The sequence below is a fragment of the Pyrus communis genome, chromosome 17 (assembly GCF_041283825.1).
Source record: "Pyrus communis isolate YQ-2024b chromosome 17, ASM4128382v1, whole genome shotgun sequence".
NCBI classification, from domain to species: Eukaryota; Viridiplantae; Streptophyta; class Magnoliopsida; order Rosales; family Rosaceae; genus Pyrus; species Pyrus communis.
Window position 1 is genome coordinate 14,387,166 of NC_142581.1, and position 144,179 is coordinate 14,531,344.

Consider the following 144,179-nt stretch of genomic DNA (forward strand, 5'->3'; position numbering starts at 1 on the left):
TAATTCTTTTTTTTATTTTTGTTTTGTTTATCTAAAACAAGGTCTATAAGTTTTATAATTAGCCTTCTGTTTTACCATATAAAACTTAATTTCTTTTTTGTCCTTTTGTTTTACTATATAAAAATTAATTCTTTTTTTGTTAGTTTATATAAAACAAGGTCTATAAACCTTATAATTAGCCACCTATTTTACCATATAAAACCTTCTCTCATATAAAACAAGGTCTATATAATTTAGAGGAAGATTCAATTATGTTGAAAAAAAAAAGAACTCACGAAAATAGTTGAGTTATGAACTTAAAGCTCGTAAACAAGTTATGTTCTTGTGATATAATCATATCAATACTAAAATTTTCATAAATTTTTTTAAAGCCCCATCACTTTTGTTTGATAAAATTTTCATGCCAATAGAAAGAAAAGAAACCTTAAATATTTCTTCAATTGATTATATTGCTATATTTAACTTTTTTTTTTTTTATGTCTTAAAGGCCCCTCCTGAGAGCGAGTTCTGGCTCCATCACTGCTCTCTAAGGTAATGTACTCTGCCTCAATTTTACAGGCCTCTGCCATTAATTTTTTCTTGCTCCTTTTTAACTCTTGACGTGGTTTTTAGAATGTTGGAAGAGTCACCTTCCAGGCGCATGTGGAGGGTCAACCAAAGGTAATAGATTTCTAGATTTAATATTTGTGTGTTTTTTTTTTTTTTTTTTTTTTTTTTTTACATCTAAGTTAATATTTCCCGCTGCTGTCTGAGCAGCGATTTTGCCCTTTTGATAGTATGAAATCAAAGCTTAGCTTAGAACTTTCCAATATATTAGGCCTTCATTATGCTATATTATGATGTGCAATTGTGATCTTTTAAAAAATAATAGGCTGCTTAAAGAATCAATAACATGCCTAATATCTAAACATATTGAACTCCTTTTTATACATGAAACACATATGTTTTATATTTTAGGTGTGAATGACAAATTTCTCAGTTGGGGTAATAAATCTAAAGCAGTTTCTTTGACAATAATGATATGATGGATTAAATCGTTGTGCATCTAACACTAAATCCGTCGTTTGGAAGTTAGCTGTTTCCTTAATTTTATCGTCGCCTATTCTCATAACTCAATCTAATATGTTGTGCGTGTGCAGGATGTGTGTTGCTGGAGCTGATCTCATACAGATTCCAAGGTGTGTTGAAGAGATGAGATTCAGATTGGTGCATTTGGTTTAGAAACTAAGAAGCCCTGGTATTTCCTTTTGGTTTTAGGAGTTGAAATAGTCGTGCATGTACTTTTCTTTGTGAGATATAGGAGATCGAAAATATTATTCTTTATCGTTCTGGGGTGGGACGGGTGCTGTCAGATAGAAGAGATTAAGTCGTTTAAACAGTTCGGCAGATTATGAATGGAGAGTTACCAATCTGTGCCAAAAAATTGTTGGCCAGTTAATGGGTTTTTAATTCCATGTTATCATTGAGTTTGATGCTTTTGTTTGGCTTTTCTGCATCGTGTGATTGACATCTTCTGTTTATGTCGCCTTGCCTTTTCTGAATTATTTATTTGTTCCTCTGTGTGGTTGAAAAAAAATTATGAACTAAGGATCCCTGATCTTTTGGTTGTCAAGACATTTTATGTTAATTTTTTTTTTTTTACAGGAATTAGGTTGATTTAAGTATGGGTGGTTTTGGTTTAAAATTTTGATAGGACAAGTGCAAACTGTGAAAAGAACACAGCCACCGTAACGTAGCTCTGCGAATATAACATAGCTCTGTCATTATGCAAGGCATATGCACCGAGTTACCTACAAAAATATGAGAAAAAATATACCATTGTCGTGGACCCTGTAAGAACACAACCACTTGAAATAATCATTGAATAGGTGCCTAATGCGACAATGGTACCTTCAGCTTATAAACGCTGTTTACTCGCTGGTTAAGAATAAAACAAGAAGCAAAAATAGATGACTGGTTAGCAGCTATAAGACCGTTGTTTGTTGCTCATATTTTTCTTGGTTTGGTGGCTGATTTGCTCTTTTATTTATATCTGTGGATCAATATTAGCACGATTTATTGTATTTGTTTCTGGATTTTGTTTGTTTAGTTACCGTATTGGTTTTGGTCTATTTTCATTAAATGTTTAGATTAATATCCGCACGAGAAAGGTGTGTGTTTTTTGTCATCGAGCCGGTTGAGAGGAGTCTTAATCAAATATTGTAGTGTAATGTTATTTTGTTCGCATCTATAAAACCATAAATTTATGTCTTTGTTGTTGATGGCTTCGACCTGGTTTGGTACTGAGGTGATTCTGAAAAAAACTGCTATAAAAAAAAAGCTGTGAGCTGTTTTTGTGTTTGGTAAAAACTCAGTTTCAGCTTTTTTTTCATAGTTTTGGATGAAAAAAAGCCAAAAATAAGAAGCTGCAAAACCTAGCTTTGAAAAACCGGTTTTTTTTCACATCTGTTTTACATAAAAGTTTACCAAACACTCTAATACTGTTTTTTTTTTTTTTCAAAAGCACTTTTACAAAAAAGTTTACCAAACACTCTGCTGCTTTATTTCACAGCTGCTTATTCTCACAGCACAGCAGAAGCAGCTTTTTTTCAAAGCACAGCAATACCAAACCAGCCATTCGTATGTTCTTTCCGGATAACGCTACCTTATTGGATTTCATATTTATATCCTGCCTTGGCGCTAGACTCTTGTGGGAGGGATGATCACTGTCATCCGGATCGCGGGTGTCTACTTTAAAATCCCTGCAACCATTGCGTTCGTTCCATTCTAACCACATTTTTGCAATTTTTTTCTTGGAAGCAACTGTTATTGTAGAATTATAGGTAATGAGTTGATTACTAACTAAGAAGCCTTGAATGATTAATTGTGTATGCACATAGTCTTTTAGAATGACAAGTGTGAGGCTAAAATAGCCATGTGTAGTGATCCTAGAAATTAGCTAGATGTGTGGCTAAGATCAAATGTGATGTATCTAGCTAAGGCTAACAGTCATGAAATGCACGTGTGTGCGCTCAATTTTTCCATTAAGATATATTCCCCTCTGCAATTTCGGCAAGAGAGAAGAAGAACATTCATTCCTTTTGCATCCTTCAATCCTCTCTCTCTATCTCCATATCACATAACTCAAATAAATCAAAAACACTAACATGGCCTCAGAGCGAATTTCGATCATCTGAGCTTGGGAGTAAACCTGTGAAGCCACTTAGTGATAGGAGCATATTCATGCGACTTAAATGGCTTGTTCTCGTACATTTACGTTATGTTTCTTTAGTTATTTTAGTACTTTAAGCTATTTTCGTGTGTTTGTAGGTCCAAAGGGCTAAAGGAGCAAAAAGATGCATTTTGGAGACTTTTGGAGCACTTTTGGGCTAAGGACGGATAGCTTATGCTTGAAGCCAAAGTGTTGGACGAAATTGAAGACCTAATTGGAGCCAAAGTGTTGGAACCTTGTTCTCTTTAGTTTTAGGACATTTAAACCTTTCCTAATCCCAATCATGCCATGCATAACACACATCCATTCTAACACATTGTCATTGCACATGCATTTCCTTCATTAGTTAACCCACATGCACTTATCACTTATCATCACCACATATCATATCACTTAATCACTTATCACTTATCATCACCACTTAACCACTTATCATATCATAACCACATATCATATCACTTATCACTTATCACTTAACATATCATCCACCTACTTCACCTACAACATCCACCTACTTCACCTACAACATCCACTTCACCTACAACATCCACCTACTTCACCTACAACATCCACCTACTTCACCTACAAATGACATAGCCATATGTTCCCTCCACTACTCCTATAAATACCCTTGCATTCATTCATTCAATTCACATCTCATTTTCATACAATTCCACACACAACACATCCATTCCATTGTACATACCACAAACACATCCAAACCCCCCCTTGTTGCCGTGAGTTCCCTTGTAATCCAAACACCATCTTTCCATTTCCATCACTCCTCACTCCATTCCACACTTCCATTCCCCCAAACCAACTATCCTTAGACCTTATGCTACAATAAAGAGGAAGAGAAGAGGGCCTAAACGTTCATACAATTCAAGTTTGAGTTGTTGGAATGTTTAGGTGTTTCTTTGATTTCAATGTTTAAATTCAATTCTCTTTGTTTGTACGTATGAGGAATGGAAGAGAAGAGTGCCTAAACGTTCATACAATTCAAGTTTGAGTTGTTGGAATGTTTAGGTGTTTCTTTGATTTCAAAGTTATAATAAACTAAACCCCCCTTAGCTAGGGGGGTGATTCGAAATATATGTTTATGCTTGCATTTTGATTTGATTACTTCTAATTGCGTTTCATAAGTTGTGGTTCAATTTGTTTAACCGTTTGATTGATAACTTATTTATGAATGTTTATTAAGAATGCGCGCTTAATTTTCATGCATGAATATGACGCTAGAATATAAGTGAATTTCACCTAATCGTTATGAACTTATATTCACAAGTAGTGGAGGTTGCTTATAAACAATCGCGTTAAATGAATTCTTGGCACGAGTTTCATGCGTATTCCATAGTAACGAATGTCTCGTCAACACTTATAGTTTTCATGATGCTTAATGATCTTTGATTGTATCTTTATTGTGCTTTTCACGTAAAGGACTTTTGGAGAATGTTGTGAATTGCGTTGCGCTAACCCATCCAATTCATTAACTTAAGGAAAACTTGACGGTTAATTTAAGCAGACCTAATTGACCCGGGGCGTTGAGAATTAATGATTTGTTGAAATGCAATTGGAAATCATTTTATTATGCAAGTATAACATATGTGGAGATGAACCCCGTAGCTAACTTTCCATCCAATTCCATCCATTTGTTCTTTCTTTTCTTGTTTCTGTTTTCATGTTTAATTTAACTTGTTATTCAATTATGTTAAACATGTGAAACTAATTTCTTTTTAGTTAGAAGCGAATTTGAAGCCATGGACATATGTTGGTTATGATTTGATTTACTCCAGTTATGAATTCATGAACTTTAGATGTGGGTTACTTTCCTGTTTTGATTAAGAACTTGTTTATGTATGTGGGTTGAGGGTCGACACTTAATTTGCATGCCTAAAACTTGATGCTAGGATATAAGGGAATTTCACCTAATCGTTATGAACTTATATTCATGAGTAGTAAAAATCGCTAGTCACGATTGTGTTTAGTAAACCCTAGGCTGGATTAACATGCATAGTCCATAGTTATGAATGCCTAGTCGATGTTTATGATTTCCGTTGAACTTAATGATCTTTGTTGAATGTCTCTATCATGCGTATTCCATGTGAGAGACTTTGATTAGGAATAATTTGGTTGTAATGCGTATCCCATTCAATCCAATGAATCTAGGGAAATTTGAAGGTTAATTTAAGCGGACCTAATTAACTTGGAGCATTGTCATTCATCGTTTGTTGAAGTCATAACTGGGAGTCAAATTATATGCTTATGTTCATGTGTGGATAAGGAACCCTCTAACTAGTTTTTCATCATTCTATTTTATCAATTTCGTTTTTATAATCTGTTTCCAAGTTTCTGTTTTAGTTTAAATTCATCCAAAACCAATCCCCCATTTATTTTAAAGTGTTAGATTAGTTAGAAATACATTTATTTTGTGTTTTTACGTTTTTGAGTCAGTTTCCAAGTGATTTGCAATCCCTCCTAATCCCCGGTCCAGAACGATCCCTACTTATACATATACTACAATTTGACGAAAAGAGGGTTTAATTTGTGTGCGTATAAATCTCGCACCACTTAGCCAAATCGAAGCTCATTCGAAGCTCGGTGAAGGTCGCCGGAGTCCCGTTATCATCTGAGAAAAGAAATCAACATTCGGACCAAGATGTCTGGATCTGGAAGCTTGGAGGTGAGAACTCCAAATTTCTCCAGTGGAAACTAAGAGTTCTGGAGGATTACGATGGTAATGATATTCAAATCTCTTGGGTTATGGAATCTAGTAGAAAAGGGGATTACAACCCCTGATTCGAAGAAGAAGAAGAAAGCTGAAGGGTCATCGGAAGATGAAGTTGATGAAGAAATGACCATTGTGTTCATGAAGGATGCGAAAGCTCTAGGAATCATATAAAATGCAGTCTCTGACCAGATCTTCCCTCGGATTGCCAACGCTGATTCAGCTAAGATGACATGGGATCTGTTGTATGGAGAATACCACAGTGGTGATCAAGTTAGATCGGTAAAACTTCAAAATCTTAGATGAGAATTTGAATATGCTAGGATGCGAGATCATGAATCTTTATCTAGTTACCTTTACAAGGCTGAATGAATTTATTGATGAGATGAAACATTTGGTGAATCTCTGTCTAATGAGAGACTTGTGCAAAAGGTTCTGATTAGTCTAAGTAAACCGTATGATCCTGTCTGTTTAGTTATAGAAAATACAAAATGTTTGGAGACAGTAGAATTGCAGGAGGTAATTGCAAACTTAAAGAGTCAAGAACAACGGTTTGATCTACACACTATTGATACTACTGGGAAAACATTTACATCCCTCTCAGTGAGTCCAAAAGGGCAAAATAGAAATGGAGTTCAATCCGGTCCATCTCAGTTCCAAAAGAATTGGAATTCTAAAGGTAAGAAATGGGATTCAAAACCCAAGTTTCAACAAAAATTTCTTGCTAGTCCTGCACAAAATGCATATTCATCACAGTCAATGGGTTAGGCAATTACAAAACCACAATGTAGAGTATGCTCTAAATTTCACTTTGGTGAGTGTAGATATAAAGGGAAGCCTAAACCAGTGCAAAAGGCAAATAGTGCTAATCAAGTAGAGGTGACAGGGAACTTATTCTATGCCAATAGCGCAATCTCTGGATCAGTTGTCAATGGTGAACGGTATATTAACAGTGGTTGCAACAACCACATGATTGGAAATGAGAAACTACTAGTTGATATAAGGACAAATATGATAAGCAAAGTACAAATACCAACTGGTGAGCTTATGAATGTAGTTGGAATGGGTACTTTAGTAATTGATACTACCAAAGGCAGAAAGTACATCAAAGAAGTAATGTATCTACCTGGGTTGAAGGAGAACTTACTAAGTGTGGGATAGATGAATGATCATGGGTATTACTTGTTGCTTGGAGGTAAAATGTGTAGCATTTTTTATGTCATTCACTAGAATGCCTAGTACTTAAAGTAGAAATGAAGAGGAATAGATGCTATCCTTTAGCATTATTACCTAATGATCATATAGCTCTAAAAGCAAGTATGTCTCACTCTACTTGGACCTAGCACAAAAGGCTAGGCCATTTGCATCCAAGGGGTTAAAACAACTCAAGGAGAAGGAAATGGTGCATGGAATTCCTAACCCCAAAATTCGATTTAACACTAAAACCCCCAATTTCTAATTTAATTTTCCAGATTGAATCTAATTACAATACCAAAATCTTCAAGTTAAGGCATTAAAGCCTGATTCTGACCTTAGAAAAAAAGAAAAATAAAGAATTAAGAGAAGATAGATACCTAGGTCAATCTTCAGCGTGCTGCTGCCTGCTGGCTAGGTGCAATCGGGAGGGATGGAAAAAAGATGGGGAGAGAGTTGACTGAGAGAGAGGGAGAGAAATCGAGTGAGAGAGAGGGAAGAGAGACGCAGGTATACATTTCAACAAATGGCCTATTTTTTAACAATTGGGAAAGCTTAAAAGAACCGTCTATTTTTAACAATTGTCCCGCCAAAATTTTAACAATCGCCCGACGCAGGTGCATATTTTGACGTTGCACAAAACGTTTTTGCACAACGACCACATTGTGGGGTCGCGCAAGATATTTTTTTTTTTTTTAAATTACTATAAAATTTACTGAAAATGTAACTTTACTCTTTTCAAATTCAATTTTTTTTACATAAAACCCACAATAATATATTTTTTCTAACAAAACCCCGACCCGAACTACAATAATAAATTTAAAACTACTTAATAAATATGCATACCATTCAATTTCTTAAGTGTTACACTTACAAAATAAATAAATTTAAAGCTAATTAATAAATATATATATATACACACACACACCATTGAACTTGATTAGATACACATTATATGAAACTAGTTTCAACAATCCAACTGCCAAACTTGTTTATATATATTTCGAGATTGCATACACCAAAAGTCGCAAAACCAAACATTCAGAGATCAAGTAACGGGACAAAACTTCTCGACTGTTATAAACGAAAAATCACCATTTAACAATAGTTTTAACTCCGATTTTGATGATTTTTTTATAGCTACATTCCTTAATCCTATATGAATACAATGAACTAATTTGATCATCAATTTAAAATATTAACACTAGTGGATATCACAAAATCTTATGTTATACTTAATGAAAGTATAAATAAACTCTAAGTATTACTGAATGTATTGTTTTGATGGGATACGCATTGTACAAAACTAGTTTCAATGATCCAACCATCAAACTTGTTTGTATATGCTTCGAGATCGCATACGCCAAAAATCTCAAAAAACAAACATTTAGATATCAAGTAATGGGACAAACTTTTTCGACGGCGATAAACGCAATTTAACGGCTATTTTAACTCCGATTTTGATGATTTTTACAATTACACTCCTTAACCCTATATGAATACAATGAACTAATTCGATTGTCAATTTAAAACATTTATACATGTGGATACCACAAAAGAAAAAGGCAATGCAAGAACCCAAAAAAAAAAAAAAAAAAAAAACACTTTGCGCGACGTAGGTACACTTGCATCACGCAAAACAGTTTTGCGCAACACAGGTGTACCTACGTCGTGCAAAGTGTTTTTTTTTTTTTTTTTTTTCTTTCCTTTTGCTTATAAACTAATTCGATCATCAATTTAAAACATTTACACAAGCGAATACCACAAAATCTTATGTTATACCACAAAATCCTACGTAGGTGCACCTTGCTGCGCCGCGCAAGTTGCCGTCAAGCAAACATGAGTGACAAGATTGATGGGTTTTATTTGAAGTGAGAAGATTCTATTGAATAACACAACAAATAATCACATAAAAACTTGAAAGATGAGATGTATTAACATAAAAACTCAAATAATCACATCTGCAATCACGAACAGTAATTTCCAGATTATTGTGTTAAAGTTGTCTTTTATTTTCCCCTTCCTTATTTGATTATTGGGATGCCAGACTTAGGGAATTTGTGTTTTATTTGATTCTTTGGTATACTCAGTTAATTGGCTAAGAATTAGATTACATTTGGATAATATTGGTGTAGTTGGGGACAATTACCTCTGTGAATGGATGTTGGGTTAGAAGGTCTACTAAAAAAGAACATATCAAGGATAGAGTGAAAATGAAAAGCAACCAAGCTCAAAATGTGATTCGACATGGAGTATGATTCTTTGAAAATCTAATGCTTATCGTGTATCAGGTTAATAATTTCTCCATCAATTTCTCATCTTATTTTGGTTTTCCAGTACAAAATTGTTTGATCCTTGGTATAATATTTTAAACGGCAACATGGATTTTTTTTTTTGGAAGAAGAAGAAGGAGAAGAAGAACTGGAAATAGTCATTCACCAGGGCCTAAGCCAACGGCAACATGTTAAGTTGTTTTAAACCAACATGATATTTTGCCTCATTCACCCCTACCTGTTTAGTTTAACACAAGTTTCCTCTGCTTGGTTGCCGAGAAAATGTTGGGAAACAAAAGATCAATTTGAGTGTTATTGTTATGACGGAGGCTTATTTTGATAAGCTTATGAAGTTTTGGATAATTTATTAAGATTTTCAATTTTAGTATTTAAAGAGTAATTTGTGTTCTTTTGTGTCCAGTGGTTAAAGAAGAGTAAGAGGAAAGCTCTGTTTGCTTCGTTAGAAAAGATTTAAGCAAGGTGAGTTTTTGGGATACAAATTAAAAAATTTGGGGTTCTTTAAATTTGGTTTTTGGGATGTTTAATTTGGGAAAGAGATCCTCTCCGGACCTATTCTACCAAGGCTACCAGATCCAGTGATCCGGGCCCTAGAAATTTTATCCAACGGCCCACCTGTTTTGATCCCTTAAAAGCTATAATAATTTTGGGCTGTTAGATAAAATTTCAAAGGCCCGGATCACTTGGTCCAGTGACCTTGGTGGAAGAGATCCGGAGAGGATCTCTTTCCTTTAATTTAGTGCAAGATTAACCGATTTGATGTTCTAGGTTTTTGGGATTTTTATCATCGATGTATACTCTGCGCTTATTGAGCAAGTAACTAATTGTTCCATTTAATTTTATGTTGATCCCCTTAGTATATATACGTAAATATGTTGTATATATATGTGTAAATACAGTTGTAAACATATGTAAATCTATGTGAATAGAGTTGCAAACTGGAAAATAGGATTGTAAATATGGTTGTACATATATGTGTAAACAAGTTTCTAAAAGACGTAAGAGCTAGTCGGGTGGCAGGCTAAGGCCTAGGGCCTAGGCGGACTAGGTGGATTTAAGTAGATCTATTATATTTTATGTAAATAAGTGTCTGTATATACTTAAAATATATATAATTTCATCATAAACTACAAAATAGAATGACATATGTATTATGAAGTATTGGAATATAAGGAAAAACATGGGGAACAAGCATATAATGTGTGTTCATTTAAGTATGCAATAAGTCTCTTACAATTTATTGAAAAAAAATAAAATACAAAATGAAAGTTATCTATTTTCTATCTAAGTGAGTTGCATCCTAGGTGGGTCGGGGCGGGCTAGGTGGGTGCCTAGGCGGTCTAAGAGGGCACCTCAGCAGGTCTAGGCACCATTTCTTAATTTTCAGACGCCTAGGCATTAATCTGGATGGTGGCCAAATAATGAGTATTCAAAGCGAATTTCACAAGACCCAACCTTTAGTATTTAGAGGTGATCCAAATCCAATGCAAGCGGAGAAATGGTTAAGTCAAATTAGAAGAAATATAAATGACCAAAGAGTTCTAGAAAATCTGAAAGTAACTATTGCTTGCACTTACTTGGAAGGACAAGCTTATCACTGGTGGGAATCCGTTTTGATTAATGTTGATCTTGAGATTACAACTTGGACAACCTTTGAGGCTATATTCTTGGAAAAGTATTTTCCCGAGACCATGAAAGCCATGAAGACTCGAGAGTTTGCAAATCTTGGCCATAATGAAATGATTGTGGCATAATATGTAGCTAAGTTTGAGGAGTTGATGCGCTATGCACCCTACCTGGTACCTGATGAGATTACTAAAGCAACGAAACTGGAAGAAGGATTAAGAGTTGCGATTAAGGAAAACATAGAGCATTTTAAGTTGATAAGTTATGATGAGATTGTTGATCGTGATCTTATGGCTGAACAGAGGATCTTGATTTTAAGAGAGCTTGGGCATTTAAGAACCCTACTGGAGGACAAAGTAGTAAACATCCAAGGTTTATTCCACCTTGTTTTTAACAACAGAATCGGAGACCCTTTGCACCAACTCAAGACCGAAAGTGTTATCATTGTGGACAAAAAGGACACTACTAGAGAGATTATCCACATATGGAAATATATCAGGCACTTAGGATTCCACAACCTCAGTATCATGTAGGCCTGACAATTTTTGATATGACACGATTTGAAATTAATAGGTGTTCGGGTCGACACGATAATGGATCGGGTCATTATCGGGTAACCCTATAAGCATCTGTTAAGATAACGGGTTGGTTCGGTATATATGTAGGTAACACAATACACGATAAGTAAAATATTAATTTAATAACCCTAAAAAAATATTATAATAATTATATATATTAATTTAACAATTTTATACCTCTAAAAACTATAATAATTATATATATTAATTTAACGGATGTTAATCGTTGCGCCATGACATTGTCCAAGTTCTATGCAAGTTTGAGATGATATTTCCTCCAACTTTCTTCACAAGTATGATTCATGTGATGGTTCACTTACCGGATGAGGCATTGCTTGTTGAACCAGTTAGCTTTCGATGGATTTATCCAATAGAAAGGTATATAATCCTCATCATTTTTTATTCATCATTAACTGACGGTTTGTAAAATTTGTATCGTATCATTTTATTTTGGTAGGCTTCTCGAGGAGTTGAAGAAAAGTGTACGAATCAAAGCGAAGCCTGAAGGCGCTTACATTTTGTGGAATGTATTTAAAGGATGTGAAGACAACTTTCAATTGTCCTCATCGCAATAATGACGATGGAGTGAGAAAAGAGAAACTTTCAGTTTTTGCCCAAATCGCTCAACCCTTTGGAGATCCGATACGAGGCGAGTCGTTTTCCCAAAAGGACATGGAGGTAACACATTGGTTTGTACTCAACAATTGGGATGAGACAATGTCATACCTAGACAAGCATGAAGATATGATGAAGCGGGCACATCCTTCACATTTGTAAGCCAAGAAACACCATGAATTATTTCTGCAATGGTTTCTTGAATATGTAAGTTTGAAGTGTTTTGTATTGGACATATAGATTTTACCAATTAATTTGCTCGAACTAACAGATTTAAGTGTTTGTGTAATATTAGGTGAATCAATTGAAAGCATTGAATTCCCAGCGTATAGTGAAGAGTTATATAACTTGGCGTTCAGGTTGCTATGTTAACGGCGTCAAGTTCTTAGGGGCTGCACAAGATGACAAGTTGTGTATGCAAAATAATGGTGTCTATGTCCCAGGTGGAGGCAAAAGTACAGACATTGAATTCTATGGCAAACTAGCAAGTGTCGTGCAATTGCTTTACAAAGACTGATGCCAAGTGATCCTGTTTAAGTGTCGATGGTTTGATACAAACTCAAATAGGCACGGAAGTGTTAAAAAAGATCATGGATTACTATCAGTGAACACTACCAACACTTGGTATAATGACAATCTTTACATCTTAGCAACCATGGCAGAACAAATTTTGTATTTAGATGACCCTAATGTCAGGAGGGGTTGGAAAGTTGTTCAGAAGATGGATCATAGGAACATGTATGATATACCGGAACAAGACCCTACTGATGAAGACATCGACAATGCCACTGACCAACGTTTAGAATCTTCGATGGAAATTTATGTGGAAACACTCCGAGATACTAATCTTATCCAAGCACCATATCTTCAATTGAAATACCGATTAAGTCAATCACAATTGACCTCAGTAATCTTCCGCAATATGATGCTCCAGTGCACACAAATGACAATGGGGACGTACCTATCGATGATGAGGAATGGGACATTGAAAATGATGATAGCGACGAAAGTGAAAGTTATTATAGTTCGGATGAAGATTAATGCAATTTATTTGTAAATTTCTTTGTAAAATACATTAAATGGTTAATGAATTTCATATGTGAATTACTTTGTCAATTGCTTTGTAAATCAAAATTTATTATTAGTATTTTATAATAAATTTTAATCAAATTTCTATAAAATAAAAAAATAAAAAAAAAAACCATTTTTAAACATAATTGAGTGACGAACAACCCTTTTTTATTTTTTGTCGTGCAAGCGTTTTAATTTTACGTAGGTAATTTTAATTAGGACGCCGTTTTTTTTTTCGCGAAAATTTAAAAAAAAAGAAGCGCGACACATTTTTAAACCTTGCACAACAAACCCTTCATCACGCAAGAGTCTATGTATTTATTCCTCATGCATCTTCCTCCCCTCACTTTTCTCTTCTTCCTCTTTTTCCTGATAGCCTCTCTCACTTCTTTCTTCTTCCTGTTTTTCCCGACGCCATTGCCACCCTCTCTCACCCTTAGTTCCTCTTCCCTGACACCCTCTCTCACCCTTTCACTACCTTTTTCCGTTGCTCACCTCGCCTTTCCGGCCGTCGCTCCTCTTCATCTCCAAAAGGTAATTTCCTCTTAATATTTTTTTTCAATTTACTTAATTTGCCATGTTAAATTAGTGTTTATAGATTAAGGGTTTTTTTTATTTTGAATTGCGGGTTAGATTTAGGGTAGTTAGATTTAATGTCACATCCCGGCCCGGGACGGATCACTTCCCGGGCCCGCTCCACCCCGTAGCACGATATTGTCCGCTTTGGGCTTACCATTCCCTCACGGTTTTGTTTTTGGGAACTCACGAGCAACTTCCCAGTGGGTCACCCATCATGGGATTGCTCTAGCCTCCTTCTCGCTTAACTTCGGAGTTCCTACGGAACCCGAAGCCAGTGAGCTCCCAAAAGGCCTCGTGCTAGGTAGGGATGAGAATATATATATATTTAAGGATCACTCCCCTGGGCGATGTGGGATGTCACAATCCACCCCCCTTAGGGGCCCGACGTCCTCGTCGACACACCACGGCCAGGGTTAGGCTCTGATACCAAACTGACACACCCCGACCGAGATCGGAGCGTGCTGGCCGTCACTCAAAGGTGACGGAGCCATGTGCACGTGCGGAAGCTAGTAAGTAGTAATATAAAAGTACGAATAACTAAAAACTAGCATACAAGTACTAAAATGAGTGCTAGTTAGTGCGATACAAATTCAGAGCAGGTCTATAGCAGTCCAAATAAAACGACAACAATAGTACGCCCGAAGGCGACCCTACGATGTGGAGTGTCTGTCAGAACGCCGAAAAGCTCACAAGGGAAACCACCGCAACGGCTAAGCAACTAGAACCTGGAGGGGCGCAAAACAAAAGCGTGAGTGGGCAAAAACAATTCTTTCTAAAACCATTTACAAAATACTTTCTAACCCCTCGCCGTAAAACCTGTATACTTCCCAGAAAATAAACATATATACGTATGTGTAAACATGCAAAACATGCTCAAGGGTATACCAATCATGCTCAAAATATGCCATGCCACAATCTCAAAGTGATATGCAAGTGCCCAGGTATAACCATATCAATATCATGTAATCTGGCAGCCGGAGTCACCTAACGTGACCTGTACGGCTGCATCTAGAGCTCAAATCTCAATCTCAATATTTAAACCTGCCCACGAGTCGGAACCACCTAAAGTGGTCTGTACGACAAGCCTGGGTGTAACATATATATACGCTCTAGTGCTACGATCACGTGAAGGCTGTGCGAATAATCGCGGGTCACCTACGAGTCGGAACCACCTATTGTGGTCTGTACGACAGGCCTATGCACCTAGCTTGGATCCAAGCTGAGCGTATGGTGCGGGAGGTGAACAACACGTGAAGGACTGTGCCCTACTCTGGGCGGGAGCACTAACACCGGGGGTGCAGGTTATGAGCTCTCTAAGCATCTCTAACCACTAATTAATGCAATCGTTAATTAACGCTTACCTGGCACTTACCTATGCCTCCACAGCACCCACATATAAATATGTATATGCATGCCACTACTAATAAATGTGATGATGCATAAACGATAATAATAATATGCATGGCATATGGCAAATAACCCTTTTTAAATCAATTTCTGGGAATATAAATGTATATAGGTATATACGGAAAACAAAAGCCCACTCACTGGTATGTAGAAGGGTCGTAGCCCCCCTGCCTCGCATGTGCACGCTCGTCCTCTGGGTACGTGTCACCTAAATGCGAAACAACTATAAAAACGTTAACTTTAAAGCACATAACCCGTTTCTCGTAATAACTTCTCATACATTGCTCAAAATGGACAAATGAATATACCCACGTGCTCTACACAACCTCAGGGTCACAACCATATTTTTAGAAAAAATTTTGGACCCCGTACGCGCCCCCACGCGCCAGCACAGGCACGGACCTACGCGCCCCCCACGCGCGGCCACGTGCCAGGCACACTGACGGTGTCAACAGACGCCGTCAGGAATATTCCGTTAAACTGACGGAATATTCCGTCAAATCTAACCGGATACCGTCACTGCCGTTAGGAATATTCCGTCAAACTTGACGGAATATTCCCCTTTCTTCTCCGGCCTACCCTCGCCGGACTCCGGTCGCCGGAAACTGGGAAAAACTTTAAACTAACTATTCTCCTTCGTTTCTCAACCGTTTTCTATGATTCTTGGACCAAAAGAAAGCCCTAAACTAGTAGAATCACGTTGGACCACTTTTAAAGGCTAAAAGTTACGCGATCATACCTGTCTCAAAACTCAAAAACCGGCCAACTTCGAACTAGGCCTTCCCGACGTCCAAATTCGTCCAACGAGCTACTCCGACGCTCCTTAGGACCTCACCAACACACCTACAAGCTTCAAATGTCCAAAAACTAAGTAAATTAATGTTGCATGAACAGTGCTCAAAACGGACCTCGCGATATCGACGTGAAAACATCGAAGTTCTTACCTGAAAATGCTATGGTCGTGCTCCCCTTGTCCTCACGAGTTGAATGGTGTCCTTGGTTTCCTCGATCCGTGATGGTTTGGGTGGTTTTGGTGTTTGTCCGTACGTATGGTGATAACGGGAAGGAAGAGAGAGGCACGGGGGAGAGAGACAGAGGGAGGGGAAGAGTGTCTGTGTGTGTGAGTGTGTGTGTGTGTGGTCCAACACATGCCACACCACACAAAACAACCCACAACGTGACAAAACAACCTAAGGGCAAAAAGGTAATTTCACACGTGCGTTTAATAATCCCGGGACGGGATGTCACAACAGAGGTTGCGTCGCTTGAGCAAATGTATGAGAAATTACGGAATGTGTAGCTCCACAATCAATTAAGACTCTAGCAAAACAACCAAGAATGTTCAACGTACCCATAATCAAGTCTGGGTTGTTCTGAGCGTCCTGCAGAGAAATATTGTGAAGACGCCCCTGTCCCTGCTGACGCCCACCGCGGCCTCGGCTCGCCTGAACACCGCGTCCCTGAGCACCACGCCCCTAGGGTATGATTTAGAGTTGGTTATGCCTAGGGGAGAGAGTTGCGTTGTAGATTGTGTGTACCCGGGGTGTCCAGTGATCGTAGAGGGTGTTGCTTTGTCAGCCGATCTTATCCCGTTAGATATTGTGGACTTTGATGTGATTCTGGGCACGGATTGGTTGCACTTCTATCGTGCCAACATTGACTGTTATGGAAAAGTGGTTGCGTTTCACCGACCTGGACTACCTGTGGTTACCTTCGCGGGTGAGCAGAGTGGGGTGAAATATGGCGTTATTTCGGCGCTACGAGCGAAAAAGTTGTTAACTAAGGGTTGTCAGGGGTATCTGGCTCATGTGGTGCTGGATGAGGTTGTTACTAACAGAATAGAGGATGTGAGAGTGGTCAGACACTTCCCTGATGTATTTCCTGAGGATTTACCTGGGTTACCCCCAGATCGAGACGTAGAGTTCACCATTGAGTTGATTCCAGGTACCAATCCTATTTCTTTAACTCCTTATCGTATGGCTCCTGCGGAGTTAAGGGAATTGAAAGTTCAGCTGCAAGAGTTAGTAGATAAAGGATTTATCCAGCCTAGTACTTCGCCTTGGGGTGCTCCAGTGTTGTTTGTGAGAAAGAAGGATGGAACTTTGAGACTGTGCATCGACTACAGGCAACTCAATCGGGTGACGATTAAAAACCGTTATCCATTGCCTCGTATCGATGATTTGTTCGATCAGCTGAGAGGTGCTTGCGTGTTCTCTAAGATAGACTTGAGATCTGGTTACTATCAGCTGAAGATCAGTAGGGATGATGTCCCTAAGACGGCGTTCAGGACTCGTTACGGTCATTACGAGTTTCTGGTTATGCCATTTGGGTTGACGAATGCACCAGCCGCCTTTATGGATTTGATGAACCGAGTATTCCAGCCTTACTTGGATAGATTCGTCATTGTCTTCATTGACGATATTCTGGTGTATTCTAAGTCGAAATCGGAGCATGTTCGACATCTTACTTTGGTGTTGAAAAGGTTGAGGGAACACCAGTTATATGCTAAGTTTAGCAAGTGCCAGTTCTGGTTAGACCAAGTTGCGTTCTTGGGGCACGTCATTTCTGCTCAGGGTATTTTGGTTGACCCTCAGAAGGTTGCAGCGGTAGAGAGTTGGGAGCAACCGAGAACCGTCACCGAGGTGAGAAGTTTCCTTGGTTTGGCAGGGTATTATCGGAGATTCGTTAAGGATTTTTCGGTGATTGCCTTACCACTGACGAGGTTAACGAGGAAGGATGTCAAATTTGAGTGGGATGATAAGTGTGAGCAGAGTTTCCAACGGTTGAAGCATTGTCTCACTCATGCACCTGTTTTGGCACTCCCAGACGATAGTGGTGATTTCGAGGTTTACAGCGATGCTTCCTTGAATGGTTTGGGATGCGTATTGATGCAGCATGGTAGGGTGATTGCTTATGCTTCGCGGCAGTTGAAACCTCATGAGAGGAATTACCCTACACATGATTTGGAGTTGGCTGCTATCATTTTTGCGTTAAAGTTGTGGAGGCACTATCTTTACGGAGAAAAGTGCAGGATCTTTACGGATCACAAGAGTCTCCAGTATCTCTTTACTCAGAAGGAACTCAATCTTCGTCAGCGGAGGTGGTTGGAGTTGCTCAGCGATTACGATTGCACGATTGATTATCATCCTGGTCGTGCGAACGTAGTGGCTGATGCACTTAGCAGGAAGTCACAGGGCCGTATTAATGCGTTGTACGCTAGTCGTGCTCCTCTTTTGGTGGACTTGCGTACTACGGGGGTAAGGCTAGAAGCCGAAGATCGAGATGTGGCATTACTTGCTAATTTCCAAGTTAGGCCGATACTTGTTGATCGGGTGCTTGAAGCCCAAGTAACTGATCAGGAGACTCAAGAACTTATTCAAGCTCGAGAGCAAGGAAGGAGGCGAGACCTCAGAGTTCGGGATTCGGATGGCATGTTGATGCTAGAAGGTAGAATGTTCGTGCCTAAGAGTGTGGAGTTGAAGAAAGAAATTCTCGATGAAGCACATATCTCGGCTTATGCCATGCACCCTGGAGCTACTAAAATGTATCATACCATTCGACCGTTTTATTATTGGCCGGGTATGAAGAGGGAGATAGCCGAGTATGTGAGCAGGTGTGCTGTTTGTCAGCAAGTTAAAGCAGAAAGGAAGAAGCCGTTTAGGTTGTTGCAGCCGCTTCCCGTTCCAGAGTGGAAATGGGAAAATATCACCATGGATTTTGTGTACAAGCTCCCGCGTACACATAATGGCTTTGACGGCATTTGGGTGATCGTCGATCGACTCACTAAGTCGGCTCATTTTATTCCTGTGAGAGAGAAGTATTCTCTGAGCCGTTTAGCGGAGTTGTTCATTTCGAAGGTTGTAAAGTACCACGGTGTCCCAGTGAGTATTGTCTCGGATCGTGATCCACGATTCACATCGAAGTTTTGGGTAGCTTTCCAGGAAGCTTTGGGCACGAGATTACTTTATAGTACGGCATATCATCCACAGACCGACGGGCAGTCAGAGAGAACTATTCAGACCTTGGAGGATATGCTGCGAGCTTCGGTGTTGCAGTTTGGTGACGCTTGGCACCAAAGATTGGATTTGATGGAATTTGCTTACAACAACAGTTTTCATTCGAGCATTGGCATGGCGCCATTTGAGGCCTTGTATGGCAGAGCTTGTCGCACACCGTTGTGTTGGTCAGAGGTTGGCGAAAGAGTTTTAGTGGGTCCAGAGATTGTCGAGGAGACTACTCAGAATGTTCAGGTGATTAAGTCTAACCTGAAAGCAGCTCAGGACAGGCAGAAGAGTCTAGCGGATCGGCGTGCTACGGACAGAACATATGAGGTCGGAGATTGGGTATTTCTGAAGCTTTCACCGTGGAGAGGTGTTGTGCGGTTCGGAAAGAAAGGGAAGTTGAGTCCCAGGTACATCGGACCATACGTGGTCACAGAACGAGTTGGCGAGGTAGCTTACAGGTTGGAGTTGCCCCCGGAGTTGGCTAGAGTGCATAATGTTTTTCACGTGTCTATGCTCCGACACTATGTTGCTGATCCATCTCACGTGATACCTCCTCAACCGCTTGAGATTAACCCAGATTTGACGTACGATGAGGAACCGGTGACGATCATTGATTGGAAAGAGAAGGTTTTGAGGAACAAGACAGTGAATTTGGTGAAGGTTTTGTGGAGGAACCATTCAGTCGAAGAAGCTACGTGGGAGACAGAGAATCGGATGAGGGATTTGTACCCTCGATTGTTCTTTGACTGCTAGGGGGTTGCTGCGTTGTTGTTTTGAATTTCGGGACGAAATTCTATTAAGGTGGGAAGGTTGTGACATCCCGTCCCGGGATTATTAAACGCACGTGTGAAATTACCTTTTTGCCCTTAGGTTGTTTTGTCACGTTGTGGGTTGTTTTGTGTGGTGTGGCATGTGTTGGACCACACACACACACACTCACACACACAGACACTCTTCCCCTCCCTCTGTCTCTCTCCCCCGTGCCTCTCTCTTCCTTCCCGTTATCACCATACGTACGGACAAACACCAAAACCACCCAAACCATCACGGATCGAGGAAACCAAGGACACCATTCAACTCGTGAGGACAAGGGGAGCACGACCATAGCATTTTCAGGTAAGAACTTCGATGTTTTCACGTCGATATCGCGAGGTCCGTTTTGAGCACTGTTCATGCAACATTAATTTACTTAGTTTTTGGACATTTGAAGCTTGTAGGTGTGTTGGTGAGGTCCTAAGGAGCGTCGGAGTAGCTCGTTGGACGAATTTGGACGTCGGGAAGGCCTAGTTCGAAGTTGGCCGGTTTTTGAGTTTTGAGACAGGTATGATCGCGTAACTTTTAGCCTTTAAAAGTGGTCCAACGTGATTCTACTAGTTTAGGGCTTTCTTTTGGTCCAAGAATCATAGAAAACGGTTGAGAAACGAAGGAGAATAGTTAGTTTAAAGTTTTTCCCAGTTTCCGGCGACCGGAGTCCGGCGAGGGTAGGCCGGAGAAGAAAGGGGAATATTCCGTCAAGTTTGACGGAATATTCCTAACGGCAGTGACGGTATCCGGTTAGATTTGACGGAATATTCCGTCAGTTTAACGGAATATTCCTGACGGCGTCTGTTGACACCGTCAGTGTGCCTGGCACCTGGCCGCGCGTGGGGGGCGCGTAGGTCCGTGCCTGTGCTGGCGTGTGGGGGCGCGTGCGGGGTCCAAAAATTTTTCTAAAAATATGGTTGTGACCCTGAGGTTGTGTAGAGCACGTGGGTATATTCATTTGTCCATTTTGAGCAATGTATGAGAAGTTATTACGAGAAACGGGTTATGTGCTTTAAAGTTAACGTTTTTATAGTTGTTTCGCATTTAGGTGACACGTACCCAGAGGACGAGCGTGCACACGCGAGGCAGGGGGGCTACGACCCTTCTACATACCAGTGAGTGGGCTTTTGTTTTCCGTATATACCTATATACATTTATATTCCCAGAAATTGATTTAAAAAGGGTTATTTGCCATATGCCATGCATATTATTATTATCGTTTATGCATCATCACATTTATTAGTAGTGGCATGCATATACATATTTATATGTGGGTGCTGTGGAGGCATAGGTAAGTGCCAGGTAAGCGTTAATTAACGATTGCATTAATTAGTGGTTAGAGATGCTTAGAGAGCTCATAACCTGCACCCCCGGTGTTAGTGCTCCCGCCCAGAGTAGGGCACAGTCCTTCACGTGTTGTTCACCTCCCGCACCATACGCTCAGCTTGGATCCAAGCTAGGTGCATAGGCCTGTCGTACAGACCACAATAGGTGGTTCCGACTCGTAGGTGACCCGCGATTATTCGCACAGCCTTCACGTGATCGTAGCACTAGAGCGTATATATATGTTACACCCAGGCTTGTCGTACAGACCACTTTAGGTGGTTCCGACTCGTGGGCAGGTTTAAATATTGAGATTGAGATTTGAGCTCTAGATGCAGCCGTACAGGTCACGTTAGGTGACTCCGGCTGCCAGATTACATGATATTGATATGGTTATACCTGGGCACTTGCATATCACTTTGAGATTGTGGCATGGCATATTTTGAGCATGATTGGTATACCCTTGAGCATGTTTTGCATGTTTACACATACGTATATATGTTTATTTTCTGGGAAGTATACAGGTTTTACGGCGAGGGGTTAGAAAGTATTTTGTAAATGGTTTTAGAAAGAATTGTTTTTGCCCACTCACGCTTTTGTTTTGCGCCCCTCCAGGTTCTAGTTGCTTAGCCGTTGCGGTGGTTTCCCTTGTGAGCTTTTCGGCGTTCTGACAGACACTCCACATCGTAGGGTCGCCTTCGGGCGTACTATTGTTGTCGTTTTATTTGGACTGCTATAGACCTGCTCTGAATTTGTATCGCACTAACTAGCACTCATTTTAGTACTTGTATGCTAGTTTTTAGTTATTCGTACTTTTATATTACTACTTACTAGCCTCCGCACGTGCACATGGCTCCGTCACCTTTGAGTGACGGCCAGCACGCTCCGATCTCGGTCGGGGTGTGTCATTTAAGGTTCATAAATTGGGGGTTAGATTCAGGTTCTTAAATTAGTATTTTTAGGGTTCTTAAATTGGCGTTAGATTTAGGTTCTTAAATTAGGGTTTTTAGGGTTCTTAAATTAGGGGAACGATTTTGGGCAATGAGGTTAGATTAGGGTTCTTAAATTGGGGTTAGATTTAAGGTGATTAACTGAGGGATAGATTTAGGGTTTTTAAATTAGGGTTATTGATTTTAAATTAAGGGTTAGAATTAGGGTAGTGGGTTGATTTAGGGTTCTTAAATTAGGGTTTCTTTTTTTTTTTTTTTTTTAAATTTTAAATTAAGGGTTAGAATTAGGGCAATGGGGGTTAGATTTAGGGTGCTTAATTTACAGGGTTATATTTAGGGTTCCTAAGTTAGGGGTTAGTTTATTTTAAATTAGGGGTTACAATTAGGGTTCTTAAATTAGGGGTTAAAATTAGGGCAGTGAGTTAGATTTAGGGTTTTAATGGTTTTTTAGTTTTAAATTTAAGTAGAAATTATTATGCATGTCTACGATAATTTTTATCTTTGTAATCTTACAAATTTATTTCCAATTTTGTAGATCTCACAGCTCATTAGAAGTTGGAAAGCGGTGACGACTACACCTCTTACTGCTGCCGCCACTACTCTGGTAGAGAAGGACCATATGTCGGTGAATCCAGTTGATCCGGTAGGTCCCCGAGTCCCCCCGACGTGTTCATCGACGCCCCCACACTCTAAACCAGATGTCGCCATTGAAACTAAAATAAACATTGAAACTTAAAACAAAGATAGAAAGAACTCTGAAAATTCCAGCAACTTTAATGAATGAATGGTAAGCGCGGCAAACTTATAAAACGTTGCAGGACACTTTATATATATGGGGCACGGCTGAATCCAAGGAGGAAAGGGATTAGGCGTTTTGAATTATTTTAGGACTCTGAGAAACAGATGGAGAATGTTGCAATATGATTAGGATTCTTCCTTGCAGCTCGAGATAAGATAAGATAAGATAGGATAAGATAATGTTTCTCTCCAACTAGGATTCCTCTTTCTTGTGTAATTCCTTGCCTTCCAAGCCTCAACTTTAATTTCGCTAGATTTTAGCACATGTTTAACACCTTTTAAACACCAAAAACATCCAGCCCATATGCTATTCATGTCTGTTACCCAATCCAAGTCCAAAACTGCTCTAAATTGATCCATTTGACCATTTATTGTCATCTTTACCAACTGGACCTTCAATAAAACGAAAATAACTTAAATTACTACAATAAATGGAAATTAACTAAGTAAATGCAAAGAAATAAGATAACAAAGTTGCATAAATATACTCTTATCACATACCTCAATCGGCTCTTCTTTGAATGGTACAAGTAGTGGAAGAGCAACCTGCACCAGTATTTCGAGATGTTTGATGATTCGCAAGTCACTATCGAGGAGGGTTGTCTGAAGGAGTTCGAGGACTGGGAAGAAAGTTGGGTTTGGCTCTGCAGTCATTTTCAAGAGCCTACTTTTTTTGTGCTACTTAATTTATTTTACTTTTTGAAATTTGTTACGAATGTTTATTAATTTTTTTATATTTTCTTTAAATATTACAACTAATACGTTTATTTTTTGTATAACAGAAGAAGGCGAAGGGGAACAAGATCAATCCGGAGAAGAAGACCCTTCTCCACCATTCGGGTTTGAGGTCCTTCTCATATAAGATGGAGGCGCGGCGAAAGGTATATATTAAAGCTTTTACTTCCAATTTTAAAATGTCGCTCATAATTGTTGTTTTGTTTCCGTACTAACATTTTTCTTATTTTTTTCTATTCCAGGGGGTTCTAAATTCTTGAAGATCGACGTCTTTGCTGACGTTTATGTTTGGTTCGGGGATGAGTTGGTCGAGTCCCTTCATGTAAGTATTATTCAATTTTAATTAATGTCTTATGCATTCAAGTATTATAATAATTAATTCAAAATGTTTATTATTAATATTACATATTTTATTTCATTGGCGACTATGGTGGAGAAGAGCTAGTCGGTTCTTCAGGAGTCTGCCTCCCAGCTTCCCCAGAATATGCCGATCGAGTATGTGGATCCTTCCGAGGATGCGGGCTTTCACATCCTTACAGAGACGTTGGACTAGACCCTCAGTCGGAAGCCAATGACGTATTGTCAAGGGACAGGGAATGCTAGGCGGTGGGAGAATGAAGCCTCTTCATCCTTACAGTCGAAGGGCGAGGTCACGGCTTTGACGCAGGAAGTCGCTGGCCTGAGAAGTGAGCTCACATCGTACAAGACTCAAATGTGGTTGATCATACAGGCCCTCAGTTCCTCCGTGATCCGTCTCCTCGATATTTCTACACCACTAACATTAGAGCCCCTCCATTCCGCGCATACCCAGTAATCAGACCCGTCGACCTCCAACCCCATCCTCAACCCCTAGCCTATCCCCAACCCTGACCCCTTCCAGCAGCTTCCCGCTTTCTTTTTAAACTTTGTAGTTGTACATACATTTTCATTGATATTATATATAAATTGTTTTTCTATTCAATAATTTTTTTTTTTTGGCAATTTTATTAAATTTTTTTTTATTACAGAATTGAAACCATAAAAAAATTAAAAAAAAACAATTTCACTTGCGTGACGAAAATAAGTCGTCGTGCAAAACTACGTGCATCATTTACTTTCGTTGAGCAAACATTAAGGCGACAAAAGTATGTCACTAAATTATTTCAAAATTCCGATTAATTTGTTGCACAAATATTTTTGAGACGAATCAAAGACGTCCCTAATAATTTCTCATCACGCAAAGTGTTTATTGTAGTAATGTATACAAAGAAAATTGTGTATATTACTGACTTGCAAAACTAGCTTATCTTCTTCACTCTCTATTTTCACTACAACTTTAGGCTGTGCACACATCTCCACCTGCGCATTGAAATAACACCAATACAAGAAACATAGAAAGGAACGCAAAATTCCACATTGTCTGACAGAGAAAAAATTAGAGAGAAGTCTGTTGCTTTACCTATTTAAAGCTTTTTGTGCTTGATGGAGGACCTTTTTGTTAGGCCTAAAGTCGCATGGCTAAACAATGAACAAACATTCTGATAACGAGTTTGAACAAAAAATTAATTCGATCAATAGAGAAAAAATAACTAGACAATAAGGGCTCGTTTGGAAGTGCTTGTAATATGAATGAAAGTGCTTTTAAAGAATATGTTTTTGGGTATCAAAAGTACTCGAAGTGTACCAATTATGTACTTCTTGCATGAAGTATATTAAGGGTTTTTTCATGATTTACTTGCATTTTAACTAAGTATTGATTTCAAAAACATTTTTACCAAAAACATTTTCAGCCATTTTAAAAACACTTCCAAACGAGCTCTAAAATTATTATTCAGGGAAAAGAAGTTAATCATTTGACAAACATAACACCTATAATTGCTCAATTTGAAAATATCTAAAAGGGTGGAGATGAAGGATTGGCTTAATTTTACTGCACCAAACATAACACCTATACATGCATGATGCATATGAACTTGTTGCTATTTTGAATAATACTCATTCATCATCAAAATATGCACTCAATTAAGCATTCATATTAAGGAAAGCGGCTGAGATGATAGCCCTGGAAAACTCGTGAAAACCGATACGGCCATCATGCCGAACAACTCCTGAATCGTGAGTGGGTTGGCCCAGCTTGGCCATCGAGTGGGCCAGTTCCACCGGGATGATGTACCCGTTGCCGTCCCTGTCAAACAGGCTGAACATGTCCCTCCGCTGATCCTCGCTGTACTAACATGGGCAGCTGGCGTCGGCTTGTAAGAGTCCGTTGATGTCCCGCCTCATCAGCGCCACAAACTCCGAGAACTCGACCAGTACGTTGTGGTTGGTATCCGACTTTCGAATCAGAGCCTGCAGCTGCTGATGGCTCGGCTTCAGCCCAAACGACACAGCAGTGAGCCCAACTCCGACTCGGCCAAGCTGCTGTCTTTGTTGCCGTCAAACGATCGGAAGATCTCGCGCAGCTGTGCCATCTGCTCCTCCTCCATATTCGCCGCCGCCACCGATTTATATTGTTTGCTTCTAGTGCTACTACTGGTACTACTCATGATCTTGCATGAGTAGGTTATTGCGATGAGAGTAAATTGGGGTGAAGATATATAATGCATAATACGGCCATGGCCGCCACAAATAATTCAACTAACATTGTGATGGGGGTGAAGATAAATATAAAGATCACTAAACGATAGGAAATTAGGAACAAAGACTTATTAATTAAATATTTAATTTAAAAAATGAGCAGCCTGCAACATCATCAACAGTCGCCTTGGCCGAGTGGTTAAGGCGTGTGCTTGCTAAGTGCATGGGGATCCCCCGTGAGAGTTTGAACCTCTCAGGTGATGATTTGTTTTTCATTTATTTTTAAATATTCTTTCCATAAATACTTGCCTCCTTCCTAAACATTATTTCAAATAGAAACAATAACTATGGCTAGACATTATTTAAAGCAGCAACGACAAATATGGTAATGTGTGATAGTCAGTGGATCAAATTTAATGCAAGCGTTTCACAGTTGTAGTTGTAATTTATGGCAGCCATGCTTGTGGTGCTATATCAAGATCATGTAAATTGGAACAGCCAATCTCTGTAGGGAGTATAGGTTTTTATTTTTTTATTTTTTTTTTTCTTTTGATAAATACTTGCCTCCTTCCTAAACATTATTTCAAACAAAAACGGCAAATATGGCTAGACATTATTTAAAACAGAAACCACAAATATGGTAACGTGTGATAGCCGGCGGATCAGCTTTAATGCAAGGGTTTCATAGTTGCAATTGTAATTTGTGTCAGCCATGCTTGTGGTGCTATATCAAGATCATGTAAATTGGAATAGCCAATCTCTGTAGGGAGGGAGTATACGTATTGTTTTTTTTTAATTTTTCTTTCGATAAATACTTGCCTCCTTTCTAAACATTATTTCTAACAGAAACGGCAAATATGGCTAGACACTATTTAAAATAGAAACGGCAAATATGATAACATGTGATAGCCAATAGATCAGATTTAATGCAAGCGTTTCACAGTTGCAATTGTAATTTGTGGCTGCCATGCTTGTGGTGCTATATCAAGATCATGTAAATTGGAACAACCTATCTCTGTAGGGATTATATGTTACGTTGCGGACATGGTCATACATTATGTTCGCAACATGGCCATATAAAACTTTTTTATCATTGTCCAAAAACTTAACAAGAAACCAAGCGTCTCATGATAAGATGATGAGACAATGCTGCAAATGCCAAAACCAGGAACATGGTTTATGTTCTGAGTTTCAATTTCTCTGCCAAGTAATGGATGAATTCAAAAAAAAGTATCCTTACATTAGTACAGAATAAGTTTCATAATCATAATAAATGATGCAATTTCAGCGACTTTTCATCATCATCATCATCGTCATAATCAATCCTTGGGATAGAAGCACACGTAGATTTCTAAGTCAGGGCCTTCAGAGAATGGAAATTGACCATGAAATTGAACCAATTCTCTTCCGGTATGGTTGATGTTGCTGCCCATGGCATTGACTTATCCTTGAAAATCTCATCGCAAAACGATATGCACCATTGAAATCAAACAAACTACAAGAGCTTCAGTACACCTGTTACATCATCAACCACTTCAACAGGTCCTGCATATGAATGGGTTGAAAATTTGGGATAAGTGAAGTACAGTTAAAGTGATGAGGGAAAATCAAAGTTACATTTCGATATTGTACATTTTGCCAGACATAAGAATTCCATATGCTACATTCACAAGCTCAAAACCTCTCCTACCCAATATCCTACCAACATAATATAGAGGGGGTTGGCCTCCCAATCAACCAATCTAAGTCGACAACACCCCACGCATGGGGACTATGCTTAAGAAAGGCTCATCAACAAACAAGATAATGGAGATGAGAAACATACCAAGAATAGCCATCACTGTCCTTGAATCTGGAAGAAAACATAGGACCAAATAAGTAACTTTGGAAGGTCAACTCAATAAGAAACAAGTTAAGAATATAAATTCATGGCGCATATGGGGAACAAATACGACAAGTTACAACGGATCAGTTTGCAGCAGTACTCAAAAAACAAGTAACACCAAAATACAATTACAAAATGTCAATGAGGATGGCGGTACACAACTTGGAAACTCTCATTCTTCAAGAGCATTACGCTGATCGACTTAATTCAATCTTTCTCAAGTCGTGATCATGAAAGCCTCCGCTTCTCAGTAATATATTCAAATTTTTGTGAGTAAAACTAGTTTTTTATTTGATTGACATTAGTGACATGAACATCACCAAAGGCTAAAAGAATATTAAAATCAAGATTAACGTCAGCTATAGAAATGTAACCAAGCAACTCACTTGGTGCAATCTGAGTCCTGCCAGCATCAATTGTAATGTGTGTCGGTAAATTCAGCAATTTAGCCCTTTCCTGTCAAAATCCACAACAATTTTTACATCAACCATAAAGTTCAACTCACGGAAAATATACAGAGAAATTTGTATATGATACTGACTTGCAAAAGTAGCATATCTTCTTCGCTTTCTATTTTCACAACAACTTTAGGCTGTGCACACATCTCCCACCTGCGGATTGGAAAAACACCATTACAGGAAACATAGAAAGGTATGCAAAATCCCATTGTCTGACGAAGAAAAAAACACAGAGTAGTGTGTTGCTTCACCTGTTTAAAGCTTTTGGTGCTCGATGGAGGACCTTTTTATAGAGGCCTAAAGTCGCATGGCTAAACAATGAACAAACATTCCGATAACAAGTTTGAACAAAAAAAAATAATTCGATCAATAGAGAAAAATTAACTAGGCAATAAAGGCTTGTTTCAAAGTGCTTTTAAAATGAATGAAAGTGCTTTTAAAGAAGTTAACCATTGAACAAACACAACACCTATAATTGCTCAATTTGAAAATACATAAAAGGGTGCAGATAAAGGAGTGGCTTAATTTTAGTGCCCGAAACAAAAAGAAAAAAAAAGAAAAACAGAGTATCTACAGCTACCTGCATTGAGCGGCAATTTTCCCTTTACCCATCTTTAGATCATTCCTGACCACCAAAACCTGAAGAAAACAATCAAGAAAGTGAATACAGGAATTCGGAATCACAGGTGCTTCGAAATCATCAAGTATTGAAGGAAGAGAGAGAGAGAGAGAGAGAGATGAAGCTTGAAGCAATACCATTTTGAAATCTTGGAGAATGTCGGCGAGGTTTTCAATCTCGAGGGGATCTTTGGGCTTGTCCTTGTTCTTCTTCTTCTTCTTTCCATTGCTAAGATCATTGGCAGCCTGCTTAGCGAGTCTGGCTGAGAAAATAATGCGAGAAGGAGGGTAACGAGCGCCAAAGCAATAACCCAAAGCAAGCCAGCCCGCTCCTACCAAAATCGCACCCACCCACCCCAACCCCAACTCCAACCCCATCATCATTGATCTTGCATCTGAGTACCGATTTTCGGAAGTTTGTAACCCTAGATCGGACGGCTGTGAACGTGCTTGGGGTTTTGCAGTGGAGGAGGAGAAGCGGAACAACTAGTGCCAGATTCGCGTGGGTTGTATTTTCTTCTTATTTCAAAAAGATAATCGAGATTATTTATCTATTTTTTTGTATATTTGCTTGAAATAAATATTTCATCAGCAGTATTTAGTCAATAGAAATTTATTTTTCAACGTAGTTGACCTTGAAAATGTTGAGCCCGATTCCTAAATGTCCAACTCACAATAAATTAGAAAATTTGAGTTCGTTCAAGTGTTAATTTTAAAAAAAATTACTTAAAAAGATTTGAAAACTTTGAGTTTTAACGATAAGGACAAAATAAAAGGTAAAATGGATAGTACCAGGTTTGATTTTTTAGTGTAAAAATGTAATTTTTCGTTAAAGTGAACAGTATCGCGGACTTTTCGTTAAAACTCTCTAATTTTAATAAGCGAGTCTCATGAGTTTGACTGATTCTTATGTTCTCTTACAACTTTTAAACTCACACTGCTTCAAAATCCATTCATACATTTAAGTAGGTGTGGTTAGGTATGAGATCTTAAACCAAAAAAAAGATATCGAATCTCAGATTAAAAATTTTTGAGACGAGAATTTGAAGGCTAATCTGGAACAAAATTCCTGTATTTCGAATTTTTAAGATTCTCGAAATATTTTCGGTATTTCAGGATGGTTCGATTTTCCCAAATTTCATACAAATTGAAAACCAATCATTTATACCAAGTCAAATTAACATGTAACCAAAATAAAAGTAACAAACCCAAAAGTAAAAAATTAAGTTACAACCCAAAAGTAAAAAATTAAGTTACATACCTAACATGTTCAAAAATTAATAATACAATTTTTTTTATTTCGGGTTGAAGAAATAGACACATTTGGTAGAAGGTTGGCGATAAAGGGATATGTTTACTATCTGTAGACCTGTTTGGGTCTAAAATATTATTGCTGGGCCGAGCAGCAGGATGCGCTCGGCCCAAGGTGATGACAAATAATATGGGCCGAATAATAAGGCCCGGGCCAGCTGGCAGGGTCAGCCAAATCCTAAAAAGTCCAGATAAATAGGAAGGTCGAGGAAGTCCTGGTACAACTAGGATTCTCGACCAGCAAGGAATGAAGTCCCGAAAAGAAGGAAAATTCAGAATCCCAGTGGGAGTAGGTTTGTTCGAGGAAGAGGCGAAGTGGGACAAGGACTCCCAATCCAAATCGGAGTCGGATTCAAGGAATGGGGCACTATAAATACAAGAAATCATGCAAACGAAAAGGACCTTCAACTCAGCATACAATTGCCCTGCGCAAAACCTCTCAATCACCTTGAGATTTTTTCCTTTTCTTTTTCCTGCCGACACACCTTCAGTTTGGATAAACAGCACTGTGGAAGCAACCGGCGAGCACCTTCAGTTTGGATAAACAGCACTGCTGCCGCAGAATCAGCCGACCAAGAAGCATCTTCAGTTTGGATAAACAGCACTGCGTCGAGGTCGACCGATTATCTATCCAAGTCTCGGTCGAGAAAGGTTTTCGAACCTTTGTTGGCAGAGGTCACTTTACTAAGCTTTCTCGGCATAGTTAGGTGTTACGAATTACATTGCTCGGCGTACTGGTCGCCGAGTGGTTTTATGATTGGATACTCACAGGTGAGTTTCAGGGTTCGGCACTCCGACGGCCGAACTACGTTTACCATCAAGACATATATCACGTTCGAGTACCTGTGCCCATACACCTTGGTCTCGATTCGACGTGCTTATACTCTCACGAATATAATCACAGTGACCGAATCGGGCTCGGACGATTTGTGAACTCCGCAGAATTAGCAGCCTTGTCTTCAGGCTGTAGAACCCAGAGACCGAGAGTGTTCCTTCCTCGGTCGCAATCGCAAGTTAAAGAAGTCAGCAACGCGCTCAGAGCTACATCAACAAATTTTACTCCTCGGCCAGGCTCGGCCGACGAGTTGGCACGCCCCGCATTCGACCGAAGGACGTAGTTAGCTTATTAGTTATTCGGCCTGCGCGCCACGTAGGTTTTGTAATTTTTAGGATCAACAAGACCACACCAATTATATTGCTACTAGTAGTTAGCAACAAATCAAATGTATATACACACACACACATACATATAAATATACACTAATATATATGTAATATTTATTTTCGGTTTGGTTTGGGATTACTGAAACATCGATGAGATAATGTCGATTCCTGTACCGAAATTTCGAGATTGGTTCAGTATGTCATCCAGAAAATTTCAGGAATTTTGGTTTGGGACTTTTTGGGGTTGGGATTGGGATTTTTTTTGTTTGGATTGGGATTTTCGGGAATTTTTTCCAGCCCTACAGATTTGAGTCGAACTTATATAAACAAACGTAATAAGCCCTTATCATCATCAACTTTGGTCAACACCCTATTTACCAGTTTCCAATACGCATTACCTATTTCCAAAATACGAATTATCGATTAATAGTACGCAGATCTTAAAATATATATTAAGCTCATGAATAACAATACTGTCGAAACCCAATTTGTGCACCTCCGTAAGCAGCGGTTGAGCACAATCTATGTAATCTTGAGCAACCTGCAAAACAATGAATGATCTTAAACTTAAGCAGTGGGCAGTATAGATTGTGTTACTATAGATAAACCCTAGATGAGTGTATTTATATCGTGGGAGAGAGACATTTTTAGGATAGAATCCTAGAGGATATCTAGTACGTACATATTGTATCATCTTAAGAGTTGTGATTACTTGCGGCGCACGCCATCCCTAAATTATAGGGCCTCCAAGACTTATACAATCTGTTTGTGTCCATATCCAAATCAAGTCTCGTGTTTTGCGGAACAAGCATGGTCATCCAGCGAAGCGACTCCACCTATTGCCCTAGAGTAGAGTGATGGTGGCACCCTGCTCCATTTGTACAGCTCTACCCTAAGCTGGCGAGTCCATGACAAAACTTATAAGGTAACTGTATTCAAACCAACCTTACTTCAGCCCTAGAAAATCATGGTCCCACAAATATCATGAATAACAATATTGGAGCTATCAAAACGATTCATCATCAAGAATTGAATAGTATAAGATAGAACGATCTTTTATCCATACTAAACTCAAAATTTAATTCCCAATATTTATAAAAATAAAAAAAAAAAGAAAAAAAAAGGTAAACGCAAGTGCAAGATTTTGCCTTTTATTTTAGTATTATTTTTCGAATGGAAATCAAAACACTGTCATTAATGAATTTTTTTTGGTGCTAGCAGAAGACGACAAAAGCGAGCTACTGAGGAAACTGACGAAATACCAAACAACAAAAAATATTAGGGAACTTTAACGAATAACTCTCGGTACTGTTCACTTTAACGAAAAATCACATTTTTACACTAAAAAGTCAATCATGGTACTATTCACTTTACTCTTTATTTTATCTTTATCGTTTAAATTCAAAGTTTTCAAGCCATTTTCATTAGTTCTCCTAACATATTATCCAAAGAATAAAGAAACTTTTTGCAATAAACAATCACAAGTAAATCATTTAATTGACACGTAGAACAATTTTAGTTTCTTTTATGGAAGAAGAAGAAGAAGAAGAAGAAGAAGAAGAAGAAGAAGAAGAAGAAGAAGGGGAGAGAGAGACAGATTGGGAAGTGAAGAAGGTGGGGTGACGTGGAAGGGTGAGAAAGAAGACAGAGATCGAATTTGTGAGTGCGTTTAATGCAAGGAAATTTGTCGTTCAACTCGCAAATTTAGCCGATATAACTGATAACATTCAAAAAAAAAATTTATTTCAGTATTTGAATTTAGTAATTCGAATGTTTCTTTTATTAGTTTTAATAGAGGGAAAAAAGGGAATGAAGAAAGATAGAGCATTTAACATTAATGTTAGATATATTAAATTTGTAAACTAAATTAGTAAATTAAATGAGGTGTTACTAATAAAAAATGGGCACTTTTATCAACGATTAAATAATAATCTAATTATCAACCTCCATGTCATTTAGTTTACAAAATTTAATCTATAAATTTAGTCTATCTAGTATTACTCTTCACCAAATAAGCCGACCCAAATGAGTAAGTTTTTTAGGGAAGAGAGAGAGAGAGAGAGTTTTTGAGGAGAGAGAGGGAGTTTTTGGGAGGGGAGAGAGAGTGAGAGAGGAAGGCATGCAGAATTCAAAGCTTACAGCAAAACCCATTTCTTAGTTTCCAATCACTTTCACCATATATTATCTCAAAGCCAAAGGTGTCTCCTCTCCCTAACTCCCTGACTTCCTGTAAATTTCATGACTTTTTTTCCTTTTTCTGGACATGGGTTTGTTTTATTTTGTGTCAACTTCATTGGTTTATATTTACTGTATGTTAGTGAGCCTTTGGTTTGGTTGCATGCGGAGCTTAAGATGGTGAGGCTGATCTTGTAGTGCTTTTACTGGGTTCAGGTGAAGGATTTCTTATTTCGGTAAGACTTGTTTTTTATATCATTTTTCTTTTGATAATTATTTTGGGTAAAGATTTTAGACTCATATGTTTTGCTGATTTTACAGATATTCCTGTTCTTGGATTTTTATTTATTTTTATTTTTTAGTAGAATTTATGTTCTTTGATTGTTTAATTGCATGTATAAAATGGTTTCCTATTTGAGGATGGGATTTTCTAAAAATCATGGAGCTTTTTGTCATTTCATAATTAGTGTAAATGTTTGATTTTATTACTTAATTTATAGAATCAAAAGAATTTTGTAAATGTAGTGATTTGATTGTGTTGTCTTCCTTGCTTTTTATGTAGTTGAGTGAAAGTTAATTTAGGATGGAGGGAGGGAAAAAAGGGTTTGTTAGCATGTACATTGAGTTTCTACGTTTTATGAATGATTCGAATTAGTATTGTGGTTTAAAAATAATCACTACCCCGCCACATTAGCCGTGATAATTGCTCGGGCCTTGTAGTGAGTGCTAATTGATAGGACGGAGGTCTTGTTATCAGTATCTTTGTTCAGTCAAGTAATTTTCTATTTGATTGAACGGTGAAGCATCAACACGTGCATAAAATGAGTGTAGAGGAGATGAGAATGCTTTGTTGGATGTGTATCGAGAAATGACAAGATTAGGAATGAGGATATGCGATGTGACTTAGGAGTAGCCGAAATTGAAGATAAGATGAGAGAAAATCGGTTAAAGTGGTTTGGACATGTGAAATGAAGACCTACAGATGCTCTGGTTAGAATATATGATTACTGATAGGAGCATATTCATGCGACTTAAATGGCTTGTTCTCGTGCATTTACGTTATGTTTCTCTAGTTATTTTAGTCCTTTATGCTTCTTTTGTGTGTTTTCAGGTTCTAAGGGCAAGGTATGCAAAAGGATGCCTTTTGGAGCAAATTAGAGATTGGAATGGATATCATATGCTTGGAGCCAAGAGGATGGACAAAATTAAAGACTTGAAGTAGGAAAGTTAAATCCTAAAAGACCTCATGTTTAAGCATCATTGAAGACTCCTACGCATTTTAGAACACAAAAACAACATTCCTTGCAACCTTAGGACATTGTCGTGTGTTTCCTTGTGTCTCCCTTCCTTGCCATGCAAGGAAGGGCTTTGTTCCCTATTTTAAACACTTAAAGCATTCACTTATCATATCATTCACTTATCATATCATTCACTTACTATAAGCATTCACTTATCATATCATTCACTTATCAAACCATTCACTTATCACTTCCATTCACTTATCACTTATCACTTCCATTCACTTATCACTCACCATATATCATTCATTTATCACTTAACATATCATTCATTTATCACTTAATACATCATTCACTTATCACTTATCATACTCATAATCATCTACACATTTCAACCATTTAAACATATGCATTTCAACTCACATGCATCATCATCATGCAACCAACCTTGCCACATGCTTTCCAAGCTTTCCCCCTTCATCATTAAGCCACATTCACTCCCATTTCTCTCCCCTTAACAGCCCTAAACCGTGCATAATTAAAGGGCACCATTCAACACACACATGCACCAAAAGACAACATTGGCATGCATCACATGCATTTCCAACACTTCCCCCTTTGTGTCGTGCCTTCCCTTCCACTTTCCAACCACATCCTTTCAATTCCCACTTCATCATTACACCACCTAAGCCACATGCACTCCCATTCTTGAATTCAGCCACTTAATCATTCAACCACAAAACAATCACACAACACACCAACACACATGCATCCTGAAATTCTTTGCCGTGCAATCACATGCATTTCCCTTGACATTTTCAGCCATCACACTTCATCATTACACCACCATTCACTCTTTAACCCACACACACTTCACACAAACAACATTCACATGCATTCACATGCATTTCCAACACAAAACACACTCAAAACCGTGGCCACCTTTGCATTTCAGCATTCCCATTTGCATTTTCAGATTTCCAGCTTTCCAACCTAGCCACATTCACATGCATTCACTCATAATCATTCACCAAACTTGCAACCACATTTCCACCCACCTCCTAGCTGTCATATTCCCTCCATTACTCCTATAAATATCCTTGCATTCATTCACTCCCCACTCCATCTCTCCATTCAATTCACAACACTTCACACAACACAAACACAACCCTTGCGCCGCAAATCCCCTTCCATTTCTGTGCAGTTTTTCTCCTCCATTGCAGCCACTATCCAACCACTTCCCATCCCTCCAAAACACTTCACATAATCCCCAAAGCTCACCTTAGACCTTGTGCTACAACAACGAGGAAGAAAAGAGTGCCTAAACGTTCATACAATTCAAGTTTGAGTTGTTGGAATGTTTAGGTGTTTCTTTGATTTCAAAGTTTAAATTTAATTCTCTTTGTTTTGTACGTATGAGGAATGGAAGAGAAGAGTGCCTAAACGTTCATACAATTCAAGTTTGAGTTGTTGGAATGTTTAGGGGTTTCTTTGATTTCAAAGTTATGAGGAACTAAACCCCCTTTAGCTAGGGGGTGATTCGAAACTATGTTTATATTTGCAATATTAATTGATTAACTTTCGTTGGAATTTCATAAGTTGTGGATTCAATTTGTTTAACCGTTTGATTGATAACTTATTTATGAATGTTTATTAAGAATGCGCGCTTAATTTTCATGCATGAATATGACGCTAGAATATAAGTGAATTTCACCTAATCGTTATGAACTTATATTCACAAGTAGTGGAGGTTGCTTATAAACAATCGCGTTAAATGAATTCTTGGCACGAGTTTCATGCTCATCATAGTAACGAATGCCTCGTCAACACTTATAGTTTTCATAATGCTTAATGATCTTTGATTGTATCTTTATTGTGCTTTTCACGTAAAGGACTTTTGGAGAATGTGGTGAATTGCGTTGCGCTAACCCATCCAATTCATTAACTTAAGGAGAACTTGACGGTTTATTTAAACGGACCTAATTAACCCGGAGTGTTGAGTTTCATAATTTATCGAAAGACCAACTAAGAATCAATCTTGTATGCAAGTGTAACATGTGTGGAGAAGAACCCCTTGGCTATTCCATCATCCATATTTTCATCACATTCATATTTACGTTTTGCCTTTAATTACAATTTGTCCATTTAATTTAATCTCGTCCAAACACAATCCCCCCCCATCTTTTGTTAAGTCTTAATCATTCGTATTTGTTTTATTTTTGTGTTTTCGAGTATTTGAAGTCTTGTGTACTTGTTTTGAGTTCTTGTTAAGTAAGTTAAGTGTTTTAAAAATTAGTTTTATTTATTTGAATCAAGTGTTTAGCACCCCTAGTTAATCCCCGGCAACGGCGCCAAAATTTGATACGTAGATTATACGCAGTTTGTGGAGGGCCCCAAAGAGCAAGGAGCTACAATTTGTGGTGTATGCTCCATTCAAGGACACCAATCTGATCAATGCCCTCAATTAATTGAGAACGGAGGATGGGAATCTGCCAATGCCATGGGCTATGGGAATCAAAACCAATCGAGGAACGATCCATATTCTAACACATATAATCCAGGTTGGAGAGACCACCCAAATTTCAGATGGAGAGATGCACAACAACCTGCCCAACAAAGTGGATTCCGACAACCCCCAGGTTTCTTTCCAAGGCCAATGGCACCACAACCACCTCCTCAAGCACAATCATCCCAAACCAACTCAGGTACGTCTATGAATGACGATAAAACATATCAGTTACTAACCACAATAGTGCAGGGAATGCAGAACCAAGCAAAGGAGGTTAATGAGCTAAAGAAGCAAATGGGTGAAGTGGCCGAATTTTTGGGACAATTCCGTGAAAATGGTAAGTTACCAAGCACTACGGTAGTCAATCCAAAGGGTGGTTTCGAAACCGCCAATGCAATCACCTTAAGAAGTGGCAAGGAAGTTGGAACCACCTCACAACCACCAAAATCCAGTCAAGAAGAGGACATGATACTACAAGAAGAGGAGGAACGAGCAAAGAAGGCCACGGCAAGGGTGAAAGAAACTTTGCCGCAACCCCCTATTGTGCCAAAACCGTCCAACACGCCTAAGGTAAGTCCAAATTCGACTTTGTCAAGTTCTATTCCACTAAACGTGCCCTTTCCTAGCAGGTTTAGGCAATCAAAGAAGGAGGAGAGTGAAAAGGACATTCTGGAAACCTTTAGGAAAGTTCAAGTCAACATTCCGCTCCTTGATGCAATCAAGCAAGTCCCTAAGTATGCCAAGTTCTTAAAAGAGCTTTGCACAACGAGGAAGAGGATTTCAAACAAGGAGGTGGTAAGGGTAAATGAGAACGTTTCCGCTATTTTACAAAGAAAGTTACCACCAAAGTGCAAAGATCCAGGTAGCTTTACAATCCCTTGTATTATTGGTCAAACTAAGTTCGAACATGCTATGTTAGACTTAGGAGCTTCAATTAACGTCATGCCATACTCTATTTATGCCTCAATGAACCTTGGTGAATTGAAAAATGATGGTGTGATTATTCAGTTGGCCGATAGATCTAATGCCTATCCAAAGGGCGTATTGGAAGATGTCTTAGTGCAGGTGAATAATTTGATCTTCCCGGCGGATTTCTATGTCCTTGAAATGGAGGAAACCACCCATGCTCCATCCTTGCCGATTCTTCTTGGGAGGCCATTCATGAAGACGGCCCGAACTAAGATAGACGTGTTTAAAGGCACTTTAACAATGGAATTCGATGGGGAAGTGATTGATTTTAATATTTCTGAAACTATGAAATTTCCGAATGATGATCACTCATGTTTCTCTATTGATATTCTTGATTCTTTGGCGCAGGCACACATTGATCAAATACATGGCGAAACGGTCATTACAAATGGCAAAGAAATGAAGGATCATGTTATGGAGGAGATTCCATTGCAGGCCGTGGGCTCTAAGTGAGAAATGAAGATTTCGTCCGGCTGCAAGACGTAAAAGAAAGCGCTACTTGGGAGGCAACCCAATACACTGAATAAAATAAAGTTGTCCATTGATCTCCGATTTGATTACAAAAAAAAAAAAAAAAAAAAAAAAAAAAAAAAAAAAAAAAAAAAAAAAAGATACTAAACATGGAGAAAGATGGAGCCTTCACAGAGGATGTTTACGTGAAGCCCCACTACGAGGCGTCGAAGCAGAAGGAATAGAAGCGGAAGGCATAGAAGCAGGAGGCATAGAAGCGGAAGGCATCGGAGCAGAAGGCATCGGAGCTAGAGCATTCCAGGCCTCAATACTTGGCCAAACGCTGGATGACCCAGGAAAAAGGTGCCTCTGGAGATAAGACGCAAGCCTTTGACGGTCACTGTGAATTCGACCCTCAGATTCTTGCAGCTCATCAAGCTTCCTCTTCATGCCCGACGAATAGTTATTTGCAAGCACATGCAAACTTCTATTCTCGTACTTAAGCTGCTGGATCTCTTGCTTAAGTCTTTCCACCTCTGCCATCAACGATTCCACCTGACGAGACCGAGCAAGCAGCCGTTGACCCATGTTGGACACAGAGCTCGCACACTGAACACTAAGTGCGAGGGACTCTTGAACGGCCAACTCATCGGACCGTCCTGACAGTAGCCTACTATCATTTGGAGTGAGGAGGTTCCTAGCTACTGTTGTAGCTGTTGTGGCGTCCTGCATCACGGAGTCTTCACCTGTAAGAAGACCGTTAGAAGATAAAAAAGAAGGGCGCCATACATTACCTTGACGGGGCGCAACCGGATCGCTGCTGAGACTCAAATCTAAGCTAAGGTTCGATGAGTTTGCCATTTTTTCAAAAGTGTTCAAAGAAAAGGGGTGGATGGAGTAAATTTTCAAAGGGCCGGATACGATTTTCAAGAATGGGAGATCTTCAGAGTGTGTATGTTGGCGGTGATCGATAGCTCTATAAAAAGCCAAGGCGACGCGTCCACCGATTCAAAGAGCCGGATTTTCCGGTGTAAGTTAGGCGACGCTCCCTCGGCTTTTCAGAAAACGCGTTCAACTTTGTCAAAAGATTTCTGACAAAGCTGAAAACACGTGGAGGCCATCATCGCAAATACACATCTTTAGCCGACAAGCGCAAAGTTCGGCGACACTTTCTCTGCTTTTCAGAAGACGCGTGCAGCTTTGTCAAAAGGAGTCGCATCTGCACTACCACGTGTCGTTCAGAAAGCGAAGGGGCGTCGTTCAGAAATCGAAGGGGCGCCTGCTCAGAAATCGAAGAGGCGTATTCAAAGATCGAAGAGGCGCCACTATTTTAAAAAGCCAGATTTGCGGGATCAAAACGTTTGTCGACAAGGGTAAAAAGTACCACTACTTGATATTATCTCTATATATGTCGACCTTCGTCTTTTATGGCAGGGCAAACCTGAAGAAAATGCCCAACTCTCCCTCACCTCTGAGGGCACACTCCCAGCAAAGCCTTTCGAAATACTCAATTCTTTCTTCTTCCCCAAAGATGATACCAGATGCCTGGAGTACAGATGACCCAGGAGGAAACAGGACAACAAATACATGTGCTGATTCATTCACCGCTTCTTCAAAAGCAAAGGTATCTCATATCATCAAGGTCAAAAGCAAAGGTATCTCATATCATCAAGGTCAAAAGCAAAAGTATCTCATATCATGCTCTTTCCCTGTCTTTTTCTTTGTCCTTGTTCTTACTCGCATGGCAAAGTAAAAGAAGCAATCAGCCGGCACTTGGAGTCAGTCTTCCGATTTGGAGCCAACTGCCTGGAATCTATTCCTGATTGCTTACCTAGCGTTGCTCTCGAGTAGTCATCTTCAACGGAGCAAGTAAGGCAAGTGAAAATGATACATTGAAGCATGTGGAGACAAGCAACAACTGCATATGCTGAGCTATCCTCTAACGCTCTTCAATACGAATTGGAAAGATTGAACAAAGAAACAGATAAAAGGAGGAAGCTCAGACCTAGCTCAGACCTTCGGGGGAGACCCAAAAGAATCCTGCTGCCCAGTTCAAGAAGTAGCACAAAGGAAAATCAACGATGGGCAGAAACCAGTTCAAGAGTAAGCCTGTGGAATCACCAAGATCAATGCAATTACCAAGGAGAAGATGGAATTTACACTCCATAACCAGATTTGCGTCCCTAAACTCTTCTCTTTGTTAATTACATTCTGCCATGTTTAGTATGTTTAGTTGCTTTTTGTGTGTTTACTTATGTTTTGTGTGAATCTATGCTTAAAACATTGAGGACAATGTTTGATTCAAGTGTGGGGGGGGGGGGGGGGGGTAACTAATGTTGTTGATGCAAATTCGTGAGATTTTATCCACCATAACTTCAAATGTTGTTTCTTGCTGTTTTTAAGTGTTTTTAAGTGTGTTTAGTGTGTTTTGACTTAAAAATTCAAAAATCACATAAAAATTTGAAAAACATGTTTTGAAAATCCTAAAAAGAGTGTTTTGAGTCGTTTTTGTGTCGTAGGTCACCTTCCAACACAATGATAAAGATTTGGTTTCTAATTGCATGACTGTTAAAAAGAGTTATAAACATGGAGAAAAGTTTGATTTACTCTTAGTATATGCTTGGTTATGGTTATAATGTATGACTTCACATGCAATCATAAAAGAAAAAATTAGTTATGTAACATGCTTGAAGGAAGGAACTCAAACAAACGCTACAACCCTGAGAGACTTGAGCCTATAACGTTCTTTGGAGAGTATAATCTGTGATTTCTTGTTTTCTAAAGTCGTTGCATGATCTCATTATTCTTTGCTTGGTTACTACTTAGAGGGCGTTTCATCATATAGTTCCAAATGCTAGAACTCATGCCCATTTCATTCAAAGCATGTTATTGATTTGCATAACATATATCAAGATGAAGTTGTGTAGTTGCCACCATAGCCAAATAGCCTCACTTCCCATATTTCGTATTTGTTGTAAGTTTTAACCCCGTTGAGCCTTGTTTAGCCTCTATTCTTTGTTTACCCATATTTTCCTCACCTAACCTAGTTTAGGACAATCCACACCCTTGTTCTTAAAAGATAGTGAGCATGACTTAAATGAATTCCTTTTGAATTACATTATGCAAGAAAATGAGTGTGGGGGAAGGAATGCTTGTTCTTAAGTATGCTTGAGATTCAAAAGAAAAGAAAGATAGAAAGAAAAAAAAAAGAGCTTGAAAAAAAAAATGAAAGAATGAGTGATTGAAGAAAGGGTCCAAAAAGTGAATATGGCCCTAAGTTTTGTGTGACTTTCCCTTGGGTGTTCAAAGTTGACTTCTGCGTTCTTAAGGGAATTCTAAGTGCCTGATTCAATACTTTGCTCACTATTGCTTTAAGAATGTTTGTTTATCCTTCACCTTTCATTGTTAGCCAATACCCTAGCCCCGTTACAACCCTTGACTTCTATCTTGAGTGTTATGTGTTTCAATTTGTGGAGTTTGAACTTGGTATGAGCATATGGTGTCACTGGTTCTCGCATCTAAGTAGTAGCATTCCATTCATGAGATCATATCTAAACATGCTTATTAACTCCAGAAATTGCGTTCTTTGTGATACATATATGTGAGTGTTCGTTTTCATGTTTACTTCAATCTTCTCACATATGACTAGATTAGGGTGTGTAGTTAGAAAATCTGAGTGAAAATCGAGTGCATATCTTGTAAGGAATTGAGCAAATTCTCTAAGGCATGTTACTACATTCAAAACATGGTTTTAAATGCTTAATTGTGAACTAGTATATGGTGACTATGATTAAGAATGTACTTAAGTGTGAAGATGACTAAAATCTGTGGGAATGATGATTTTTAACGTGTCATGTGCATTGGAAATCCCTAAGACGGTTGTTGGAAGGTTTAGGTTGTGTTTTACTTGTTTTGTTTCGTTTGGTTTTGTTTTGTTTTTCTTTCTGTTTTGCTCGAGGACTAGCAAAAGATAAGTGTGGGGGTATTTGATAGGAGCATATTCATGTGACTTAAATGGCTTGTTCTCGTGCATTTACGTTATGTTTCTCTAGTTATTTTACTCATTTATGCTTCTTTTGTGTGTTTTCAGGTTCTAAGGGCAAGGTATGCAAAAGGATGCCTTTTGGAGCAAATTAGAGATTGGAATGGATATCATATGCTTGGAGCCAAGAGGATGGACGAAATTAAAGACTTGAAGTAGGAAAGTTAAATCCTAAAAGACCTCATGTTTAAGCATCATTGAAGACTCCTACGCATTTTAGAACACAAAAACAACATTCCTTGCAACCTTAGGACATTGTCGTGTGTTTCCTTGTGTCTCCCTTCCTTGCCATGCAAGGAAGGGCTTTGTTCCCTATTTTAAACACTTAAAGCATTCACTTATCATATCATTCACTTATTATAAGCATTCACTTATCATATCATTCACTTATCAAACCATTCACTTATCACTTCCATTCACTTATCACTTATCACTTCCATTCACTTATCACTTATCACTTCCATTCACTTATCACTCACCACATATCATTCATTTATCACTTAACATATCATTCATTTATCACTTAATACATCATTCACTTATCACTTATCATACTCATAATCATCTACACATTTCAACCATTTAAACATATGCATTTCAACTCACATGCATCATCATCATGCAACCAACCTTGCCACATGCTTTCCAAGCTTTCCCCCTTCATCATTAAGCCACATTCACTCCCATTTCTCTCCCCTTAACAGCCCTAAACCGTGCATAATTAAAGGACACCATTCAACACACACATGCACCAAAAGACAACATTGGCATGCATCACATGCATTTCCAACACTTCCCCCTTTGTGCCGTGCCTTCCCTTCCACTTTCCAACCACATCCTTTCAATTCCCACTTCATCATTACACCACCTAAGCCACATGCACTCCCATTCTTGAATTCAGCCACTTAATCATTCAACCACAAAACAATCACACAACACACCAACACACATGCATCCTGAAATTCTTTGCCGTGCAATCACATGCATTTCCCTTGACATTTTCAGCCATCACACTTCATCATTACACCACCATTCACTCTTTAACCCACACACACTTCACACAAACAACATTCACATGCATTCACATGCATTTCCAACACAAAACACACTCAAAACCGTGGCCACCTTTGCATTTCAGCATTCCCATTTGCATTTTCAGATTTCCAGCTTTCCAACCTAGCCACATTCACATGCATTCACTCATAATCATTCACCAAACTTGCAGCCACATTTCCACCCACCTCCTAGCTGTCATGTTCCCTCCATTACTCCTATAAATACCCTTGCATTCATTCACTCCCCACTCCATCTCTCCATTCAATTCACAACACTTCACACAACACAAACACAACCCTTGCGCCGCAAATCCCCTTCCATTTCTGTGCAGTTTTTCTCCTCCATTGCAGCCACTATCCAACCACTTCCCATCCCTCCAAAACACTTCACATAATCCCCAAAGCTCACCTTAGACCTTGTGCTACAACAACGAGGAAGAAAAGAGTGCATAAACGTTCATACAATTCAAGTTTGAGTTGTTGGAATGTTTAGGTGTTTCTTTGATTTCAAAGTTTAAATTTAATTCTCTTTGTTTTGTACGTATGAGGAATGGAAGAGAAGAGTGCCTAAACGTTCATACAATTCAAGTTTGAGTTGTTGGAATGTTTAGGGGTTTCTTTGATTTCAAAGTTATGAGGAACTAAACCCCCTTTAGCTAGGGGGTGATTCGAAACTATGTTTATATTTGCAATATGAATTGATTAACTTTCGTTGGAATTTCATAAGTTGTGGATTCAATTTGTTTAACCGTTTGATTGATAACTTATTTATGAATGTTTATTAAGAATGCGCGCTTAATTTTCATGCATGAATATGACGCTAGAATATAAGTGAATTTCACCTAATCGTTATGAACTTATATTCACAAGTAGTGGAGGTTGCTTATAAACAATCGCGTTAAATGAATTCTTGGCACGAGTTTCATGCTCATCATAGTAACGAATGCCTCGTCAACACTTATAGTTTTCATAATGCTTAATGATCTTTGATTGTATCTTTATTGTGCTTTTCACGTAAAGGACTTTTGGAGAATGTGGTGAATTGCGTTGCGCTAACCCATCCAATTCATTAACTTAAGGAGAACTTGACGGTTAATTTAAGCGGACCTAATTAACCCGGAGTGTTGAGTTTCATAATTTATCGAAAGACCAACTGAGAATCAATCTTGTATGCAAGTGTAACATGTGTGGAGAAGAACCCCTTGGCTATTCCATCATCCATATTTTCATCACATTCATATTTACGTTTTGCCTTTAATTACAATTTGTCCATTTAATTTAATCTCGTCCAAACACAATCCCCCCCCCATCTTTTGTTAAGTCTTAATCATTCGTATTTGTTTTATTTTTGTGTTTTCGAGTATTTGAAGTCTTGTGTACTTGTTTTGAGTTCTTGTTAAGTAAGTTAAGTGTTTTAAAAATTAGTTTTATTTATTTGAATCAAGTGTTTAGCACCCCTAGTTAATCCCCGGTTAGAACGATCCCTACTTACATCATTACTACAATTGTCACAAATAGGGTTTAGTTTGTGTGCGTATAATCTACGTATCAATTACCAGACAAAGGCTTGGGGCCAAAGGGGTAGAGGAAGACCTAGGAAGACTTAGGAAGATTTGGAAGGAGACTCTAAGAGAAGACTTAGACTACTTGGATCTAAGGGAAGACATGACATAAAACCAAGCGCAGTAGCGTTAAAGGATTTATATAGCTGATCCACTAAGTGTGATAAGGCTTTATTGTTGTTGTTGCTGTTCTTTCATCTTGAATTGATTTCATTATCACAATTGTTCAGTGCATATAAAAAGTAAAATAGTTACTAAAGTTTGGTGCTGTACTTTTTTACTTGGGCATCATTCGACAGGTTGAAATTCTTGGTTGCTGCTGAGTCCGTCATTTAAGTGAACCTTCAGGTTTTTCACTTGAACATATTTTAAGATCTATGAAGCTTCAACGCCACATTTTTTTAGACGAGCCTGAGTAGTTGTTTTAGAAAATGCAAAATTAGGCCAAGAAAAACTCTTGTTTTGGTTCTGCCCACTCAACGTTTCCATTCATTGTTGGATCTTCATCGTGGGAAAAATCTACTGGCACACATGTCCAACACCCATCTACCTCCACAAGTTTAATCTTGAAGATGGGCGTGCCACTACATAATTAACACAACACCAAGCAATCTGGAATTAACTTTCAAGATCAGGATTCTTCCTCAACTCATTCAACAAGTCAAACTCTCTTTGGAGTGGATAGTATGAAAGAAGACAACCCCTGTGTGCAAGGCATAGTTTCAATAAAATCAGGTTGATGTATCTGTTGTCCCATATTTTCGTTCCCTTTTATCTTTCCCCTTCAATTGATGCTTCTGTCGAACTGTTGTTAATGTACTACTTGGAGTAGTGATTACCAATCATGACTTGGACCTTATGTATTAGGCTTTTACTATGGTCAGAAATTGCACACACCCCTTATGCGTGATCGGCCATAGCACTCCTCTTCATAAGTTAATATAATGCTTCTTATCAATTTGCCAAAACTTGTATCAATGCGGTCGGACTTGGCATACCAAGACAGTCATTGGAGAACTTCCCCAAATAAATACATTGTTCTTCACATTGATTACTTTGTTACCAGAAAATATCAATATCTTATTTGGTTTCTCTTGTTCTTAGTACAGGATATAATGAAACATAAGGGATGTCTGTTGAGGGCCCTATGAAATCATTATCACCAATGGCAAATCAGGGCTTTAATTTCCCTTCACAAATTGATTTTAGCTGTTCAATTGTAAGTTGTCACCTGCCTGTGTTTTTTCTGGTTCCAAATGGAGGTGGGAATCTTATGCTTTTCTGGTTACTAATTCAGGGTCATATTCCTTTCCACTCTGAGCCATACATAGGTAGCTTATTGGCTACTGCTTCTGGGCCACAAGATGCGGTAAGTGCTTATACCAATAGATCATCTTTACTTCGTGGTGTTTGTTTTGATAGTGTGTTGGCACTTTCGGATATTTGCCAACTTAATTATATCAGTAGAGCCCCAAGAAGTTGGTTGGTTCTTGTAGAACTTGCTACTTATTTAAGGTAATGAATGAAAGTAACCATGAAGACGAAGGAAGCACATATAATAGATTACTTCCAATTTTCAGGAGATTCAAAACATGAAAATCATTCTTGGAGGAAGTTTCAAATGGTTAATTTTCCAATTATGCTGCAGATGCTACAACAGTAGGTTCTTTTAACCAACTTTGAGGATAAATTAATAATCAAGTCTTCTTTCATTATGGTTGTTGCAACCTCAATACTACCAAAACGAGCATAAAAGAAACTTTGGAGTTTTATATACGATAATGTTCATAAGCCTATCACTAAAAACTCTTCATTCTTTTTTCATCGTGTGACAGCTATGTATCTGTCTTAACTAGGTAGGAGAAAACTCGTCAGAAATATTTTTGAGTCTGTTTATCCACGTAGCACCTTCCTAGGCATCTTGTCATACAAGTTTTTTAATGCCAATGTAACAAACAATTCGATATTCTTAAAGTAGGGTTGCAATGTATCTTTCCCATCTCTTATATTCCGGGATTCTGCGTTACTCTTTCTCCTTTGCTCTTACTCTTTTCTAATCTCTTTATGGTACTAAAGTTTCTTCTTGCTTATCTATTAACCCTAGGTTAGATCTTTATGAAGTTGAATCTTCGAGGCATAGATGCAAAACGAAGTGGGCTTAATCTTAAAGATCTATTCTTGTGAGGGTCAAAATACAAAAGTTGCAAGATTTGATATATAATTTAGTGGTATTGATACATATTCTGATTCTTTTTTCCATTAGTCGAATCGTGACTCGAAGTTCTATAAAATTCACCACTTCTCTGGCGGTTTTTCATAAAATGTGCCTCTTTTGTTTCCTTATTATGAGATATTTACCATGTAAATGTCTCTAGATTCATCATCCCCAGGTGTTGGGAATAACTCCTGGTAGGGTTCCCTTGCCTCTTGATCTTACAGAAGATGAACCTATATATGTAAACACTAAACAGCACCGTGCAATTCTTCGGAGGAGGCAATTTCGCGCTAAGCTTGAAGCTCATAACAAACTCATCAAAGTTCGTAAGGTATATGAAGGTTTGAAATTGATTTGTACATTTTTTTACTGGTTTTCACTAAGGAAGGCCTTTATGAAATATATGCAGCCGTATCTTCATGAATCTCAGCATGTTCATGCATTGAAGAGGGCTAGAGGATATGGTGGACGCTTTCTCAACAAGAAGAAGGTCAAAGATTCCAAGCCTAACACCTTAAACCATAGAGTGAATGCTTCAGATGATGTTGTTGAAAATACAGTTCACGAACCTAACAACTATAGAGATGGTGCTTCCATTACCTCTTTGCTCTGAAGTCACAAAGACTTCCAACAGTGGTGATAAATTTTCGCGGCAATATTTCAGGTTCTCTGGCTACCCCTCTCACATTGGCGGGACCATGCAACTTCCTTTTGTTGATTTGCACAGTGGCGGGAACTAGCACCATCTTTCCATCCTCTAGTGAAGAATCATCATTCAATCTGTGTTCAGTATTCTGTTGGAGAACACGACTGCAATTGTTCCCTCGGGAAGTCATCCTTGGCTCAGTTAAAGTTTCCTTTTGAATTTCCTCAAGAAGTCATCCTTGGCTCTAATTTCTTCAAGAAGTCATCCTTGGCTTAGTTTCCTTTCCTGGTGTTCCGTTATCATCATTGTTAACCTTTACATCCCGTAGTTAACCTTTATCGGTCTATCTCCCATTTAGTTTTCGGGCAAATACAAAGCATTAAGCATGCCTGAGGAAGTATGATTAAATTGGACTTGGTTGGTAAGAACTGAGAAGAACATAATTCTCTTATGTGTGTGGATTGACCTTTGGTTTTAAAGATTTAATGTGTCTGTATGTGATGATGAACTATAAAAGCTGTGTTGAAAGAGCACAAGTTTTCTAAATCTGTGTTCTTTTTTCTTTCCATCTTTTGGCTTAGTCCAAAGGTTTTCTAGTTATAAATTCTTGATCGCTACTATATGATAGGAGCATATTTAGGCGACTTACTTAGCTTGTTTTCGTGCATTTATATTGTTAATTCATAGTTGTTTTTGGCGTTTAAGCCATTTTCGTGTGTTTTTAGGTTCATGTGGCTAAGGAAGCAAAAAGATGCATTTTGGAGCAAAATTGGACTTGGAAGGGATAACTTATACTTGGAGCAAAAGGAATGGACGAAATTGAAGAGTTGATGTCACAAGGATTCCTACTTGAAGTAGCCACACACCTTCCATATTTCAGCCACATGCACTTGTCCCTCCATCATTGCACCAACAACAACATTGCACATGCACTCCCTTTAATTAATTAACCCACATGCACCCTTTATTCTTTCATCATTCCAGCCACTCCACATCCCTCACCAAGAAATCATTCAACACATGCATCCATAATCATTTCTCCACACCAAAACCGTGCACATGCATTCCCCTTGTGCAATTCCATCATTCCACACCTCCATGGCAGCCACCAACCAACCTAGCTGTCATGTTTCCCCTTTAATCATTCAAACATTCACCCACATGCATTTCTAACCCACATGCACCCTAGATTCTAATCAGCCATTCACATTTAATCATTCATTCCCATCAGATTTCTAGCATACTCACATGCATTCCATCATTTAAAACATTGCACATGCACTCCACATGCATTCATCCTAGCTGTCATGTTTCCCCTTTCATCATTCCCTCACATTCTTTAAATCAGCCAACACATGCATCCACCTTTCTCCCATCAGATTTCCAACATTGCACATGCATTCCCCTTACAATTTCAGCCATCCTAGCTGTTTTGCACATGCATTCACTTAACCTAGCTGTCATGTTCCCTCTCCCATCCATTCATCTCCCTATAAAAACCATACACACTTCACACAACATTCATACACACCTCAATTCATCCCACACTTCCATTTCAGAAATTCATCCATTGTACATACCACAAACACTTCCCCCTTTGTGCCGTGAGTCTCCCTACAAATCCAAACACCATCCTTCCATTTTCACCACTACCCAAACCATTCACACCATCAAACTATCCTTAGACCTTGTGCTACAACGAAGAGGAAGAGAAGAGTGCCTAAATGTTCATACAATTCAAGTTTGAGTTGTTGGAATGTTTAGGTGTTTCTTTGATTTCAATGTTTAATTTCAATACTCTTTGTTTTGTACGAATGAGGAATGGAAGAGAAGAGGACCTAAACGTTCATACAATTCAAGTTTGAGTTGTTGGAATGTTTAGGTGTTTCTTTGATTCTCTTTGTTTTGTACCATGAGGAACTAAATCCCCCTTGGTTAGGGGGTAATTCGAAATATATGTTTATGCTTGCATTTTGATTTGATTACTTCTAATTGCGTTTCATAAGTTGTGGATTCAATTTGTTTAACTGTTTGATTGATAACTTATTTATGTATGTTTATTGAGAGTGCACGCTTAATTTTCATGCATGAATATGACGCTAGAATATAAGTGAGTTTCACCTAATAGTTACGAACTTATATTCACAAGTAGTGGAGGTTGCTTATAAACAATCGCGTTAAACGAATTCTTGGCATAAGTTTCATGCAATCATAGTAACGAATGCCCCGTCAACACTTATAATTTTCATAGAGCGTAATGATTCTTGCTTGTATCTCTATTATGCAATCATGTAGGGGACTTGTGGGGAATGTTTTGGGTTGTCGTATGCAATCATCCAATTCAATAACGTTAGGAAGATTTGAAGGTTAATTAGTGCATCACGGTTAACTTGGGGTGTTGAGAATAAATGATTTGTTGAAATGCAATTGGAAATCGTTTATTATGCAAGTATAACATGTATGGAGATGAACCCCTTAGCCATTCTATCATCCATTCATTCCATTCCATCAAATTCGTTTTACAATCTGTTTAGTTTATTAACTTGTTTTGTTATTTCAATTCTCGTATAAATCTAAATCCCCCTTTACTTTATTGTCCAATTTAGTTAGAAAGTGTCTTAGTTTATGTTTCTAAGTGTTTTGATTAAATTTGTTACATAAATTCGTCCAAATTCACCAAAGTGCTCAAAACTGCCCAGAAAGTGATTTTAAGGCAGTTTTGAGTGTTTTGGGTGATGTTTGAGTATTTTCGTTTGTTTTAGTGTTTTAAAGTTTAGTTTTGCATTCTTTGAGTCTAGTATAGTGTTTCATATTGTTATTTTACGTTTTTGAGTCGAATCTAAGTGATTAACAATCCCTCCTAATCCCCGGTCCAGAACGATCCCTACTTACATACTTACTACAATTTGACAAAAAGAGGGTTTAATTTGTGTGCGTATAATTCTCGCATCACTATACATAGCAAATCTCTTGCCTTTTTGCGTACTAGTTTCGGCCACTTTGCTCTGTTGTAGTTAAAACCAGAAACAAAACAAATTGAGGGCTTTGTAGCTTAAGCTGTTAAAAGCGTTTTAGAAATTCCTAAAGCATCAAAGCTATTTTATTCAGAAAAAACAATGAAAGGTTCCTTCGCGGCTTTAAGATGAACCTTGATGCATACAACTGCGACATAAAAAGTAGCAATATCATATCATATATGAGGTCCAGTTTGACCAGGAAGTTTGCTTTGTATAAAGAAAAAAGAAAGATTCAAATGTCATGGAAAACCAGGTTATGACCTTGCCATGTTCAAATCTGGTCATGGTAGTAAGTGTTATGGACTCATAATTGCACTATCATGTGACTTTAGAAAATGCAAGTGTACTAAATTAGGGACCAAAACAGAACACAACCTAAACCCACAACCAAAAAAAAAAAAAAAGAACAAAAAGGCTAAGAACACAATTGATTTGTGCTCTTTTCATTTTTTTTGGACACAAATGCATATTTTGTGCTTTTTACATTTCGTTGAACACTATCTCAAATGTGCCCTCTAAATAAAAAGACACATTAGTTTTTGTTGAAAAAGAAAAATAGAAACGTGTATTTGTGCCTACTAAAATTAAAACATAAAACTTCGTGTTCAGCTTGCGTGTGTTCTTTTAATGTTAGAAATGAAGATTTTTGATTAATTACAATGACACAATAAATCTTTTCGTGCCCTATTATTTAATATATTTAAGCAAAAAGTAAAGATTCATGCCCTTTATATTTACTTTTTCCCAATTCCCAATTTCTCATTTACTCCATGCCTTACACTCTCTCTCCTCAGTCATCTCGCCTCTGTAATATCTTGTTCCCATATTTCACTATTATAATTGGGGTGTGATATCCACACACCCCATTTTACTTCTCTCACATCTTTTTAATTTTCGATCATCGAATCGGATGAATTGAAGAAGATTAACGGACATAAATTATCAAGAGGTGTGTAAGAAGTAAAATGGGGTGTGTGGATAGCACACCCCTTATAATTTACGCATTTCGTATTTGCGGAATTTTATATTACTTCTTTTCATTCATTGTAAAGTCTTAGTTAACTCGTTACAAAGTTTTAATTTTCATAGTAATTAAAAATTCATAGTCCTTTTGAGCTTATTGGGGGACTTTTAGGTCAAGGCGGACTTTGGCTTTGAGAACATCCTTTTGTCTCCCTTGGATTGGTTTCGTATCAAGTCCCGGAATATCTCAAAAAAATTAGCACGTCTTAGGAAATATTCATGTTAGATCAATGACTTGAAGATAGCATGATTAGGCAAATAATGACTTGGTCAAGAGAAGCATGGTGCGGAAGCTAGAAATTCATCAGTTTAGCATGAAAGAGAGAGAGAGTTTGCATGGTTGTATGGTGTTCTAGGTTGGATAATTTGGGTTTCCTAGGGTGGTAACAAGGTTTCTGATGGCTGGAATGCTCAGAGGGAGGTCATGGAAAATACTAAGGTTGCAGAGTGATGCCTTCTAGGATTTGAGGTTCTTTGTGTTATGATGGATCTCTCCTCTAAAGCTCCTGACCTATATTTGTTGTTGAATTATTCATTCCTAATGAATCTCTAATTATGGCTTGGTTCTTTCTTCCCTTTCTCCCTAGTTCCTTTGCCACCTCCCATTTTGGTGCAAGATGGCCAGGTGCTACCACCCTGTGGAAACTGCATCATGCCTTCTTCCCAAGGCGCTAGCTTCCTAGGTTTTGGTTCTTTCCCAAGCTCACTAACGTGGATCCCATAGGTTATGGGCTTTGATCATTGGGCCCTCAAGCAGCCTAAAGTCTTCCATAATCTTGACTCCACATAGGTCTGATACACTTCTGTAACCATTCACACCACAATTCATTTGACAAACCCCAAGCATGTGACTTAGGCTTATTTTAGCATGAATAGTGATTAGCGTGATAAAGTTTGGCGTGACGAATGTGCATGGGCATGGTGTAATTTATATAAATATCTAGCTTAATTGTTGTAGCCTGGCATGGTTGTGAATATTCCTTTCTGGATCCTGCACCTTTGCATGTATTTAGACTTGACTTGACGCATGCATGACAATTGGCCTTGAGACTTGGTTGGGCTTGCACTTGACTTTTTGGGTCTCAATGGATGTCAAACCTGGTACTTTCAGATAGAGCTAGAAAACACAAGCATGTGGGCAAAAACCGTTTATGAATCAAAGCTAAAATGAAGAAGTTATAAGCGTTTCCTATGGAGGGCATTTTGGTCTTTTTACCACTTACCTTAATTACAAATTTTCATTTTTGAATTTCAAAAGGTTGCCATGTGTCAACTTTTCACATGTGGAAAGTCCACCTAGTGTGGAGAAAAATAGGGTGCATGGGGACGGAAAAAGGGGGGAAAGAAAAAAGAGGAGTGGCCGTTGGAATTCCATGATATTTAGCGAATTCTGGCAGACTCTGGCAGTGTTTTTTGGTGCCACCACCACCATCTTGAAGCTCTCACACCCCTCTAAAAACTGCACCCAACAACCACCTTGGTGGACCAGCACACGTGGTAGTACGTGGCAACGAAACCGAGGTTTTTCAGCAGCTTTTTTTTCCATTTTCAAGTGAATCGACGAAGCAAAGACCAATGCCAGGATGTGGGCTTTGTAGCTCATCATCTAGAGTAAAACCCAACCAACCTCAACCTTTTTGGACCACCGTAGGCGACAAATCGACGTCGAGAGGTTTTAGGCATTCGTTGCCTTTATCGGCAAAATTAACCATCTTTCGTCCACAATCAATTTTTGGCGAAGGTATAAAGGTTACTCCCCTCATTGTAATCTACATTCTGGTAAATTTGAGCCATTTTGGTGATGTTGAAAGTTTCGGCAAAGCGTGCCGCTAGCCACCGTGTGTCGCGATGTGTGGGCTAGTGACTTGACCTTATCTTTGTAGACTAATTTCGATGCCCTGAATTCAATTTTGACATCTATTTTCATGAACATGAATTCCTCCAAATCCCAGCTGGAGAATCCCTTGATTTTCTCTCTTTTTCTTAATGTGTTAAGTCTTCATTTCTAATTTCTATTGTTACAGCTACATCGTGCTTCTTTGGGTTAGTACTGGAGATGATTGGTAGCCTCGTGAGAGCTAGGTTGAACGCTCTGCTCAATATCCCTTCTTTTCTGCACCAAATCCACAACAAAGCCCCATCTATGGCTACGCCTTTTCTCTGTTTTCTTCCTCATTTTCATGTTTGAGCTTATAATGGTAAAGTTGTTCCTTCACATTAAAACAAGGCATGCGACTCAAGGTTTGGTTTGTAAAACATGATCTTAGTCAGCTTAGGCTTTGGTTTTTGGTTCGAATGCTTTTAGTTGGTTTGAAGTTGTGGACTTGAATTTTTGGTACTCCCAAGCAGCCCAAAATCTTCACAAACTTTAACTCCACTTAGGCCTAGTGAACTTTGGTAACCATCCACACCATAGCCCACTCGGCAAGCCTGTTATGTGGCTTAGGCCCATTTAAGCGTGTCACATGTTTGGTATGAATTCGAATTAAAATGTTAATGCATTAATATTATAATCTTGTTTCGATGTAGCTTACCATAATGAATATGCGAGATTTTGCATGGGTTTAGCATGATTTTTCAAATGTCTGAATTATAAATTATTATTTCTATTGGTGTGGCATGATTGTGAATTTGCATACCCCTCATTTTGTACTTTACGCAAGAATTTAAGCTTGATTTGTGATGAATATGTAATGATTGAGATTCCGAATATAGTTAGGCTTCTTAATGAAATTTTTGAGCCCTGACACTCTTTTAGCACCAATTACAACTATATCTTAGTCTAGTGATACTTTCTTCCCAACTTTAAAATAAATTTGAGATTCAAACCTCCCTTTTGCCAACTACTCAGAAAAGGAAGTACAAATTGTCAAATCATATATAGAAAAAGCCTGACTTTGAGTGCCCTAAATCTGTAAACCTACTCCCTTCCCTTTTCTCTCTCTCTCCAAAAACCCTAAATCTGTAAACCTACTCCCTTCCATTCCCTTTCTCCAAAAACCCTAAATCAGTAAACCTACCGCCGCTGGCCTCTTGTTCTAACTTGGGGTCAGCGGTAGCTCTTCCTCCCATTCTCCTACCCCTGTGCCTTGCGTCCCTTACCCCGCCCCACCTTGCCTTTCTCCACTCCTTTTTCCTGACCTTGCGCATCATCTTCAACCCACATACTCTCTAACATCCCCTCCTTCCCTTACCTCGCATATGCCACCTTATCCCCTTCGCCATTCTCTCCCAATCGGAACACACCATTTCTGCAGGTTGCCTACAACCATGGTTTGATGAAATTGTCCTTTTTTCTTTACCTCTCTATCTTCATGGAGTATGCCCTATCTCTATCTTTCTCTTGAACTGCGAGCTGACGGTGGTGAGCCTAATCCCAGAATTTCGGTGGTGGTGGGCTTGAGCTCGATTTTCAGATTAAGTGCTTTCTCCCCATTTTTTTGGTTTTTCGCTCACCTTTTGGAGTCTTTCAGCTTGCTGCACCAGATGTAAATTAGCCCCAAAATTATTTCTAATCCCTACCTATACAACCACTTAGATTTTCTTCCTTTGTGCTTCACACGAGAGCTCTCCTTTATCCTCCCACTCCTTTGTCTACAAATCCTTCAATTGTCTAATAAATGATCGCTTTCGAATGAGAAGCCTCTACTAGCCATTGTATTTGCTACCCACCTCGAGAGCGAGTGGTCGCTTACTCAGATGAAGGTGTGCAAAGTTGCTTTGCAGCTGGTTTGGGTCTTTGCGCTACCTTCTTCTACGATTCTGATGGTGTTTTGTCATCTTGCTTTGTTGGTATTGAAAGTTTACCTTTGATGTTCCTCGGCTGGTGGATATGGTTGCTGGTTCTGGCTGTTTTTTTCTTTGGTTGAGTTTTTAGAGACAACTTTTTATTTTCTTTGTGCATCTTTGTTGTTTTGAAATTAGGGGTTAGATTTGTTCTTCTTTTGGGACTTTTTTGCATATGTGCTTTTGTTTTATGGCCCTTGTCTTTTGTTGGTGTTGACAGTATCTTGGTTGATTCGAACGGCGAATTGGTGATTTACATGATGGTTGTGGCAATCAATAGACAAACTTCAATTAGGCTATCACGTGCTTTGCTTGAACATCTTTGTGACCTACTAGCAGCCTTTACTTAAGTTTATCTTTTACATTTTCTTATATGGATGAAGTTTATGTTTGACCAAAAAGAAAATTTGACAAATTTGAAAACACAAAGACCAATTGTAAAGCTGAACCAAACATGTGGAGAGAAAGTATTCAACCTCATACAAGGATCTAACTGCAAATATCAAGCACTAAATCCAAAATTAACACAAACTCCAGGCCCAAAACTGCAATTCCTCCTTCATTAACATCTTCGCAAAACTCTCCCTCTCTCTCATAAGTTTTGACTTGGTTTTCTCAGAGAGAGAAAGAGAGGGAGAGATAACAATGAAGGGAGCTGATGCCGCGCTCTACAATCCTCGAACGGTCGAGGAGGTTTTCCGAGATTTCAAGGGCCGCAGATCTGGAATGATCAAGGCTCTCACTTCTGGTAATTTCCTCTTTGTCTTTATCTATTTTACTTCGAATCTTTCATTTGTTTTAACTTTTTAAATTACTAATTTAAGTTCTGGAGGAAACCCAGAAGGGAAATTGGTGTTTTTTTTACTGATTAGTGGGATTATTTGGTTTGGGATTTGGAAATTAGACTTCGAATTTGGTCCGCCCCTTGTTTTTTTAATTGAATTGACAAGTGGGTTTAAAAAATGGATAATATTTTTTTACTGGGTTTAGCTTCTGTGTTTGGTTTGAGAGCAAATTTAGAATGCTAAAAGGCCGTAAAGTTTGAATATTTACGTTTAATGTTGTTTTGGGTTTGGATTAAATTTGTTTGTTTCATATTAGAAATTGAGTGATAGGGAATTGGCACTTTTCTCCCTTTTGAATATGGTTTAGCTCAGTTCTCATTTTCTGTTCGGTTTCCGAGAAAACCGAGGAAGAAAGGGATAGAAGACTAGTGAATTCACTGAATTGAGGGCTTTAAGTTCATTTATGATTGAAGTTATTCCCCTTTCTTTCATTTTTGTTATGTGCTTTTGAGTTTCGAGCAGGTTGAGGATGGTGAAATCAATTATTTTGGTTTTGGAATTCTACTTTGGTTTTCAGCTGTAGTGCTTGGGAGAAGCGAAAATGTGATTTCATGTATGGTGGTTGTGTTTGTCTATGATTTGGAAGTAATTTCAGACTAGTTTGTGTTTTATGTTTTGTTCTCTAACACATTTGTCTCTGCAATATTTTAGTGTTTCTTGTATTGGGACTGAATAGAGGGATGCCAGAAAATATCTTTCTGAATTTGACATTTTACTTTCTCTTGTGTAACGGGGAAAAATGTTTAGCTTTTGTGAGACAGCTGAAAAAGGATTAAAAACCTCTTCAGAACTGTTTGTTTGTTCATGAAATTTCTGTTTACTTGTCGAAAGAGTTGAGTAGAACAGAAGTGCTTTTGGCTTTATAGTTGTTCGGCCTCATTTTTTTGACTGAGAAAAGAAAATGCAGGTTTTTCCAGTTTGTGCGAAAATGAAGCTTTCTTAACTGGAGCAAATATTTGTTCCCTAATTTGTTGGAGGACGGCTTACCTTTACAGGTTTCAAGAACTCATGAACCAAAAAGTGAATGAATGTATTTCTTGTTTGTTTTTATTTTATAGAAGTGAACCTCTATTTTGGAAGTGAAGAAGCTTAGGGATACAGAAAACCAAAATGTTACGAACTAGATTTGAGTACTTTCGGACTAGATTAACATCTTGTGATTCATTGAATGGAGAGCCAAGACAAAAGTAAATCCCGTTCTGCATGAGTTTTGTAATTTTTTTCATATAATGGATCATTACAGTTTTATTTTTTAAGGGATTTTGAAAATTGTGTTGGACCTGTAGTAGTTTGCATTCAGAGCTACTTTGTTTTTGTTTGAATGTCGATTGATTTATATGATTTCAATTTTTGTTGCAGAAGTTGAAAAATTCTTTCAGATGTGTGATCCTGGTAAGTTTTCTATGCATTATAAAGTTCTGTCATGAATGTGGCATCTGTTTAACATGCGAGCTATGTATGAACTGTTCCTTTGTTTCTTGGACTTGTAAATGGAGATCTGCAACAAATTTGGAACTTAACTAGGTTGTCACTACATCTTTCCCAGTACTTTCAGGAATATATTGTATTGGTCATCTAATTTGCTGTATGCAACAAGGCTCTTTATAGAAGCCTTTCTTCAAATAAGTTAATGGAGTTGCTCAGTCTGTCACTTGTTGAAAAAAAGAAGTTAAAATGACTTTAGCATTTGCAGGATTATCTTTGGTCAATAATTTGGATTTTGGAATTCGCAAGTGAATCATGTTGTTTCATTCTAATAGGTGAAATAATGTATAAAGGGAAATAGCTAATTAAAGATTTTAGTGAGAACTAAGAAGAAACTCTCTTCTTTTCTTTGTGTGCACATGCTGTGGTTTGTCCAAGGGATCGTTTGTATAGAAATTTGTGCCATGTTGTGTTATGAGTTATATTTAATTTTCTTAAGAGCTGTACTCCAAGGAGAATTAACTGCCCTTTACAGTTTAAATATGTTGCATCCTGGACAAGGCTTTTGTGATATGGAGATGACAATGATGATTTTTTTTTTTTGTTATGATATAGTGTTCCTGTTCTTTTTTCGGTCCTTTTGCATTTTTGTTTTAATGGTTCTGTATGGTTTCCATGAATCACTGGTAATTCTTTACCTTGAACGGGTTATACCTTCATATATGTTCAAGGCCTTATTAAAATTGGCCCGTGATACTTTACTGTTCAGATCTGTTTGGAAATTAAAGCTGTATTTAATAGGGTTTCCTACTCAGTTGTCATTTTTTTGGTTGTTACTTCCTATGTGTGGCTATGTTTATGCTGTCTGTTTCAACCATCATTATGAGCTATTTTCTACTTATAGAGAAGGAGAATCTCTCCTTGTATGGATATCCTAGTGAGCAGTGGGAAGTCAACCTACCTGCTGAAGAAGTGCCTCCAGAATTGCCAGAGCCTGCTCTGGGTATCAACTTTGCAAGAGATGGCATGGCAGAAAAAGACTGGCTATCTTTGGTTGCTGTTCATAGTGATGCCTGGCTAGTTTCTGTTGCCTTCTACTTTGGTGCCAGATTTGGGTTCGACAAGGCTGACAGGTAAGTTGCAACCGCTCTGTATACAGTTTCTCGTGATCGGATGCTGATGACTGTGAATAAAGTTCATTTTGTGTTTGCAAATGTTTTTCTCTCTAAAGTTATTGATAGATAATCATCGCTGTATCTTTCGCAGTGTATTTCCTTCAGAATGGATTGCTGAATTGGTAGTTGGCAGATGTATTTACATTAGTTGATTTTATTTTTGTTTGTTTTAATATTTTCATTGCCTTTGTAATTTCAGTATGATAGTGAACTATACTAAAACAGATGCTAGCCACTCCCTTTTTCTTATATTCGATTAGGTTTTCTGTTTCGTTTAAATTAAGCTGGTTTTCAGTTGCTTTTGTTTCCATGTCTAAAATCAAACTCTTTCAGTATTCCATGTGGTTTTGGGCTTCTGTTCCATGTATTGTTGTTTCCTTTTTGCTGCAGGAAGCGACTTTTTAATATGATTAATGAACTGCCAACAATATTTGAAGTCGTGACCGGTACTGCAAAAAAACAAGTAAAGGAGAAGTCATCTTCAAATCATGGCAGCAACAAATCCAAGTCAAGCTCCAAAGCGGTAAAAAATTTACATTCCATTTGTACTTACGCTTCAAGAAAATTACATATAAGGGTACTGTATTTATGGGGAGCCTAGGTTTATGGCTACCGTCTATATGTTGTTGCCCATCAGGGAAGGTCACGTTGACTATCTTTTCTTGTTCGGTGGCTTATATAACTTGTTTCTACATGTATCTGTTTCTGGCTTTCCCTTTATATCCGAAAGAGAATTCTGGTAACGTAGATATGTAGCCTCAATCAAAGATGCATTATCCCCTATACAAGCGCAAAGTTCTTTTATCATTTGTGAATTAAAATATGAATCTGTTTGTTGCTCGGTGGCGGCGTAACTGGTATTGGCCTTCTATTATATTCCCTGTTCTCGCAATTTAAGCATGGTTTCATTACTGTAGCAGCTGTGGATGTTATTTGAATAGGTGTTACTGACATGAAACAATTTCATTATCCATTTTTGCGACAAAAAAACAGCGAGGGTCCGAATCTCAAGGAAGACATTTGGAAGTATTGCAGCCTAAAGACGAAGATGAGGGCTTGGATGAAGAGGAGGAGGATGAACGTGAAGAGACATGTGGAGCATGTGGTGGAGGCGGACCATCCTCTTTGGACGAACCCTGGATTTTCTGTGATTTTTGTGAGACGTGGTTCCACATGAAGTGCGTGAAGATGACCCCTGCACGAGCGAAACAGATCAAGCAGTACAAATGCCCTTCATGCAGCAACAAGAGAGCCCGGCCTGATTAATTTGAAACGTCCCCCGATAGTTGGATAAACACTGTCCAAGTTTATTCTTGAAAATCCGATCTGTTTAAGACCATTTGTTGTAATGCTGCTTTCATAGTTTGCTTCTAGTGGCTGTCTTCCTAAACATGCTTTCCATTTCCAGGATACTACTACTTTAGAGAGAGATTTTTCAATTGTTTGTTCCTATGAAACATGTGTCACTCTTTTCGTATATTTATCCGAGTAATTTTAGTGTTTTGAATGCTTTTATTTACATCACTAAATGCATTATATTGCTACTAATAATTCTACGGGAATTTATTTGATGAAAGAATTTTGTTCTTTGGGGAAACAAATGCCCTTCGCGCAGCAACAAGATAACAACATACCTTCTGATTCCTAAGAAAACCTTGTATATATATAATTTAAGGTGAGATACTAGTTGAAGGATCTCTGATATACAAAGTGGCCCGGAGAGTAATAACGAAATCAATTTCTCAATCATAAATATAGAAGACGAGATCATCTACAACCCAAAGTTCAACAAACACAACAGAATAAGTAACGAAACTGTAAAATCTCACACAAAGCAAGAGGAATTGGTTCTGTGAATCACTTCAAGAATAGTCGAATAGTCTAATCCCTATAGGCTAAGATTATCGATTCCGTTGCTAAGGTGCATGATTATCTACACACTTCTTCTGAATACAAATATTTTAATCACTATTATATATGAAAATCGTGTATCAAAGAAAACCCTCGGAAGCACAAAGTTTCACTAGCAATCAAGACATGGTTGAAAATTATGCTATTGTCAATGATCAAGTGGGAGATATACAATTAGTCATCATGATAACGATATGGTTAGTGATGTGCTACTAGGTTTTAATAGTAATAACTAGAACAGTGGGGGAAAAAGTAAAAAGAAATTGTCTACAAGATTTGAACGGTAGTTTGATTTTTCAATCTTGAAGAGACTAATCAATTAGTGGGAGACCCAAAGAAACACTGTTTCGGATTTCAGTAGGAGACTCAAACAAACTTTGTTTCGGTTTATGTTTTTAATTAAGCAAGTTGATAAGAAGTCTCAAGATATGTAATTTATTGAATCAAATAATAATCATGTGTTTTCTTATTACAGTGCATTTTTGACAGAAATTTTGATTAAAAACATAATGGTCGCTTCTTGATTAATTAAGGAACAAAGTTGTGTTATAATATGCGCAGGTAAGTACTGCAGCATAGGCTAAATGTTTATTAATACATATCGATTGTATTCCTTGGAATTATGTCAATGTGTTTTATGATAACAAGTCCACCATCTTTTTGGAATTTTTAGTTCCTAAGGAGAACACATTGATGTAAAGTATCACTATTTGGAATTATAGTGGAAAGGGATGAAGTGAGAGTCGACCACACACCCTCGACTAAGATGGTGGTCGATCTTATGACCAATTCAGAGGAGTATGTGACTACAAGTTGGAATCATCTCGATGTTGTAGTTGGCGCAAGCGGTATGGACATCATTGGAGGGATTTCGGGGACTCCTGAAATGAACAATTTGATTTGACTCTATCTGATTGATTGGTCAGATAAAAGATAGAGGGACACTAGCGAGGTAACATGGTTATAACAAACCTTCTTGTATGTAAAATCCGTTTATACGCATCAAGTTTGAATTTATTTAACATCTTGGCGCACAGTGTGTAAAGTCATTGATAAGGTGTATCCAGAAAGGCCTCTAGATTGGCTTAGGAGGAAGTACTTGATCTAAATTTCAATGCAGGTCAAGTTGGACTTGCCTAAAGTCGCCGTTAGTATTAGGTACGGATGATATTTTCTTAGTAAAGAGTAATGGTGCCATTTTACTACAATTTACAAATGTTTGTAAACTACAGTAATAGTGGTCAAAGCATGCGCACGTATAAGTCAAACCATGAACTTACTACAATTTACAAATGTTTGTAAACTACAGTTGGAAAGTCAAGAGTAACAAGATTTGATACTCGGAAATGATATCCAACCTATGTAGCCAACGAGATCTTACATCATCAAGATCAAGTGGAAGATGTTGGAATATGATCATGATGATGTTGGTTTTCCTATATGTATATGTGATGTGTGGAGGTGCACCATAAGATTGGTGTATTGATATACACTTAACCGATGGGTGTTATAAGAAGTATGACTTATCATAAGGGTTAGACCCTTCTATAAGTGTTGTGTCTTATCAGACCATTCAGAGAAATCTCACAACTTTCTGGAAATGGTACAAGGAAGTCTTTAAAAGGAGGATTCATTCTTCTAGACAAATCAATCCAACGTGAAAGTTATTTTCTCTTTTTCCCTTTGGTGTGCTTTTTCTCCCTTGGCACTACCGCATAGTAATCAATAGTCTGATGACATTAGAGATTGATCCAATGATTTCTTACATGTATGAGTCATGTACTGCTCTCATTTCATGTACGCTTGTTAGCAACCAAGCTTTGTTCTTTGCGCTCTCGACGAACCTTCAAATTACGTTTGACATGTCACGAAAAACAATACAAAGTAGATAGAGAATCTCTCATATACCTAGGACACAACATGATCGTAACAATCAAAAGTTGGTATCATTGAAGAAGATATTGAAATGTGGTGGTTAGTGTCACAATTCAATTAATATTGCTATGTATTTTTAACTGTACAAAGGTAGGTATTGTCTAGTATGACATGTCAATAGAATACAGAAGACGAAAATTACAGAAAAGGACTTGGCATACCAACTTCACAATTCGATATTTAAATATTTAAAAAATAAAGAAAAATATATAAGTTAGTATTTCAAAGCTGCAAAGTCCAAACTTGCATGTTTCGTTTGTTTTTTAATTAGGATGAGGATCCTCTCTGGATCCTCTTTGTGAAGATTTTAGAGGTTAATTCATCTTAGTCGTTTATTGTATATTGTGCAGTCAGCTTTCATCAAGTACTGTTTGTGTTAAATTTTAAATAAAAAATAATAAATGATTTATGACTGTAAGACGACTGATGAACGAATAGAATGAATCCCTAGAATTCTCACAAAGAGAATCTGGATAGGATCATGTTCCTTGACCCTTTATCAGAAGAGTTGCTCAATGTCTTGGTTGGCTACCGACTCTTGTCTTGTGTACAACATATTCTAAAAGTTCGAGCATATATATAATACAAAAAAACTTTCTTACAATTTATATATACTGTTATTTGTCCTATTTATTTAATAGAAATGAAACTCACATGTGTTGATTGATCTTATTTTTATTAAATGATAGTACAAATAATGGTATAAATAAATGATAAATGTAGCACTACTCTAAATAATATAGCCCGCATTATTAACCATCTTTCTGATTTAGGTAAGGTTCACCTCAGTTACAAGGGCAGAGTTCACTTTGATCAAATTACACATGTTTCATGTATTCAGGATGTTTTTATACAAGCGATTTATTTTTTTAATTTTTTAGATCGAACATTCCTTTTTTTTTTTCTTCCTTAAATTTGATCAAACATTTTTCTAGGTGATTGATTTTATTTTATTAGAAGTGTACATTTTTCACGTTACTTCTTGGGAGTTTTACATATAGAGACAAAAATATATGTTATATTTTAAGGAACTACACTAGTTTTTCGACATTTCAAGGAGAGACAAAAACACAAAAATACCTAAAGCCCACCCAAAAACATGGAAACAAGTTTTTGTACTATCTTGGGAGTCTTATTGTTATATGTCGATGATATCATTCTTGACGGTGATATTGATGATTGTAAACACGAATATTCATGCGATGAATGAGATAAGAACACGTGTACAAAATAATATTTTGTATTAATTTTGGGGTTACAATCTCTTTTACAATTTGATCCTCTGATTCTATCTTTGTAAATTGTAGATTTGTGGATGGGCTATTGATCCAAAGGGCCGTCAAGGCTTGGTCTAGGGATGAAAAGTGGTGCGGATTTGTTGATGTTGTTGATCCAAAAGGCTGTCGAGGCTTGATCTTAGGATGATCGAATCTTCAAAGGCCTTTAGGGCTTGATCTTGATGAACAGTTGTGTGGATTTCTTCAAGAGCCGTTGGGCTTGATCTTGATGAATGAGGATGAACGGATCTTCAAGGGCCTTGAAGGCTTGATCTTGATGAACAATTGTGTGGATTTCTTCAAGGATTTGACGAAGAAACAAAGAGAGCTTTCTTGATCCTTTAGGATTCTTGAGAATTTGGGAGGTTTGATGCTTGAAAGCTTTGGAGTTTTATAGTTTCAAGGATTTTGGGAATTCTCTTCCAATTGGGAGTAAAAAAATGTATATGTCCATTGGTCTCTTGAAATGGATGAAATGGCCTTGTATTTATAGAATTTTTCAAGGCCTAAATTTGAATATAATATTCAGATGAAATAAATCATTTCTGCTAGATGTTGACACGTGTCTTATTTGATGACTTTTATGATTTTTTCCAATTTTTTCGTTGAGTCACACGCTACTTGTAAAATTTATGTGACACGTGAACGTTGAAATTTTAATGCAGTGGTCAACATTTATTTCACCGAAATTTCAATGTCTACAATGATACCATTCAAGCTGTGATTTCCCAGTTAAAAAGGGAGTTTGGTATGAAAGATTTGGGTATTTTACACTATTTTCTTGGAGTTCAGATTAAGCATTCTACATGGATTTATTTTTCATCAGCCAAAATATGTCAAGGATTTGCTATGCAAAGCAAGCATGATGGACTGTAAGCCTTGTCTCACTCATTGCTATCCAAATCAGAAGTTGTTGAATTTTAAGATATCTTAGGAGCACATTGAGTCTAGGGTTTTCAGTCCTGTTCTTTGTATTTAAAAGCTTATATAAATGCAAATTGGGTTGGTGATCTTAATGATAGATGTTCCACTATTAACTTTGTAGTATTTCTTAGCTCCAATCATATTTCTTGGAGTTTTAAGAAGCAACATATTGTTACATCTCCAACAAAAGCAGAATACAAAGCTATGGCTGCTACTACTCCAAACGTCGTTTGGCTTCAACAACCACACATGGACTTTACACATCTTCAGTTCTGTCATTCCTTTACTTCATTGTGAAATTTCTGCCATGACATTAGGAACCAATTTTGTCTTGCACTCCAGAGCCAAACATATAAAAATTGACTGTCACTTTGCGTGTCAAAGAGTCCAACAAGGCATTATTCTAGTGCAGTTTGTGGCCTCTACAACTCAGTGACAGTACGCATATATATTCACTAAAAATGGCGATTAGTTGTGTGACCAATTCCACATTGAACTTCAACGATCCAAATAGTTTATTTCGTTAGTCTCAATCCATAGGTCATCTATGCAAAAATTCACTGCAATACGAAATCATTTGCCCATTTAATTATCATGATGAAATTTTAATATTTCTTAGAACATAGTGTTCGTCAATTTTCTTTGAACTTAATTAGATGACTCAAATATTTCTGATTTGGCTAATATTTTGCAAAGATGATTTATGAAGTGCAACTGAAAAATAGACAGTTCGGATCGTTAAAGTTCAATATGATGTGAGACTCACAAATAATCCCCATTTTTTAAATAAAAGTAAAAATCTCTTCTCTTACAAAATCAGTATAAAATTCATCTCTATCAAACTCACACCCGTCCAATAATATTGAATTACTAATAAAACCGATGGTGCTTAGTAGGGGTGGGCGTAGGTCGTTTTGGGTCGGTTTTGGGCCAACCGAAACCAAACCAACGTAGTCGGTTTGGCCAAAATTGCAAATCGAAACCAACCAGTTGGGTTTAAAACCAATCAGGTCGGTTAATCGAATGTGGCAAGTTGGTTTGGATTGGTTTTCGGTTTGTGTGAAGAAGAAAATACATAATAAATTTATCTAACAAAAGCTATAGAACATAGAACCAATATGAATGATTGCTCAAAGGAAAATACAAATGAAACAGCCCAAGGAGAGCACTAAAGCAGCCGCTGCTGCGTTCTCCAAATAGTGCCCCCGTTCTTTTTCAAAGGGACTCTTAAGCTAATCATGTTTTGTTTTTATGTAGTGAAAACACGATAACTCATAAATAACTAACTATTTACATTACTACACGTATTAATAATGATTAAAAAAATAAAATGAAATATATGCGAGTCGATTCGGTTAACTGCAGCCTAAGAATTTATAAGAACAATTGCCAAAATAATTAGACTCGGTGCATTCGATTTAACCATCGAAACTCACCTTTAAGGCCTAAACGATACATCAGTTCAAACTTCAAACCAACCAGCCACCGGAGCGCTCTCTCTCTCTCTCTCCCCCTCCCTCCCACAATGGCCTCTTCCTCTCTCTTCCAATCTTCCCCTCTCTCCCTCAAACCACAAAACCCCACCTCCCTCCACCCCTCAACCAAACCCCATTTCGCCACCACCATCAAATGCGTCTCCACCTCCACTCCTCCCTCCTCCTCTTCTTCCTCCTCCGACCACCCTCCCCACAACATTCGCGACGAGGCTCGCCGCCACAACACCACCCACTCCCATCACTTCTCCGCCCGCTACGTCCCCTTCAACGCCGACCCCTCCTCCTCCGCCGCCGAGTCCTACTCCCTCGACGAGATCGTCTACCGATCCAACTCCGGCGGCCTCCTCGACGTCCAGCACGACATGGCCGCCCTCAAAAACTACGACGGCAAGTACTGGCGCGACCTCTTCGACTCCCGGATCGGCAAGACCACCTGGCCCTACGGCTCCGGCGTTTGGAGCAAGAAGGAGTGGGTCCTACCCGAGATTGACAGCGACGACATTGTCTCCGCTTTTGAAGGTAACTCCAATCTCTTCTGGGCTGAGCGTTATGGCAAACAGTTTCTAAGCATGAACGATTTGTGGGTCAAACACTGTGGGATTAGCCACACTGGCAGTTTTAAGGACTTGGGCATGACTGTTTTGGTCAGCCAAGTGAATCGGCTGAGGAAAATGAAGCGCCCCGTGGTCGGCGTCGGCTGTGCCTCCACCGGAGACACATCTGCCGCCTTATCGGCCTACTGTGCCGCTGCTGGGATACCATCGATTGTGTTTCTACCCGCAAATCGGATATCTCTGGCTCAGCTGGTTCAACCCATTGCCAATGGGGCCTTCGTGCTGAGCATTGATACTGATTTCGATGGTTGTATGCAGCTGATTCGAGAAGTCACGGCGGAGCTGCCGATTTATTTGGCTAATTCTTTGAACAGTTTGAGATTAGAGGGTCAAAAAACCGCTGCAATAGAGATTTTGCAGCAGTTTGATTGGGAAGTGCCGGATTGGGTCATAGTTCCAGGGGGAAATTTGGGTAACATATATGCTTTCTACAAAGGGTTTCATATGTGCAAAGAGTTGGGGCTAGTAGATAAGATTCCTAGGCTTGTTTGTGCCCAAGCTGCAAATGCGAACCCGCTGTACTTGCATTACAAGTCAGGGTGGGATCAAGAGTTCAAGCCCGTGAAGGCGAACACTACGTTTGCATCCGCAATCCAAATAGGTGATCCTGTTTCGATAGACAGAGCCGTGTATGCGCTGAAGAAGTCAAATGGGATTGTGGAGGAAGCCAGTGAGCAGGAGTTGATGGATGCCATGGCTCAAGCGGACTCCACTGGCATGTTCATATGTCCTCACACTGGTGTGGCATTGGCTGCATTGATTAAGCTTCGGAACCAAGGTATCATAGGCACAAACGACCGGACTGTGGTGGTGAGCACGGCTCATGGGTTGAAATTCACGCAGTCGAAGATTGATTATCATTCAAATGATATCAAGGATTTGGCTTGCAAGTATGCTAACCCGCCAGTGCAAGTGAAGGCGGATTTTGGGTCTGTGATGGATGTTTTGAAGAAGTACTTGTTGAGTAAGGTGCCGAAGAATTAGTTGCTGAGTATGCTCTGCTCTAGTAATAATGTAGTCTTATGTTATCGTCATTTGGTTCACGGAGTTAGAGCCTAATAGGCATTGGTGTAGTCTTTGTATTCAGTTTTTTGTTGGATTTCTCAATGGTTAGGCTGAGCAATTGTTTAGTTTGTAACGTAGAACTCGGGATCAAATCCTATGGCAGCATTGCCAATTTTGTACGAGTTAATTATCATTTGAATTCCATCACAGTTTTCTTCAGGTTGAGTTTCTTTGTGCCCATTTGAGATTGCTTCTCTAGAAAACATGTATGCTCATAAGTGCTTTTGCTAGAAGTGCTTTTATTATAAATACATTATAAAAATCCAATCGCCCCCAAAAAAGCACTTGGAAGTGTTTTGTGAAGAAGATCTGGTTGGTGCTTCTAAATTATTGTAATAGTTCCGAACCCTCCCCTTCCTCTTAATAATAATAAAATTAAAAAAAAAAAATATCACTCATACTAAAAACACATAAAACTAAAATGGTAACATCACCTTGGCCCATTCATGTCAAGGAGTTGGCTAAAAACACATAAAACAAAGACAACCTTAGGATCATCACAAGACTGAAGCATCAGAGATTCAGAAGGTAACTGTCATTACCGGTTGGATTCGAGACAAATGCAGAGAAACCTGTGCTGAAGTTTTTCTTCGGTCACCACTCAAAAAATATGTCCGAACTCCTCCCTTGTTCAGCACTTCACTACTCACTGAGATGGAGTAAAAGCAAAGCACACAACACTTCAAAGGCCAAGCAAGGTTGCCAAATTTTGCAGTTCTGAAACGCTACGATCTTCATCTCAAGCTTGATATGTAGTCAGCAAGAACATTCTCCAGCGCTGCAGATCAATGTTAGCATAGTCCAAGAGACCAAGTTTCTTGTCTTGAACGCTCTTGAACTTGATGTTCATCAAGTTTTGTTCACCAGCTCTCAAGGCCAAGTAACTTATTCTTGATCAACAATGATTTGATTTTATTGGATTTTCGTTTTGTTGGGTTTTTAGTATAAAAGGTTTTTCGTTCTTAATTTGCAGCAGCAGTACCGCCCGTGAGATGTTGTTTTGGACGGTGATGATGAATTTCTTGTTTTGGTGTTGGATCAATCACTTGGTGTTGTTGAAAGAGTTTTGAGGATTGAGTTTTCTGCAGTCCTTAACGCGCACCTGAAAGGGTTCTATAAATGGTAAGAAAATTTGAATCAGTTGGTTGGTAAATTATAAGTTGCTGCAGCTATGGGAAAAAGTATTTCCTAACACAATGATTTGCTTATTGGATTTTGCGACTGTCAGGCTGCTGTCTGTTTGGTTGCTAAGAAAGTAGAAGGAAAATTTTCTCTTACAAAAAAAAGTGGAAATTTCGTTGTGCTTAATTTGCTTTTGTCCCCTGTAGTTTCTTTGTCACCAAACAAGGTTTTTAATGAAAGCATCTGATACTTTTCCAGCACCAATATGGATGGGGGAGAGAAGAAGAATATGGCAGTTACTCAATTCGAACCTGTAGATGCACGGTGGAGCTTTCCATGTTGCGATGAACCTGCTCTGAAGGTACACTGCGCATATTTGAGAAGTTCCCGTAATTATTGAAATGTTATAGATGCAACCTCTCAGTTTGCTTGTTAAAATTCCATGATTAAAACAGTCACATAAATTTGCTTAAATCCGACAATTCTTCTTTCTTTTGTTGGTAGGACACTTTCAAGATAGCCGTAGATGTTCCACTGGAGCTGACAGCTTTATCCAATATGCCAATTGTCGATGAGAAGCTTGATGCAAATGTTAAGAGACTGCTTATTTTGAGAAGCTTGGTGTATTCGATTATATCGAAGACACAACATCCGACGGTATGCAAATACGCGGACACTGTTCAATTATGCAACAGAATTCGTTTTAGATATTACTTAAACTTTGTCTGCAGGGGTACTGGTTTGTGCATATTGCCCTGTTGGGAAGAGTGACAAAGGGGACTTTGCTCTAAATGTTGCTGTTATGACGCTCGATCTTTTCTCCAAGTAAGTTTTATTTCTTTCACTGCTGTTGTGGTAATTTTATTTAATGGAGTGATCGTTACATCTAGATACTTCCAACGTCATACTCTCTCCCCAAACTCGATGTGGTTGCGGTTCCTCAATTTTCTGGTGGAGCAATGGAGAATTATGGTTTGATCACATACTGTGAAAATGAACTGCTTTATGATCCTTTGCATTCCACGACGGCAAGGAAGCAAAGAATAAGTTTAATTTCTAATTCCGCTTTAAGCTTTGTTTCACTTTTGCTGTTGTAAAAGGCTCCACGGAATAGTCTGATGAAATATCTATCAACCCTTTTCTTGCTTTGTTAGATGGCAATAGTTGTAGCACATGAAGCGTCACATCTGTGGTTTGGCAACCTGGTGACGATGGAATGGTGGACCGATTTGTGGCTTAATGAGGATTTTGCGACAAGGGTATTTTTTTGGTCTTTCAGCTCTCTATACCTTCCAACTGGATGGCATTTCACAGGATATAGTTATCTGATCCTTGAGAGCATGCTTCATCTTATATTCATTTTAACATTTCAGATGAGGGAGGGGGTACAAAAACTGCTCTATGCAGCATATTTATCTGCTGGTTGGCAATTCTTGAAGTCTTAGATGATATCAGCTATAAAAAGGGATCTGCTGTTATGAATGCTGCAGGATTATCTTGGGGATGACGTATTCCAGGTATGAAATTGATGACCCCCTAGCGAGATTACCTTTCATGCAGTACCAATAACTTAAAGTTTTCACAGTGAATACTGTGGGCTGAAGTACTCTTCTTAATCTCATCACCAAATGCACTGCTTGAAATTAGGCCTTGCAATCCTTGACAGTTTTCTGCAATTCCATGCGCAACGCAAATCCCAGCACCAAGCAATTTTGTTCCCTCAAGACAAATATAAACATATGAAAACTGCAATAGATAGTGTTTTGAACAAAAAGGACTGAAGGCCAAAGATGGGAAATTGAAGAGTTCTTGTTATGAAGACGTTCTTGTTTGCAGTACTTTGTCAATTTACTCTCTGTAATCAGTTAAATGTGTTAACATATATTCAGTTTGTTTATTTACTGTGGGGCTTCATTACCCAATCGGAAAATTGTTAAGTTCCTACATAAAACGATATTCTGGCAAAAATGCAAAGACAGAAGATTTATGGAGTGTTCTTTCGGAGGAATCTGGTGTCAAAGTCAGTGAAATATGGGTGGTTGGACAAAGGAAAAAGGATATCCTGTTATCTCCGTAATAGTCAATACCAAAATCATATTATCTGCAGAAATCTAATGAATTTTTTGTTTTGCAGACACATTTCCTGTCAACCGGTGTGCATGGTGATGGGAAATGGATACTTCCAATAACTTTTTCACTTGGTTCGTATGAGAGGCACAGGACTTTCCTTTTGGAAACAAAGTCAAGAGAAGTGAACATTTCAGATCATGTCGATTCCTCTGATAATGGTTTAAAGAATCAACAGAAATGTGATGAACAACTGTAGGTCAAGGTTAACATCAAGCAGAGCGGTTTCTATAGCATCAATTATGAAGATAACCTTGCACCTCGGCTTAGGAAGGCTATTGAGCAAGCTTAGAAGCAACGGAGAAATTCGGTGTGTTCAATTTATCACTTTTCAGATTGTTTTGATTCTGTGGTTTCGCCTTTCAGATTGTTTACTTGATTTTGAGCCATTATAAACCACTCATAATTAGACGGTTTATAGCTCCGAGTCTCACATTTCATGCATTCTGGATGATGCATATGCTCTATGTGAAGCTTATGAACAGTCACTTTTATCTTTGCTTTCCTTGATGGATGGATACAGAAAATAAGGAGATAATATTTGTCGTAACAAAATTGATAGATGTAAGTACAAATTTTTTTCTTGGTGAATATCAGTAGCCGTTTCAACTATTTATCGTAGCATTACCTTTTACGTTGTATATGCAGCTGCAGGTTTGTTATAATGTTGTTGAAATCTCAAGTGAGGCCATCCCAGATTCGGAAATGAGTTGAAAAGTTTTTCATTAGTCCTCCTGTTTTCAGCTTAGTAGAACACACATTATTAGTATGGGAATACCATTTTTTCCTTTTAACTTATTGAATGAGTTGTATTTTGGCCAGCGATTGTGAATTCGACGCCAATAAAATTGGTTTCTCTCTCTTTTTTCCTTACCTAACATGAACATTGTATGTTGTGATGTTTTGGATTCTCCTCGCGATCATGCGGTAATACTTTATTTAGGATTGCTAAGCAAGAGTTTAACGCTAACATACTTAATATATTTGAATGTGTTCATACAGAAAACTTGGTTGGGAATCAGTACCAGGAAAGAGTCACTTCAGTGCACTTCTGAGAGCAGAAATCTTGCAAGATTTGGTCGCGTTCGGCCATTACAAAACATAAAAAGAAGCATTAGACTGATTTCAGACATTATTGAATGATAGAAACACTCCGCTACCTTCAACTTATACGAGAGGGGTTATAATCTTTCTGTGTATCATTTCCTCATCCTTATTAGGCATTTTCGAGTCTAACAGGCAGAAGCCTGAACATTGTCCTGCAGGCTGTTTACATTGCCGTGATGAGGAATGCTAGCAGTTCAAATAGAGAAGGTTTTGATTCCCCATTAAATGTTTACAGATAAGTGAATTCAGTGCAAGGGAAGGAAAGGATTCTACGTAAGATTGAAAAGCTTGCATTTTCTGGCATTCCCCTATTCTCCGTCTCTTGCTTAGACGAAAGTAACTTGGACTTTTTTCTTTACGTTTTGACCTTATATCAGGGTTTTTTTCCATCTTCTCCAGACCCGGTTACGGTTCTGGAGGTTCTGAACTTTTTTGCCAGTTTACAGCTACTTCATCTTAATTATTTTCTGGTTTGAGATCAATACATTATTTACGGACTTATTGGTATAAGCTTAGAATGCTGTGAAACAGCGTGGAGATGGTTAAAGGTACGAGTTTTCTTAATTCCTGGAAACATGTTTTAGATGAGCGTGGAATTGGAGAGTTAACTATTTTTGGCTATGAATGCAGAAGAACTGGGACCTGATCCTGACCAAATACAGCGCTGGGATGCTGCTCACCCATTTCGTGAGAGACATTGTGACACCGGTAAGCAGAATGATTTCTATCCTTAGCCCGGTAGGCGATTGTGTACAGTTTCTTCTGACAACCGTTTTTGTTACTTATATAAAGTCTTTGCAATTTTGTAGCAACGAAAAGGCTGATGAAGTCGAAGTTTTCGATAGCCGAGTGAATCCTGCAATTTCTCTAACTTTGAAGCAAGGCATTGCTCAAGTCCAAATCAAGGCGAGGTGGTTTGAACACATGACGCAACAGCAATCCCTTTTTGCGGTTTAGCACAAATCCTCACTACTAATATCGTTGTATGCAAGAGAAAAAAAATGTCGACTTGGTATATAATACCATGAACATGTCTTTTTTTGGGTCAAGACTCAATGTATTGCAATCAAACCAAAAAATCTAAGGTTTTCTTGTTGGATTTCTAAGTTTCTTTCACTTGTAGCTTACTACTTTTACATAGTTGTGTATATATACATATATGTGTATGTATATATGGTTGCTACTTTCACTGCATGCACTAGTTGACCAATGTTTCAAGAAAAAATGTGTCTAATTTCGGTGGTAATTTTTCTTACTTTTAAAAAGCAAGAAATGTATATTAATATTTGGAAATCGATTACTTGTAGCCGCCTTCCCAAACCCCCTCTGCAAGTTACCACCATCTCCATCATTGTCATCAAATTTATCATTAGCATGTTGCATGTGCTATCCTTTTTCAATTTAATTTTATATCTAAAACCCGAGAAATTGTTGTATATTATATATATAATATTTGTATATTTATATATCTAAACTACATATTAATAGAATTCCCTCTCAATCCCCTCTTCAGTCCTTCGATCAATCCCAATTCCGTCATCTTGAAGCTGGAACAAGCGTAGGATCGCCAATTCGAATGGCAGCTATGCCGAGTTTGCTATTTTTTTATTTAACCCCACGACCATGTCACCCTATCTATACCCTCTAAACTTACTCTCTTTCTCTCTTCTTAACACCAACCCCCTTTTTAGATGTCTGTGAACCCCGTTAAGAACAAATAACTCCTCCCATAAAAAATTTAAAAAAAAAAAAAGGAGAATAAAAATCATGTTTCTCATGCATAGTGTGTGAACTTTTCTAGTATATATAATACGTGATATAACCAATGTTATAATATATGAACATAAATTTGCCGTATATTATATATATAGCAGGTAAACTAATTCTATTTGGCATATTCAATAATGCAAAAGCAAGTAGCTATTTACCACAATGATGAAAATGAGTTATGACATTGCATTTCGACGTGAGTTCAAACCTCATCGGCTCTCTAATCTAACAAAACAAATAAAATAATAATGTAATAATAAAATTTCCTGAAATTCAAAGTGTGGACAAGTAAAAACGTATTATGTGCCTCAAATCACGGGACCGTTAGTCCTCTTTCTAAAAGCAAGTGTTTTGTCATCCACCTGTCTAGTGCCAATCAAAGTCATATAAAGTTTGATGGTTTTCACTTTCCCAATTCCATTATTTCTAAAAGCTCAAACTATTCCCAAGTCTAGTGGACCTTAATACGTGGAGTTCAACTTATATTTGAGTAATTGACAAAAGAAAATTTTATATTGAGTAAAGTTATACGCGATTTGGTTTGGATTGATTTCACTTATAAACTACGGTTAAAATGATTAATCGTTTCATATTTGAATTAAAAACATGACAACAAATTTGTTATGTTTCAGTATTTTCTTTATTAATTATCAAAACTTGATCATAATCAAATCCAACATCTATTATGTTGGATCAAGTTAGACTGGATCCTCACTTCTAATTGGATCTAATTGAACTAGAAAAAGCACAATCCAATCTACATTGAACTGATTGGATGCGAACTGGCGAAGTATTATTGGTTTCGATCGATGAACATCCTTAGTGGGGTTACCTATCTCTCTATATCGCACGAATGGAGTGGAAGCGCTGAATGATCATTCTATTAATCTCTCTTCACTTGGACCGATTATTGAGGATTTGAAGGCCCTTCTTCCATCAATCACTAAAGCTTCTTTTTCCCAGGTTCGCCGGCAAGCCAACGAAGTTGCCCACAGATTGGCTCGGTCCGGTCTCAATACTTGTCAATCCTGTAATTGGGTTTCGACCCCCTGTCTAATTATAGACCTTTTTTGGTGGAGATTAACTCTTGCTGACTTGTATTGATTGTTTTTTGAATATCAATGAAATATCTATCGTTTCTCTAAAATAAAAGGGAAATACCAAAAAATATGACATTTTCTTAAGGATTATTTTAGTTCCAGTCCCTAATCAACCTAATTGTTAGATTGAAATCTTGTTTATTTAAATATTTTGATCGAGATCTTAGCCTCATTTAAGAGATTTAACGCATGCATTTATGCATTTAATGACACACCCCGACCGAGATCAGGGCGTGCTGGCCGTCACACGGAGGTGACGTAACCATGTGCACGTGCGGAAGCTAATAAAATAGTAATATAAAAAGTACGAATAATTTAAAAAACTAGCATACAGAGTACTAAAAACAAGTGCTAGCGTAAGTGAGACGCTAAGTTCAGAGCAATAAGACTACAGCAGTCCAAAAGAAAAGATGCGACAACAGTACACCCGAAGGTGACCCTACGCTGGTGAGTGTCTGTCAGAAAAGCCGGGAGAACCCTCTGGGAAACCACCGAACCTGCTAAGCAACTAGAACCTGGAGGGGCGCAAAACAAAAGCGTGAGTGGGCAAAAACAAAGCTTTTCTAAAACCATTTAGTAAAATACATTCTAACCCCTCGCCGTAAAACCCGTATACTTCCCAGAAAATAAACATATATACATATGTATAGATATGCCAATCATGCTCAAGAATATGCCATGTCGAAACCTCAGAATGAAATACAAGTGCTCACGTATAAATCATATAAATAACATATAATCTGGCAGCCGGAGTCACCTAACGTGACCTGTACAGCTGCATATAGAGCTCAAATCTCAAACTCAATAACTGAACCTGCCCACGAGTCGGAACCACCTAAAGTGGTCTGTACGACAGGCCTGGGTGTAACATATATATACGCTCTAGTGCTACGATCACGTGAAGGCTGTGCGAATAATCGCGGGTCACCTACGAGTCGGAACCACCTAATGTGGTCTGTACGACAGGACTGTGCACCTAACTTGGATCCAAGCTGAGCATGTGGTGCGGGAGGTGAACATCACGTGAAGGACTGTGCCCTACTCTGGGCGGGAGCACTAACACCGGGGGTGCAGGTTATGAGCTCTCTAAGCATCTCAAATCACTACTGAATGTAAATACGAATAACACTTACCTGTCACTTACCTGTGCGTCCACAGCACCCAATATGCATATGTATATATATATGCAACTACTAACATAACCAACGATGCATGAATAACGATAATGTAATGCATGGCATAAACTAATAAACATTAATTCAATTTCTGGGAAAATATAGTATATAGGTATATACGGAAAACCAAAAGCCCACTCACTGGTAAGTGGAAGGGTCGTAGTCCCCCTGCCTCGAGTGACCACGCTCGTCCTCGGGATACGTATCACCTATATGCGAAATAACTACAAAAATGTTAATTTTAAAGCAAATAACCAACTTCTCGTAATAACTTCTCATACATTGCTCAAATTGGACAAATGAATATACCAACGTGCTCTACACAACCTCAGGATCACACCCATAATTTTAGAAAAAAATTTCACCGCCGCACGCGCCCCCACGCGCCGGCCAAGGCACGGCCACACCCGCCGGCCACGCGCAGGCACGTGCCTGGCACGCTGACGGCGTCAACTGACGCCGTGAGGAATATTCTGTTAGTTTTAACGGATTTCGTCAACGGCGTCAGGAATATTCCGTCTCCTTCCCCGGCGAACCTCCGGTGCCGTTGCCGGCGCCGGAAAATCGCGAAACCTGCAACCTTCGATTTCTCTCTCGTTTTTCAACCAATTTTCGTGATTTTTGCACCAAAACGAAGCCTAAGACTAGGAGAACACAACCAAACAACTTTTAAGGGTTAAAACCTACGAAATCTCACCTGTCACCAAACTCCAAATCCGGCCAACTTCGAACACGGCGATTCCGACGTCCAACTCCTTCAAACGAAGTACTCCGAGACTCCTTGGGACCTCACCAAGCCACCTACGAGCTTCAAAATCCCTAAAACGTGGTAAGTTACGTTTGCATGAATAGTATCCAAAACGGACATCATCGAATCGACGTGAAAACGTTAGAGTTCTCACTTGAAAATGGTATGGTTGCACTCGCACAAGCATCACGAGTTCGAAAATGTAATTGGTTCCTTCGATCTGTGATGATTAGAGCGAGTTGTGTGTGTGTCCGTACGTTTATGGTGAATAGGAAGGGAGAGAGAGACGCGGGACAGAGACAGAGAAAGGGACAGAGAGACAGTGAGAGTGAGAGTGTATGTGTGTGTGGCCCAACACATGCCACACCACACAAAACCACCAATAATGTAACGAAAACGAATTAGGGGCAAAAGTGTCATTTCACACGTGCGTTTTGATAGTTTCGGGACGGGATGTCACATTTAATGTCCCACAAATTATGAAATTTAAACAAATTCAAATAATATTAAAATTAAATAAATACTTAAAAATCAATTTTAGAGTAATATTGTTCTTCACAAATATTATAGAAAAAAAATAATGTACCCTCATAATTATTAATATATTTTAACAAATAATTGTTGATATATTTCAAAACATAAAATAAATACATATAATTAGTATCGATACATTTAGCAAAATTAAAAATGGGTACAAATAAATTAAAAAATATGGGTACAAATAAATTAAAAAATATGGGTACAAATGCAAATAAAAGTTAAAAAAATACATGCAAGAAAATGAATTAATATATGGGTTCAAATTAAAATTGAAAAAGAAAATTGGTACTAATTGAAAAAAGGTTGCAATTAAAAATGGGTACAAACTAAAAATAAAAATATATGATAAAAAATTTAGCCATAAATATAAATATACCAAATGTAAAGTTTTTAACACTAAATGAATATATTTAGAAATAAAAAATATTTTATCATCAAAATAATTAATGACATTTATTCAAATCTAAGGACCTTGATCAAAAATTGAAAAGGAATAAACTTTTAATCAATGGGGTAGGAAAAATAGGGATGGTAACCTAATTTTTCCTTTTCTTAGTCTTGGGACAAAAATAGTAATTTTTTTTTTAATATGCACACGCAATGCATAACAATCGAACATAAATAAGATTTTTCCTACACCATGAAATAACCAAATTGCCCTCGTATATAAATGGCTTATTTCATCCTATTTTCTTATGTCTCTCTCTACCCTCTCTCTCTCTCTCTCTCTCCCTCCCTCTCTCTTTCCCTACATATGATATTTATTGGATGTTCTTAGATTAGTGAAAGATAATGGAAAACCCAGTTGGAAGATTTGATTTATTTGGAGATTGTTTGTGTTTGCTGATTGGCCCTTTTGGGAAATGAACACATTTCTGTGCTTGCAGTTGCAGATTGAGGATTTCTTCCTCAAATCATCATCTTCAACCCCAAATTCGAAAACCCAGTTGGAAGATTTGATTTATTTGGAGATTGTTATGTTTGCTAATTGGTCCTTTCAAGAAATGAACACATTTATGTGCTTGCCGTTGCATATTGGGGATTTCTTCATCAAATCATCTTCTTCCCCAAATTCGAAATCTCATTCAAAACCTATATGGGTCAAAACCAATCTGCAGTCCATAAAATTTTTAGATGTCGAAGAAAATCCATTATGAAAAACTGAAGCCACTTAGTAGTACGATCTGGTGGTATTTCTCTTCACTTGGAAGTGAAAGGTCTTAGGTTCGAATCTCGTGAATGGTGAATTCAATACCAAATTAAGCTACCCATTGTGTGGCTTAGCCGAACTCCCCCTCCCCTTAGTGTAAAAATATCGATGTACTAAAAAAAAATATGAAAAACTAAAGACACCATTTTTTTCTACTGCAATCTGTCTCTCCTCCGCCAATGAATGCCTTCTCCCTCTAAGTTCGAAGAAATCCCAAATTGTTTTCTGTATCAATATGTGCAACGAAGTTGGTTTTGTTATGGACGTGCATCATGCAATTAATGGCGTTGGGGGATATGTGGTGGCCTAGATTCTGGAAATCCCTTGGAGATCTGTAGTTTACAAATCTTTGACATGAACCTAGATTCTGGAAATCCCATTAAAAATCATCTATTTCTAGTAACATACACACGACATATACATGATATGCTCATAGATCTCAGTCAACCCAAAAACTCACAGCTCACAGCTCACAACTTTCTCTTTGAAATTAGAAAAATGACATCATCAGCTATGACGTCACCACCTATGATATCACTACCATATACACTATATGCACACCACATGCACATCATATATACAGTACATGCACATGATATGCACATAACTGGAGATCGAGCAACGAGCTACTTTTCGTATTAATAAGAAACTTTAACATAAATCTATTGGTGTAGTGGATATAATTAAAACATAATTGTTACATATATAAGGTTACAGTGACAGTTTGAAAAGTCTTGTTACGTACATCAACCACCGCTTAATCGTGCATGTGGAAAACATGATACTTGTTGTCATTATTTCATCGACATGCATGAACCCTAACGTCCTCTAAGCTTTTTCTTAATTTTGTTTTTCGCCGAAGCCAACTAGGTTATGTACATACTCGCTAAATTCTGGGGCCCAACATACGTGCATTATAACTAGTGAACATTCCCGCTTCTCATATTAAGTTGTAGTCATGCACACCACATGCACATTATGGAAAAAATTTCACAAATTTTTGTAATTGAACACTTGAACCAGAAATTCTTCTATCCTAATTTTGTAGCACGTCAAAAAGTAAAGTATTGCACAACCCATAGACCTCAACATGAAACACAAACCCTAATTTAACTTCTAAGTATTAATTCATCTTACAAACAACCCATTTATTCCATAAATCATTGATGTAGAAATTTGGAACTAAACACCCTACCTTACTATGTTTGCCAAAGCTTCAGTTGCCGAAAAAAATAGAACTTTTTTTCAGCCAAAACAAAAAATATGGTACAAAACCCAGCTCACTCCTCTCACCTCTCTCTTGCATCCCCTTGTTTGAAATCAGAAGTATGAGGTCAACCCAAAACTCAACTCACTCTACTCACCTCTCTTTGCACTTCTCTCTCTTCGAAATCTGAGCTTAGAGATTTGAGCTCAACTCAGAAACCCAGAGCTCTCTCCACATCCCTCTCTTCCAAATGAGAAAAATAATGCAATGGGTTGATAATTTTTAGTATTTATATTTGAGTATTTTAGTAATTATGGTTTTGTGCATGATGTCCATGGCTTGTGTATTGCCGATTTGTTCTATTTCTATTCCAAGATTAAGAAAATATCCTATTTCTGGTTATTTCCAAAGAAAATGGACACAAATTGTATGGGAAACAAACAACCAATTAATTTAGAAAAAATAGTATAAAAATTGGCACCAGATATTTTTTTTTTTTTGGTCAAAGAGTAGACTTTATTAAATTCTAATAGTAATGTTTACATCTTCAGCCAAAATATTAAATAAAAACTCCGGACCAATAGCATCCTAACGGAAAGCACCTCCATGTGAGGTTACATACGAGGCAATAGCGTGAACAACAGCATTACCATGTCGTTTAACACACGCAAACGTCACCCTTCCTAATTAAGATGCCAAGAACCTAATATCATGAAAAAACATTCCAAAGTAGCATCAATCACATACTCCCTATTGGCCATACGAATAACCGTATGAGAATCTGACTCAACTCCCACTCTGTGCATCCTATCTCAAGACAGACTTGTAAAGCCGCGCGAACTGCAGCTACTTCAACCATCATCGGATTGTTAAAAATTAGATCACCTTCCCCACCAGCCGCTTGCAACAACCCCGCAAAGTCTCTCAATACCCATCCATAGCCTTCCTTGCAAGTCTTCCCACACCAAGCCCCATAACACTCCAAAAGCAGGTCTTTTCCACCGTACCTGTTGACCCGCAAAGCATGTAGTCCCCCCAAACACAACACCACCATTAATAGCTTCCTTCATGTCATTGCATGCAAGAAATTTAACCACTAAATGCCTGGCAATATTAATCATCTCCATAGGATTAGCTGACACACCTTTGAAGACCATATCATTGCAGCACTTCCATATTCTCCGCATAAGATAAACACTTTCCTGCAACAACTCCTCTTGCCACTCATTATCATGGAACCTATCACACAGTCTCATCCAGTACTCTCAGAAATCACTTCCTTTCAACGCCACAATGTCAAGCTGCAGTGAACATCCATACCACATCACTCTACTAAACACACATTCGAAGAACAACTGGTGCCCCGATTACTCCGCTTCTCCACACATCACACACCTACCATCCACCTACATCTGCCGCCGAATAAGATTAACTCTCACAGCTAAAGAACCATTGCAACATCGCCAAATAAAGAACTTCAACTTATTCGGCACTGCCAATCTCCATATGTTCTTCCAGCAACCATCAACATATCCCGGCGCATCTCCATGGCAACTCCATATCCCGTACGCACCGTATATCCTCCATTCTTAGCATACAAATTCTGACACTCATGTGAAATCCAAATCCGAATACTAATGCACTCCCCTTACTCCCCTACCATATATTAACAAAATCAAATAAAAGAATTTTTCTAACCAACAACCATTAAATAATTTTAAATTAAATATAAAAACCCGATACACCCCTGTATACTATACTTCCTCAATGTATATGTCAGAAAAAAACTCAAACAACTCAGATCAAGATTTCTATCTCGACAATCCTCAACTCCAATATTTAAGTACATTCGACAAATCACGCACTGTTTTTTATTTCAACTTTTCTACATAGCAATTAATTACACAATGAGTTTTAACTTTCCCACACAGCAATAAGTAACTAGTTTAGATATCCGTGACATCTTCTTCACTGGAATGTGGGCCTAGATTGGACCTTCCCCTCGCAGAGTTCATCTTCTCCAACTTCAAACTAGCTCTGAACCTTGCAATGAAGGTGTCAGCTTTGGTGTTCACATCCGGGCTCGGACAGAACATAGCTTTTGTCGGCGACTCTCCGCTCTCCGATGGAGTTTTACTACCCGTGGTCGGTGATGGAACTGAATCCTGATCACTGTCGTCCAAATCAGGTGAGCCGCTGAGTGAACTGTCGTTGCTTTTGATCCTCACAAAGTCCCCATGCTCTGCGTATTTCGTAACCGGTATACTAAATGGCGGTAGCGGCGGCGGCGGCGGTATTCCAACCGATGGCGACTCCCCGCCACTGTTCGCATTCTCATCATCTCTGTTGATGAAGCTGGTCACCTTAACTGGAGGTAGCGGCTTTTGAGTTGTCATCGTGGGCCTGATTTGGGATAATCTCCCGGTGGAATTGATCCGTGGCAGCGGTGGTGGCGACGGCGGCTGTGGAATTGGGTGAATAGTTTTCTTGGGTTTGTTGGATTTCTTTGAAGAAAACAAGTTGGGAAAAACCGAAGGTGGTGGTAGCGGTGGGGGAGGAGGCGGCGGTGAGGGCGGCGGAAGTGCAGACGAAGGAGCCGAAGAGGCAGAAGCGAGGAGAGTCTCGAAATTTTCGACACTCTTTTGTCTCTGCTTCTTCCTACTCTTCCTTAATGACGTGATCAAGAACTCTTTAGTGGTAGCAACTCCCTTCTTCTTCGCATGTTTCCCAGCTGGCGTTTTCTTGTTCTCAACCTCCTTCGACATCTGCGGCGGCGATGATGGCGGAGGTAACGGCGGAGAAGGCGGGGTCTGGGGAGGCGGTGGGGGCAAATTATTCTCCACTTCCAAATTGTCACTAGCATTCGAGTTTTCTTTTTCTCCAATAGCTTGGTACGTCCTCTTTGTCTTGCGCGGCGGCGGCGGAGGTGGCGGAGTTTGCGTCCGCGGCGGCGATGGGGGCAAAGAATTGGATTGAATAACCAGAATCTGTGCGTGTGAAGAACTAAGAGGATCGGATTGAATAACCTGAATCTGTGCGTGTGAAGAACTAAGAGGATCGGGTTGAATAACCTGAATCTGTGCGTGTGAAGAACTAACTTGCTCCGCAGGGATCACAAAAGTGTTTACTGGTATATTCTGGGTCCGTAGTACACATCCTACTCGTGCTTGAACCTCTGCCGGTTCTTCATGCGCTAGGATCTCTGCCGGTTCTTCATGTGCTAGAACCTCTGCCGGTTCTTCATGCCATGACCGGTGAGGGCGGTGGAGCTGATGCTGCGGATCCGAACCCGGAATCGGATAACCGGCCTCATGGGTGTCGTCGGCCACATGGGTATCGTCGTGGGATCGCCATCGTTCGTCCCTAACCACATTCCATGAAGGTTCCTGTTGACGCAGATCCGGGTACGAGCTGCTGGTCCTCACTCCTCTGTCCATCGTACTAGTAGCACCACTGCTCTGATTATCGACCGTCCGACTCCGATCTGAATACTGATCGTACCACTGACGTGGGGTTGATGGGTTTGACTTCTCAAATTTCTGCGGAGAAGAAACATCGTACGACATGGGACTGCTAACATTGTTGTCGTTGTAGCTGTTTCGGCTGAGAAATCCGCAAACAATTGCGAAGAGTACGAGGACGAGGTTGAGAGAATCCCAACTTTTTTTTACCAAATGGGGTCTAAAAATTTGAGAAGTGAAGGACGAGAGTGATGGGATTACGAAGAAAATGAATACCAGAACTATGACGATCAAGGCGAAAACGAAAGCGCCGGAGCTGAAGAAAACGGAGGAGGCAAAGCGGCCGAGGCGGCTGCTGCGATGGTTGGACTGCCGGAAAGAATTGGAGGCTTGGAGCCAAAATGGTGGCGACATGTTTTTCTCTTCTTCCATAGTGTTTTGGGCTTTTTGTTTAGAAAACGGATGAGAGATTGGGCGGAGGAGAGAGGTGAGAAGTGAGCTTTCCTTCTCACACCTTGGCTTTAGTTCTTGGCTTTTTTGGTTTTTTATGGGGGGTGGGTCGGTCGGTCTTTGCTTGTTAATGCTTTTGCTTTTTTGGTGGGTGCTTTTGCTGGGATTTGGATCATTTCCGCATTTCCGGATCCCCTCCGTAGGAATTCTAGGGATCAAAAAATTCGGATAATTGATCAAAAGTCATGCGATCTCAATTAAATATTTTTTATATTTTTAAAAGTAAAGTACTATCGTTTTACGTAAAAAATATAAAATAAAAAAAATTATGGCCGTATGATCTTTGATCAATGGTCCGTGTTTGTTGATCCCTAGGATCCCCAGAGAGGGGATTTGGTGAAGATCCAAATCCCTTTTGTTGGACGAGGATCCTCTTTGCAGGGATCTAGAAAATAATTCATTTTAGTCGTTAATCGTATATCGTGAAATTAATTTTTGTTTGGTACTAGTTGTGATTTCTGATCGCATGATGACTGATGAACATATAAGATGAACTTATTCCTCGGATCCTCATAAAGAGGATCCGGATAGAATCATGTTTCGCTTTTGCTTATATGAAAGATTATCTACAAAAGCATATTGAAATAGAGGAATGAGTATCCTCTCTAGATCCTCTTTGTGAGGATTTTGAAGATTTTCAAATCGTGTCTATTCATCATACATCGTACGGTTAGAAATGATTTTAAATACTTTTATTTAAAATTAAATATGAGTAGTACATGAAGAAAATTGATTACATGATATATAATAAATGAACACGATTTAAAAATTATCAGAATTCTCACAAAGGAATCCCAAGAAGATCTTCATTCAAAATAGAGTGTTGTGTGTTGTGTGTCATTTGCAAGAATGACAGCTAAATGAATTGTTAGATGATTAAAATTTGAGAGAAAACTATGTGCCTTTAGGCCATCTTTTCATATTGGTCACGGTCATACACTCGTACATTCCGCTTATGACAATCATGTTCACATATAATTGTATTTTAATGAAACCTACATAAATAAAATGACTTATTTTTAATTTCGCTATATGAAATTATTTAAAAAATTGTTACTTTACTTATTGAAATTCAAAATTCGTTTTATTTTATCTTTTGAAACTCGATTTTGATCCATTTGGCCCTCTAAAACTTAAAAGTCATCATTTTATTTTATAAAACTAAATTTTTTTCTCCACATTATCTTAATTTTGTTATGTAAGTTTGATTTAAGTGCATCAAACTAATCATTTTATTCTTTTTTCATCACTGCAACACAAGCACAAGAACCCAAAACAATTTCAATTTTTAATTTCTTCATTTAAACTTAATATTTTTTTTATTTTTGAATGTTACTGTCACATCCCGGCCCAGGGCGGATCACTTCCCGGGCCCACTCCACCACCGTAGCATGATATTGTCCGCTTTGGGCTTACTATTCCCTCACGGTTTTGTTTTTGGGAACTCACGAGCAACTTCCCAGTGGGTCACCCATCATGGGATTGCTCTAGCCCCCTTCTCGCTTAACTTCGGAGTTCCTACGGAACCCGAAGCCAGTGAGCTCCCAAAAGGCCTCGTGCTAGGTAGGGATGAGAATATACATTTAAGGATCACTCCCCTGGGCGATGTGAGATGTCACAGTTACCACATAGTGGAGATTTATAATCAAATTCATTGGCATATGTGGCATAAATTTATTATGAGGTTTCGAGAGGAAGAGGAAGATGAGGCGGAGAAAAAGAGAGAGATGTAGTTAATAATTTAATATAAAAGAGGAAGATATAATTAATAAAAACATATTACATTTTTTGTTAATCTATTATTAATTGTAAAAAACATAAATTTTAGTACTAATTGCCTAGAAAATTCATTTTACGGGATGAAGATCAAGGTTCTAAAAAACGTTAGGCGCTAGTCGCTCGGTAGACCGGATCCTAGCGCTTAGGCCGCTAAGTGAGAATCTAGGCGGACTAGGCGGATTTACATAAAATCATATAAATAAATGCCTATTTATACTAAAAAAAATTACATAATTATACTGAGATACATAAACTGCAAAATAAAATAATATATATATTATTTTAAGTAAATTTATTATATATATTACAAAATATGACTTGTGTGCAAAAGTATAGGAATACTCTTGGTTTTGTAATGTTTTTTTCAAACCTAATATGTTTTAATCATTGTTGGGCCTTACTTTTCAGTTTTCATTAAAAAAAGTTTGGGCCTTTGTTTTCACATTAAATAAATAACTTATTCCTTAATTTTAAAAGAACTATCAACCAACTTTAAAATCCCTAACTCTAACCTAGCCGACATAACCTCTTCTCTACAATTGCAAATTTACAGAGCTCTCTCTCCCTCCCTCTCTCTCTCTCTCTCTCTCTCTCTCGTCAAATCTTTGATGCCGACTCTTTTTCTACGCACGCAGACAGGGAACAAGGCGCAGTGAGACGCTGAAGATTCACAACCTTTGCAGCAATTTTTTTTTTAAGTTAGAAAACTGCCCAGAGGTCACTGAGGCCGCTTAGCTGGCCTAGTCCTCTCAGGTGGCCATCTAGGCAGCGCCTAATAGTCTAGTGGACTTGTTCAACGATTTTAGGGAAATCGCGACAGTGGGCTGCCGTTGAGCACTTAGGCGATCATCCTAGTGAAGATACACTTGTGCAATTACTATTCCCTCGAACAATAATTGCCTATTGCCCAATTGTATGGGTAATTATTGCCTTAAAGGGTGAAGTGTGGAGTTGCTTTAAGGCGACAACGTATTTTTTGGCCCACAAGTTAAAAAATGTGTCAAACTAGAGCCGGTTGCTCTAGATAATACATACGTTGAAGTTCAAACTTGTGTCGAATATTTCAAACATTTGCTCGCTTTTAGAGCTGCTTTGGGCTCGGGGTTCAAATAAAAAAGCAAATCTCGAACCGAAATTTTTAGGACCTCAAAAATTGGTAATACTAAAACTTGCTTCGATTTTGGATCAATTCGGGAAAGTGTAGTGGTGGCAATGATTGAAATTCAGTGGAGTTGATGGCAGTGGTGATTTGTAGTGCTGGTGGCCAAAAAAGGGATGGGAACGGCAACAATCTTGGTGGTGGTGGCGAGAAGGTGGTTGATTCATGGTGATGATGAAATTCCACAAAGAACGAATTTTGTAGTAAAATCCCACAACAAATCACCTAGGCTTGGGGCATTTTGCCATAGTTTGCATAGAAAGCATTGAGGTTGGTGCTTAGATAGGTGGTGTTGATGAGATATCCACCTGTGACGGGGACGATGTGGAGCTCGTGGCCTTTTGAGAAGGATTTGGTTTTGATGAGGGAAGAGTGAATTATCTTATTTGATTCATAAAAAGGATGGTGACTAGGGTTTTAAGGGTGTTTTAAGTTAAGTATTTAATATTTATTAGAGTAAATAAATATACAGATTCTTCAAGCAAAGGGATCCCCATTTTTCCAAAAAAGATAAGGATCACACTCTCAGCCATTGGACTAGGATTAATGATAGTGTACAACTGAGATTAAATCGGTTTCTTTTTCCTTTCCCTTACCAATCTTCCTCAAGCCTATCCTAAACCACACCTTCAACCTCCAATCGCAGCCTAACCAACCCTTCATCCAATCGGACCCCCATAAACGCAAGCGACAACCCCAACCGCCCCAAATCTCCCCCATATTTCCCAACCATAAGACTATCCATGGGCGTATATATAATTAATGTATCCTATAATAGTATGCATACTTGTGCATCCCGTAGGATTTACGATAATTTCATAATTCCCATCATTATGACATTTTTTTTATATAAGTTAATTTAATTATGTCATGACGTAGAAAATGCATTATCAAATAAAAGGAAAGACCCATTCACAGTTACTTGCTATGTCACATCCATTCAAGCCAGGAAAGTCTGAGACTCCGTTAGTTATCACACCTAAGCATAATATTGGGGTCCATTAGTAAAACTCAATTAAAACATTTGAATTTGGAAAGATGGATGGCGGATTTGGAATCAGCACATCGAAATACGCTAAGAGGGGTCCCTAACAAATTTTGTAAAAAGTCAATGGCCAACCAAAAAGTCAACCAAACCGAGAGGTGGTCGACTACGTTAAAACTTCAAAATTTCACTAAACAGATGCCAAAAACAAACTTAGGGCATCGAAATAAGCCTAGTAGGAGTCTCGGAAAAACTCAAAAAATCAACGCAAGGAATATTCTCTAGAATATTATGAATCTGGTTTCTTAATAGGGTCGGGTCTAGGTTTGGGTCCATTTGCAAATCCAGGTTTGGATTCGGGTCCCAGGTATTCTGGTTAGATCTGGCTATTGGGTCGGTCAACCCGAATCGTCACCAATTGCTGTTGTAACCATCGGTTTCTAGTAAATTTGATGGAAACTTCCCGAGCTCCATTATGGGTCCAAATCTTAACCATTTTCAACATACTATGTATGAATTTAAAGCTATGCAAGAGTAGATTAAGAATATAAAAATATGGGGTCGAGTAGTGGCAAAAAAGGGCTAGGAAATAACCTACAACTTGTGGCGTGCAGGAAAACTAGGAAAATCTCTGAGTTAATTTTTGCACTAGATCATCACCAAAACACGCATGTAATGAGTCAATCTTTATCACAATGTCAAGGAGAAGGCAACCCAAGTGGTATAGACCCTTACCTTAGTTGGATTCATCAAGCCCTCGTTGAAATCCTCTCAAATTTGAATGCAGCTCGGCTCGCCAAGTGCAGATGACAAGAAGGAGAGAAAAGGAACCTAGTGGTGGTTTAGTGATGCTCGCCAGAGAAAATGGTGAATTGGTGGTCTTTTGGGTCTCGGCTTGACAGAGAAGACGAATGAGTTTGAGAGAGTGAGAGAGATGGCGAGGGAGGAGAATTCGAGAGAGTCCTTGAAGTGTGGGGTGGGGGGGGGCAGAGAGACACACGAAAGAAAGGGAGAGGGTGAGTAAGTTGTGGGCCCCAAAGGCAACAAAAATCCTACCGAAAATAATAAAATAATGGAAAAGAAAATCTAAAATATACATTTACTAAAATACCCTCAAGGCTTTCTTTTTACTTGTAGAGTAAGTAAGCCCATTATGTTTACTATAGATAAAGGCATAAGTTAGAGGGAAAAGACAAACACATAATTCCTTACACTTCTTTTTTTTTCTCTCTCTCCTTGCAGCTGCACCCAGGGACAAATCTATTATTGGACCCATGTGGTAATCTAGGAAGCACCTGAATTGCTGGTTTTAGGACTCCTGAATTGCAGCACAGCACCCAACAGTGGTTTAGCGAAGAAGATGAAGAAATTTTAATTTTGTTCTTAATGACCTGGTAAAAACGACGTCATTTTGAACCAGGGCATTAAAAAAATTAAAACTCTCTCTTTCGTTTGCAAACCCAAGGCCCAACTACTTCTCATGCAGTCCCTTCACTTAATTGACACAAAGCCCTAAATCCATCCATACAATCCAACCCTAACTGCCAATGGAACCCGACCACAACTATTCCACCTCTCTCTATCTTTCTATCATCAACTACTTAAAATATTGAAATTAAATAAATTTTCTAATTTTGGTCTTATGTGTATTAGATGAAAATATTCATATGATTATTGTGATACAGTGTATGATTTTTTTTTTTTATAATAATTTGGTCATTGTTAGTTAATTTATGGGGAACTGTTATTAGCACTTTAAAAATCTCATTTTGCACTCCTCAAGAGTGTAAATTTCTTTTTAATTTTATAAAGGTAGAAATGCGAAATGAGACTTTTAAAAAAAAAAAAATTTACAATTACTTAGGACCACCCAATGTTAAAATCCTGGATCTGCTATTGGCCACACCTGTAACATCCCGTCCCGAAAATATCGAAACGTACATTTGAAATTACGATTTTTACCCCTAATTTGTTCGTTTACGCTTAGTTTTGTGTTGTGTGGTGTTGTAGGACCACACACACTCATACCCTTTCTTTTTCTCTCCCGGGATTCCCTCCCTCTTTCCCTCACTTTTGTCACTCTCTGTCTCTGTCTCTCTCTCTCTCCCCCGAGTTCATTTCTTCTTCTTCTTCTTCTTCTTCTACATACGGACATACACACAAACATACTCAAATCTTCACGAATCAAGAAACCAAGACCACCCTCGTGCTCGTGAGGCTGAGAGGAGTCCAGTGGTGCCATTTTCAGGTAAGAACTTCGATGTTTTCACGTCGATATCGCCATGGCCGATTTGAACACTGTTCATGCAAACTTAAACTAGTGTGTTTTTGGAATTTCTAAGCTTGTAGATGTGTTCGTGAGGTCCCAAGGAACCTCGGAGTGGTTCGTTGGACGAGTTTGGACGTCGGGATCGTCCTGTTCAAAGTTGGCCGAGTTTTGAGCTTGAAGACAGGTATGATTGTGTGATTTTTAGGCCTTAAAACTAGTCTAACGTTGTTCTACTAGTCTTAAGCTTCATTTTGGTATAAAGATCGTGAAAAATGGTTGAAAAACGAAGGAGAAAACTAAGTTTGAATTTTTCCCAGTTTTCCGGCGCCGTCGCCGGCGCCGGAGAAGAAAGGAGAATATTCCGTTAAGTTTAACGGAATATTCCTAACGACAGTTGACGGCGTCAGTTAAGGTTAACGGAATATTCCGTCAGTTTAACGGAATATTCCTGACGGCGTCAGTTGACGCCGTCAGTGTGCATGGCACGTGGCCGCGCGTGGGGGGCGCGTAGGTCCGTGCCTATTCAGGCGCGTGCGGGGCGCGTGCGGGGTCCAAAAATTATTTTAAAAATATGGTTGTGACCCTGAGGTTGTGTAGAGCACGTTGGTATATTCATTTGTCCAATTTGAGCAATGTATGAGAAGTTATTACGAGAAGTTGGTTATGTGCTTTTAAATTAACGTTTTCGTAGCTTTTTCGCGTATAGGTGATTCGTTTTCCGAGGACGAGCGTACGCACTCGAGGCAGGGGGGCTACGACCCTTCCACTTATCAGTGAGTGGGCTTTTGTTTTCCGTATATACCTATATACATTTAAATTCCCAGAAATAGATTAAAAAGAGTAATTGATTTATGCCATGCATTTTATTATTATCACTTATGCATCATTACATGCATTAGTAGCGGCATAAATTTATATATGTGTATTGGTGCTGTGGACGCACAGGTAAGTGCCAGGTAAGCGGTATTCATGTTTGTTATGCAGTAATGGTTTGAGATGCTTAGAGAGCTCATAATCTGCACCCCCGGTGTTAGTGCTCCCGCCCAGAGTTGGGGCATAGCCTTCACGTGTATGTTCACCCGCACCGCATGCTCGCCTTGGATCCAAGATAAGTGCCTAGGCTTGTCGTACAGACCACATTAGGTGGTTCCGACTCGTAGGTGACCTGCGATTTATCGCCCAGCTTCACGTGATCGTAGCACTAGAGCATACATATATATATTACACCAGCCTGTCGTACAGACCACGTTAGGTGGTTCCGACTCGTGTGCAGATTCAGTTATTGAGTTGAGATTGGAGCTCTATATGCAACCGTACAGGTCACGTTAGGTGACTCCCGGCTGCCAGATTATATGTTATTGACGTGAATTACGCTTGAGCATTTACATTTGATTATGAGATTCCATTGTGGCATATTCTCGAGCATGAATGGCATATTTTGGAGCATGATTGGCATATCTATACATACGTATATATGTTCATTTTCTGGGAAGTATACAGGTTTTACGACGAGGGGTTAGAATGTATTTTGCTAAAGAGTTTTCAAAGAGCTTTGTTTTTGCCCACTCACGCTTTTGTTTTTGCGCCCCTCCAGGTTATAGTGGTCTAGCAAGTTCAGTGGTTTTTCCCAGAGGGCGTCCCGGCATTTCTGACAGACACTCACCATTGTAGGGTCACCTTCGGGTGTATTTATGTCGCATCATTCCTTCTTGACTGCTGTAGACTTGCTCTGAAATTGTGTCTCACATACACTAGTACTTTGTATGCTAGTTAGTTTTTAATTATTCGTACTTTTATATTACTATCTTCATAGCTTCCGCACGCGCACATGGCTACGTCACCTTCGAGTGACGGCCAGCACGCCCTGATCTCGGTCGGGGTGTGTCAACACCCCTCTATCTCCTTTAGTTGAAATTTAAACCACAACAAAAAAACTCATTTATTAAATTTAAGAATGTAGTTTTCAGCTTTCATTTTTTGAAAACTAAAAACTAAAAGTAGCTACCAAACGATAACTAAAAGTGAATGGTTATCAAAAACCCCTTCGCTTTTCATTTTCTTTTAATAAAAGTATTATTAGGTCAATTGATCATAATAGTATGTATAAATCTATTTTTTTCATGGAGTAGTTTAAATATCACATTTAGCCACAAAGAAACGAGAGTTGAAAATAGGGCTACAGAGGTAAACTAAACTCATGTATCAAGATCTTGTGTTCAGATTTTCTTCAGTGCAATAGTTGTGCACAAAAAAGCTAAAACAGTCATTTTTTAAGGAAAAAAAATTAGTATTTGGTCCTTAGTTACTGATGTTCATTGACTGAGACCTTATTAGTTTTCAGATTTTGATCAAAGTTCATGACATTAATGTATTAATGAATTTATATGTCAGTTACATAATTTAAAAAATAATAATAATAATTGAATTAGGATTTTAATATTCACGCCCTTATTGAACCCCTAATTAATTTCCAGTTCAAACATTCCAATAAAAAATACTAGCATAAGTTTGTACCCATTAATTTTTTATAAAAAGATTTTCTAATTTTTTTTAATTTTAAATGTACCCATTCGTATAATTCTCAATTGTTTCGACCATAATGTACCTATTCTTAAATATACCAATTTGTTATATGTAAATACCTTTTTTTTAAATGTAAAATGTACCCTTTATATATATATATATATATATAATCCATTTAACTTTTTTTTTTTCTAATCCATTTTTTAAAATTATATGGGTACATTCTATTTCGTTGATCTGAGAATGAATCCATATCAAGTTTAATCAAGGAAATTTAATAAGGTTATTAAGTTGAATATCTATTATTGTTTTTTGTGTGGGAAAGAGATCATCTCTTAATCTCTTCCACCAAGGCCGCCGGATCAAGTGATCCGAGCCTTTGAAATTTCATCCAACGGTCTACCTATTTTGGTCCCTTAAAAAATGTACCCATGCTTTGCTATAATAATTGTTTGGCAAATGATCATCTCTTAATCTCTTCCACCAAGGCCGACAGATCAAGTGATTCGAGCCTTTGAAATTTCATCCAACGGTCTACCTATTTTGGTCCCTTAAAAAATGTACCCATGCTTTGCTATAATAATTGTTTGGCAAATTTTGATGAATGTACCCTGCTTTGCTATAATAATTGTTTGGTAAAGTTTATATATATATATATATATATAATATTGGAGAGTATAATTGTCACATTCCCGTTTGGGCCCCCACCACATCCCGGCTTGACTCCACCGTAGCACGATATTGTCCACTTTGGGCCCTGACCACGCCCTCACGGTTTTGTTTCTAGGAACTCACACGAGAACTTCCCAGTGGGCCACCCATCTTGGGATTGCTCTCGTGCGAACTCGTTTAACTTCGGAGTTCCTACGAAACCCGAAGCCAGTGAGCTCCCAAAAGGCCTCGTGCTAGGTAAAGATAGAAATATACATATAAGGCTTACAAGATCCACTTTCCTGGCCGATGTGGGATGTTACAATCCCCCCCTGAGGGGCCCGACGTCCTCGTCGACACACATCCGGCCAAAGATTAGCTCTGATACCAAATTGTCACATCCCGGCCTGGGCCCCCACCACATCCCGGGCTCGACTCCACCATAACACGATATTGTCCACTTGAGGCCTCGACCACACCCTCACGGTTTTGTTTCTGGGAACTCACACGAGAACTTCCAAGTGGGTCACCCATCCTGGGATTGCTCTCGTGTGAACTCGCTTAACTTCGGAGTTCCTACGAAACCCGAAGCCAGTGAGCTCCCAAAAGGCCTCGTGCTAGGTAGAGATGAGAATATACATATAAGGATTACATGATCCACTCCCCTGGGCGACTCCCTAGCATGAAAATCGAGACATTACGAACCATCGTCGCCTATAACAATGATCAAATCACATCTCAGAGTTATTATCGATAAAACACGTAATTTACATACACATATCCCTAAGGACGTTCTAGAATGATTTGGGACCCATTGACCAAAAGTCAATCATCGGTCAAAGATTGACGGTAGGGTCCACAACCCTACGTAACTTGATCCAGAAGATCCGCATTTTAGATTTCCGATCCGTAACTTCCAAAGATCCACATTGTGCTTCTAAGACATCATACTGAAGTTCCATTACGATCCAACGGTTGAATCTCCTCCAATTACCAATTCAAGTGGTAGTCAACGTTTTATTTTACGAACTTACAAATCCAATTTGGGAAGATCCGTACGTCAAATTCCCAATCTGTAAGTTTCTAATATCCTCAAATATTACGTTATTTAATGACGATCCAACGGTTGGATTGTCGGTTGCTGTAATAATCAAGTGGCGGACCTCAGGTGAGTGGGTCTTTTCCTTTTATCGTATATAGATATGACTGATAATTCCACAAATGCTTTTAAATTGTTCTATGCATTTTTATGCCATGTCATATATATACATATATATATATATATATATGTTACAATACTATGGTATGGTTGAGTTTTAGATTGCATTATGGTATATCTATATGCATATTATCGGCATATAATTACTGTGAATGCTTTGAAGTACTAAGTTGAACTATGAATGGCTTGATCCCGTTTGAGGGTACGTAGGCAGTCTAACAAGACAGTTAGATGCATCCATAAAACAATCCAAATTTAACATGATACTTGATTTCTTTAAGGAAAGAAGTTATGATGGTTAACAGCGTAGAGATTAACCATGATTTTATTTTGGCCTATTTCCAGGTTTAGTTCCGATTAAGAATTTTTAGGACGTTAAAGTGGTTATGCCAAATGACGATGCGGACGCCCAGGTAAGTTTCAGGTGAGTTTCAGGTGAGTACATGTTGATGATAGTGATTGCAGTGTGTATGGTTATGTTTATATGCATTTAGTGCTCATTATCCTGCACCTCGGTGTTAGTGCTCCGCCCGAGGACAGGGCCTAGCCTTCACGTGATCGTTCACCTCCAGCACCGCACGCTCATTGTGGATCCAAGGTAGGTGTCAGCCTGTCGTACAGACCACATTAGGTGGTTCCGACTCGTAGGTGACTTGCGATACTTCGCACAGCCTTCACGTAATCGTAGCACTTGAGCGTATTTATTTACACCCAACCTATCGTACAGACCATATTAGGTGGTTTTAACTCATGTCCAAGAATTGGTAGATAAGCCATAAAGGCAACTCCGACACTGCCATACAGGTTGCCTATGAGTCGTACATATTGCATTAGCCAACTCCGACTTATGTGCTAGCATTGATTGATGAGATATGGACGAGTCGTACATGTCACTATAGGTGACTCCAACTTATGTGTTAACATTGATTTATTAAGTACATGATTATTTATATTGCTCATGAGATGTTGTGTCGTGGTATATTTATGGATTTACTGTTGTTATACTTTTGATTTTACATTGATACGTGGTATGATTTTTTTAATTTTTTGGAAACTATACAGGTGTCACAGTGAGAGATTATAACAATTTAGAAGGTTTTTATTAAAATTTTATTTCCAAGGCTACTCACCCTTACTTTGTTTCCACCCTCCAATTTTTTTTTAGCTGAGCTTTCTTATCGACGAAAATTCGTGGAAAATCTTGGTATTAGAGATTACCTTCGATTGTATGATTCTCAATCCACTCTACTGTACTTTACTCATACTCTAACATCACGTGTGAAATGGGTTTATTTCCGCTCATAGCGCAGTCTCGTATTTAGGCACTTTTATATTTAAATTTATTCACATTTTCCCACATCACTATACTTTATGGCTTCGTCACCCTCTTGGTGTCGGCCAGCATAACTTGATTTGGAGTCCGAATGGACTTTCCGAATTGGGGTGTGTCAATAATTTATCTCACAAATGATGGGTTTAATTTAAAACTTCATTAATATAAACAATTGCAATTATAAATTTGGGAACTGTAATGAAAAGTTTCAGGTATTGTTCACTTTAACGAAAAATCATATTTTTACACTAAAAAATCAGTCATAGTACTATTCACTTTACCATTTATTTTATCATTATCGTTAAAACTCAAAGTTTTTAAATTATTTTCATTAATTTTCCCTTATAAATTTTAATTTCTAATTTAAAACTATAATTAAGAACAGTATCCAAAATTTTCCTTCCTAGTCCGAAGTAAGAGAGAGTCCTAACTCCCAAGCAAGGCAGAAAATAGGGTCCCTCCAAGGGGAAGGCTACAAACTCCAAGGAAAGGTTTACTGTGTCAGTGTTAGTGTTAAAGTTGGGATTCCAATCTCAACTGAGAACGTGGGACGACATCTGCTGTGCCATCTTTCCAACCGTCCACCCTGTTACTTTACTCATGTGTTGACACATGTCCATACCAAGAACAAATATTTTAAACAAAATGATGTGTTTGCAGATGATTAGATTATTAATCAAATATCGATTAACATGTTTGTATTTTATTGATGATATATCTTTTGATCTCTTAGTATTTTTCAAATAAAAATTACAAAATTAAAAAAGAAAAGACGAATCCATAGTCCCAAACCGAAAAGAAGAATCCAGCTAGCCGCCAAACCCCGTCAACCACCCAATACCTAAGAAACAACAGACCCACTCCCACCAATGGAGGTCAGTCCTCTTGGTTATGTGAGACAGGAGGTTGGTGGGTGGGTGTGCATCTGTGTTTGTGAATCTGGATTTGATGGGGACAGAGAGAAGATATTTTGCCGGCGCCAAGGAGGGTAAGGCTGGCAGCCGCCGACGTGCTATGTTTGACAGATAATTAAATGTATGATGAGCATACATCATAATTTATAACGCTGAGCAAAACCGCTCTCCTTCTTTAAATGTGACATTATTAGTGCAAAGTTGAAGAGTCTGCACATGTTTCAGCATACGGGCAAAGTAACAGAGTGGGCAGAGTAAAAATGGGCACATTAGATTTGCAGTGGTGCAGAAACATGTTTCGGCCTATCAATTGTGGTCCATGACTTAAGCCCTTCGCGTATTAAATTGTGAATTTGGATATTCATTTTTTTTAATTTAAAAAAAAAATCTTAAATTTAACTGGATTTTATATAACTTGTGGTACACAAAATTCTCAATGCTGATTTGGTGTGTATATTCTCACCTAGTTGGTTGAATTGAAGAAAAATGTTTTTCGCTAGTTTGAGCATGAAGCTTGGGACGGTTTCCCCCGACACCGCATGGATGACTCCCAATCATTGATGCAATCGGGATGACACTTATATAAATGCGCGACTTGCTTTTGTAGCTCGAAGTCACCTGTGCACACAGACACGGAGAACTTATATGGTACAAGTTTACCGTCATGGTGACATCCTATGCTAATAACACAAGAACATCTGAAAAGAAATAGCACGTCTTTGTATTATTAGCATAGGACGCGTATCTATGCCATGCAAGTCCTTTCCGTATACACGGGCTGGTGTTCCTGTGACGGTGAAAGCAATCTTTGGTATTGCCTATCCAAGAAAGAGGTGTTAAATAGACCAAGAATCATATTAAATGTGTGCATGACAGATTCGGAAAGGTGTTAGGTTTATACTAAATGTAAAGCAGCAAAATAATATGAATAATTTCACTAATTTAGTGCAAAACCCTATCAAAAGAAAAGTACACTTCTCAGTGCAAAGTTTGAAAACCACAATACCAACACAAAAGCATCAATTTTGGTTCATTAGAATACACCGAACTCTTGACCTAACCTTCTGTTCCACCATCCCTCATCGCTCGGACAAAAGGGCGGATAAAAGAGGCACCATTTCCGCAGCAGCTCTCGTCCTAATTGACTGTATAAGAATGTGCCAAGCAGCAGAAGGATATCATACTAATAGCATCTACCAAGATGCAGACCGCCCCGTCTCTATATATACTAATCTAGAAGTCTCATCTGCCCCTAGAATAGAATGTGCTACTAACTTGCTAATTCTTAAACATGGATCAGACCTGATTGCATCCTCTAGCACTTGATTCAACGATGCATCCATGCGAGATGATGATTTTGTGTAATTGTTTGTAAATGTACTACTTTTCTACAATATGTTCTGTACATAGAGTTCCCGCTAAAAGGGAGCTAAGCAGTAGCATACTTATGTACACGGTTTTTATCTAGCACATTGTTACAGAGAAGCTCAAACTGTTTCAGGTATCAGTAGATGGACATACCATGATGCCAATATTTTCCTTTCTTGCGCCTGATGTGATTACAGGAAGAACGCTTGAGCTAACCATTGTCGACATAGAGATTTTTTATTTTTTCTATGAAGCTGGCAAAAGTTAGGGAAACAAAGCCTTGATAACAAAGACAGCAAGCACTATTAACACAGCAACTGTACAAATCAAAGCCTGCAAAAAGCACAACATTTTTATCAAGGAAAGATGATAAAGACCACAAATGCACCATCACTACTAATTGAAGTTATGTAGACACAAATATCTATACTCTACATCATCATTAGAAATTGAAATTCATGTACAAACAAGTATCTATACTGTATAGACATTTTTCCAACGTTACCAATTCAAACATGGTTTCTACCGAAAAAAAAAAAAAAGAAGAAACAAAAGTATGGTTCCAAAGGCATGCTTCTGTTAGCTATTAATTAAGTGATTCTCTTAAAATCTCGCAGTGTGTCCTAGTATCTGGACTTGTAAGTGGTAAGTGGTGGAGGACATGAATAACCAAAGAGCTACTTTATCACACTGAAACCAAAACCAACCAAAACACTGTAAACCGAAGCATTTAATTTAGCAAGAAATAACAGAGGATCAAGAATGCAAGGTACAATACTGAAGTCCACACACAATTTAACTTATAGGCGCTTCTATTTGTAGCATTATTTTTGCTCATTACAACCCTTCCCAAAAGAAATTCAGAATTACCCCATTTAACCTGCACGTGATTTTAAAGTTTCTATCTGTTAAAATTTATGAAATAGTTAAGAAAAGAAGAAAAGAAATAAGGTTAGAGAGGAGAATCAGAATTAAATTTCTTCTACAAATGAGGATAAAATGATTATTAAGCTGCTTAATTTTTTAACATAAAACTTACTGCTACTGCTGACGCTTCAAGTCCAGTTCGTTCCCTTGGGTCTTTTTGATAATACTTCGAAATGTAAAGATATGTGGCATAGTACCACATCACTGGAAATACAAATCCAAGCAGAAGACTGAAAAAAAAGGCACATCAATTAGTGTGTGTGTGGGGGTGGGGGCGGACTGTAGTGGGAGAGAGAACAGCCAAGAATACTCACGAAAACCATCCAATTCCCCAGCCAAAGCAAGGAAGGGGTTTGTCAAACATTCCCAATTTCGGGTCCTCTTGGTCACCAATAGGAGCATAGTCGCCACTTCTATGGTTCACTACATCTGTTGAGATCCCTGTGCTCACCCAACCACTTTCAGAAGGAAATCCAATAACATCTTATCATAAAATTTAACAAAGGTAATCCATTAATAAATTAAACGCATCGCTTGTATAAGCTTAGCCACCAATGATGAAAGGTGGGAAATGACTTCTGCATTAGCAGAACAGATTTGAAATGTGCCCCAGATGTTAAGGACTTATAGACTAGTAGTCCTTCAGAAATCAATTTTACTCAGTGGTTTGACGTGTGCTGCTGTAAAGCGGAGTTGTCAGATACAAAGTACTAACAATCGGTATGGAGGCCTCACTAGACTAGTCATATACCAGGTCAATGATTTCATAAAAGTCTAGCCTTTACCAACTGATGTTGAATCTCCTAAGCTAATCATTAAGTAGCATCCCACGGTGTGCATGAAAAAAGTGAGAGCTGCATGTGTGAACATAAATTTTTGACATAGAAAGCAGCATTGTGCAACGCCGCATTTTCCGCCTACAGACATTCGTAGATAGTGACATACTATACGGACAAATAAATGAAATAGGATGCAGAAGGAGTTGCATACTCTGATCCATGTGCCTGAAAGATAGTCACCCTCAGTTCTGCTCTCTGTCTTGAAATTAACTGTTATTTTAAATAATAAAAGAAGTTGTTACACAAAAACATTATTCTGTTAAACAAATGATGATAGGTTAAACTATGACGAATGAAGATGTGCATGTTGAGGAAAACAAAATCAAAGACCATTTTACTGTGCGCAGCATCAGTTAAGTTACTAAGATATAAACTGCATGAAACACTCAAATGAATATGAAATGGAAAGGGAACAAAAACTAATATACCAGCGAATGGATTGTCCCACAAAGCGAAAATAGTTACTTAACAGGTCAAGACTTGAAAGACTTATACGACACACCACCATATGATTGCACTAGGTTGAGAATTCACCTCATAATCTTAACTACTCAAGAGTGGACGCAGTACTTGACGCGGAAATCATAGACATTTATCACAACTATGCAGTATTTGCTCTTAAGAGTGTCACTTGTTCCAATTCATACTAAAACTTGAAAAGATTATAAAAGATTCATCAGGAAGGAAAATGCCCAACAAATGAAAGACATGCAGAAATTGGCTTCCCAGATTCTTGGTAGTGCATCCTAAAAGGATATATAAAGAACAATCACTCACTAACTAAATCATAATGATAGAAGCATCTTCCACTTAAAAAAGAATTTGCACTAATTAATTCAGATTGGCATTGTACTAGCCATATTACATTGGTAGAGTAAAATCATCATCATCTTCGACTTAACAAAAAATTTGTAATTTTCGATAGTAATGCCACTCTAGTATGAACCAGTCACATTGCCACATTAATTCCTAGTGCAGTCATATATCACTAATATCGGCATAATCACTTTTCATGCGCACTCTTCTATTATCAAACCTCATGAAAGTTGTTCTCATTTTCCTTTGTTTAATTTGCTTGGAGTACAGTGTTGTGAAAATCGCGCTTAAGAATGGAAAAACATAACAAACTCGGACATAGAAAACAAAATAACCAAGATAAATCACACCAAGAATTAACGTGGTTTGGCTATATGTGCCTACGCCCACGGGGGAGCAAGAACAATTTTTCACTATATCATAATGAGTACAACGGATAACCTTGCCAAGCCTCTAGGATTAAGACTTGACAAAAAACCTAAAAGAACAAGAAATACAGTCTTATCTCTTTTCTTTTCTCTCAAACATACTCTGCCCTCACAATATTCTCTCACCCTTAACTCCTTGAGTGGTATACAACTTATTGTTTTGCTCCAATTCAAAACTAGTGCGATAGCCCCTTTATATAAACATAATAAAGGTCTTTTTCATTAAGGATTACTAATTCTAATTGGAATCTAGTGATGAATCGTTCTTCAGTTGGGTATACAATTTAAATTGGGAAAAACAACTTCAATTTAATCCTCTAAGATTAGGAGAACTCGTCATGGGATGGAAAACCAACATAAAGGATGGGAAAACCTCAAGCAAACGGAAGGAGGAAATCTTGTATAAAACAACCTTAGAGAAGATATTAACTTAAGAATCAATTCAAATAAATTATAATCGAAAGTAAAACCGCAGTTCTTGTAACTTTATTCTTTGGCTTAAACAGAATTTGTGGGCAACAACACCACAAAACCCTTCCTTTATTTTGTTAAAAGGAGCAAACTTTGAATCAAGGGGCATTGCAAATCCCAATATATGATAACCAAAACAACGGCAAGCAACTTCACCGAGGTGTTGTATGAAACTTAAGATCAGAATGAATCAACAACTCCAAAAAAACAACAAAACCCAGGATTTTAATGTGGAAAATTGACTCTACAATCGAAACAATCCACGCATGCAGTGATAGAAATCAACCCAACTCAAAAATTCCAATTCTCACCAAGAAAAAAGGGCCAATGAAATACAGTGGATTTAGAAAGACGAAGTCTTTACCTCTGAAGAAACAGTAACGGAGAGCTGAAAATCAGCAGAAAGGTGAGGCTTCAGCGGAGAAGTGCTTTTGGTGTGACTGCAGAGAAATGGGTTTTTCTCTGACAAGAATTTGCCTTTAGTTGCTCTCTCTCTCTCTCTCTCTCTTCAAAGGAGCGGACGTTTCTCCATTGATTATCACATCAGCGGAGACTGCCAACGCGGAAGCCAGTGCAAGAAAGTCCCGCTATGTTTTTACAGTTTTTTTAGGAATGAAAAAAAAGATGGGCCAAATCGGATTAATGATCTCCGCGGTCAATTAAATATAGGGATAAAAATGTCCAACCACACTCTTTCCTTATGCTAGCCTCGTCCCCGACGAGCTGATCTTCGAGGTCTTGTGGCGGCTCGACTCCAAGCACAGCCGCAACGCCTGCTCTCTCGTCTTCGAGGTCTTGTGATGGTTCACAGCATGATGCTCTGCACATAATTTTACCGTGGAATGCGAGTATTAGAATGGCACTTTTAGAGCGAGTACAATTCCAGACATACTAATAACGCTTCTTTTTCCCTGATCAAATGGTCATCGGAGATACAGTGATCATATGGTAATCGGAGATACAGCGATTTGGCCAAAAGAATAAAAGGTAACGAAGGTTGCAGCCTTTGAACCAAAATTAATGTTCGGTTCACTTCAATACCCTTGGCCGAAATAATATGTCGTAGAACTATTCCTTGTTTTACCATAAAATGACATTTTTTCCAATTTAAAACAAGGTTAGTTTCAATGCATCGTTTTAAGATTGATGTGAGATTATCTAAACAATCATCAAACGAATCACCAAACACGCTAAAATCATCCATGAAAATTTCAATAATCTTTTCTATAAAATCTGAAAAGATACTTACCATGCATCTTTGAAAGGTGGCTGGTGCATTACATAAGCCAAATGGCATTCGACGATAAGTAAAAGTACCAAATAGACAAGTAAAAGTAGTCTTTTCTTGATCATCTGGAGCTATAACAATTTGATTATATCCCGAATAACCATCAAGAAAACAATAAAAAGAATGACCGGCTAACCTTTCAAGCATTTGATCAATGAATGGCAAAGGGAAGTGATCTTTCCTTGTGGTGGCGTTGAGCTTCCTATAGTCAATGCACACTCTCCAACCTGTTTGGATACGGGTTGGCACAAGCTCATTCTCGGCATTCTTCACCACAGTCACTCCGGATTTCTTTGGCACAACTTGAACCGGTGAAACCCAACGGCTATCCGAGATAAGATAGATCACCCCACAATCTAGAAGCTTGATAATCTCCTTTTTTCACAACTTCCATCATTGGAGGGTTGAGCCGGCGTTGAGCCTCTCTAGTTGGTTTAGCCCCCTTCTCTAAAAGTATGCGATGCATGCAAGTTGTAGGACTAATACCCTTTATGTCGGCCAAGGTCCATCCAACGGCCGTCTTGTGCTCTTTCAACACTCGGATCAACTTCTCCTCCTCTATGGCCGTGAGTGATGAGGAGATAATGACGGGCAATGTCTCATTGTCTCCCAGACAGACGTACTTTAAATGATCGGGCAACGGTTTAAGCTCAAGTACGGGTGCCTGAATCACTGAGGGTAACAACTTATTAGTGGAAACTGAAATTGAAATTGGGTTAGAAGCCTTACCATGGTGTTGAGGTAGTGACTCAAGGGCAGCCACTATCTCGGCCTCCTCCACACTTCTAGGCACGGCAAAACCAGATTTTTGCCCAATTCCTTGTGCAATTGTTGTTTCAAGTGTATCCCTCTCCAAAGAATCGAGAAATTCCTACGCCAAATCATCAATTATATCAATAGAAAAGCAAGAATGATCGTCCTTAGGAAATTTAATACTTTCAGAAAGATTGAAATCAATGACTTTCCCATCAAATTCCATCGTTAAAGTTCCTTTAAACACATCTATCTTGGTGTGGGCTGTTTTCATGAAGGGCCTCCCTAATAGAATCGGCAATGGGGTGGAATGGGGTGAATCCTCCATGTCAAGCACGTAGAAATCCGCTGGAAAAATCAAGTTACCAACTTGTACCAAAACATCTTCCAAAACACCCTTTGGATATGCATTAGAACGATCGGCTAATTGAATTATCACACCATCATTTTTAAGCTCACCTAAGTTCATAGATGCATAAATAGAGTATGGCATAACATTAATCGAAGCCCCTAAGTCTAACATGCATTGTTCAAACTTAGTATTACCAATAACGCACGGAATTGTAAAACTACCCGGATCTTTGCATTTAGGGGGTAATTTCCTTTGTAACACAGCAGAAACATTTTCACTTACTTGAACCACCTCTTTGTTTGAAATCCTTCTTCTTGTTGTACAAAGTTCTTTTAAAAACTTAGCATACCTCGGGACTTGCTTAATCGCATCAAGGAGCGGGATATTGACTTGAACTTTCCGAAAGGTCTCTAGAATGTCCTTCTCGGCTTCTTCCTTCTTTGATTGCCTAAACCTGCCAGGAAAGGGCACATTTAGTGGAATAGAACTAGAAAAAGTCGAATTGGGACTTACCTTGGTGGTTTGGGACGGTTTAGGAGGACTAGATGAATTCGGCAAGGTTTGGTCATCCTTGGCCGTGGGCTTTACTCCCTGTGCTTCTTCTTGCAGCAACTTGTCCTCCTCGTCTTGACTTGATTTGGATGTATTTGAGTCGAATGAATTCAAGGAGATCCATTCTATCTCGTAATCATTCTCATTCTATTTTGAGTTCCAACCTGTTTACCACTTCTCAACATGATGGCCTTAGCGGTTTCAAATCCTTCCTTTGGGTTCATAACGGTTGAACTAGACAATCTGCCTTGTTCTCTAATTTGCCCCATAAACTCGGCAATTTGACCCATTTGCTTCTCCAAATTATCCACCCGTTTGTCTTGGATTTGTCTCTCCTTATTTTGAGTTTGTACTTCCTGCGTCAAAGTAGTAAGTAACTTAACAACTTGATCATTATCCAAAGACATGCCTGAGGTTGTTGGGGCAGATTGCACTTGGTTTTGATTGGGGATGAATGGCTTTGTATAAAAGCCCGGTGGTTGCTGCCTAAATCCTCCTTGTTGTTGGGGTTGTTGAGGATCCCGCCATTTGAAATTTGGATGGTCCCTCCACCCCAGATTGTAGGTATTAGAGTATGGATCATGGCGTGGTTGATTTTGGTTCCCAAAACCCATGGCATTGGCAGCTTCCCAACCCCCATTCTCAATCAATTGAGGGCATTGATCGTTGGCATGTCCTTGCACAGAGCACACGCCACACACACTTGGTCCATGAATCTTCACTCCCTCGGCCAACTGAGAAACAATAGAAGTAAGGTTAGCTAATTGGGATTGAATTTCGGGCATAGAACTTACCTCATTCACTTGTGGCCATAGGGGGTCTCTTTGTCCAACACCTTCGTATTGTTGTGCATTATGTGCTCGGTTGGCAATTAGAACTTTTGCAGCCCCCGGAGTTTTATCCACCAACGCACCTCCCGCCGAGGCATCAAGCATTTGGCGTTCCATGGGAAGGAGTCCTTCGTAGAAGTATTGAATGAGCAGCTCCTCCTTCATTTGATGTTGTGGACAAGAAGCAACAAGTGATTTAAAACATTCATAATAAGAAGGAAATGATTCACCTTGATTTTGTTGGATGCCACTAATCCGTTTCCTCAAGAGAATGACTCTTGAATTTGGGAAAAACTTCTCCAAGAAAGCTCTTTTCATACTATCCCAAGATGTAACCGTCCCGGGTGCTAACTCGTACAGCCAATCCTTCGCCTTTTCCAAAAGTGAGAATGGAAAAGCCTTCATCATCAGAATGTTCCCATCAACATTTATGGGTGTCATGCTCGAACAAACAACCTCGAACTCCTTGAGATGCTTGTTGGGATCATCCATGGAAAGCCCATGGTATTTCGGAATGTGGTGCAACAAGCTTGACTTCAACTCGAATTCATCGGTCTTGCCTTGGGCAGCCGCGGGGTATTGAATGCAAAGAGGGGCTGCATTGGCCAAACCCGAGGCAGAAAGCTCCTTGATGGTTCGATTGTCCGTTGCCATGGTTGGTACTTCCTCTTTAAACCTTGCCGTGGGTTCCTCTTCAACCTCAACTTCTTGCTTTTCTACTTCAGGTTCGAGACTAGGAGGATTAGACTCTTGCAATTTCTTGTTCCTTTTCAAAGTCCTCTCGAAATCGCCGTCAAAGTCGGAGATATGCTCACGAACAGGTTGTGAGCTACGGGTCATAAAATAGTACCTACACACAAGAGTAACCAAGATAAGTAACCAACTTAATAGACTCGGCACAAGTAAGAAAATAAGTTGCCACACATGGCACAAAAACAAAACACATACACACGGTGCAAAAATTAAAACAAAACAGAAACTAAACAATTTAAACAAGACTCAAGACAAGGGATTAGCAACTTTGCTAATCCCCGGCAACGGCGCCAAAATTTGATGCGATACGAATGTGACACACAAATTAAACCCTATTTGTGACAATTGTAGTAATGATGTAAGTAGGGATCGTTCTAACCGGGGATTAACTAGGGGTGCTAAACACTTTAAACTAACTCAAAGAAATAAAAATAACCTTTAAAACACTTAACTCACTTAAAGAAAACTCGAAACAAGTTCACAAGACTCAAAATGAGCTAAAACACAATCTAAAACATAATTGAACCAATTAGATACTCTAAGACAATTGGGGATTTGGTTTTGTACGAAAATCAAACAAACAAAACAAGAATGTAAACTAGGCAGATTTGGACGAATTTAAAGGTGTTTGTGACTCCAAATACTTAAAAACCAAAATAAGACAGATTATAATGACTAAGACTTAACAAAATATGGGGGGGGATTGTGTTTGGACGAGATTAAATTAAATGGACAGATTATAATTAAGGGCAAAATGTAAGTATGAATGTGATGAAAATATGGATGGAATGTTAGCTAGAAGGTTCTTCTCCACACATGTTACACTTGCATACAAGATGATTTTCAGTTGGTCTTTCGATAAATTATGAAACTCAACACCCCGGGTTAATTAGGTCCGCTTAAATTAACCGTCAAGTTCTCCTTAAGTTAATGAATTGGATGGGTTTGCGCAACGCAATTCACAACATTCTCCAAAAGTCCTTTACGTGAAAAGCACAATAAAGATACAATCAAAGATCATTAAGCATCATGAAAACTATAAGTGTTGACGAGGCCTTTGTTACTATGATGAGCATGAAACTAGTGCCAAGAATTCATTTAACGCGATTGTTTATAAGCAACCTCCACTACTTGTGAATATAAGTTCATAACTATTAGGTGAAACTCACTTATATTCTAGCGTCATATTCATGCATGAAAATTAAGCGTGCACTCTCAATAAACATACATAAATAAGTTATCAATCAGACGGTTAAACAAATTGAATCCACAACTTATGAAATTCCAACCAAAGGTAATCAATTCATATTGCAAGCATAAACATGGTTTCGAATCACCCCCTAGCTAAAAGGGGTTTAGTTCCTCATACGTACAAGACAAAGATAAGTAAATTTAACCATTGAAATCGAGGAAAGGAAACACCTAAAAATTCCAACAACTCAAACTTGAGTTGTATGAACGTTTAGGCCTCTTCTCCTCCTCTTTGTTGTGGCACAAGGTCTAAGGAAAGGTTTTGGGGTGGTGTTTGTATGTGGAATGGATTGGGGAGTGGTTGGAGGGCACGGCAATGGAGAGAAAAGATGCAAAAAATGGAATGGATTTGCACGGCATTGGTTGTGTGATTGTGATGGTGTGTTGTGTGATTGTTTTGTGTTGTGAATGGGAATGGTGTGTATGAATGCATTGCATGGTTTTATAGGGAGAGAATGGATAGGAGAGCATGTGAATGGCAGCTAGGAGGGAATGATTAAAGAGGGAATGCATGTGAAATGACAACTAGGTTGGTTGGTGGAAAGCTGGAAATGCAAAGGGGAATGCTGGAAATGGGATGGGAGTGCACGGCAAAGGGGTGGTTTTGTGTGCATGTGGCTGAATTGTTTGTTGGGAAAACATGTGAGTGAAGGATTAAAGATGCATGTGGATGAATTATAGAATGGGAAAGCATGTGATTGACAACTAGGGTGAATGGTGGCTGCAATGATGAAGTGGAATGGCTGGAATTAGGATGGGAGGCCACGGCAATGGTTGTGTTTGGGTGCATGTGGCTGAAATTGGTAGGTTATGCATGGGTTAGGATGGTTTTTGGGAAGAGAATGGGCTAGGCCCTTTGTTTTATGTCCTAAAGTGCATACAAGACCTTCAATTTCGTCCAACACTTTGGCTCCAAGCATAAGCTATCCATCCTTAGCCCAAAAGTGCTCCAAAAGGCCCCAAAATGCATCTTTTTGCTTCCTTAGCCATATGAACCCAAAAACACACGAAAATGGCTTAAACTACTAAAACAACTATGAATTAACAATATAAATGCACGAAAACAAGCTAAGTAAGTCGCCTAAATATGCTCCTATCAAAACGCAAATCCAATGTATTCCTTCTTTCTTCCTCTCGCTCGCCTTTCTGGTTTCTCTCTCTTTAAAATTCCATCTCTCTCCAAAATTCCATTTCTCTCTCCTTTTTCAAACCACTTTATCTTTCTAGAAGTCCATCACCACTGCCTTTTCTCTAATGGTGAATTTGGGTGGGCATAAACCCTTCGATTTGTTATTTGTAGGGTTTTGAAAAAGGTTAGCTGATTTGATTAGAGAAAATTGAGAATCTGAGAAAAAATGAATCTTTTAAATTTGTATTCCTATCATTTTGATGTCTTTCTTTTTGTTGTATTTTAATTGCAAAGGATGAGCATGATGTTGTTTGGTTTTGGTAGGAGAAGGGGAAGCCACATGAATGCCCAGTCTGCACACATTAATTTGTGGTAAGTGGAGAAAGGGAAGTCATATGAATGCCCAGGCTTGAACTTAATGTCATATAATTTTTTTTGTTTTTTCCAGCTTCCGTAGTGTTTTGAAGGAACAAGAAGACACATAATAGAACATGAATGGGAAGAAGAAAGAAGTAAGCCAACTTTTCAACCGATAAGCTAAAATCAATCCCCTCGATCTCCTCCTTGGTGGTGGCGGCGACCACCAGGTTCACCTTTTTAATTTCATTTTAATTTTTGCTCTTTTTAGTCGATTTAAGAAATGAAGAATCTGAAAACGTTAAGCACTCCAAACGGTTGGCCAAATTTAAACTGAAAATTGAGCCTATTTGAGAGAGTTAATTAGTGAAGAATGCTTACTTTTGTTACCTAGAGGTGTGTATAAAGAATCTGATGTAACATATAGTATTGACAAGAAGCCTATCACAACATCCCACAGTCTATCATAATCTCTGTATACGATTTTTTCCCTGATATCGTGTGTCTTGCAAAACTTATTTTTTTTGCAGATTAATTCAAAATCATGCTATGGATATACATGGGAAATTGCAAACAAGTTTCCATCCATCCCAGGTATCTTTTTTCTCTCTCTGTTTTATGTGTTTTTTTACAATTAGTTTGTCTATCTGCTCTGGCTTCAAAGAAAGGATCCGAAATTTACACTGCTCGGTAATCTATAAACATTGAAAACAATAGAAGGTTAGTTGTTGTATGCAAGTTTTTGAGAAAATGGTATTGAGAATCTGATAATTTGGGAGATGCAAGGTTTTGAAAAAATGGTATTGAGAATCTGGTAAGTTGGGAGTGAGTGATCATAGGACCAAAACAAATCGGAATTGTTATTTCTGACAATGCTTCTTTATTTCAACTTCAGGCCTTTCCTAGCTTAGAATATTTCTTGAGAACCAGAATGTAGTTTTCGTTTTTAGAATATTGTCATTTGACTGGCTGAAAATATTTAGGGACCTAAGTTTATATGGTGCTCGCATCTCTGTGATGCAGAGCTAATAAAATTTTATGACTAATTAAACTATTGTTTACTTGCAAAGATGTCATTAACTTTCAATTGGCTTTTGCACTACGTTTGGAATCAAGCTGAATTTGATATCATTAAGCTAAAGATAACAATTAGTCCATTTCCATCTCAAAAAGTAGCAGATGACAATTAAACCACCATGCATCAGGTAACCTTCACACTCAGATTGCATTCAATAACTATCTAGACCAAAAGAACCTACAGTAGATCATTACTAACTCGGGGTAGATTGAAAAGAGTTTAGATCTGGCGGGCTTCTACAGTTTAGGGAAGAATACCAAGATTTACATTTTGTTTAACTCCCTGAATAAACATGTACATTTTGTTAACAGTATTGAAAACTATTGTATAAAACATTTTACAGGGGGTTTTGTTGATTATATAACTATGAATTTTGAGCATTCAGAAAGTTTTGGAGGTTCTGCGATTTATGGTACCATGCATCATATAAGGCTAAGAAGTCACCATTACATCTCTTATCTAAGAGACAATATTTAAGTTGGTGAGTAAGAATACATCAGTTTATATAGTAGCAGAATGATTGCGAACATTGAAAAATCTCAAGTAACTTAAATTATCATGCTAGATCCTAAACTTTTCTAATCTTTGCTTACAAAGAGTTGAAGACTAGGCGGTGATTTCTATTGAGCACCAGTTATTTGCACCTTTTTTCCCTCCTTCCATAATTGAAGTGCTTTTGACTCTATGTAGTAATGATTTACAAGATAAAATTGTTGAATTTTTGTCTTCTATTGTGTTTCCTTTTTCAAAAATTAAGATAGAAAAGGGAATGCTATTATAATTTGAGGTTTTCATTTTGATATTCATATGTGTACTTTAGCGGGTACAAAAAAAGAGATTTGGTTTGCAGATATAGTCATTAGTAATGCTTTTATGGTTTTCTTTAATGTGGAGAAAATTGGGATTCCTTTTAAAAGATTTTATTGCTCATATGGTTAGGGAGTACTTACAGGAACTTCGTTTTCTTTATCAGACACTAGAAGAATAGTGCAAGTGAATGAACTTATGAGGACTGGCTTATAGATGGATGGCTTCCTAATCTGTATGACTACCATGTTTAATGTTACTGTCGATTCTTCATTATTCCATTCATGGTAAATCAAGTTGAAATTTCATTCATCTCCTGCAACCAATTGATTTGTTCATTTTACTGTTCAGGTTTGTCAAAAACTTGCTCAAAGAGCAGACTGTTAGTGTAATTTGAGCTAGTCGTAAATAATATCATCTCTTTTGTAAATAACACTTTAAAATCATCTCTTTCAGTATAAACATATTATATGTAAAAATAATATCATCTTAAAACGGTCATAAAACCCGCGGCATCGTGTGGGGGCTCAATTGCTAGTCATTTACTAAAACCTAATGTCTCTGGACTCATTTCCTAATTCAATATATCTACAAACATGTTTGGAGATTCACATTTAGTGGCAACAAACTGAATCGGGAATAAAAATACATCATGTTATTAATTGATTCAAAAGTGCTTATAACATTAAAAAAGCCAACCTGGATCAGAAACCCAAAGCATTCGTCCTAACTTTGCCATTCACCTGATATGGTAAAAACTAACACACAAATTAAACCCTATATATTATGCAATTGTAGTATGAGTAAGTAGGGATCGTTCTATTTCGAGGATTAGAAGGGATGCTAATCAACACAAATTAAACTTATAAAATTGAAAACTAAGTTAAACTAAAAACAAAACAATGACTGAGGGGATTTTGGACCCATTTAATTAAAACAAAAGTAAAATGCAACAAGTAAATTAAGTTGTGAATGAAATATGGATGAAATGATAGCTAAAGGATTCTTCTCCACACATGAAACATATGCATACAAATCAATTTCCAGTTATTCTTCCTATAAAGATAATCGACAATTGATGTGATATATAATAGCACACAAATTAAACCCTCTTTTTTGACAATTGTAGTATAGATATAAGTAGGGATCGTTCTAGGCCGGGGATTAGGAGGGATTGCTAATCTAATGAAAACTGACTCAAAGATACAAAAATATGCTTAAAAACACTTAAATAAACTCAAAGACTCTTAACTAAACTTATATGACTCAAAACAAACTTAAAAGACTCTAAACAACACACAACTATCAAAAAGACTCAAACTAGACTCTAAGACTCAACTTGGGCGAAAATAGGTTTGGTTTTGACTCAAAACACTCAAAAACACTAATTAGGACAGATTTGACATAACTAAATAAAGAGGATTGGGTTTTTGACGAATTTAAGATAAAAACAAGTAACTAAAAGACTTGAATAGGATTTGGACGAATTTGGGAAAAACGATGGATTATTAGATAGCTAGAGGATTCTTCTCCACACATGACACACTTGCATACAAATTGATTTCCAGTTGCTTTTCCAATAAACCATGAACCTCAACACCCCAGATTAACTGTGACATCACTAATTAACCCTCAGATTTTCCTTAAGTTATTGGATTGGATGACATCATACGACAACCCAAAGCATTCTTCAAAAGTCCCCTACATGACATCATAATAGAGATACAATCAAAGATCATTACGTTCTATGAAAATCATAAGTATTGACAAAGCACTTGTAACTATGACATCATGATACTCATGCTAGGAATTTACTTAACATGATTGTGAAAACAACCTTAACTACTTGTGAATATAAGTTTGTAACGATTATGTGAAACTCCCTTATATTCTAGCCCCAAATTCATGCATGCAAACTAAGTGTGCACCCTTAATCAACAAACAAGAATAAGTTATCCATCAAACGGTTAAGTAAATTGCATTCACAATTTATGAAATCACAACTGGAATTAATCAATTCATATTGCAAATATAATCATGATTTCAAAGTCTCCCCTAGCCAAAACAAAATTAGTTCCTCATGTTTACAACAAAACAAAGATAATATAAATTAAACATTGAAAACAAAGATTGAATACACCTAGAAACGCTGCAGGTGGCTCCTTCTTCCTTCTTTGCTGCCAACAATGGGGATTTGTGTGAATTTAGGCTCTTGAGATGTGGTGGATGGTGTGGTGTGAATTTGTGGTAGAGGGTGGTGGTTTTTGAGTGTTGTGGCATCAAGTATTTATAGGGTGAAGGGGAGGCACGAATTTGGGCTAAAAATGAGAGGAATTAGGACTTCAAATCACCAAAGAACAAGGATACTTTCAATTAGACTCCAAGGAGGACAAGGAATGGTCCTTGTGGCAGATTCTAGAACTTCTAGAAGGGTTACATGTGGCATAAACTTAATGCTAAAATAGGGCTTCTAGAAATTGATATTTAGGTGATTTAATGTGAAAAGGAGTCCTCTTTGAAGTTGGAATTAAGGTAGGAAAAGATTAGGATAGGATAAGATAAAATAATGTTAGAGTTAGGAAAGGAAAAGGTTGGTTAGGATAGGATAAGATAAGGTTGGATAAGATTCCTTATTTCTTGCTATTTCCTTATCTTCTTTGCATTTGGACTTCTTTCTCCAGATTTGTAGCCTTTCCTAGCCCTTCTTGACTTCAATTTCGTCCATCCTCTTTGCTCCATTATTAAGCTATCCAATCCATGCCCAAAACTGCTCCAAATAGCCTCAAAATGCACTTTCTTGCTCCTTTTGCCATTAGGACCTAAAAACATACGAAAATAGCTTAAAAGACTAAAATAGATAGTAATTAAGTAACTAAATGCAAGGAAACAACATAACTAAGTAGCATAAATATGCTCCTATCAACAATGCCTCAAATTAATTGTGAACAACACTAATTAACTCTCAGATTGTCCTAATTTCATTGAATTGGTCTCAGTGACGCAACCGAATTATTCTTCTCAATTTCCTTAACTATGAAAAGCATGATAGAGATACATTTCAAAGATCATTAAGTTTTGTGAAAATCATAAGCATTGACAAAGCATTCGTAACTATCAAAAGCATGATACTCCTGCCAAGAATTTACTTACTCAATCATAACTAGTGACTTTTACTACTTACAAATATAAGTTCATAACGATTAGGTGAAATTCCCTTATATTCTAGCATTAAATCCTAGCATGCAAACTAAGTGTGCACCCTTAATAAACATACAAGAATAAGTTTTCTATAAAGTAGATAAGTAAATCGCATTCATGTTTTATGAAACAATAACTGGATGTAATCAATTTATATAAAACATATGATCATGGCTTCGAATTCACCTCTAGCTAAAAAGAAACTTAGCTACACATGTTCATCATAACTAAAAACCAATCTAAAATAAACTTTGAAACTTAAAACAAAGATATAATGAACTCTGAAAATTCCAGCAACTTCAGTGGATGAATGATAGGCATGGCACTCCTAAATCTCTGCAGGAATTTCATATATATAGAGGAAAATGGCTGAATCCAAGGAGGAAAGGGTTTTGGCGTTTTTGAGTTATTTTAGGATTCTAAAAATCAAGTAGAAAGTGTTGGAATGTGATTAGGATGCCTCCTTGCAGCTGGAGATAAGATAAGATAAAATAAGATAAGGTTGAATTAGATTAGATAAGATAAGATAAGGTAAGATAAGATAATGTTCCACTCCAACTAGGATTCCTTTTTCTTGTGTAATTCCTTGCCTTCCAACCCTCAACTTTAATTTCTCCAGATTTTAGCACATGTCTAACACCATTTAAACACCAAAAACGTCTAGCCCATATGCTATCCACGCCTGCTATCCAATCCAAGTCAAAAAACAGCTCCAAATTGCTCCATTTTGCCATTTATTGTCATCTTTATCAATTGGACCTACAATAATACGAAAATAACTTAAATTACTACAATAAATAGAAATTAACTAAATGAATGCAGAAAAATAAGTTAACAAAGTCACATAAATATGCTCCTATCATCGCCCGAAAGATAACATCATAAAATTGAGGCAGAAACTCAGAAAAATCTAAAATTAGAATCTTTTGAAAGATCTCAAATTCTCATGACCGCAAATATAGTGTTGTGGAAAGAAACCCAAAAAGTGCACTTTTCTAAATTAAGCTTCATGTTATGTTTTCAGAGTTGGTCAAAAGATTGTTGGAGGTGAATGAAATGATCCTTCTTTTTTTCACTCTTGACTACCATGTCATCAACATATACCTCTATTCTCTTTCCAATTTTCTTTTTGAAGATTTGATCAACTAGTCTTTAATAGGTTGCTCCTACATTTTTAAGTCCGGAAGGCATAACACAATAACAATACGTACCTTTAATAATGACAAAAGGTGTCATTTTCATGTCTGATGTGTACATCTTGATCTGGTTGGACTTGCTATGGAATCGACGAGTAAATCTAAGGTAAAAGATAAGGATCCTTTTGGCATGCCTTGTTTAGGTCTGTGAAGCCCACACAGAACCTTCACCTGCCATTCTTCTTTTGCATAAGGACTATGTTGGCTCCAATTTGGTTCATGGATTTCAATAATAAAGTTGGTGTCCTTGAGTTTGTCGATCCTAGCCTCGATGATTTCACTATGCTTTGTTCCATGATTGCACTATTACTGGATAACCAATTTCATGGTTGTATTTATGTGGAGATAGTGGCAGATTATCGAATGATCAATTACAGGCTTGTCTTACGCAAACCAAGCAAACACATCCTTGTTTGCCTGCAATAAGGCAGTGAATACTTTTTTTCTCAATCCGACAACTTTGATCTAATCCTAGCTCGCGTTCTGGTTTGTCGGGATCAAGACATATGTAGACAGCAACCTTATCGGCTTTTGACTCTGAAGTACCGTCATCCTGGGATCAAGTTCCATCTCGAATTCTAGTAGATTGTGTCTTAACCCACATACTATGATTGTTATGCGGGTTTTTCTATCGGGGTTGTGGAATTTCACTCCCTCTTTCAGATCGTGTTTAAACTTTCCACATCACAACATGTAAGTGAATAAAGTATACGTAGATTGCATTCTAACCATTTCCAGATATGAACCCTAGATGGGTGTATTTATACTAGTTAAGAGAGAGGCCTTTTAGGATACAAAATACCAATTAAATTGGGAGATAAGATATCTAGAAATATATATTGTTTTCTCTTAAGAGTGTGATTACTTACGGCGACGCCAATCCTAAATTGTAGGAATCTCCAAGAATATAGGGAACCTATTTGATCCTCAATTAGATCAGGTTTTCGTGTTTGCAAAACAAGAATGGTCAACCTCAAAGAAGTCGGCAGATCTCGTATCTTTCGAAAGCTCAACAGGATGTGGTGGCATTGCTGGTTCGTTTGAGCAACTCAATCCGATCAAAGTTGTTGAGTCTATGATTGATTTCTTAGGTATACATCTTCTGAGCTATCTTACAGTGGCCTTGGAAATCATGGTCCCACACCCATAATTGTACACTTGTCAACCATTAGTGGACATGTTTGCTTACTCTCAATGGAAAAGGCACCTTTGCAATATGACACCTTGGTGTTCAAGTCGTGTCAATTATGAAATGACATTCATATTTATTGGGTAAACAAATATATTCATAGTTTGTGTACACATTTAGAGTACGTAAACATGTCAGTTAACTCCAAACTCATTATCACCCCTTCCATCCCCTTCGCCCCACTAAACGAGCCCTTATATTATTATGAAATGATATTATTTGACTCCTTACATGTAAATAACATTTTATTTCTCTTTACATGTTTATGTGTTTTTATTTCACAATACAAACATCTTAATTTCTCTTTATCATCATCATCGTCTGAAAAACAACTTTAAAAAAATTTGTTCAATATAGAGACTCTTTCTCATTGTCAAATATTCAGAGAGACAGGCCATTAGCCTACTCCTAACCACACCAATATTGTTCCGACTTAACCACATATTGCTAGGTGTTGGGTTTTATGACAAAAGACCTCAGTATTATTAGGAATGGAACTATGTACTTATATATTGAATTTTATTTTCTCAATTCCTAGAGGTAAAACTTATATATTCAACATGTACATCATAAGCATGTTATTTGTTATAATAACCGCCAACTTGTTTAACAAGCATAAATGACTAAACATTCTTCAAATAAAGAACTTCTTTAGACGATGATGCAGACAATAAATCATTCAAATTAAGATGTTTTGTATAATATTCTCCAATGTAAATATATAAAGGTTTTTTTTTTTTTTTTTATCCAAAATGATCTCTGAAATTGACATAACGCCTTACTTTGATCTCTGATATTTAAAATCAATAGAAGTAGTCTCTGAGTTTGTTCACATCAATCATTTTGGTCATTTCGTAAAAAAATATCTATTAGATAAGGAAGAAAATAATAAAAATACCCTCAATTTTTGTTTAATCACTTTGGCCAATTGTTTATAAGAATGATGATAATTCTGTCATTTTAGCCTCTCTTTTTTTGTCGATCATTTTAGCCTTTATTTAACTGATAATTTTTACAAAATGACCAAAATAATTGACGGTGGATGACAATTTTTATCAATTTCAAATGTCTAGAGCAAAATAAGGAGTTATGTCAATTTCGCTAGCAATAGCCAAAAAATTAAAAAATTAAAAAACCCTACAAAAACCCTCACTTATAAACTCGCCAAACGACGGCAGCCCCCGCCGCCGCCCCCCCCCCCCCCCCCCCCCCCCCCCGGCTCTTCCATCAACCTCCAAAACCAGCAGGCCAACCTCCAAAACCAGCAGGCCACTTCCAAAACTGACGGCTCTCTCTCTGAACCGATGGAATCCGACGCGGAAGACACCAAGTCCCAATTAACCCAAAACCATGACACATCGACGCCGAAGCACAAGCACAAGAAGAGGAAGACGAAGAAAGCCACCGTACCAACCATTCCAACCGTCCAAGCCGCCGTCCAAGTCTACCCGGAAAACCCAGAGAAAACCCCACCTATAGTGGCCCATTTCTCATCTGGGTTCGACCCCACCAAGAAGCCCGACCCCAATTCGACCAAAATCGGGCTCTTTCGGAACGCCAACCGAGCTAAACGGGTCGAGCTTGTGGTGCACCCGGATGGGACCAATGTTGATTTTGTCGGGACTAGCTATACTGGTGCGGCCACGAGTGACCAGTACTGCAATTATGCGCTTGGTGTTCTTGATAAGGCCACTCAGACTCTGAAGATTTTACCTATTGTTTCTAACAAGGTAATTGCTTTGGGACTGTTCGTTTTTTGTTGGGTTAATTTCCGGTGGCTAGTCGACTTTAATAGTTTGTTTCATCTTCGTTTTGATTTCTTTGATTTCGGTGATGTATTGATGTATTGATGTAATGATGCATTGAAAAAGCATTGGCATGAAGTTGACATTTGTGTTTTGTTTGTTTCATTGTTGAGAAACATTTCATCGGAGGCATTGCTTTTGTTTTCGCTCTGGTTTGGGTTTGTAATTCGAGAAGTTGGGGACCTTATTATTATTCTGAGTATGACGAGCATAGTTATTGGATTGTATACTGAATGCTCTTCTGAAATGGAACTGTGGTTATTAAAATTGCAAAGAGTCCGATTTGAAATCTCGGGTTTAATTCATATTTGTTATATATGTTTATATGAATGTATATAATCTCACATTTACGCTTCGGTCCAATGGAATATAAGGTGAATCTGTGTGTGTATTTATCATTGCTTCTGCTTTGCAAGGAATGCTGATAAGCTTACTTGGGATGTAAAATTTCAGATATTTAGATTAGAACCAAAAGTTAGAGGGTATAACTACTCTGATATGGAACCTGCAACTTCAGCGGTGGGAGAACTTACTGCACAAGAGAAGGCAGAGAAGCAGATGCAGCTACATAATCTGTATGGAACAAAGAAGTCTATTAGGGAGGTAAGACCCTATTATACTATATTATTTATTTATTTATTTTGAGCTTACAAGTAAGGCATCAGCACAAACATTTTCTGATGATGATGGGGTGGTGGTGGAGGTATGGCGGAAAATCCTTGCGTCTATTAAGAAAACATTAGAACTTGTACTTGAATCGAGTAAGATACATTAGAATTTGTGCACATGTACATAACTAACATAGAATTTGCTTCGACTTTATTCTTCAAAAGTTAATGCATTATGCGGTAACCAGTCTGCTTGTTTTGAGAAAACTTATGAAGTATTTAAATAACTACGTGTTTTGCTGCATATGTATGAGCAATGTTTATATTTGTTTTAGGTTCCCACGTTATTGAGTGTTTTCTGTATGACTGCTTTGAGATTTTTTCTAGTTCAGTTAGAGAGCTTCTTTGCAATGTTAGAGGCTAGTGTTGAGTTTAAACTTAAAAGATCAAGGGTTGAAGAGGAATGAAAAAGAATTCAATATAATGACAAGAAACAACCATTGGGTAATGTTGGTGAGGGTACCTTTCTCATTATTCCTTTTATCTAAAGTCGAAAATGTTGATGCATAAGTTCAGCAAAAAAGACATGGTAGAGGTAGTAGCTTGGGCTACGTGTGGTTCAAGATACTTGCAAGTTGCAACTGGGACTGTCTGGGAGTTCCTGTACAATACTATATATCAAGCTGAGTGTACCATGTTAATTGAATTTCCTATAACATTGCAGAGTAAGAAAATGCAGTCCTTGAAGCAAGCAGACGGTCCTGATTCTCTAAAGGATTTGGATGCCAAAATTAAACATCTTGTGGTAAACAAGGAGGCTCTTGAAAGCGCTGAAGCCCAAAGCTCTCGCCATATCCCACCATTTAACGAATCTGCCACAACTCCCAAGGAGGCTTATCCACTAGACAAGATCATCATCACAGGAGAGTGGGATGACGTCCAAGATATTTATAATAAATTGCAAGGCGGAAATGAAGTTAAATGGGATGCTTACCCAAATTTTGTACTCAATAAAATCCAGAAGTTGAAGAATATTCGGGTAAGAATGCAAAAATGGCTTCTAGTGTCTGAGAAGTTATACTTTGATTTGCCATTACACTATTATAGAATAATGCTAAGTTCATTGATAAGGTCTTGCATAAGCCCGATCATCTTTTCTGTTCTATAAGCATAGCGAATCATTTTCATTCGATTGCAATTTCAAGACTTGGAGGGGAAAAAGGCTAATATAAAATGAAAAATGCTATATTGCATGAACTGTTATTTTTAGCATTACTTGAATTTAACGCCAAAAATTATGGTACCACTTTTCTGCATGATATACATGAATGGACATATCTTGCCATCGAAAGTTCCTAAATTTGATTCTCGTGCTGCTTTAATGTTGAGACTAAGAAACTTTAGTAACTGCAAAGTTTATCTTTTGTATTTCATCCGTTGATGTTTTCCTGTAAATGTCCTAACAACTGCAATAGTGGAACCTCCCCATTTAATCTAGAATGAGCTAAAACGTTATGATGTTCCCTATTTTCTCGTTTCATTTTCACGGTGAGAAAACAGAACATTAATCTTCTTCGACGTGTTGTCTATGCTTGTAGGTTGAAGAGGAGAAGTTTAAGCTTGCTTGCATTTGCACATATATTACGCATCTTATAAAGTTCAAAGATCAGTATACCATGGATGGTGTTTCCTCTGCAAAGGGCCACAGAATCCCAAGCAGTCTACGCAATAAGTTTCTTAATATGTTTGATCCAGCGGCGGGTTCAAGAAAGCAAACCCTATCAAGAGAGAAAACAAATCTTCTCATTAGTTATGTCTTGGTGCTCACTCTTCATGTGGACGCGTTCCAGACAGAGTTGACAGATATAGCAAAGGATCTGAGAATGGGTGAAGCAAATGTGAAGGATCATTACGAGAACCTGGGTTGCAAGTTGACTAAAAAAAATGGAAAACCAGTTGCGACCCTTCCCGTCCCTCTGAAATTTCCACAAGAGCAGCGGAGGCAGAAGAAGGGCAAGAGATGATTTGCTTCGTTGTATCTTTGTTCTTTTGTTTCTACTGCACGCATGGATTTCACTGTGCTTGTCTGGCACTAATTTTACAAAGTTTGGCCTTTTGTTTTTCTGGAAAGACATTTAATTGTTGAATCTTATTGCAGTGTGCTCCTTTAGGCATGACAGTTAAACGGAGCAATGGTCTTGAACTGGAAATCCGTGACTATTATCCTGAATTTATCACAATGTGAAGCAATGGTCTTTTTGGTAAACTCTGTTATCATCGTCGTCCATTTCTTGTCACTTTAAACCCTTTATTTTGTATGCAATATCTGACGGTTGTACTAAAAAAGAAAAAGACCATTGCTGTAGGTTGTGACAAATTTAGAAACTAATACTTAAAACTCTTAGTATAAAGACCAAAGTTGAGGGACAAATGCTCCAATTTCCAATTGGCATATTGTCTCTAAAGTAACTACGAGTCAAAGTCCTTGGTGTCAACCTATGTTGCATAGACACGAACACGGATACGGTGACACGATAAATCTCAAAAAATAACAACACGGACATAGCGATTAAAATATAATAAATATTTCATATTAAAAACAATACTTTGAATTCACATTTAATTACTACTCATTTTCCTAAATAAAATTAAGCAACAAATTAGGTTCAGGTAGGAAACTCTTTTGGATCTTAGTTTTTATATTTCCAAAACTGCCCCCAAAATGTTTTTAAGATTTACAAAAGGCCCCTGCGACGTCTTGACCGTGTCCAAGCCGTGATCGGAGCGTGTCTGACACTCCGACATTTGGGAGTTTTGAAGCGTCAGTGCAACCTAGGTGTGAACCTTGAGTGATGAGGGAGAGTAGATAAGTTAAAATTAAGATGGGTCTCTAAAAGAAATGAGAGAGGCCTCAGAACCGAAACAAATCCGAAAATACAGGCAAAGCAAGCACATTTTCACACAACCGGTATCTAGAACTCCGGCACAAACCAGAAAAACACATGGCATTGCGTTACAGTTTCTACAGAAGCAGTACATAGTAAACACAGATTTTTATACTTGTACACACATTTGAGCCCACGAGAAAACGATTGGACCACGCTGTCTACAGATTTTTCAGATGGTAAGGGGAGAGCCAAAACCATTCGTCGCGGGGTGAATAGTTCCCTCCGAATTTTAGGTTTTGCTCTTGAACTTCCTTTGAGCTTTCAAGTCCACCACAACCACAGAGATATTGTCCTTGCTTCCCTTCTGGAGGGCTAGGGTTGAAAGGTAGGCAGCAGCTTCCCCAGCTGCCGGATCAACTCCTTTTCCCCTCTCTGCAACAGGTGTAACCCCGTTCTTTTTGTGCCACAGCAGAATGCGTCTTCGAGCCACTTCACAAGCTTCCTCATTCGTCATAACATCCCATAGACCGTCACTAGCTAAAATAAGGCATTCATCGTCTCTAGCTCGAGGGACAACCATGACTTCTGGTTCTGGAATTATCCACGGTTTCAAATATCTATCCCCTGTAGGTCGATAAGAAGAGTACAACGCTGTTAAGCTCATTATTAACATATAGATGGGAAATGCTAATAGAAAACTGTAATCCATTTGTTGACAAGACTAGACAAGCAACTGAACGTTCATACATATTGCGAACACGCATGGTAAATCGTTACAACCCTTTTTACTTCCCACACACCCCTTATTAATTTCTATCCCTGATCTTCTTCAATTCATTTGATCCGACGGCCGAAAATTAAGAGGGTGTGTGAGAAGTGAAAAGGTGTGTGTGGATAGCACACCCCTATTTTATATCTTTTCGATTGGATAAATATAAGAAAGTTTACAGTATCAGGGTAAGTATAGACGTACCAAGGGACCTTGACATTGCAAGAACTCCAAAAACACGGTGTCCATTCCACTGTATTACCTTGCCACCAGATGCCTCAATCCTTTCATATTCGTCTTCTCTGTTTGGCTGGGAACAATAACGAAAAAGAAAATGCAAATAAATAAAAGGAGATTGGTTTCTAAAACAAGATAAATTTTCAGTAAGCCATAAACACATGCTTACTTTATGGTCGACTGATAATGGTATTGCTTGTTTTCCACGACATAGAACTGCTCTTGAATCACCACAGTTTGCAACTATAATATGGGATGACGAAACTAACGCAACGACAGCTGTAGACCCAACGGTTTCTGGGGCAACAGGCTCAAAACTAGCTTCAGAAGCATCAACGTTGCTTTCAATGATGCCTCTGCTCACTTTTCCTCCAATCTCATCATCAACCCTCTGAAAACAATTAGTGAATGCTTTCTCCCACTGCACCTGCTGAGTTTCTACCATAATCCCATCACCCGAGTCATCCTTAATGCCTCCAAGCTCTTCAGCTAAAGCCAAATGGAGCCGCTCACTACAATAGTTAGCAACCTGCACGAGGAGACAGAACTCAAATCATTTTCCACTGATGAAGATAATGAGCCAAATGTTTGTACTCTGTTGTGTATATGCAAGAACACATTGATGAACTGATCTAAATACTGGAAAATGATCAAACAGATTGACGTAAAGAACCATGTGTTGCCACCGCAATGCTATTTAATATAGCTTACAGTTAAGAGTTTGATTAACTACCAATATGTCTGCACAATAAAAATGTGAAATTGTTGAATGATATAAATCAGATAAATATTTCCCAAATACATTCCATTGTATCAGAATACACCTTAACTTGAATGAATCAAATAAAATATACAGAGAAGACGCACCTGAGGGCCACCATGGCCATCGTAAATGCCAAAAAAGTGACTGGTTAGGTGGGTCAAACTTTGGCTCATTCCATTATACACTTGACTACGGACAAGCATTTTAATTGGAATGTTGATAAACCGAGGAACAGCAGCAAATGCATCTTCCATTTCAGGTCGTCTTCCACAAATTGATACAGAACCCCAGAGGGGAATACAGTTCAGCTCAAAAACACTCCGGATGCCTGCTTTACTGACAACCTTCTCACCAGTTGACTGGATAAGTACCGTAGAGGTTGTTAATTCAGATTTATCTGATAACTCAGAAGCAGAGCTTACTGCTGCCACAACCCCAGAAGCCATTTTCCCAACAGCCGATTCTACCAAGACGATAGCTTTTGCAACAATATTCCCTTCACCAACTTTTCCCATCTCCACAGCATCTGGCAAGCTTATCGCAGACCCCATCTCTAACGTCAACAATTCTTCACTAACAATTCCATTAGTATCATATCTAAAGGCTAAGATTTCCTCTTCCTCACTTTCTTGAACCATGATATCATTAGCAACAGAAGTGTTTTCACCATCATCGTCTTGTGATGGCATGGGAACCACACTAACTTTGCTGTCAATATCATCGGAACTTCCTTTACTGCAAGAGACTGACTCTAAAGAAACCACCTTAGAGGAATCCGTAGACAAATTTCCCGCGTCTGTTACAAGCTTTAGCCATGTGAACTCCACATTGGCTCCAATTCCAGAACTATCACATATCGAATTACCTAAACTAAGAGTCACTGCAACTGCTGGAGACATGTCTTCCATCAATTTCCTTATCTTTGTAACATTTGACATTTACCTTCAATCACATGGGGTAAATTTCTAGCAACAAACCGGAGGGAAGTTCCTAATTTCGGTCAATATCCCCACTTCCGCAAAACAATGAGCAAAATGAAATGGGGTAATCAGATCTTGTGAGAAACAAGGGATCTATAAGCTCCTAGTGATAGAACTTCACCGGTGAATCGAGTTTCTTATATAGGGTTCTTACCTCACCAAACTCCTCCCCTTCTGGCGGAGAATCAGCCACGAAAAACCAAAACCCTATCCTCACCACCAACCTTTAGATATCCACATAAGCACATGAAAATTACAGCAGTCTCACCTTTTTCTATAAATACAACAAGAGAAAGAAAAAGGGTTCATGAGAAACAACCTAGGAAAAAGGAGACCAACCCTACAAGATCACAAGAAACCCGGACAAAGGTGAAACCTTTTTTTCACACAAAACTTGGGATTTCCTGGATCTAATACAACTCAGCCTAATCTAAATAAATTGAGGTTGTCTGCTTTACATTTCTTCTCCTTCTTCTCCACCTTATTCCAAGAAACACAGGCAACCCCAAATCATCAACAACCATCACAACAGATTCTACAGAGACAGAACATCATCTGGGTTTGCTAATAATACATCATCTTAATCAGTTCCTAGCCAAAATTAACATAAAAAAAAAAAAAAAAACCGCAAAAAATAATAAATTAGTGGGTTCAAATTCTTACCAGCTGAAGCTGATGAGGCTAACTAATCAGAAATCCATGGTCAGTGAGTGAAGATTGAAGAACCCTCCTCTTTCCCTCAGCCAAATTTGCTGTTCTTCTCTCTGGTTCCTGGGGCAATGGAGGGTTGTCTGGCTCCGAGAGAGAGAGAGAGAAAGGGAGAGGAGGAGAGAGATTCTTGTGTTGTGTGGGAAATGCTTTTGCTTTTTCTCCAAATCGGGACACGTATACAAAGGGTGTGTGTAATAATGTTACATCACACAGGGGAGAGGTCTCTGTGCGACAGAAAATGCTGAGAGGTGAGGACATTGCTGACACGAAGACAACTACCCACATTGGACTTTTCGTTCTGTGAGACAAAAGACTTTGAGGAAGGGCACGTGTCCGTGAACTTGAAAACGACAGTTTTTTAGGGACCAGTAATGTCTGCCCACCTGCACCGGCATTCCTGTTTGCACGTTAGGACAGATTTTTTCAAGTTTAGGGTTTTTCGAGTGGTGTTTCACGAGTTGTAATTATAAGTGGAGAAAACCATATATCTTTTGTGTATCTCTATTTATTATATGACACATAAAGTATTTATTTATTTTTTAAATAATATTATCTACATTAAGAATAGTGGGTAGATTTAATATCACAATAGGCTAGTAATAATTTGGTTCAAATTCGCTTTTGACAGAATCGAACCTAAGATCTCTCACTTACTAATGAAAAGGAATATCACTAGACCGTAGTACTAAGTAGCAGTATCCACTTAAACATTAAACTTTTTTTGTCAAACAATAAATTTGTTAAATTAGATATTTTGATCATAAAGCTAATGGGATTCAAAAAGTCCAAATATCGGGCATTTGAAAAATAATTTCTCACTCGGTCATTGTTGGTAGTTAATTACAAATTTCCTGCGAGTTTAAACTAAAAATCAATAGATAATTTAGAAAACCACCTCCAATTTTCAGATTAAAATTTCTTTTGCATTATTAAAATATTTTTTAAAGATCAGAATTGTCAAATTTTTAGGTTACCATTTAAACAATTAAATAGGAAAAACTTATCAAATGCAATCGTTTAATTGTTGAACCATGTCGTAATTTCAATTTTTAACTAAAAATGTGGCTCGTCTAGTTATTGGATGAAGGGGGTACACCAAATTTATGCATCAAATTCGTACACTAAATGATGCGGCACCAACCAAATTTGTACTTTAAATCAAGTTGAAATTTGATAAATAATTGTAGGAAAATTTTACATGGTAGAGAATGTTACACATCATTTGGTGCACAAATGTGGTGTATGTAGCACCACTCTTGTTGGATAATCAATTAATGACTAAAATGATTTGGATTTAATTAATCTTTTACAACGATGATCTTTATACAATGATTTAGAAAATAGATAGTTTTCATCGTTGTGCAAAATTGTAGGATGAAAAGGATAAATAAGAAAGTTGAGAATGAATGTCCAAATGAGAAAGGTTGTTAATAGTTTCATTAGAAAAATTCAAAATCACAAATATGTGATAGAGATTTGAGACATCAATATGTAGTCAAAAGTGACTACTAAGGTAACTAGTGGGTAATGTTATCCACACACTCATCTCATTTTGGTTGGATTGGTTCACAAATATTCCATTGAATCCATTGTCAAAAAAAAGTGGAGGATCTGTAAGGATCGTTATAGTACATGGCTGAGGAATTGGCTTGCCTATTAATGATCTTAGTAGTTAGGGGTAAATAGTTTGCGTAGCGAAGATCGATGAGCATGCTTGGCAATGTACGCTTCCATGAACAATGTCTTTACTATTGGTAAAGGGATGCTCTATATGGCGCATCACGAATCATCCTGGATGTCCCAAATGTTTGTGTCACAGCAAAAATTCCTTTGGAATCCCAGACTTCTGGTTGGCCATATAATGGGCCTGAATGGTTGTAATCCATTGGCAAACATTCCATCTGGAAGATATTTCTAAACTCTTAAAAACAACAAGACATTAGAATCACTAAAATGATAAACCAAATTAACAAGAAAAAGATAAACTTATATGTCGAGAAGGAATAAGAAAAGGCCATGACTGCTAGGGTTTTGAAAAGAGTCTTTTACTTTCAACAAATGGATGTATTCCGGCAATAATAGGGTTTGCTCGAAATGGAAAGTGTATTTTGTGAAAGCAGGGATTGCCTTTATATAGTGAAAAGACTCCCCTAATCCAGCCTATTACTGATTAGTGGAGATTGGTCAAATCATAGGATAACATTAGAGTCCTAATTAATATTGATTTCTTATCTAACTAAATAAGGCCTCTTGAGTAGTTGCATGGAATAAAGACTTCAAATCTTAACTAAAATGAGATTCCATAATTTTCTCAATACCAATTAACTCATTGACCAAATTAATTGATTGCCAATAAAGCAATAAATCATAGCCATTGATTCTCACAACCTTACACCATATTCTCTAGAATATGCTTCTGAATAAATTCCTAGGAAGCTAGAGGAATTTTACTCCATTTTCTACATCGGTTCCAATATGGTAATAGTGAATATAAGGCTTCCCTTACGGTAAAATTAGTACCATTGAACAACATAGAATACTGCCATGACCCACAATTAGGTGGATAAGCCTAAAAGGGTTGTTAGAGGGGTCATTAGGTATGAAGTTAACGTATAAAACTAGACATCTAATTTCCCCACAATCAGATTTATATATAAATCTCTTCCGTCAAAATGGAAGTAGATACTGCAGGGTTAAGTGATGCGGGAATTATACGCACACAAATTAAACCCTCTTTTTGACAATTGTAGTATAAGTATAAGTAGGGATCGTTCTGGACCGGGGATTAGGAGGGATTGTTAATCACTTGGATTTGACTCAAAAACGTAAAAACAATATAAAACACTATACTAGACTCAAAGAATGCAAAACTAAACTTTAAAACACTAAGACAAACCAAAGACTCAAAATGCTTTAAAAACACAAACTAAATTGATTTCTAACTAAATTGAACAATAAAGTAAAGGGGGATTGAGTTTTGGACGAAATTAAACTAAATGCACAGATTCTAATTAAAACAGATTGTAAAAACGAAATTGATGAAATAGAATGATGAGAAACTAGTTAGAGGGTTCCTTATCCACACATGAACATATGCATATAATTTGATTCCCAGTTATGACTTCAACAAACGATGAATGACAATGCTCCAAGTTAATTAGGTCCGCTTAAATTAACTTTCAGATTTCCCTAGATTCATTGGATTGAATGGAATACGCATTACAACCAAATTATTCCTAATCAAAGTCCCTAACTATGGAATACGCATGATAGAGACATTCAACAAAGATCATTAAGTTCAACGGAAGTCATAAACATCGACTAGGCATTCATAACTATGGAATTCGCATGATAATCCAGCATAGGGTTTACTAAACACAATCGTGACTAGCGATTTTTACTACTCATGAATATAAGTTCATAACGATTAGGTGAAATTCCCTTATATCCTAGCATCAAGTTTAGGCATGCAAATTAAGTGTCGGCCCTCAACCCACATACATAAACAAGTTCTTAATCAAAACAGAAAAGTAAACCACATCTAAAGTTCATGAATTCATAACTGGAGTAAATCAAATCATAACCAACATATGTCCATGGCTTCAAATTCGCCTCTAACTAAAAAGAAATTAGTTCCACATGTTTAACATAATTGAACAACAAGTTAAATTAAACATGAAAACAGAAACAAGAAAAGAAAGAACTAATAACACTCCAATAGTTGCAGATTGTAAAGATGAATTTGATGGAATTGAATGGATGGGAAGACTAGCTAAGGGGTTCATCTCCACACATGTTACACTTGCAAAATAAAATGATTTCCAATTGCATTTCAATAAACCATGAATTCTCAACACCCCAAGTTAACCGTGATGCACTAATTAACCTTCAAATCTTCCTAACGTTATTGAATTGGATGATTGCATACGACAACCCAAAACATTCCCCACAAGTCCCCTACATGATTGCATAATAGAGATACAAGCAAGAATCATTACGCTCTATGAAAATTATAAGTGTTGACGAGGCATTCGTTACTATGATTGCATGAAACTTATGCCAAGAATTTATTTAACGCGATTGTTTATAAGCAACCTCCACTACTTGTGAATATAAGTTCATAACTATTAGGTAAAACTCACTTATATTCTAGCGTCATATTCATGCATGAAAATTAAGCGTGCACTCTCAATAAACATACATAAATAAGTTATCAATCAAACAGTTAAACAAATTGAATTCACAACTTATGAAACGTAATTAGAAGTAATCAACTCAAAATGCAAGCATAAACATATATTTCGAATCCCCCCCTAGCCAAGGGGGGTTTAGTTCCTCATGGTACAAAACAAAGAGAATTGAAATTAAACATTGAATTCAAAGGAAAAGAAACACCTAAACATTCCAACAACTCAAACTTGAATTGTATGAACGTTTAGGCCCGCTTCTCTTCCTCTTTGTTGTAGCACAAGGTCTAAGGTGAGTTTTGGGGATTATGGATGATGTAGAATGATAGGTTTTGTGGAATGGTGAAGGAAGTGATGGTGTTTGGATTAGTAGGGAATGGTGCCTCAAGGCACGGCACCAAGGGCAGTTTTTGGTGAATTTCTGAATATGGAAGAATGAATAAATGTTGTGTGAAGTGTGTATGGTTTTTATAGGGAGATGAATGGATGGGAGAGGGAATATGACAGCTAGGAGAGAATGTGGCTGCCATCATGAAGAGTGAATGGATGTGTTGCTGCCAGGATGGGGGAAAATATGGAAAATGGAAGTGTGATGCACGGCAAAGGTGGAAGTGTTTGTGTTTGGGGAGAGAATGGGAATGCATGTGAGAGAATGTGAGAATGATTATGGGTGCATGTGGCTTAAAGGGGGAATGCTAGGTTGGAAATGCATGTGGCTGCAATGAAGGAAAGCTGGAATGGTTAATGGTTATGCACGGCATAGAATGTGTTTGATTGAATGTGCATGTGGCTGAATGCAAAGGGAATGCAAAGTGAATGAATAATGAATGCATGTGCACGGTTTTTGGGAGAAAGGTGGATGAATGTGCATGTGAATTAGGTTGTGAAAGCATGTGAATTAAAGCTAGGGTGAATGATGGCTGCAATAATGAAATGGAATGCTGGAAAGTGGAGGGGAGTGCACGGCATGGGTAGGAATGATGGCAGGTTGTGTATGTGAGTGATTAGGGTGAATGTGCATGTGTTTTGACAGCTAGGTTGGTTATGCATGTGGAATGTGGCTGTAATTGATGGAGTAATGCACGGCAAAGGGGATTGTGGTGGAATGATGGTGTTTTGCACGGCAAAGGGGAGTGTTGGGTGATGGGTGCATGTGTTGGCTCAATTATATTGTTGGGAAAACATGTGGATTAGGTGGAAAGAGGTGGGTGTGCATGTGGCTTGGCTGGAATGCAAAGGGGGAAGTCACGACAATGATTGTTGTTGTGATAAGTGAAGTGTATGGTTATGGTTATGATAAGTGATAAGTGTATGGTTAAGGGTGAATGATTTAAAGAATGGGAAAACATGTGGATTAGGTTGGAAAGGTGTGTGAGGTGTAGCTGAGATTAGAGTGAAAAGAAATGTGGTTTTAAGTAGTTAGAAATAAGAAACAAAGCCCTTCCTTGCACGGCAAGGAAGGGAAACATAAGGGGACACATGGCATGGCTTAAGATTGCAAGTTTTGCGACCTAGAATAGGTAGGATCCTTTGATATTAGGTCTTCAATTTCGTCCAACACTTTGGCTCCAAGCATAAGCTATCCATCCTTAGCCCAAAAGTGCTCCAAAAGGCTCCAAAATGCATCTTTTTGCTTCCTTAGCCATATGAACCTAGAAACACACGAAAATGGCATAAAGGACTAAAATAACTAAAGAAACATAACGTAAATGCACGAGAACAAGCCAATTAAGTCGCATAAATATGCTCCTATCATTAAGATTTGAGAATATTGTCCTTATTCTTTGAACTTTTAGGTCTTAAGTCCAAGGATCACCATTCTAGCGTGATGCCACCCCTTGGCAGGCCCTGATTGGAGGCTTCTGTTCGGTACACGTTTGCCAAAGCAAATCATACCTTTTGGAGTATGCATGTTGGTAAATCCCTATCGAAGTAGGGTACCACTGTTTAGTATACTTTAGCCAAATTGGGTCTATACCGTTCGGTACCTCCAGTCGAATCATTAGGTACCTTTCTCTCACAATTTTGGTAGTAATCAGATCCGAGAGTTTGGAAACTTCTTCTCTCTATACTACTACTTCAAGGGCAATATAGAGGAGTGGAAGGACGAGAAAAATTTTCTCCAGTCAAAATTCAATCCGATATAAACTTCAGATTGTACCTATTCATGGACGTAAAAGGCTTCAATCATGTCTTGCTTCGGGTGATAGATCATCTTTTCATTATTGGAACAGTCTTTAAGAGCGAGTCAAAGAGCCATGGAATCCTTGGGTGAGGCACTTCCATTTATAATGCTTCAGGCACATGGCGGATGCTTATTCAGTTCTTCCACACCATAGTCGTATCCATATAAAGTAGTTTCTATTCGAAATTTCCAAATCAAAGAAATCAAACTTGTTACGGTTCAATATTTCGCTGAATTAAAGGAACAATATTGTGATTGGTGCTTTGGGAAATAAAATCTCCATAAGCAATTAAATTAGAACACTTGGGTTCTAAGACATGTTTTTGTTTCAATAGATCAATCCTAGAGAACTTCAAGTCTCAACATGAGTGGTGTGTGTTAAGAAACTTCAAGTTCTATGACACTTTTCCGAAACTTCAAGTTCTATAGTACTTTTCCAAAATTTTGGGTTCGGAATTGTGAACTTCATGTTCATAACAACTACAAACAAATGCAATATATACAAGATAATATATATATATATATATATATATAAAGCAACTGAAAACAAATATAATATTTGTGGGTAGCTTTGGTACCCTTTGTGAAAGTATAGAGAATGATCGTATAAAGTATGGAGCTTTAGGTCTAAAAATATTATTTTAATCAACTGGACTGCGCGTCAGAAAGAGAGAAGTGGCATCTACAGAACCAAGGCCTAAATTGGGTAAGAAAGAAAAAAAATGAAAAACAACTCCTCATTAAATGGGGTAGTTTTTCATGTGGGCTAACAAATAGGCCCGAAAAAAAAAATGTATATATATTTTCATTCTGATTTGCAGGTTCATTAAGGAAAAAAAAAAAAGGGTTCATTGAGGAAAAAAAAAATTATTGATTGATTGTGCTGTTGGCCATCATATAAAAATGGGCTAAAAATCACAACGGAGCCACAAATCCAAAACTGGGCTGAAAAACTTTTTATTTTATTTTTTCAAAAAAATACCCCAAAACAGGGGCACAAAAACATTAGCAGCCCAAAAGAAGGCATGAGGGTACTAGATCGACCCAACTGGGCTGAAGAGATCCAAGACCCATGGCCTAAATTCAGTGGGGCTTCATGTGGGTCGATCTAAGCAATTCACAACAAGGGGAACCTTGATTGCATGATAATATTGATGAATTGGTTTGTAGGATCCCTTCCAGATTTCGTCTTTTCCATCTTCAAAGCTTGTATCACGTTTAACACAAGAAAAATAAATTGAATCAATAAAAGTATATGAATTCAACAACAACAACAAAGCCTTTTCCCACTAACTGGGGTCGGCTATATGAATCCTAGAACACCATTGCGTTTAGTTCTATGTGACACACCCCGTCCCGAAGGAGGGCATGCTGGCCGTCACGTGAGAGTGACGTAACCATTTGCACAGTTCGGAAGCTTTAAAATATACAACTTCTAAAATGAAACACCCGAAGGTGAGTCCTTATTTAGTCCATTCTGTCAGAACACCGTTGAAATCCCTCGTAGTCACCACACCTTTGCATTTCTTGAACCTGGAGGGGCGCAAAACAAAATTGAGTGGGTCAGCAAAACGAACGTATTCAAAACCTTCTTTTCTCTTTTGCATATACTAACCCCTCGCTGTAAAACAAGTATAGTTTCCCAGAAAAATAACATATATACGTATGTATAGATATGCCAGTCATGCTCAAGGATATATCATTCATGCTCATAAATATGCCATTCATGCTCGAGAATATGCCACAACGGAATCTCATAATCAAATGTAAATGCTCAAGCATAACTCATATCAATGTCATATAATCTGGCAGCCGAGAGTCACCTAACGTGCCCTGTACGGCTGCATATAGAGCTCAAATCTCAAACTCAATAACTGAATCTGCACACGAGTCGGAACCACCTATCGTGGTCTGTACGACAGGCTGGGTGTAATATATATATGTATGCTCTAGTGCTACGATCACGTGAAGCTGGGCGATAAATCGCGGGTCACCTACAAGTCGGAACCACCTAATGTGGTCTGTACGACAGGCTTGCACCTAACTTGGATCCAAGGCGAGCATGCGGTGCTGGTGAACATACACGTGAAGGCTATGCCCCTCACTCTGGGCGGGAGCACTAACACCGGGGGTGCAGATTATGAGCTCTCTAAGCATCTCAAGCTACTACTGAAATACAAACATGAATACCACTTACCTGGCACTTACCTGTGCGTCCACAGCACCAAATACACATATATAAATTTATGCCACTACTAATGCATGTGATGATAATATTTCAATCGTATTTCAAATGTATTTCGTACGTATATCAAATGTATCTCAAATGTAGCTTACCTGGGCCTCCTCAGCACCATGCAACAGTATGCATAATTATGGTAATGCACATATTAAAATATGATGCATATATGACAGGATATTTAATTCGTATTTCTTTTTAAATACGTTTTCTGGGAAATACGTCAAGCATACGTATATATATATATATACTGAAAAATAACTGCCCACTCACATATCACATCGACGTCTCGTAGGTCCCTGAGCCTCCCCTAGATTGGTTACATTCTTCTTTTGTATAATTTTCACCTATACAAACAGTAACCAAATTGACATTATTTAACGCACATACACCAAACATTCGTCCATAACTTTCTCATACGTTGCTCAATTTGGGTGTATGAATATACCACGGTGATCTACACGACGTCACGAACGCGTGACAATTTTCAGAACTCAATTTGGAGCTCTCACGCGCCCCCACGTGCACTGTTCACGCGCTGCCCACGCGCGCGTCTTCTTCCTCGCGTCGCCGGACTGGTTTCGCCGGCGGTGGGTGTTTTGCCGGAATTTCTGGGTAAACTTCAAAGTGTCATAACTTCTTCATTTCTTAACCATTTTCGACGTACTATATATCAAAATGAAGGTATTGACGAGACGAACACATCCATACCTGTCTCGACCCCTGACTCGCCGTGGTTTCGCCGGAAAACCCCTCGAAAGCTCCGGCCAACTTTGACCACGATGATCCCGACGTCCAAACTTCTCCAACGAAGTACTCCGAGGCTCCTTGGGACCTCACTAAGACATCTACAAGCTTCAAAATCCCAAAAACACGCTAGTTTAAGTTTGCATGAACAGTACCGAAATCGGAATACCTCGAATCGACACGAAAACGAAGGATTTCTCACCTGAAAATGGTATGGTTGCACTCGTACGAGCTTCACGAGTCCGAAAATGCCCTTGGTTACTTCGATCCATCGAGGTTTGGGTGATTTGTGTGTTGTCCGTACGTTTTTGAAGAAAGAAGAAGAAGGAACGGAGCTCGGGAGAGAGAGAGAGAGACAGAAAAGAGACAGAGGGAGAGGAAAACACGGGAGAGAAAGAGAGTGTGTGAGTGTGTGTGTGGTCCTACAACACCACACAACACAACACTACACGTAAATGTAACGAACTAGGGGTAAAAAGGTAAATTCACACATACGTTTTCATAATCTCGGGACGGGATGTCACACTATGTCACGTCTTCTGTTAGATCCAAATACTCTAAGTCTTTTTTTAGAGTCTCTTCCAAAGTCTTCCTAGGTCTTCCTCTACCCTTTCGGCCCTGAACCTCTATCCTGTGATCGCATCTTCTAACCGGGGCGTCGGTAGACTTTCATTTCACATGTGTAATGGGTTCAATAAAATAAAAAATTTAACCAAATAATAATAATTGAAACGTAATACTTCTCTGAATGAAGATGAATAAATTCTCTTTAGTGTAATGTCAAGAGCGTGCTGATAACATGTTATGGCCTACATTTTACTGAGGGAAATGAGAAGTTGTTCGGCAAGAGAAAAAGTGAGATGGAGAATATGCTTGAGAAATTCAGTGAATTATTCCCTAGATCTTGTGCCTTTATTTATAGTAATAATGAGGAGAGAAACTTGCTCTCCAAGTAATACAAAGTTTAATAAGAAAGATCTTCTAGATTCTGAAAGATTCCTAATTTATTTCTACTTAGGATTTAAAAATCACACATGCATTAGAATGTATATCACAACAATACATAATTTAGAAATCATCTGCAATTTTGAGATTAACAACTCTTAGATAAAATGATAGCAACCTTCCCATTTGAACTTTGTTTTGCTATTTTTTTTTTCAATTTCTTTTGCATTATTGAAATATTTTTTAATGATCAGAACTTTCAATTTTTTAGGTTACCATTTAAACAATTAAATACGAAAAAATTATCAAATGTAATCGTTTAATTGTTGATCCATGTTATAATTTCAATTTTTACTAAAAAATATGGCTTGTCTAGTTATTGGATGAAGGGTAGTACACCAAATTTGTCACCAAATTCGTACACTAAACAATGCGGCACCAACCAAATTTGGAGTTAAATTCAAGTTGAAATTTGATAAATAATTGCAGTAAAATTTTACATGGTATAAAATGTTACACATCATTTGGTGCACAAATGTGTTGTATGTAACACCACTCTTGTTGGATAATCGAGTAATGACTAAACGATTTGGGTTTAGTTAATCTTTTACAACGATGATCTTTATACGATGATTTAGAAAATCGACGGTTTCATCGTTGCGCAAAATTGTAGGATGAAAAGGATAAATAAGAATGTTGAAAAAGAATGGCCAAATGAGAAGGTTGTTAACATTTTCATTAGAAAAATGCAAAATCATTAGATCCTCTACATGGTCCCGGTCCGAAGCCTACAACAGTAAATACCAACATAAGATGCCAAAATTTTTCCAAATCAAGGGTATAATATGCACATACACTGACCAAATAAAGTGCCTACAATTTTAAGTAATTATACAACTTTGAAAATACATTGAAAATACAACTGTCAATGTATTATATGCACATACATTGAAAATATAATTTTATATGCACATACAACTTTCAGTGAATTATACACAGGGTATACATACACACAAGCATATGTTATATACCCAGCGCGGTGTTGGCAGATTGGGTTGCAAAGCTTATTTGCGACTTTTGGGCTGGAAGATGATGAATTTTGGACTTGGGCTCTTCTTAGAACTTAACGAGGAGGTCCTAATAGTTAATTCAAGTCGCTTTGGGCCTGTTTTGGAGCTCTGAAGGTCCATAAACGTGGCTATTTCTCTGCTGGACAGATTTCCTTATTAGATTTGTATTGTGTTTTTAAGTTATCCTTTTACTATTATATTTTCTAGTTTTTAGAAGACCTTATCTAGGAAGGAATTTAATTTGTAGTAGTACAAATAAGGCTATTTAGCCATTAGGGTTCTCGGCGTGACATTGAGAGAACTTAGCAAAGCTTTGCAGAATTTCAGACTTCTTACTTACAATGTGTTTTCAATCCTTTTTCTAATTAATGATATTTTCTTTAGTTTTTATTATGATTATGCATAACTAGTCCTTTTGCTTGGGTGATGCCATGAGTTTTAGCATGAATATGTGATTTTATTAATTTGCTTATGAATGGATGCATGTTTGCTTTGAATAATTAATCGTCGTGTTTAAACTATTTAAACGTCTTGATGATTCATGACCATTAGGGTATTTAAACAAGCAATTTCATGCAATTTATGTTGGAACATCACCTGAAATTGAAGAGGGCTTCTTATGATTAGTAATTATAAGTTCACTTAAGACGAACATAACGCTCTTAAGGGTTGCATGATTTTTCAAAGGGTTTTCACAAAACTTAATGAGTCTTGCATGTTTATATTTCATCTAAACGTCACAGACGAGTTGCATATTAGATATATGTTTTCGCTTAAACTTTACGAGGAAAATATGTATTAGGAAAACCTAACCTTCAAAGCATGTATGTGGAAATTCATAAGTAATTGGTAAAATTGCATAGGAATGTTAATGGTGACGGTGGAACCATAATGCTTAAATTGATTTTTAAAACTATTTTCCTTTTAGTTAATTTTACTTTGCCTTAATTTTATTATTTTAAATTCCCAAAATCAACCTTTTCCAACTTTGTTTCAAATAATTAATTAAGAATTGATTTAAATCAAATTATTCATTCAATCTCAATGGAGAACGACCTCGCTTAAGTTGTTTATTCTACAATTACCATGCTCTCTTATAAGTATTTTTAAGTGTTTTTATCCCTACTTTTGTAGGTAATAAAAATCCTATCAAGAAATTGGTGCCGTTGCCGATGATTGTTTTAAATAATTTGTGTTTATCATATTCTTAATTTGTTATTTGTGTATATAAATTTTTTTTTATTTATTTTCGTTTTTCTTCCATAATGCTGAAATTTAGGTTCAAATTTTTTTTTCCCATAGCAACAATGGAATTCGTACCACCACTAGGTGGACCACCTTTATGGGATTCTTCAACAGCAATGGATTGGTTTGGGTTCTCACAAGGAGCTGCAACATATTGGTTGGGGTTCTCATAGGGAACACCCATAGTTTGTGCTCTTCACAATTTGAACACCCACGACATATTCATCTATCTTCTTTGAAATGGAATTTCCCGTTCTCCTGCTTCAGTTACAGCTTCTCCCGCTACTGGAATTCCTTAAAGTTTATTAATGCGATTGACTTGCCCTCTTATAAATCATAAATTGTCGGATATTTTTGCTTGTAATGCTCTGTGGTGGAACAAAGGAGTGCGCGAAGGTACAATCCTAAAAAGTGAGATTGGTTATAGGGATATCTTTTCCTCTGTGAATATTTCCAAAGACTTGGCAGCAATATTAATATGAAGAATAATTTTCAGAGGGTTAAGTGTAATTCCCACTCAAATTTTCACAACCCGAAGTGGACAGAGCATCCTACTTCTATGTGGGTGTTGACTCTAAAAATTACAAAACCTACGTGGCGCGCAGGCCGAGTAACTAATAAGCTAACTACGTCATTCGGTTGAATGCGGGGCGTGCCAACTCGTCAGCCGAGCTTGGCCGAGGAGTAAAATTCGTTGATGTCGCGTTGAGCGCGTTGTTGACTTCTCTATCTTGCGATTGTGACCGAGGAAGGAACACTCTCGGTCTCTGGGTTATATAGCCTGAAGACAAGGCTACTAATTCTGCAAAGTTCACAAATCGTCGGAGCCCGATTCGGTCACTGTAATTATATTCGTGAGAGTATAAGCACGTCGAATCGAGACCAAACTATATGGACACAGGTACTCAAATGTGATGTATGTCTTGATGGTAAATGTACTTCGGCCGTCGGAATGCCGAACTCTGAAACTTACTTGTGAGTATCCAATCATAAAATCATTCGGCGTCCAGTACGCCGAATAACGCAATTCGTAACACCTGACTACGCCGAGAAGGCTAGCAAGGTGACCTTTACCAACAAGGGTTCGAAAACCCTTCTCGGCTGAGACTTAGATAGGTAAGCGGTCGGCCTTGACGCAGTGCTGTTTATCCAAATTGAAGGTGCTTCTCGGTCGGCTGATTTTGCGGCAACAGTGCTGTTTATCCAAACTGAAGGTGCTCGCCGGGTGCCTCCACAGTGCTGTTTATCCAAACTGAAGGTGTGTCGGCAGAAAAAGAAAAGGAAAAAATCTCAAGGTATTTGAGAGGTTTTGCGCAGGGCAATTGTATGCTGAATTGAAGGTCCCTTTTTGTTGCATGATTTCTTGTATTTATAGCACCCCATTCCTTGAGACCGAATTGCATCCTTATCTGGATTGGGAGTCCTTGTCCCGTTTTAACTCTACCTCGAACAAACCTACTCCCACTAGGACTTTGAACTTTCCCCTTTTCCGAGGCTTTATTCTTTGCCGGCCGGGAATCCTGGTCGCACCAGGACTTCCTCGACCCTTTCTGTTTATTTGGACTACTTCTTAGGATAGGACTCGACCGACCCTGCTAACTGGCTCGGGATTTATCACTCGGCCCATAGCATTTGACACAGCCTTGGGCCAAGCACAACCTGCTGCTCGGCCCAACAATATTATTTTGGGCCCAAACATTGCCCCTTCGCTTCTGAGGTCACCGACTGTCAACCTTTGGTCGGGCCTCGACCTTGAAGAAGCGGAAACGCCTATTGCTTTTTAGACTTTATTTTACTTGATGACCATTACTTATGCACATTTATGAGACATGATTGCACTCTCTTCGTTACCCCCAACGTACAGCCACGTGTCGATTCTTTGCCGATCTTAACAGTTTTCAATCATGGCCCTCGAAAATGTGCACCCACTGAAACGTCTCTTCCTCATTAATGCATTAAAACCGCCGCCGCACGCAATCGTGCGTCCTGGATCCTCGAAACCTCGATCCTACCCTCGCAGGTTCCCAAAATATCCGAAATGATTGGGACATTTTCCTGGTTAAATTTCCCCCCAATTCGAACCAGTGCTTTTCGAATACCAAACGTTTGATCTTCATTCTGAAAAGCCTATAAATACCCAAACTTCTGCCATTCGCATCCCACGCCTTCAGAAATTTCGAAATCTTCCTTTTATCATTCCTGTTTGTTCAAGCAATGCCTTTAAGTTCATCTTCTTGCAATCTCTCCTTTTTCAAAACCACTTTCTCTCTTCTCTACCAATGGCCTCCTTCATTTCAAAGCTTTCCGACGAGTGCAACAAGTGCAAGGATTTCATCGATCGAAGCGTCATCAAGACGCTACGCTTCGAAAATGACATGGCCACCACTCACCAGATTCTGGGCCCACTCTTCAAAGACGCAGTGCTGTCATGCATCACCAATCTTCTCAAGGAGCAATGCTTAACACCCCTGCTTCAGGGGTTCGACTGGTTGAAATGGTGCTTGGCTCGGCCTCAAAGAGCTTGGCCCTCGACCACCACAGCCTGGGCCGCCTGGGTCGACCGAATGAGAGCACTCTTCGGCGAAAAGTGGAAAGCCCTTGGTATCTATGATGCCATCATGCTCTCGACCATGGAGATTATCATGGATAAGGAGCTGCTTATGGCGGCCCTGAATTTATGGTGTTCGGCCACCAACACCATGATCCTTCCTTCCGGCCCTCTCGGCCCCACAGTCCTTGATATCTCGGCTATCCTTGGGACTTTTCCATCTGGTCTCCCAATCGATGCCGCTCTTTCTGGATGCCCCTCTCTTCTCGACCTAAAGGCGCTATTCGACGAACGGGTCGTCGAGACGGTCAGCCGAGGTGATCGGGAGCCTTCAAAAGAAGAAGTTCAGAAGCTTCATAAGAACTTCTTCAACTACAACACTCTCATCCTCCACTTCGCCTGCCGAGGCGAGGAAAGCCTTAGGAAGGGAGAACACGAAGCCTTCCTCTTCTACTGGTACAACAAATTCATTTGTTGTACCAGGTCGAACAAATGCCTGATCGAGAATATGCCGGTGGCCCAGGCCCTGGCTAGTGGTCACTCTTTGGCGCTCAGCCAGGCTATACTTGCCAACCTCTTCCGCTGCTTGGCTGAGACGACCATCAACAAAATTGACCCGCATCAGAACGGACCCCTCTGGGTCTTCCAACTCTGGCTGCAGGTCTACTTTTCCACTCTTCGGCCCGAGGTCCCTGCTTTCTAGCGCTTGGCTGCCCTCGACCCTCAACTGGCCTCTCGACCGGCGCCTCCTCACCGGGCCGACGAGGTCCTTAAACACTTCTTCAGCCTCGATGTCTTTTCGGACGACGAGTTCCTGGTGTGCCGACGCCAGGAGTACCCTGCCTCGATCAGGCTCCCAACGGCAGCGTGGGCCGAGACCGAGGATGCAGACCTTCGTCAGCACTGGGGGTCATTCGTACTGGCTCGCGATCTCCCCCTTGGTTGCGATGCCCGCCGAGCCAGCTGGGAGGTCTACCATCCCCACTTTGTCGCCCGGCAGCTTGGCTACTTCTAAGGTTACCCCGTACCCCTGCTTGCCTCTCGTTCCCTCTTGAGCCGAGGACGCCTATCTGGTTCCTCCGAGAGGGAATGCAGGACAACGGAGCAGGAGTTTCAGGATCGGTGCAAGAAATTTCGGCTTCGGCCGATCGTTCCTGAATCCTTGGGTACCGACACCTTTGGAGATTAGTGGGATGAGTACACCTGCGACTTCTTTGGCGCCTCGGCCGAAGACGTGGTGAACAAAGTCTTCGGCGACCGGCCCAGACCAGCGCCCTCGGCCCAACCCAAGGAGTCGACCCAAGGTATATTGTCCTTCTGCCCTTTGTATTTCAATTACTTGCCCCATGTTATTAATTACTTTGCTTTTTCAGGGGGTCGTGTGTCGAGGAAGGTGGAAGCGGTCGCCGCGGTGGTGAGGGCGAAAAAATTGGTTCCCACGAAGAGTACCATTGCCACCGAGTGGACAGTCCCCGCCAAACGCCCTCATCGAGAAGTCGAGCCGGAGGATGACGCTCCTCGTCCTTCCAAACGCGTCAAGAAATTGGCGAAGAAAGGCGACCGGGAGATTCATGTTGTTCCTAGTGACACCACAGGGACAACTGCTCCAGCTGACTCTCATTCTGTCCCGGCTACCCCAGCTTCAACAAACCCGATTCCTCCAGCCGTCTCCTTGCCTGAGGCTACGGGCGATCCGGCCGTCGTATCAGCTCCAACTTCGGAGCCAGTCATGGCGCCTGCTGTGGGGAAGACGGCCGCACCTGTCGAGGCACCCTCCATTTAGCGATCGACGGTCTTTCTGGAAGAGGTATAATTCTACTGCCATCCTTTGTTTATTTAGCCTTCTAGTCGTAACGAAATTTTTCCTCAGGATGTCGAGAGCTAGAGTGACGATGTCCCGCTGGAGCGCAGCCCTCGACCAGCCAACTCTCCTCCCGTCCATCCTCCTCCGGTGGTCGAGGCGACCGCTCAACCGCATCTCCCTACAGCGGATCGCGGAAAGAGGCCCATGGCCGATCCTGAGGCAACGGCCGAAACGCCGATCCATCCGCAAGATGAAGACCTCCTCATTCCTCCGCAAGAAGTCTCTTCGGCCTTTGTAAGTCTTATCTCTTTTGCGTTGATTTTATCATGACACATGTTCTTAAAGAACTATTAAATGTCAGGTGCCCGAACGTTCATTTCACCGACAATTTTATGCGCCGACAGGCGTTGTCTATATTTCCTGGCCACCGTCGTGGCCATCAAATGTAGATAACCTCCATCGGCCGCGTGAATTGAGAAGCGGTCTAAGGCATTGGGCTCGGCCATTAAGTTCCATGGGTTCGAGCAATGACCCAGAGGGCATGGCCGAAGTCTCCTCCCGGCAGGTCTAAAACAATCCCTTTGTCATGCACTATATTAAGACGTCTTATTTTTCTTCATAAGTTTTCCTTTTATGTGCAGCCTTCGTGGGAAGTGGAGCTCGACGCTCTTCTTCAGAGCACGACTGGTGAGGCCGGCTC

General features: G+C 38.5%; 8 protein-coding genes, 1 long non-coding RNA gene, 1 other non-coding gene and 3 pseudogenes across 17 annotated transcripts; 6 read left to right on the forward strand and 7 right to left on the reverse strand.

Annotated features, from left to right (window-relative positions):
* Window positions 1-25,892: 25,892 nt before the first annotated feature.
* LOC137749296 (putative calcium-binding protein CML18 pseudogene) lies at window positions 25,893-26,561 on the reverse strand (annotated as a pseudogene).
* An 87-nt stretch (window positions 26,562-26,648) lies between these two features.
* TRNAS-GCU (transfer RNA serine (anticodon GCU)) lies at window positions 26,649-26,730 on the forward strand. The gene has a single exon. It is a non-coding gene; the product is annotated as a tRNA-Ser (tRNA).
* An 893-nt stretch (window positions 26,731-27,623) lies between these two features.
* Window positions 27,624-33,027, reverse strand: LOC137708020 (uncharacterized). The gene is made up of 8 exons (XM_068446982.2): window positions 31,922-33,027; window positions 29,567-30,797; window positions 29,391-29,449; window positions 29,062-29,121; window positions 28,894-28,963; window positions 28,739-28,808; window positions 28,293-28,319; window positions 27,624-28,012 (listed from the first exon to the last, which is right to left on the reverse strand). Exons 2-8 carry the CDS (start codon window positions 29,810-29,812, stop codon window positions 27,963-27,965), a joined length of 582 nt encoding a protein of 193 aa, XP_068303083.2. The 5' UTR covers window positions 29,813-30,797; window positions 31,922-33,027; the 3' UTR covers window positions 27,624-27,962.
* A 13,448-nt stretch (window positions 33,028-46,475) lies between these two features.
* On the forward strand, window positions 46,476-49,289 carry LOC137749392 (nuclear transcription factor Y subunit A-3-like; annotated as a pseudogene).
* A 7,625-nt stretch (window positions 49,290-56,914) lies between these two features.
* LOC137707925 (PHD finger protein ALFIN-LIKE 4) lies at window positions 56,915-61,542 on the forward strand. Its single transcript, XM_068446868.2, has 5 exons — window positions 56,915-57,338; window positions 58,795-58,827; window positions 59,765-59,993; window positions 60,426-60,558; window positions 61,029-61,542. The coding sequence occupies exons 1-5, from the start codon at window positions 57,236-57,238 to the stop codon at window positions 61,299-61,301; spliced, it is 771 nt and encodes a 256-aa protein (XP_068302969.2). The 5' UTR covers window positions 56,915-57,235; the 3' UTR covers window positions 61,302-61,542.
* A 5,949-nt stretch (window positions 61,543-67,491) lies between these two features.
* On the forward strand, window positions 67,492-69,416 carry LOC137708554 (threonine synthase 1, chloroplastic). The gene has a single exon (XM_068447653.2). It carries the CDS (start codon window positions 67,608-67,610, stop codon window positions 69,174-69,176), a length of 1,569 nt encoding a protein of 522 aa, XP_068303754.1. The 5' UTR covers window positions 67,492-67,607; the 3' UTR covers window positions 69,177-69,416.
* Window positions 69,417-69,830: 414 nt separating this feature from the next.
* On the forward strand, window positions 69,831-74,807 carry LOC137749144 (aminopeptidase M1-like; annotated as a pseudogene). Its single transcript, XR_015958674.1, has 8 exons — window positions 69,831-70,379; window positions 70,638-70,740; window positions 70,884-71,036; window positions 71,111-71,204; window positions 71,534-71,638; window positions 71,753-74,161; window positions 74,244-74,321; window positions 74,423-74,807. The product of XR_015958674.1 is annotated as an aminopeptidase M1-like (transcript).
* Window positions 74,808-83,201: 8,394 nt separating this feature from the next.
* On the reverse strand, window positions 83,202-85,392 carry LOC137709025 (uncharacterized). The gene has a single exon (XM_068448172.2). The coding sequence runs from the start codon at window positions 85,254-85,256 to the stop codon at window positions 83,310-83,312; it is 1,947 nt and encodes a 648-aa protein (XP_068304273.2). The 5' UTR covers window positions 85,257-85,392; the 3' UTR covers window positions 83,202-83,309.
* A 13,693-nt stretch (window positions 85,393-99,085) lies between these two features.
* LOC137708619 (large ribosomal subunit protein eL20z) lies at window positions 99,086-104,042 on the reverse strand. 2 transcript variants are annotated; one of them, XM_068447738.2, is made up of 5 exons: window positions 103,380-104,042; window positions 101,452-101,510; window positions 100,776-100,902; window positions 100,574-100,691; window positions 99,086-99,867 (listed from the first exon to the last, which is right to left on the reverse strand). In XM_068447738.2, exons 2-5 carry the CDS (start codon window positions 101,459-101,461, stop codon window positions 99,799-99,801), a joined length of 324 nt encoding a protein of 107 aa, XP_068303839.2. In that variant the 5' UTR covers window positions 101,462-101,510; window positions 103,380-104,042; the 3' UTR covers window positions 99,086-99,798. The 2 variants fall into 2 exon arrangements, with proteins under 2 accessions (XP_068303839.2, XP_088546087.1); XM_088689961.1 differs by lacking the exon at window positions 99,086-99,867 and adding an exon at window positions 99,885-100,224 and having other exon boundaries at window positions 103,380-104,033.
* A 995-nt stretch (window positions 104,043-105,037) lies between these two features.
* LOC148689520 (uncharacterized) lies at window positions 105,038-107,630 on the reverse strand. The gene is made up of 2 exons (XM_088688395.1): window positions 106,117-107,630; window positions 105,038-106,063 (listed from the first exon to the last, which is right to left on the reverse strand). The coding sequence occupies exons 1-2, from the start codon at window positions 107,628-107,630 to the stop codon at window positions 105,175-105,177; spliced, it is 2,403 nt and encodes an 800-aa protein (XP_088544521.1). The 3' UTR covers window positions 105,038-105,174.
* Window positions 107,631-118,944: 11,314 nt separating this feature from the next.
* Window positions 118,945-122,427, forward strand: LOC137708557 (uncharacterized). The gene is made up of 4 exons (XM_068447660.2): window positions 118,945-119,478; window positions 120,007-120,156; window positions 120,886-121,200; window positions 121,760-122,427. Exons 1-4 carry the CDS (start codon window positions 119,053-119,055, stop codon window positions 122,183-122,185), a joined length of 1,317 nt encoding a protein of 438 aa, XP_068303761.2. The 5' UTR covers window positions 118,945-119,052; the 3' UTR covers window positions 122,186-122,427.
* Window positions 122,428-123,132: 705 nt separating this feature from the next.
* Window positions 123,133-126,790, reverse strand: LOC137708044 (protein phosphatase 2C 16). 6 transcript variants are annotated; one of them, XM_068447021.2, is made up of 6 exons: window positions 126,462-126,776; window positions 125,953-126,072; window positions 124,923-125,830; window positions 124,225-124,584; window positions 124,023-124,128; window positions 123,133-123,673 (listed from the first exon to the last, which is right to left on the reverse strand). In XM_068447021.2, exons 3-6 carry the CDS (start codon window positions 125,754-125,756, stop codon window positions 123,339-123,341), a joined length of 1,635 nt encoding a protein of 544 aa, XP_068303122.2. In that variant the 5' UTR covers window positions 125,757-125,830; window positions 125,953-126,072; window positions 126,462-126,776; the 3' UTR covers window positions 123,133-123,338. The 6 variants fall into 6 exon arrangements, with proteins under 6 accessions (XP_068303122.2, XP_068303117.2, XP_068303119.2 ...); XM_068447016.2 differs by having other exon boundaries at window positions 125,953-126,362; window positions 126,462-126,647; XM_068447018.2 differs by having other exon boundaries at window positions 124,923-126,072; window positions 126,462-126,790.
* Window positions 126,791-135,373: 8,583 nt separating this feature from the next.
* Window positions 135,374-136,191, reverse strand: LOC148689521 (uncharacterized). Its single transcript, XR_015958273.1, has 4 exons — window positions 136,070-136,191; window positions 135,832-135,975; window positions 135,569-135,731; window positions 135,374-135,467 (listed from the first exon to the last, which is right to left on the reverse strand). It is a non-coding gene; the product is annotated as an uncharacterized LOC148689521 (long non-coding RNA).
* Between the last annotated feature and the right edge of the window lie 7,988 nt (window positions 136,192-144,179).

Coding starts and splice junctions, on each gene's coding strand:
- LOC137707925 (XM_068446868.2), top strand. CDS start 57,236: ATGAAGGGAGCTGATGCCGCGCTCTACAATCCTCGAACGGTCGAGGAG. Junction 58,828..59,764: donor CTTTCAGATGTGTGATCCTG/GTAAGTTTTCTA, acceptor TTCTACTTATAG/AGAAGGAGAATCTCTCCTTG. Junction 60,559..61,028: donor CCAAGTCAAGCTCCAAAGCG/GTAAAAAATTTA, acceptor ACAAAAAAACAG/CGAGGGTCCGAATCTCAAGG.
- LOC137709025 (XM_068448172.2), bottom strand. CDS start 85,256: ATGGAAGAAGAGAAAAACATGTCGCCACCATTTTGGCTCCAAGCCTCC.
- LOC137708557 (XM_068447660.2), top strand. CDS start 119,053: ATGGAATCCGACGCGGAAGACACCAAGTCCCAATTAACCCAAAACCAT. Junction 119,479..120,006: donor TACCTATTGTTTCTAACAAG/GTAATTGCTTTG, acceptor GTAAAATTTCAG/ATATTTAGATTAGAACCAAA. Junction 120,157..120,885: donor CAAAGAAGTCTATTAGGGAG/GTAAGACCCTAT, acceptor ATAACATTGCAG/AGTAAGAAAATGCAGTCCTT.
- LOC137708020 (XM_068446982.2), bottom strand. CDS start 29,812: ATGATGATGGGGTTGGAGTTGGGGTTGGGGTGGGTGGGTGCGATTTTG. Junction 29,450..29,566: donor TTCTCCAAGATTTCAAAATG/GTATTGCTTCAA, acceptor TGTTTTCTTCAG/GTTTTGGTGGTCAGGAATGA. Junction 28,013..28,292: donor GACAGTGATGGCTATTCTTG/GTATGTTTCTCA, acceptor ATTCATATGCAG/GACCTGTTGAAGTGGTTGAT.
- LOC137708554 (XM_068447653.2), top strand. CDS start 67,608: ATGGCCTCTTCCTCTCTCTTCCAATCTTCCCCTCTCTCCCTCAAACCA.
- LOC137708619 (XM_088689961.1), bottom strand. Junction 100,692..100,775: donor TGGGGAATTGGATGGTTTTC/GTGAGTATTCTT, acceptor CTTTTTTTTCAG/TCTTCTGCTTGGATTTGTAT. Junction 100,225..100,573: donor TTGAAGCGTCAGCAGTAGCA/GTAAGTTTTATG, acceptor TTTTGGTTTCAG/TGTGATAAAGTAGCTCTTTG.
- LOC148689520 (XM_088688395.1), bottom strand. CDS start 107,630: ATGACCCGTAGCTCACAACCTGTTCGTGAGCATATCTCCGACTTTGAC. Junction 106,064..106,116: donor AGTGGTAAACAGGTTGGAAC/TCAAAATAGAAT, acceptor CTTGAATTCATT/CGACTCAAATACATCCAAAT.
- LOC137708044 (XM_068447018.2), bottom strand. CDS start 125,756: ATGTCAAATGTTACAAAGATAAGGAAATTGATGGAAGACATGTCTCCA. Junction 124,129..124,224: donor CATTATCAGTCGACCATAAA/GTAAGCATGTGT, acceptor TATTGTTCCCAG/CCAAACAGAGAAGACGAATA. Junction 123,674..124,022: donor TGCAATGTCAAGGTCCCTTG/GTACGTCTATAC, acceptor ATCGACCTACAG/GGGATAGATATTTGAAACCG.